The 128,316-nt window shown below is 46.3% G+C and overlaps 5 protein-coding genes across 8 annotated transcripts; 3 read left to right on the top strand and 2 right to left on the bottom strand.

Moving 5' to 3' along the window:
* Positions 1-10,870: 10,870 nt before the first annotated feature.
* Positions 10,871-30,483, bottom strand: slc38a6 (solute carrier family 38 member 6). The gene is made up of 16 exons (XM_061217884.1): positions 30,207-30,483; positions 26,362-26,492; positions 25,534-25,607; positions 24,075-24,127; positions 23,919-23,958; positions 20,942-21,020; positions 17,048-17,133; positions 16,906-16,964; positions 16,711-16,776; positions 15,522-15,578; positions 14,609-14,688; positions 14,306-14,406; positions 13,925-14,049; positions 12,771-12,915; positions 12,513-12,607; positions 10,871-11,849 (listed from the first exon to the last, which is right to left on the bottom strand). The coding sequence occupies exons 1-16, from the start codon at positions 30,300-30,302 to the stop codon at positions 11,766-11,768; spliced, it is 1,371 nt and encodes a 456-aa protein (XP_061073868.1). The 5' UTR covers positions 30,303-30,483; the 3' UTR covers positions 10,871-11,765.
* Positions 30,484-30,620: 137 nt separating this feature from the next.
* trmt5 (tRNA methyltransferase 5) lies at positions 30,621-36,906 on the top strand. Of its 2 annotated transcripts, none has more exons than XM_061233479.1 (5): positions 30,621-30,666; positions 31,362-31,984; positions 32,915-33,039; positions 35,207-35,843; positions 36,715-36,906. In XM_061233479.1, exons 1-5 carry the CDS (start codon positions 30,647-30,649, stop codon positions 36,768-36,770), a joined length of 1,461 nt encoding a protein of 486 aa, XP_061089463.1. In that variant the 5' UTR covers positions 30,621-30,646; the 3' UTR covers positions 36,771-36,906. The 2 variants fall into 2 exon arrangements, with proteins under 2 accessions (XP_061089463.1, XP_061089470.1); XM_061233486.1 differs by lacking the exon at positions 30,621-30,666 and adding an exon at positions 30,683-30,752.
* Positions 36,907-37,104: 198 nt separating this feature from the next.
* On the bottom strand, positions 37,105-96,319 carry mnat1 (MNAT1 component of CDK activating kinase). Of its 3 annotated transcripts, none has more exons than XM_061233516.1 (8): positions 96,240-96,319; positions 86,571-86,723; positions 84,665-84,738; positions 84,397-84,500; positions 83,889-84,029; positions 81,375-81,503; positions 66,991-67,112; positions 37,105-37,551 (listed from the first exon to the last, which is right to left on the bottom strand). In XM_061233516.1, exons 2-8 carry the CDS (start codon positions 86,702-86,704, stop codon positions 37,431-37,433), a joined length of 825 nt encoding a protein of 274 aa, XP_061089500.1. In that variant the 5' UTR covers positions 86,705-86,723; positions 96,240-96,319; the 3' UTR covers positions 37,105-37,430. The 3 variants fall into 3 exon arrangements, with proteins under 3 accessions (XP_061089500.1, XP_061089483.1, XP_061089492.1); XM_061233499.1 differs by lacking the exon at positions 96,240-96,319 and adding an exon at positions 93,927-94,163; XM_061233508.1 differs by lacking the exon at positions 96,240-96,319 and adding an exon at positions 88,291-89,142.
* On the top strand, positions 95,208-103,949 carry six4a (SIX homeobox 4a). The gene is made up of 3 exons (XM_061233469.1): positions 95,208-96,075; positions 98,823-99,493; positions 101,265-103,949. The coding sequence occupies exons 1-3, from the start codon at positions 95,348-95,350 to the stop codon at positions 101,873-101,875; spliced, it is 2,010 nt and encodes a 669-aa protein (XP_061089453.1). The 5' UTR covers positions 95,208-95,347; the 3' UTR covers positions 101,876-103,949.
* An 8,199-nt stretch (positions 103,950-112,148) lies between these two features.
* Positions 112,149-115,081, top strand: LOC133107890 (homeobox protein six1b). Its single transcript, XM_061217174.1, has 2 exons — positions 112,149-112,962; positions 114,260-115,081. Exons 1-2 carry the CDS (start codon positions 112,403-112,405, stop codon positions 114,552-114,554), a joined length of 855 nt encoding a protein of 284 aa, XP_061073158.1. The 5' UTR covers positions 112,149-112,402; the 3' UTR covers positions 114,555-115,081.
* The last annotated feature ends 13,235 nt before the right edge of the window (positions 115,082-128,316 follow it).

Here is a 128,316-nt window from a genome sequence, read left to right as displayed (position 1 = left end):
CCTGTTAGCTTTGACCAGTCTGGCCCTTCTCCTCCGATGTCTCTCATTAACAAGGCGTTTCTGTCTGCAGAACTGCTGCTCACTGGATTTTTTGCATCATTCTTTGCAAACTCTAGAGACTGCTGTATGTGAAAATCCGAGGAGATCAAACTGAGATGCTCAAACCACCCTGTCTGACACCAAAAATCATTCCACGGTCAAAGTCACGTTTCTTCCCCATTTGATCTGAAAGACAGCTGAACCCCTTGACCATATCAGCATGCTTTTATGCATTTAGTTGCTGTCACGTGATTGGCTGATTAAATATTTGCATTAACAAGCTGGTGTACTGGTCTACCTAATAAAGTGCTCACTGAGTCTGTATGAACCTTGGGGGATGGGGAGGGGGCTGCAGCAGACCTAAGTGGGAGTTCTGGGGCTATAGAGGGGGAAAGGACAATTATACGGAGATACAGTATGCAAAGGAATCCAGTGGAAGCTGGCTCTCACACAAGACAAAGAGTGAAATGGTGGGGAACAGGCAGTTATAGTAATACACTGTGATGGACAGGTAGTTGGAACATCCTTTTAACTTCCCTACTAAATCTGCTCTCTGAAATACTACTGCAGTCTCAGTTAGCTGAACGGATGAGGTTTGCCCCTGGCACCGTCTCCATGGTAACACCACGGAGCAGGTATCAGGTATCCGGACCGAGGCCAGTCAGTGAAAGTGCTGCACATAAACACCTGGTTAATGGCTCCGAAACCACACTTCTGCACCACACGGTGGGTCTACGGAGGGAGTTCTGTGCCCCATAATGCACCTTTACAGGAATAACTCTTTCTGCACCATGGCTGCCTTTACAGCTCTCTGGGTGTTGGTGACTTATTGCCTCACAAACGTTTCAGTTTCCTTTTCGTATTACAGGCAGATTGGGCCAGAGCTTTCTCCTGGACGCCATCCAGGGGCTACAGCTAATGAACCCTCTGGATTTGTGCAGAACTGGGAAGCAGGTACACCCAGTGTGGGAGTGTGTGTGTGAGCAGTCATCCCACTGATTGACCCTATGAGCATGAGACACCAACACTGGATTCAGGCCTCTGTGGTTTGTTCTGTTCAAGATATTTGAGCTAAGTATTGGATTACTGGTCACGTCACGCTAATCAATCTCTACTGGGGGTCTGCTTCTGAAGGTTGGTTAGAGTAAGCAGTCATATGGAGAAGATGGCTGGACACGAACATATCCAAAACCATGCACATTACCATGCACACATACACTCAGTGAACACTTTATTAGGTATTTATTAGACTCATTTTTTAGACTTATTAAGTTTTCTGCTGCTGTAGCCTATCTACTTAGAAGTTTGACACATTGTGTATTCAGAGATGCTCTTCTGTATACCACTGTTGTAATGTGTGGTTACTTCCTGTCAGCTTTGACCAGTCTAGCCCTTTTCCTCTGACCTCTCTCATTACGACGTGTTTTTGCCCGCAGAACTGCTGCTCACTGGATGTTTTACAATGTAAACTCTAGAGCTGTGTGTGAAAATCCCAGGAGACCAGCAGTTACAGAAATACTCAATCCAGCCCGTCTGGCAGCAACGATCATGCCACAGTAAAAATCACATAGATCACATTTTGATGGTTGATGTGAACATTAACGGAAGCTCCGCATGATATATCTGCATGCTTTCATGCATTGCACTGCTGCCACAGGATTGGCTGATTAGATAATCACATGAATACGTAGGTGTACAGGTGTTGCTAATAAAGTGCTCAGTGAGTGTATGTACAAGTGCACACACACACACACACACACACACACACAAGATTATAGGTCTCCAGAGTTCTTTCCTCGCTGCAAATTTAAACAAGCAGCACTATAAATAAAAACAGAAAAAAACACTGCATATAAGTCACTGTCATAAAAGTTGATTTGGTGCTAAGTGTGTTTTTTTCACAGGTCTACATTTCATACTGGCACTCTGTCAGAGGGGAAACTCGATACATTAATTGAAGTGCAGGTCGAGGGGGGAGGGGAGTGGGAGGGAGAGAGCACTCTTTGTGTGGGTCAAGCTTAGACCACATAACCCCCCCCCCACCCCACCCCCACCCCCATAACAAGAGTTTAATGAAGTGAGCAAGGAGAGAGCTCTAACATAACAGCACTTGAAGGAGGTATTAAATATTACCCCAACCCACCCGCCCTTCCCCCAGTACTCCTTGCCCCACTCCCTAAGGCCTCCAGGCAGACTCCAGTTTCATATTTTTTGGGGGAAAAAAACTGCAGCACAGATCTTGTATGCATAAAACAAGATGCCCCATTAACTCACGGAGGCTTGTAAAATTACGGCACGGAGTTTGCAATTTGTTTTTAACTTCTCTGCGGAGGAAGAATCAGGCTGGGGTGAATCAGAGGGAGGGAGAAAGAGTGAAGGAGGGAGGGGGGGAGAAAGAAAGAGAGAGGGAAGGAGTGGGTGAAATTAATGCCGAGAGAAGGCATTGAGATGAGAGGGTAACAGGAAAGGAAAAGGAACAGAAACAGAGGGAGAAGGAGAAATGGAGAGAGAAGCCCTGAACTTGCCGGACACTGCGGAGCAGATTGGGGAGGTGGGGGAGGGGGAGTAGGGTGGGGGCAGGCGGGTGGGGGGGGGAGAAGGTATGTCCCGGGCTCTCCTCAGTAATTGGGTCCAGATGTGCTGCGGTCCTTGCGCCAGTGAGGCGTCAGGGTTGCATTAAGGGCTCAGCGGAAGGCATCGGGAAGGGGAGATACCCCCCACCCCCAAAGTACCTCAGCCCAAAATCACAGTCCCTTCTCCGCCTCATACCACACCAACTGCTGTGCCACGCACAGACCCCTCCCTGGCTGGATCAGCGCTGCCATGGTAACGGAGTGGCGAGCACCGTGGGGTGGGGGCAGGACACATACCAGTGCGGATGATTGACAGGCGACCCTTCCCTCAACAACCTCGGTCTGCAGCCCAGATCACCAAATATTTGGATTACACTTTAATTCAATTTGGCAATGATTCATGAAGGTTTACACTGGTGCAATGCGGTAACCATTCCGTCCTGTGATACTCCCACTCTCAACACAATCAAATGTGCTCTTTTGAAATTTACTGCAACGACGGTAAACAAACCCAGCCAATTTGGTCTGCCAGTCATTCGTTTGTATTTTGTTGCCAGTGCTTCCTAATCTTCTCTTGTTTCTTAGTGAAGTTACAATAAAGTTCGAGTTTCATCATGTTTTTTGTTTTATGGTTGCGACGACAGTAAAAATTGGGTGGATTCGGATAAATTCAGATAGCTGTTGCTTCCTTCATTGTGTTCAGGCATTCTTACACTTCCTCTTCAGCCGGTTGGTTTTTTGAGGATCTAGGACTCATTTCAAGATTTGCAAATGGGGTATGAAACTTGTCTTGTCAAGCAAACAGTAACTTAGAAGAAGCTGTGTTTTACAATGTGTTCTACCTGAGAAAAGTCAGTCTCATGACAAAAGCGTGAAACACTCGTTAAGACAGACATTTTTTGCAGTGCAGTCATCTCTTTCTGAGTTCCAGTCAGCCTGTTGGCCCTCCCTTCTCTTCCCTGCCCTGCCTTGCCTGGCTTGGGCCCTGCTAGCTGCCCAAGTCCTTTCAAGGCTAACTGAGCCTTGTGCTCCCATGTAATCTCCCACATAAAGGACAGGGTCGTGGGTGCAGCAGCATTCAGTCAAGGGTACTGATTTGCAGCCACTTGATAAGAAAAGATGGAAGGTAAAGCTTTTGGTGGCCTGTTCACACACAGCCACTGAAGCACAATGCCTGCCGGGGTTACATCTGTGTGGGTCAAAGGTCAAGTACATCTTGGGAGGAATAGTGGTGCTGTCAGATGTGGTGTGTAGAAACGTGTCAAAGGAGGGTATTTGTACTCAAGGGCATTGGAAAAGGTTTAATACATTTTTTTTTTGCCAGCTCAGAGAAAAATATCTCAATACCTGTAAACATTCAGACTAAATGCCAGAGGGTTCACAATTGAAAGCTGCGGGGTGACTGAGCTGGATTCCTAGGAGAAATTGGGTCTTTGTAAATGGCAAGTTATTCGGCTCTGACAATACAGTATAGAAATTGTAGATAACCCTGAGCTTGTCACCTCAATATCAAAGTTAAAGTAAGTTTAAAAAAAGTCTGCAAATGTCAGAGAGCTTCTGAAACCCCTAGCGCAACACAGAAACACATGTGTTACTACATGTATTCAAAAACAAATATTTGCAAATATTATTTATACTTACCCATGACTGTGTGAAAGAGAAAATGGATGGTGGGGGGGGGGGGGGGGGGGGGCTCAGAGCCCTTTCCACAGTCTTAACAGAGTTTTCAAACTGAGCGATGTTCTGCTTCTGACAGCGAGAGCGCAGTTAGTGATAGACCATGAAATCAATTGAGAGGAAAGAGATGAGCTGGGAGACAGGACAGGAGAGGTGGAGGAGGGGCCGGTGGGGTGGGGTCAGGGGGGTGAGGGTTGCTTCAGCCAGACTGAACTGACAAGTCGCAGGAAGACGAAAAAGTGTGAAGGACGGATCAGCACCATTACTGCAGCAGCCAACATACATACAGTACTGTGCAAAAGTCTTAGGCACCTGTATAACATTCTGTACAGATAAGATAAATAATTCAATGAAAGGTCCTAAATAAACGTACTATGCATTTTACATTACCTTTTAGTAATTTGGCAGAATAGTTAAAAACTGAATCAAATCAATATTTTTTGTGACCACCCTTCGGCGTTAAAACTGCATCACTTCTCTGAGATGTTCTCCAACGCTGTCCTGCAGTTCTATAAGACAATCAGCAGGGAGGTTGTTCCAAGCATGTTGGAGAACTTTCTTCTGCAGAATTTGGATGGCACCTTGCTTCTGATCTCAGACAGCCGTGATCAAGTTTTTATGTGAAAAGTAGTCAATTGCTTACAGTAATATGTTACTTTTTAAAATGAAATACAAAAATGTCTCTGTAAAATGAAATCTTTTGGAAAATGAATATTTGGAAATCTCAAATGTGTTCTTTTATACTAACACACACACAAAAATAAGCACATATATATATATATATATATATATATATATATATAATAAAGTCTACGGTGCCTAAGACTTCTGCACAGTACTGTATATGCTGTATATGCTGCTCCAAAATGGTGTTGCAAGGTTACCACCATCAGATATCATGTAACCGCTGGTACAAAACTTACACTGGAAGGGAGAGCAGAAGTAATGTGATTGTTCTTTGTGTTAGTCTGTTCGTCTGTGAACAGGAAAACTGAAAATGGGAGATGTCTGATTTTAATAAACCTTGGTGAAATTGCTGCCTTGAGGACAAGGAAGAAATGTTTGGTGTGACCTCCATCAGCTCAGCATCTCTAGGTGGTGGGGGATGGTTCTGACAGCACCTCGCCTGGGTTCCCAGTAGCAGCAGGAAGTGCACTTGGCAGACCTGCTTCTGTTCTCGTTCATAGTCATGTGAACTGTACACGTCTTGGCAAACAGCTCAGCACCTGAGCCTCTTTCGTACATTGAGCAGATGCCTGTGACCAAGGCACAGTTAAAAGCTGGAACAGTTTGCCCCTGCCCACTGTAATATGTCAGCTGGAAATGGCAGTTCTGTGGGGGAACACACCCCAAAACACACTCAGCCCAGACCTGGATTACAACTCTAGCCAAATGTATGGACCTAGGTGGGTGCCCCTGGTTACCTTCGCCTGAGCAGCAGAGTAGACAGGCCCACCTGGATATGAAGTAATCATACCTTTACTGTAGAGGTATGTGGGCATACCCGATTACAGTGTACATATACTGTATGTGTGTGTGCCCACACATTCCAGAAGTACCTTGTGCGGACTTGTTTCTTATGAACTGTGCCCCATCTGTGTGCCCACTGGAGCTTTGTTGTATCTAAGAGGCAGTTTCACTTCCCATGAGACCATTGCTCAAGCTTAAGAATTGGGCAGGCTATGGCCTTGGTGATCACCGTGGGAACACTCCTTCAACTCCGCCCACTACCAGGGCGACCGAGGAAGGACAACACAAGAATAAAAACCTGACTGAAAAACAGGCAAGTCTGTAATTCTGTCCCAACACAACCCGGCTTCATCCCTCCATCCCGGCGGTAAACCCATTAGTGACGCTCAATTTGACCGCATGTGAGGCCGCGGGTCCTCAGTAATCCTGCAGGTGCAGCAGCAAGAGTGGATTAAAACTGGTTTGAGAGGGGGCAGAGGAGTACCTGATTCAGGTGTTTGAAACAGGTTTGAGAAGGGGGAGAGGAGTACCTGACCAGCCTGACCTGCCCTCGAGGACCGTGATTTGATGATCTCTGCTCTGTGGGTCAGGGGCAGGCTTGCTGCTGGAGCTACTGCACCAGCTGAGTCCACAGTTGGCACAGGCAGGTTGCTGGCGTGCACCAACACAAGGGTTATGCTGCCGAATGTCACCCTCCCTCCCTGGGTGACAGCACAGATAATAATTTGTTGAGCTGCAGCCGCAGCATAACCGGTAAACTGTTCTTATCCTTTCCAAGCTTGGCTTGATTGACATCTGGAACCAGGATAACAGTTTAAGCTTGGAAAAAGCTCTCCGTCTTTTCCCCCCATTAAGGGGGGCCCAAGCTTAACCAAAAAGCACACAATCACAATGAATACCGATATCATTCACATTCATTTGCGGTCTGAATGGCATGCCAGGAATTTGCAGCTGGTCAAATATGTAAACAATACAATGAAGGAATGTACCGTGTGCGAGTCCAACATTCCAAATTATAAAGGCATTTATAGTGTAGAACCTACAGGGACAATTTTAAAACTCTGGTCTGAATCGGAGAGCCTGGGAAGTGAGGGGTGGAAACAGTAAGGCTATGAAGAATGCAGGCCGTTTCAAACTCCTCAACCACTGGACTTTACCTCAAAGATGCAAGCGTCAACACACAAGGGATAAACTTCTGCGAGCAGTTTTTATACTCTTTCTACGTTGTGTGCCTGCCTTTAGCATTGAGCCATTAATGAAAATCCCTGTATTGCATTAATGGCTGAGGAAAACCGAAGACTGTCCAACAAGCTTATTGTTTTTACAATTATCACACTGGCCATTCCAAATCTCTTCAGAGAACTCGGATTCCAGGCAAGCATTCTTGCTTAATGCAGTCAATGTTTTGAACCAGAGGGGTCGGGACCCCAAAACCCCCTGGCTAATGAAACAAGGTGTTTCTGTTTGTCTGGATTGAGGAGACCCCAAGAAGCATCTCTGTGGGAGATCCACACAAGGCACTCTAGGCAAAAACTTGACGGGACACCATCTTCAGGGGCAAACAGGGTCATTTCAGGAATACAACAAAAACAAAGAGAAATAATACAGTGTGTCACAATCTCAAAAACAATAGATAAAACAGCCAAATACACGATCAGCACCTCTTAGAAGAATGTCAGAACAGAAAGAGCAGCCGAAGTCGTCAGCGGGAGTTTGCCTTTATTGCCCCTGGGTCACCGCGCCGGGAGGGTCCTGGAGCGGAGCCCAGGATCCAGTTTGAGTTTTGGGAACACAAAAACACTGCCGCCTCCTCTTCCAAGAAGGACAGGCATGCTCCAGTGATGAAAACATCTGCAGTACCCACAGAATAACAGTCCTCCCACTGCCTGTCAATTGTTTGAGACTGAGCGGCATTCGCTGACGCATGCAGCTGTCTTGCAGAACAGTTTCAGGAAAATGAATATGCTGCTAATTAGAATCTGAGGTTTTGGCATTAAGATTAGATGTACGAAACCAAACTAAAAACTAAAAGGACTCAACCCAACCGCGCATATTTATACTCAGTGGCCACTTTATTAGGTAAATGTGTACACCAGCTTATTACTGCAAATATTTAATCAGCCAATCATTTGGCAGTAACTAAATGCAAAAGGCATGCAGACATGGTCAAGAGGTTGTTTTTCAGATCAAATGTCTGAACACCTTGTTAATGAAAGAGGTCAGAGGAGAAGGGCTAGACTGGTCAAAGCAGACAGGAAGGTGACAGTAACGCAAATAACAACACATTACAACAGTGATATGCAGAAGAGCATCTCTGAACACACAGCAAATCAAACCTCTTAAGTGGATAGGCTACAGCAGCAGAAGACTAATAAGTCTAAAAAACAAACCTAATAAATACCTAATAAAGTGCTCGCTGAGTGTATGTATCCTTGTACAATTATAAATGTATAATTCTTTCTTATATGTTTATCCACAATAAATAGATTTCTGTATTTGTTATTATTATTTCAGTTTAGTCCTGGTCACCAGGGGACTGGAATAGCAGCAGCGATAAAGAGATGCTTTGCTTCTCTGATACCACTAGGTGGTGACCTGCTTCAATGTTTTAAGCTCATGTTAATACTAATACAGTCCTGCTCCAAACAGACAACATCACACACTAATACCATTCCCATGTGACTGCACCTCCTGATCTTTCCTAAATCACTGTCAGCTGACTTTGTGTTAATAACAGAAATCATTATGGAGAAACCGGCTTCTTGTTCCTCATCTGGAGACCACACGACAAAACCTCTTTGCTTACTCCCAAAACCATGGGTATCTGCATACTGCTTCATGGTCAGTTATGCATTTTTGTATTGATTACATCTTTCATGTAATCAATGAAAAAGGTTGCATATTTGAAAGCTTGACTTTTGTTTACATCTACAAAAACATTTCACAATTCTTCCTGGGAAATCGATTGCACAAGAATATCAGGGGTATAAATAAATTCAGTGCATGAAAGCAACAATAACGTTCTCTGCCCTTTCCCAAAAGCTACATAGCACGAGGTGGTGCAGAGGACAGATCAAAACGTCCTGTCCGCCCGGACTTCCCTCCCCATCCCTCACGTCGGCTACCCTTGGAACAGGACCCCTCTCGCCCTTCAGAATGCTGACGATGGCTCAGTGACATCATACGAAAACAAGAGTTTAAATATAAACCAGGTGAGTGGTGCAATGCCTGGCTCCTTCTCTGCTGAGGCACCAACGGACCGGAGAGGAGCCAAGATGGTGGCAGACGCCAGGAGAGAGAGCTGAAGGAAAGGGCAACGTTATGACGCAAGCCAACAGAGAGGTTTGGATGTGCTCACAAATAGGCCGAGCCGAATGAAAATAATACACGCACAGTAAAAATAAGTTACTACAGCATCGGTGCCCCAGTGAGAGGCTGTTCTGGAAAGGCGTTCGCTGGAGTAGCTTGGATCGAGGGGCCCGTGGGTGTGAATTTCTCCCTTCTCTGTACTTGCGCCCCAGATTATCACGGTTTTGGAAAGACCAGCTCGAAGAGCACAGTGGTGACAGACTCCTGTGATCCAGACAATTGGTGATATCTGTTGCTTTTAACACTGCAAAAACCAGTCCATCTGAACTAGTCTTATATTTACACTTAAAATCTTATTTATATTATAATAAGAAATATGAAAAATATTGCCAATGAGGCAAGACAGTTTGACTCATTTCAAAATTGGCCAATGGGACAAGAAAATGTTTTGAGAAAATGGCAACTTAAAATAAGCTAATATTTTCTACTTGAGAAAGAAAAAGATTTTAAGCCTCATTACAAGACTAGAACACTAGTTAAGACCAACTTCTTTTGCAGGAAGGAAGGCATCAACGAGTCCAAATCAGTTCCCCAGTCCAAATCCTGGAGGCTGGAGGTACAGGTGGTTTTCTACTGTATTCCAACCAAAACTGAAAAAACCTGCATCAGACTTGCTTGGTTTTTACACTTGGAGGCGTATGTTGATTGTAATTGTTGTGCAGTGTTAGGTCTGGAGCCACGATGCAGGGGGATCCTAGTATCTGGTTTAGCTCAGGCTCTGTTGAGCATTACAATCCTTCCACAAATCTGTTTAACTTCGCCATTATTTGATATCACACACATCTCCTCTTTTTTTGTCATCGCCTGGTCTGGATCCATTAAAAACAAACTCCTGTTAAATGTCCTTCTGCTACAAGAACTGTGCAGTAACAAGACCAGTCCTTGATGTCCAACATTCTCCACCATCATCTTCTCTTGATTAACAGTCTCTACTGCAGTGAAATGAAGCTACACCCAACACCGCCTGCTAATACAAACAGCACTTGCAGTTTAAATTTGGGTTTTCAGCCTTAAAATACCAACGCGGCAAAGCACGGAGCACTAATGTAGCACATGTAATGCATTAAATACAAACAATTGTTACCGAATTACTATGGTCGGTTAAAATAATATTTCAACAAATAAGTCAGAAACTTTGACAAGGCTAGTTGTCTTCCATAGGGATTCCAGCACCCCGACGGGGCTCCATTGAGACAGTACTGGATCCCTGGTGTGCCCATTGCACACTGGCCTGCAGGAAGAGGGCATGTTTGTTTCCAGGTTTAGGGCCTGTGGGACAGACACAGGCAGGCCATGCCGCTCCCCCTGACTAATTGCCAATATTGGATCCAGCAGTGCAAGCCCCAGAGGCTGCTCTCAGATATAATATCTAAACAGCATCGCGATTGGAAATGTACAGTACATTTGGTTTCAATTTACCTCTTCAGAGAGAGTCCTTTCACAGGGGAATAGCCAAGATCACTGCCAGCCTGTCCACCACACACACACGCACACACACACGCGCGCACACGCACATACACACACACACACATGCGCACTCACATACATGCGCACGTGCGCATACGCGCATGAACACATGCACACGCACGCACACACATGCACGAACACATACAGGCACACATACATGCGCACACATTTAGGCGCCTGTTGTATAGCAGTGAGGGATATCAGTGGTAGACACTGAATTATGTGGTGGCCATCCATGTTCTGTAAATAATAAATTCACTCAGCAGAGCAGCAAATCAAAGTGAACATTTTCCCTTTTATTTGACATGACTGTGATACGACCACTTCCCTTTGGTGACATGCTTTGATCATATATAATATATAAACATTAAACATTTTAAAAAATGGACACATATACAGTCATAGAGTGCTTGTAAACCTTCATCTATATCAACATTCAAGCTCTGCTATGTAATTAATGTGTGACCACATAAGAATGGGCATTTTTTTGTGAGGAGAAATCCTTTGAAAAAGTGCTTGGCTTCACCACAATATGTGGAACAACTGTGGTGCTGTCAAAAGAAATATGATTCTCTAAAAGGCATAAGTGATGGTCATCCTTATAATTGGAATCCAAAGTAATTATTCCCAGCAGCAGAAATCCAATTACATCTGTTGCAGCAGAATAGATAAAAACAATATGACACTAACATTATTCATTAAAAATATACACAACTGCATTGGTCTGCGATTGTCAGGAATTATTTTGATTATAAACTTAATAAATGGTGCAGCACAGAATATTGGTTTTCGAATAACAATCAATATAATACATTCCTCTGACCACATGTCTGATTCTAAAATATTTTGTCCACCGACAAAAATAGCACCAGTAAAGATTTTAACAGTTTTAAAGCCATTATAGTAGTTCCTTAAATCCTGAGATTGTGGGAAGACACACAATTGCAAAAGTTCAGAAACTGTAAACTTGCTTCAGAAAGAAATTCCCAAGGTGATTACCTCGGCCTATGTACAGATAGTGTTTTGCAGCAATGACTCCTGGTCCCGCCTACTTCTCTGAGGTGTCCGGTTTGATGGCGACACCTCCCTCTAGTCGTTGATTCCGTGCTCTCGTGTGCGTTTCCATAGTGACGCTCCTCCTTCGCGCCCCCCCCCACAGTGTCGGTTAGGTCAGGCACCCTGTGCCCAGGTGACGATGATGACACACAGACTGAGAAGCCCCACAAAGACGCCAAACACCACCAGAGCTACAGCCTGTGGAGAGAGAACAGCAGCTGATCAACCCTGCAGCACAGACACACACACACTTAATACTGTAACCGTGAACAAACTGCAGACACACACTTAACTTAATACTGCAACCTGGACCACACTGACTGCATCTCCCGTCCTGTTGGGCCAGTCTAAGTGCTGGTTTTGGTTCCAAACAGCTACCTTCATTTTACTTTTCAGGCAGCTCTATAAACTAATCTGGTTCACTCCTGTACTTGAGCACAGTAAAATCTTTAGGATACACTTGCAGTCTGAGGCTGCAGCTGGTGCTTTTACAAATGTCAGATCAAGGTATGATTGAGTTAATTAAATAATTAGGAGCAGACGTTGGCGCAAAATCCTGAAATAGTACTTCTTATGCACCCCTGGCATAGACACACAGAATTAAATTCAAAACCTCAAACGCATTCCTCTTAAATGAAACTCTCCTGCATAGACACAGCTTTCACATGATAGAATCATCTTTAGGGAAGTTCTCACATCCATTTTTGCAGGCAGTGACAGCTCACATTGAGTAGATTAAGAACACCATCAATGAAATGAAACATTAAGACATCCACGAATGTTGGATTTGACAGATCGCTGTAGGAGCTTGTGGTGGGGTTATTTTGACCAGGACAATATGAATGGGAGCTGTGTACATACACTGATGGCCTGAGGGGATCTGAGGGGGTCTTCACTGATGCGGAGGTAGAAGAGTCCTGGATACACAAATAAGAGACAGGTGGAGGTGGTCGACCCTGGGAGAGACAAAATGTTACTTTATATGAATCTGTGAAATTCAGTATTTAAGTCATATACAAAATCTGCTCAGGTAAAATGGTTGAACAAAATAAATCATTTTCAGACAAAACAACAAAATGGTCCAAGTCAGAGCCACGGCAGTGTTTAGCAATCACTCACCCACCACCCCAAACACATTCCTGATGTCTGGGACGTAGATGGCCAGCAGCAGAACCACAGCCAGCAGGACAATGGTGACCGCAACATGGTTGACCCAGGAGAAAGGCCGGTCCCCCCGAATTAGCATTAATGCTGCCTTCCTGGCCTGGAACAAGGAGGAAGGAGCGTCACCTGCTGCACCTTTGCTTTCATTACCCATCACCCCATACCATACACCCAACACCAACCACCAAACTACAATCACACAACATCCAACCACCAATCACCCATACCAATCACCCAACACCAGCCACCGAACACCAGCCACCAAACTACAATCACACAACATCCAACCACCAATCACCCAACACCCAACACCAGCCACCGAACACCAACCACCAAACTACAATCACACAACATCCAACCACCAATCACCCAACACCAGCCACCGAACACCAGCCACCAAACTACAATCACACAACATCCAACCACCAATCACCCATACCAATCACCCAACACCAATTACCAAACTACAATCACACAACATCCAACCACCAATCACCCGGTGCCAACAGCCAACAGCCACAGTTGACACTGGCACCATTTTGATTCGATCCAAAACCATGGGGCACACCCATGCACCACAGCGAGGCGCCTTAACCAAGTGAGCCACCTAGCCTGACACCCAACAACCCTTCGAAGACTGCAGAATTCCAACTGTGAAAAACGAAATGTAGGCCATCCTTCAGAGTGAAGCACAATGCGAGCCAAGTCCGGAACTTAAGTAGAAAAACAGCTAAAAATATCCCTAATAAGGATGTGCCGAGATGGAGACCGCTGCAGTGCTGAGCGAGCTGAATTTCAGCGCTGTGGTTAACAGGAAGAGGAGAGCGGCTTCAGCATGAGTAAGACCCAGCAGACAACACGCGTGGGGGGAAATGAGAGAATAAGTACTGCCTTGGGCACACGCAGTGTGTGCGGCAGAGAATACAAAGAGAAACAGAAGGCCGACACTGACACGCTCACCGAGTATGGAAACTAGGACGAGCGTAGCTGTGTGCTAACGGAGGGTGAGGGTGCACCAGCTGCCCCTCTAGTGGCAGGACAATACACTGCTGGTTGGCAGAGGGAGATCTGGAGGGGTTTTGAGCTGATGGAGGCCGGGGTTGACTCACGGGAAAGTGGATGAGCGGTACGGTCAGCACCACGGCCAGCAGGATGGCCAGACGGACAGACATCACCAGCTCGTCGCGAGGCAGGTAATGGCCGTATCCGAGCAACAGCTCTGAGTCCACGTGCCCTGTCAATCAAAAACGGGGTGAAGAGGTTTCCTCCAAAAGCCTCCGCTAACCAAACACCAAGGCCTCTGATGGTTCAAGGTTATATGAATGGTGTTATAACACTGTTGCTGGATTCAGACTTTAATCTTGGACCGTTTTATCAAGTGTGCAAGTGTCATTCTTTCATACAAACATGAAGGCTTGTCAGAGCTGGCAGCAATGCATTCATAAGCCAGCATGAAGGCCCGACACAGTGAAATCTCACAGCTTTCTTACCATAGAAGGTGAGGTAGCCGAACAGTGCGGAGACCAGATAGAGGAGGAAACTCAGTGAGATCCCCACATTGGCGACATTCTGCATCTTTTTCTTAGTGGGTCTAAAACACAAAATGGAGTCCAGCACAGTGTCAACTCATGACAACCCACAAGCAGTACATGTAAAGAGTCAGGTGAACTTAGTTTCCTGTGGTAGCTAGTCTCTAGTATCGGAATGTGGTAAAACCATTAGACAATATGCAAATCAACCAATCACAGCAGAATAAGTGACAGAACTATACATGTGGAGAGATGCACACTGACCGATGCAATTCACAGTAGATGGGCAGCACAGCAGTGTGGCACAGGAAGGAGTAGGCCATGGTGGGGATAGCATAGGCACTCTGGAAAACACATTTCCCATCTTTTATTACGAAGTCAAGTGTTACATTTATACTCTTAAGCTGTATATTATTACTTCAAACAAAGTCAGTCTTTTTAAATATGGAGTATGCATGAAGTATGAAGGCGTAATAAGATGGTGTTGATATACCACACTTGGGTCAGGAAAAGAAGTCTGTAAATATTACTGTTCAAATATCCCAAGGAAATCTAAACAAAGATGAATGACATTCAAAGAAACATTTTCAGAAGTGTGACTATTCCTAACCATTCCCTATCTAAACAGTGAATAAAGGGAAATGCATTTGCCAACGGGACAAAAAATATAAAAAGTTTAAATAACTTGGTGACCTTTATTATTTTGCCATTAATCATGGTGGGTTAAAGAGCTTCCAGTTTGTACAATCAATGAGTAATCACGATTGCTGTTCTGAAGCCTATAACACCATGGAAGCCAATGGCACCAAGATACATGGAGACTAAACTGCACTGCAATGGCCTGCCTGCACACAGCGAATACATATATGGCACAGCACTGGGTACATGCAGTTCCTTACTCTGCACAATCCTGGACTACGTGTTTGAGAAATGTCACCGGTAAAGGCTTTCAGGAGTACAGACCGTGCAGGACTAGATCGCACGCTGTTCTTAAGCCGCTGATCCCAGGCTGCCCTGGATACAGACATCTGACAAATGAATAAAAATAACACCAGCGGTGACGAATGGCTCCTCGTAAGAAGTCTTCCGACTTTCCCTTGGGAAGGCAGCGTTTCCAATAACTCACCCGCTATTGGAAAACTGTGTATTGGGGGGGGGGGAAACGACATGAGCTTACCTTACTGGAAATGACAAAGAGTTTGGGAATGCATTCTGGGTCGGTGGAATTGTTGGACTGGAAAAAGCAGAAGTAGGAGAACGGAGCGTTACATGCCGAGTCATCAGAGTGGAGCTCCCGTGGCCTGGTCCTGATCAACACTCTGTGTCCCGAGCTTAAACTCCAATTCTTTACATTTAATTGAGCTAAAATAATGGTCTGAAATATTGACTTCTTATACCAGTCAACAGGTCTATGCTAATGAAAGGGCAAATAATTGACCAATCCGGATGAACCGAGCTTAGCAGCAATTAAAACCATACACATGATATACCCAGGACCAGGGTTCGGAACCACAGCTACATTACATTACATTACATTTGTTTGGCAGACATTTTATCCAAAGCAAGTACAATGAGTGCATACCAAAGTTCATTGAGCAACTATAGAACACAGGACAGATAAGGTACTATTCACATAAATCATCAGTTATCCATAGCAATTGAACATCAAGTCCAGTTCCTCTATTCCCACCACCACCCCCCAATCCCCCCCTCCAAAGAAACCAGAAACATCTCAGGGAAGTGTGGCGTTGACACTGTTCTCTTCATGGCCGAGGATATCTCTGCCTCCTGCCTAACGGACTGCTCTCCAACTGGAGATGGGGGGTCAACAGTTGGCACTTCAGAAGAACTCTGAGATCAAGAGCTCTGCAGTGGGTGCTTCAGACGGGCTTGAAAGCCTGCAAAGTGCGCTCCCAACTGGTCCCGCAAGGTCAAAGGTTACATCCTGTCATTGGCCAGGACAGATGCTTCCTCCCCGAGATGACTGGCACCCATGACTGCGGTCAAAGCTAGAACCGAGTCACTGCGGTCTAAAATACAACCAGATCACTGCGGTTTAAACCAACCACATCATTGCGCCGTAAACCATAAACATGTCCCTATGATCTAAACACACAAAAATGTGTTAATTTAACTCCATTAAATTAGTTTAAATGAGTCCATCAGAGTTAATGGACTCAATGAAGCACTGTGTCACTCATCTAAACCGTAACCACCTCACTAACCCGATTCCATAAAACACCCATCACACTTGCCACTGACAAATTGGGATGGCGTTTGCATGCAGACAGCCAGCCCCATTTCCAACAGCGCAGTAAATGGATAGTTAACCACTCTACACATCACATCAACATTTTTGTGGTCACCTGAGATGCAGTCACAGTGTTGTTCTGTGGGAGGGGGCAGGGGATAGACCATTTCTTGATGACAACCTAGAAGAGAAGGTAGCCATGAAAATAAGGTGGGGGAAGTCACAGTGTGGAGGAAGGAAAAAACAAGCACAAACAACTGTAAGAGTGGACTGGAGTGGACTGGACTGCACTGGACTGCACTGAACTCACCACGGTGGTGAAGAACAGCATGAAGAGGAAGGCAATGCTGCTAGTGTAGCCCAGGAACCCTGGAGTGAGAGAGAGCAGTGGTGACACGGGCAGGCCCGGAGGTCTTCTCTCGCACAGTGCTGGACCAGGCACAGCCACTCACCAATCTTTGGCAGCATTGCCAGGGGCAGCACCACACAGACCATCACCAGCAGCAGCAGGACCCCACCTTGCAGGTACCAGGGGTTTCTACAGAGCGATAGGGAGATAGAGATAGAGAGAGAGATGTGAAGAGCGAGAAGATTACAGATGGAGAAAGAGGAAGAGAGTAGAGTGAGTGAAAGAGAGAGAATGTGGTTTGACACAGACATGTAGATCATCTTAACAGTCATAGCAATTATATTTTCCCATACAAAATGTAACATAGGAAAGCTGCATTAACCATTAGAAGTCCTAAGCAGCCAACGGAAATGCCACCGTATAGTCTGGAGAGCCCCTCAAACTTCTTATGCTAACTCATACTGCGCATAATAACAGTGGAGTGGGAACAGCTTCAGTCATTTCTATATGAGAAACAAAACACAGCCCCGCCTGAATAGAGAAGGAAAACTTCATTCCAATCCCCCTCCACTCTTTCTGTCCTCAGTTCTGCGTTTAACTACCCCCGCCACCGCCACTGCCGCCCCCGCCCAACAAACCACCCCCCACCCCCACCGTCACCCCGCAGCAGTGTGACCAATGAGGAGGAATTCTCCCCTTCGCGCCTGCGGCCGCTCTAACCCAAAGCAGGCCGACTCGGGGGAAATTTGTCTTCATTTCGTGCCTAAATGCAGCGAGACAGTTCATCATGTGTTATAAATTAAGAGCTTTACTCACAAACCATAACAATTATGCAATTCACGTGCAAACAGCTTAATACCGCCAAATGAAGGGGCTCGGTCAGATATGCATCAGATGCCGAATAATATTTTCCTTGCAGTGGAACGAACAGCGGAGCGATTTATTCCAGGGCCCGAGGAATGGCAGGGGTGACACATGTGGAAGGCATGCTGGAGAGGGAAGGGATGAGGGCGGCGAGGGGGGGGCTGTTTATTTGGCTCGGTGCACGGGCAGCACCTGCTCCGACATCATCACTAAACAAAGTGACCCCTGTCTGGCAGCTTCACAGCTTCTGTGTTACTATATTAGCCCGCAGTATCAGCTCTCCGGCTGCCACCGGCATGTCGTTAATCTTATTCTGGACTTTCCTTTTCTTGACACCGAATACCGCGTCCGCTGCGAGCATGGGCAAGACTCAGTTTCAAACTCGAGCAGCGCGGAGGCATCGCGTCGCCTCGAGGTAGCGTTTGAAAATGATTGTTGTGTATAATGCAGCCAGACCTGGACACTGGAGCACATCCGTTCGCTTACCCGCATGCACATACTGGCTTCTCTGCATTATTGTCAAATAGAAGCAAAACGAGTCAAACTAGGTGTCACTATGCCTGCATTATGTGTGTGGCTGAGTAACATAATGGATGAAAAATAAATCAAATGAAAGAAAGAAAAAGAAACAGCCTCGTAACTGCTGGGACCCAAATTTGGGTCCCAGGTATGGTACTGCTGTTGTACCCATGAGCAAGGTGACCTTGCTTCAGTAAACTGCCAGTTGTCAAAACTGCAAAAGTCAAGTTAGAAACTAGGAAACTGGGTTGGCTTGGTTCCAATGTTGAACGTTCACAATTCCTAGGTGAGGAACTGCCATCATATCTTTGATCAAGGAACATGAACTGCTTCAGTAAATTACCAGCTGCATAAAGGGATTATATGAAAAAAAGAATGTAAGCTGTGCAAGGCACTCTGGAAAGCAACATGATGTCAAAAATGTTTTTGAAAATAAATATACAAGTACAAAAAAAAAAAAAAAAAAGATAATTATTAAAAAATCACCACACCAGTTTAATGATTGGCTATCATGAAAGATGACATACAATGAATTGATTTGTAACACACTGGGCAATGGAGAACTAAAGCTTTCAGCTCTGCAAAGAACCCACTGAAGAGGCCTTCACTCCTTTCAATCTCAATCCTCCTCAGCCCCCCTGACCCCTGCACTCTCTGAAGGGTGAGAAATGCACAGCGAGCCTCGCCTAAAATGAAATAACTAACAGAAATCAATAGAGTCTGAAAAGCTCCTGTTGCCAATGCACTTTTATTATAAACTGCAGCTTGACACTGTCTTTTGCCTGCCTTGGAAAAGCACATTCCACATCAAAATAACATTGACAAAGAAGCAATGTAGCTCTCTAGTGTTGCCGAACATTCCAAGAAGGGATAACGCATTCTTTATAAATCAACAAATAAATACACAAATATAAATAAATCTCTCCCGGCTGGCTCACTACATGACGTCCTATACGTTCGCCTCGCTTGACAACACTGCCCAAGCCAAGGAAATAAAAACAATTTCGCACGCTACAAGGTCTGACAAACCGAACCGCTTCCGATTCCACAGTCGGCAATCCTCTAATCACACGGGGATCTGGGAGAAATCTCCCTCAGCAACCCCGTGGATCAGGACCCACCACAGCAGGCTGCGCCGCGTAATGGCCGATTCAGAAATGAAATATGAAACACCGCGCATTTCACAGAGCGACCCGACAAGGCCCAAGCAAAGCTCGCCGACTGCGGCGGCCAAGCCAAGAGTTTTGCGGATCGGCAAGAATGAAGTCGAGACCCACGGTGCACATTCGAGTCGCCCGTTGATTTTTACTCGGTCAGCAAGGCCTAGTTTAACACTTTTCTTGAAAAGCCATTCAAGGTTCAGCTGAACTTCAACCTCTCGATGTGGCTTAAAACGGCACCGATTCCTCAACTTTTGAGACCGACTATAAAACGTTTTCGATGCGTTTGGCAGACTCGAAGCCTCCCCCGGTCAGAAAGCTTGAGAAGAAATGCAATAAAGAGCACAGCCCAAGGTACAATAAAACGGTCCAGGACACAGCTGGGGAAAGCTGCAGCAGGTCAGGTATGACAGTAGTGTGAAATGCCTCTCACCCTAGACCTCATATGACCACTGTCTGCGAGAGACCACATTACAAGTCTTCTCCTGCCCACACAATAACGGAGTGAATAAACAGCTCGGGACCTGCTGTCAAACAGCGTCTCATCTGGGCCTAAACACCCAGAAAAAAATAAACGAATAAAAATCGCTGTCCCGGGATTAATGAGTGCCCAAAGGAGACCCTTGTGGTTTCACAAATCCGAAAACTATTAAGGGCTTGAGTGGCAATCTACGCGCCCAAGATCTCATTAACAAAACGGTTGTCATAAGCGACAATTATAATGGCAAAACTGATATAAAGTTGTATCGTTTTGATTGAGGAACATGTGCAAAAGATTTAGTGCGCTCCTAATGCAGAGCAGCTGTGTGGAGATGCTCTGACAGATCGGGCTGAGCAGGCCCTGCTCTGGCTAAATCAGTATAGCAACAAAGGGATAATGGCAGTTCAATTCTAGGAATGAGACTTTCAGCTAAGAAATCTGCCACAGGGAGGAAAAATAAGAGGGACTCGTGCCGATGAAGGCAGTCGATGTTTTCCCTCAGACGTACATTTCCGCCATCGCCGTTCCACACTGTGTACCACCAGACTTTAAAGCTTTAGACTGATCCTGGTTAAAAAGAGCATGATGATGGGGTTTAGTGGTGAAGAGTGGTTTTCTCTCTGATATTTCCATCACATATTTCGAAACTCGCCATGAATCAAAGATGTCGGATTGGATATGGCTGCTGTGACCTCATAAAAAAATAAAAATAAAAAAAGTTCCATTTCCCCCAACCAGAAATTCTCTGTGGAAGGAAACTTTCAGACAGCACAGGCACAGGAATATCTCAACCACAAGAAATTCCTTTGCAGGGACAGTTTTACAACTATACCATGCTAGTTACTCAAGGCTAACTTTCCCTCATGTAAATGGGGTTTACCAAATAGGAAGGTACGTGTAAATGGTGTTATAGGTGCTGCTTAATGCAGGCTTGACAGGGATGAGAAGGCTGCACAACTTCTACAGGAATTACCCAGAAGGCTCTGGACTCAGGAAGCTGGAAATGGCAGCAGGAAGTTCTGTCTTAATGATGAACATGTAGGATGACATGGCTGGAAAGGGGAAACAAAGAGAAAAATCACATGAAGAGAAAGAACACACACACACACACACACACACACACACACACACACAAGTACGTGCATTGACATCATGCAGTTGCCGGGGCGACCTTGGTCTCCTTGGAAACGACAACAGCATACTGCAAAAAATAAACAAGCTTTTACAAGGCCCTGGTTCTTTTTTTTCTTTTTTCTTTTTTTTAAACAGTGACAGCACTGGTCAGCAAACCAGGGGGAAATGTGCAGTAAAGCCCAGCGTATTAAATTGCAGGCATTAGCCGGATGCCTCAAATCCGGGACTTAAACCCCCCTCCTCGATTCGAGCGGGCGGGAGAGAGAGAGAAATACTAATAAAACACAACGCTCCTTGACATTAATCCAGGTATTTTTCCCCTCATGCTATGGAAATGAGAATACGCATGACTTCTTTTCCATCAACCACCCTCCCCCCACCCCCACCCCCACCCCAGTGAAATTTGATCAGAGGGGCTTTGGAGCACATCCTGTGGGCTAGGCAGGCCCCACAAAGACAGGCAGGAAAGAGGCAGCCCGGGCGCGGAGAGGCAGAGGGGCGCACTGACCAGCCCGGGCTAGAACAGCCCCCTAATGTAAACTGACTGCTACCTACAGCAAGGCTCAATGAGAAGCAGTTGGCGGGTCAGCCTGGAAGGAAATATTCACTTCTTTGTAGTGAGAAGTGCCAGTGTTTTGGGGAGGGGGGGGGGCAGCTGTGTGGAGTCTGCCCTGGGGCCCTGCTTCTCTCCACCCCCCCCTTTAAAAAAAAACAACAACCTGGACTTTAATCCTGGTGTGCCTGTAATTGTTTTCATTTTAAAATTCTTCCAGCCAACCCCTGCCCCCAGGAGGGACGGGGAGAGCGGGAGGGGAAACTGCAGACACGTCTTATTTTCTGGACGTCCGCTCGTCCAGAGTCAGTGTTCTCTCTCTCCCCCTGCTCTCTGAAGGAATTCACTTCCCAGTTTGTACAATTTTGGAAAATATGTTCATATTCCATTCCACCCCACCCCTCCAATGATTACATCTTGGCAGCATCCAAATTTGAGGATCTCTCAGGCCCCCGAGCAAGAGAGATAACCAGGTGTGTCCATGTGACACTTCATTAGCATAATAACATGGGACCTCCCACTGGCTTAACCTACCGAAGATCCTGAGGGGACATGCAAGATGCCCAAACTGTAGGGACCATTATGCATTATAACTATAAATTCCTGCCTCACTGCACTAGAAATGCTCAACTCAAGATCACAATAAACTGCACAGTCTAGTTGAGATCATGTGCATGCGGTGATACAATCAGAATGTCCACTCCAGTTTCATCAACACACACACACACACACCAAAGACAAGTCCAAACAAAACATTTCTAGTTACTAGTGCATTACAACCAACAGGGCACATCGGTTTTCACATCATCAAAACACACATTTATTAGTGTTTGTCATGCAGCGGGTTAACACCCTTAAAACAAACACACACACACATATACTACCACAGTACTTACATATTTTAGACATGGTCATTGAGCGTGAAAGGAAAGATCATTGAAAAAATAAAATGAATAATAATTATTATAATAATAAGAATACAAACAATCACAGTACCCCAAGGACCCAAAACGAAAGTAACAGAACGTGCCTATGCCCTGCAGACAGACAGAAGGGGCATACTTAGCACATGGCAGGGCTAGCCTGACTTCATCAAAAAGAGAAGCTTGCTCCAGGCCACACTGTAATTAAGGTCAATTGGCTCATCAGCTTTTTGGCAGAGCTAATGAGTATTTACTCAACGTGGGCTAATTGCGTGCCAGCTGAAAGCCCAGGGTCTGGGCGGGAAGACTCCGAGGGCGGCCCCCCAATACCCCAACCCCCCCCCCCCCCCCCCCCCCCCCCACACACACACACACCGTGCGCCCCCACCAGCCGGCTTTCCACCGCTAATGACACCACATCACAGGATTAGGAAGTAAAATTCCCCCAGCAGCGATGACGACAACAGGAAGGAAGAGAGGCGGTGTATTAGGAGAGTAATCACTGGGGATACGCCTCGATGATCAATACTGGGGGGTCACATATCAGTGCATGTGAGGGGGGGGGGGGGGGGGGGGGGGCATGCGATCTTTATGGCAAATCTGTCACTCAGGAAGGGTGCGGGGTAAAGCACTGAAGGGTCCCATAAGACTGGGGGGGGGGGGGGGGGGCGATATCCCAATATCCAAGTCTCAGCTGACAAGGACTTCTGTAAGCGCCAAGGTCAAGTGAGCCGCAAAAGAAAACCCCATGAATCCACAAGCAGACATGCCATCCAGAGGGTTTGGCACGTCAGTGTGATTTAGCCCAGGATGACAGGAGCGGGGAGGGGGGGGGGAAGCCCGGGTTTGTGGGACTAAATACAGAAGGAGCTCTTGGCATGGAGGCCAGGCCAGATGTGTGCAGTTTTGGGAGGAGCACGCTAGGCTAAGGGAGCGCGCTCGGACACCAGCGGGGGCGCATGGAGGTGCCGCCACTCCCTCTGCAGTCAGACAGGGGGAGGCATCCGCAAATATACACCAACCCTGGGATCAGGGTCGGTGTCTTTCAGCAGGAAACAGCAGGGTTTTGGAGCGGCTTAAAGTGGGTCACTGTTCGGGGTACAATCAGAGACTCAAACAAAAGGCTTACGAGGAGGAGAAATTTACTGCAAATACATTTCACAGTTCTCGGTTACAATATGGACTCAACCTGAAATGCTACTTTTAGCATTTTCTTGCACACTATGTCCTACATAACTATTAAAGAGGTCCAACTGCGAACGCTCAATTCAAACTTACTGAAGGCAAGCTAACTTTTACACACAATATCATTAAAAAGTTTTTCGGATTTGAGACCTTACCTCCAGTGTTCTGAATGACAATGGTGCTGGCAACCATAATCTGAAAAACAAGAGAAACGTCTCAATATTTATTTTTGTTAAAGAATAGACCTTATAAAGCTGAAATGTGTCCGGTAAAATCATGGTAAACGTGTGACGTTGATGACAAAGACTTACTTTACCAGGCTTCTGAAATGCCTGGAAACCCAGGCCCTCATAAGACGTGATGGCTGTGGAAGAAAGCACCGTGATATCACTGCTGGAATCCCTGATCTCGCTCACATGCAGGGACGAATGTCTTTACAAAACTATACTGCATGTTATCCTGCTGGGACAACACTCCATTTACATCACATCACACTACAATCTCTGAGCAGATGATCTTATCCATAGCAACGTACCGAAGCGGACAAGTGTTAGTCTCAAGAATTGCGTTACAAAGACGTGTTTATATCAGTGAAGTGTTAACCTCAAACTAACATTTGTGTTGCAGCAGCACATTGTAAACCATTGTAACATTGTGTAACACCAGCAGAAGGTACCTTTACACAGCTATATGTGTAACATTATTATGGCAAAAAGACATCTGAATAAACAAAGAAAAAAGATAGCTAAAGAGAGCTATGACGCAATCTGGGATGGGTCTTCGGTGTGTCATATTGGCCGCAAATGTGGTGGGCCAAGCATGCCAGCCAGACGCTACACGCTAATGTGAAAACCAGTGCTCCAGACCTTCCATGAGCCAACAGGAAAATAAATACTTCGCCAATTCATAAGGAGCTGCAGTGCATGCCAGACTGCACCATCTCTAATTGGGCTTCGGCCAGCTGCATTCACTGGCCATTGCTGCTGGACATGAGAGGTCGGGAGATTGCCAGAACAGACACAACCACGCTGTGGAACAGAGGCATTAGAGTATGAATGTGATGAGTGGTGAGAGTGGTATAGTGGAAGAACAGGTCACATGGCCACAACACAACGTTATGAGAGGACCAGCAAACTGTGGGTACTGTGGCAGCTGGATAAATATACTCCTCCCCCACCCTGCCCAATTTGTACCCCCCCCCCCCCCACCCCCAAAACTCTAGTCTACTACTCTAGCCAGACAAAGAGGAAGGGGGGCAGCAACCTGAGCCAATACCCAAAAAAATGAAGAGGGAATAAAGCAACAGGAGTGTTAGCATTTAGCAGACCAACGCTTCCATTCCTTGCATTACATCTTTCAAACACAATCACTTTATTTCCATGACACAAACCTTTCATGTTGCCTTCAGTGTCAAAACTTGGTAGCGTCATGCTTAAGTGAAGACTTCACAACTACAGTAACACCCCAAGGCTAATACGGCCTCATAATAAATTGATGAAAGCATTTAACCAAACAACACTGGGTCAACAAATGAAACCGACATTAAGGCTGCCAGTAGCAATGCTTAAATGAGCATTCTGACAGATTTATACTGAGAGTGACATCAGTGAGTCTCTGAATGCATCCGTGTGATTGATCTTCACATTAGTAGTGAAGCAGGGCGGAGGCCCAGCCCAGGGCTGACAGTTTTATGTACACGAGCCTCCACTAAGGAGAGATGTAGGAGCTTCGTCCAGGGGGGGGGGGGGGGCAGGCTCCTGTGGGGCTTACCCGTCTGATCACACAGCTTCAGGAGGAGGTGAATGGAGTAGGAGGCGAGACCAGAGACCAGCAGGAGGAGCACACTGTAATGAGGAAGACCATGTACACTTAAGGGTTGACTTAAACAATCACATGCCTGCTTGTGTCCGTTTGTTCAGCCGTATGATAAATAGGTTTTGCTTAAGAGTTGATTCCGCAGGAACAGGAAGAATATGTACACGGCTGGAACAATGTAGAATGTGCCAAGTGTACAGTTTTGATGCAAAAGGCAGAGTACATAGATCAGAGAACTGAATTTCTCTTCTGCAGCGGTAAGCAGGATGGTACACAGTGACACTTCACAGAGACAGAACTCGTAGCAGAGGGGTTTCTAATGCTTCTCACATTCATAATGTCAGTTTGTGGTTTGTGTGCAAGGTGAGCTGAACTTAGCATACTCATAACACGCACAACGCTGACGCAAGTGGGTTGTTTGCACCGTGCATTACTCTGCTATGTCCCGGGCCAATCGAGAGGCCCCTGACAGAGCACAGGGGAATGCGGTCACATCACATGCACAGCTCTCTACTATTGAGTAGGCAACATGTATACTCAATAGTAGACAAGTGTGCCAATTCAGACATGTCTCTCATATTCTCACAAGAAGCAAAAGATGGCAGTATTAGCCATGGAAAATTACATCACATTTAGATGCTTTTATCCAAAGTGACGTACAGAAAAATGCATATCGAACTGGTCATTGAGCAACTGCATAACACATGCCAGATCAGGTACAACTCACATAAAGCACCAGTTATCCATAGCCATGAACACTCACATCTTCTCTCACACACTCACCAGAAGCCCAGGATGCCGGTGTTGGCCATGGCGTAGGCCAGGCCCAGAATCCCGCTCCCCATGATGGCGTTCATCAGGTTGAACACGGAGGAGGAGAAGGAGGCCCCGGTGGGCTCCTGTGTCCCTGTAGCCTGCACACACAGGAGAGACAGGGGTCAAGAAGACTTTGGGCTGCACCAGGGAGCACAGGGAGGATCAAACTCTACGTGCTTCTAATGAATTCATTAGGTTAGTCATATCTGGCCTAGCATTGTTGTACTCCTGACAGCAACACTGATGTTCTCCACGGCTGTATGCCCCACTGGATAGCTGCAGACCACTCAGGTATCATAAACATTTTACTGCGGCCTGATCTCAGGAGCGAATCAGCACTGGCATATCAAGACATTTAGAAAACTAATTCAGGACAATGGGTTGGAACAAGAAGCTGCATATGTACACTAGACCTCCATGATTTGTGCTGTATGATTTGGCAACACTCAAACATATCTTCACTAGAAATATGGCCAGAAAAAATATATACATTATTGATCCATTAAAAAAAAAATGTCATTTCTGGCTTGAAGTTCTACAAAAATGACAATACGCACTTTAACAACAAATGATTTATTTTATTACAAATCTCAAATTGTGGAGTACAGATGCAAATAAATAAATGATGGGTCTATGCCCAAACATTATGAATGGCACTATGTCATATGGAAGCACTGTATTTGGGTGCAGAGCTCTTTCTGGAAGAGGACACGCTAACCGTGATGGATGTAAAGCAAAGGACATAAGCTTAGCCTCCAGGACAGCTGCATGAGCTGGGAAGGATTTGGTTCTGCGTCTCCCGCACTAATAGGAGATATCCGGGTCGGTTCCAGCTAAGGCCGCGTCGTTCCTGGCTAGGATGGAGATCACCGGGCTTTGGAGCCTCATTAGGCGGCCATCCGATCCACGCACGCCCACCCGATGGCGCTCCCGGTCCGAAAGCCGATAATAACATCAAAGAAAAGTCAAGTCTCCAGAAGGGCAGAATAGGATGCGCATTAATAAAGAGGGGCTAAATATACAGCGGCGGAATGCGTCAGGGAAGTAGCGCTCCTCTGCTAATAAATCGTTTGTACGTGCAGAGGACGCTTTAATTAAAAGGGAGCCTTTGCATTTCGATAGCCGGGCAACGCATTCGCTTGGGCCAAACGAATTGTCAATGCGCGGCGCAAAATTCTGAAAGTGGGTGAGCAAACTCGCAATTAATGAAAAGGGCAGCGGCCCCATCTGTGATGCATGTCTGGGGCTGCGGCTGCATTGGCTGAAAGGAACACGAGGGGAGGAGCCTGTGTTCCTGAACGTCATGGCTTTATTATTTTTACTGACCTCTGGAGACATTCTGAAATGGATGGCTAGGTTTCTTAATCTTTTTTTAAAGTTATCGTTCTGCTTTATTAGGCTAATCTCAGCGAGACTCCATGGTTTGCAAAGGGTTAAAGATTCAGGGCATCGACTTCTTCAGGAAAAAAAGAGGGTAATTTCCTGGGAATAATGTGGACAGTCGTTCTCCTGGACAGAATGCTGAAACTGGCAAGGGGCGAACCATCTGCTATGTACATTACTCACAAAAACAATGGGCTTTGATCTAATATTCAGCCTTGCTGGGAATTGGCACTGGGCAAATTGACAGTAAAGCACAGGGGTATAGAACACAGAGGTGATGTTTAAACAATTCAGTGCAATTCTACAAGTACATTTTTGCAGGCACACACAGAGTCGCATACTCACACACCCATATATAAAGGGCTGACAAAGTTTAAGCATTAATCTAACGTATTATCTTAAAACGCTTAAGGCATGAACTCCTTTATCATTATTTGACACATCAGATATGGAATATAACCAGTTACCGGGAATACTAATGTGTCCTGTGGAACACTCCACCCCAATAGCTTCTGAATGATGAATGACACAATTGATCAAATGATTCTTCAATTTCTCTCCTGGGGGGCGGGTTAGTATGTATACTTGAACTTTTACTTACAATTCTGTGTTTTCTCTACCTTTAAAATAATTAAAGTTTTTATTAAAAGCTCTTTAATTAGAGCTTCATTTCAGCAAATTAAAAGGTAATTTACATTTATTACATTAGGCTATTGTTTAATAGCTGCGTGTGAGCGTGTACAACATTTTTAAACCACCATGTTAAACACTTTAACAAGCTAAATGTGTAAAACGTTAAATACTTTTAAAAATGTTTTATTTTAAAATTATTTATTTTTCACTTCATGACATGTCACTTGTGCATCCATGCAGGGAAGGTGTACTAGCCGAATAATCCCTGGTTACACACCAAAGAGAGAAGCCACCTCCCTGCTGGGCTCCAGCTGAACACGCGTCTCCAACATTCAGGTTCAGGGAGCGCTGATTAATCACCTCTCATCCTATTGTTTGAAGTTCCAAATCTGCATGAAGCACATCACTTCCCCCCCCTGAAAGCCAGCGGTAATCTGGCGAGGCCACAAAGGCCAGTACTGCGGAGGGATGCTGGGGGTGACACCAGGGGAGAATGCTGACACAGTGCACCGATACCCTTGGGGCAAGGTCGCCAACGCACGGTACAGCACACGTGTAGCCTAGCTGGCACAACGCTGTGCGCTAAAGGGGACCTGGCAAGAGATTTAATAACAGAGGAGAAAATGCACCCCCTCCTCACCTTTCAAATAAATGTCCTTGTCTCTCCTTCAGTATCTCGGCATTACAACTGGTTCCTCAGTTTTAGATTTCAAACATAAATTGGAACTGTCATCTCTGAACAACCATTGGAAAGACTATGCCTCTATTTAGTTAAAACTACTTTTTGGTTGAAAATATGTTTCAATAATTAGACAAGTAAAAAATATTTTGAACAATAATGATTCTGGACAAGTAGGCCTACCCATAATCTACATCATGATTATCTAACATATAGCAGAAAGTAGCCTATAGCCTACATGACTATAAAATGCAATTAGGCATTGAAAGGATAGGTGCGGTCATCTTAGCTGTAGTGACGGGCTAGTTTAGTGTGTGTATTCAAACTATAATGGAGTCATAGTTTTGAGTAGCTATGTTACGCAGATATTTGCCTTTAGTAGTAATAATAAAAAAAACACTTTCACATAGTTACCACAACAGGACAAGATAGCACAAGATTTTATAATATGATTTTGGCTTTCAGTTTCTCTTCACTGGGTCTGCAACAAAGCTCCTGGATAAGACTCTCAGTCCAAAATTCATGAGTTCATATGCAGCTGCCAGAATGGGTTTGAGGAATAAATAATAAGTTGTACAGTAATATTAGAGGACCTTATGTTAAGGTCCACCCGAGAACCAGAATTGGTAGAAATAATTTGCACACTGTTGAGGAAAATACAAAAATCACAGAACCGCAGACTTCCAAGGAAATGCTGACATCAATGCACTAGAAACGTCAATCTACAACTTAACACATGGCACTGATTACAACAGACTCGTATAAAAGCCTGCTGATTAAGCAGTAGCTACATTGTACTGCATTTACAGGACAATCACGTGCCTGACAAAGTGCATCTGAAAAAAAGCTGATATTACGAATTGACAGCTTATCATGTAAAACGAATGTAGCTGTGATTCATGTTCTTTATGTCTTCCCATGCTTACATAATACATATTATATCTATGAAATTAGGAAATACTGAACTGTATGAAGCATATTATACAGAATGAAAACGAATGTCAATTCAAGACGGAAAAGGAATAGCTACATTTTTTAATCAATCAATCACAATTTGGTACTCCTGCGAAATCACAATGCTTCTATGGTGTATAATATACAACAGTGGAATACTTACACTTCCCAGTAAAGGTGTAGACTCGTTATCCCTTTCTTCAGCCTGCACCGTGCCGTTCGTTTGGACTGTGACATTACTACGGTCATTCTGACTCATTATTGTTATGTGGGATAATAGTAGAGTATTGTAGCCGCTTTCAAGCAGCAGCAGTGTGTAGCGTTTTTACACCAGTAAAGGCGTTTTTCAAGAGGACAAGTAAAATAATCAATTCCAAGTTTGTCACTCACCACGGCAGTGCTATATCGCTCAGCTGTTTAAACCAGTTGGTCACATGATACAACAGTGCACAGCGCTTCCGCCTTCGCTCGTCGACTTTAAAAATACGTCAATTTACTCTCGTCCAATACCCAAACTGGATTGTTCTTGTTCCGCCAATAGCAGCCGTGCATGTATATTACGTTTACCACGGTCTGTCCTCTAGATATGATGTGTATATACGCATGGCTCCGGTGATGTTAAGGTAAGGAGATATACACACTTTAGCTCTCTGTACGCGTTATTTAATAGCACGAGACACACACCCTTCCTGGTCGCAAATATTAAACGGTAATACATAAATAAAATGCACGAGTGTGAATCGCAAACAATCCTTATTCATCAAAATAAATGCATCTTAGGAATACCGCATGTTGGCGGGTTAGCTGCTTGTGACCTTAACTTACTAATAGATTAAACGTGATTCTATTCCGTGGTGGAGATGGAATCTTTATGGAAGCAGCTAGATAACATCTGTAATTTGGTGATGGTGTCTCGTGTGTGCCAAGCTGGCACATCAGCTGAACATGGTCTTGCCAGCATGGTTGCAATATCAACCGTCTTTATCTGCAAAGCGGCTTCAAACCAGCCGGACCATCTTAAACCGGGTTGGGACCAAGTTATAATTTGCACAAGATAACAAACCTTAGTTACTCGTTATCAATGCGAATGTGAACTACTTTGTTATTTCGGACTGATGTCTTTATCCAGAGAAACTCAAAAGTTTCTTCAGAAATGAATGTAAAGATGGCTAACTATATTTGTCGTTACATTTGAAGCCGCTAATCTCACTTCAGTGCAGGAACACACAGTCCTGACGCCATTGCGTTAGACCTGTGTGAGTTTGGATATTAGCAGTGCCTTTGTAGCAGTAAGGTAATATTTATGCTTTCATGGCAGGAGTGCTTGCAGAATTCATAACCTGGTGAAGACACAAATTTGTGTGAACCTCTCGTGTTGGTCCCTCTCTTGTGGGGTCCTGAAGCAAGCAGGAGCACAGCCCTGCAGTTCTCTCAGAACCTGGGTCTCAGAACTGATGCCTGAGCAGCAGAGCGGGGCAGGCTCTGCCCTGTACACCCCTCCTTCAGGGGTACGCGGGATGACCAGCCTGGACCGGGAAGCCTTCGCCTGGACGGTGAACGTTCCTGCTCTGCGTTTGCCAAAGCAAGGTCTCAACCAGCTGGTGAAGAGCCTGAAGAGAGTGATCCTGCAGCGGCCGGGGATGAAGCGGGTGGTGGATATCGGCGGCGACGACGACCACAGGCTCCTGCTGCTGGACCCGGGCAGCGTCTCCTCCCCGACCTCTTTCGGGGACGCCGAGACGGAGGTGCTCGGGAAGTTCGGCGTGCCCCTGGAGCTCCAAGACTACGAGCTGCAGCTGACCTACGAGAACCTGAAGAGCGAGGAGGTGCTGAGGGCCGTGTTGCCGGAGGGTCTGGATGTCACCTCCGGGTTCAGCCGCGTGGGACACATCGCACACCTAAACCTGCGCGACCACCAGCTGCCCTACAAGAGCCTCATTGGTGAGGCCACCAAGGAGCACACACCACTGCGTACATAATATTAATAATCACACACCACCACATACACACATTCATAATCACACACCACCTCATTCAAATATTAATCACACACCACCACATACAAACATTCATAATCATACACCACTTGATACACACACATTAATAATCTTATACCACCTCATACACATATTAATAAAAGCATATCACCACATACACTCTGAAGAGCACACCCCTCTCACACCACTACATACACTACATCCTGAAACACACTGGATCAGAAACACACATTTTCACCCCATGCACACACCACCACACACTCGTTTAGGAACTCCGTGTATACACTATCTGACACTACTACCTCCACTCATTCAAAAAACACACACCCCTGGATCCAGACATTATGAAACAAGCCACCACGTAAAAATGTAGCTGGTACCGTTACTGTTTCACACTCAGTAGTCTGTCTTTAAATGATGTTGAAGTATCTCCTGAAATGTTCGATAATGAGGTGGCAGTTTTGGGCCGCAGGCCAGGTTTTTTCCTCAGACGTGTCGGCTGAGGAATCATTTGTGGCTCGCTCACTGCTGATATCAGCTCATTAGCAGGGAAAATTAGGCCTCTGATATTTTACTCTTCAGTACCTGGAAAGAAATGTAAAGAACTGAAGCTTTTGCAAAGCTGGCAGAAAACAACATATCAAGGTCAAAAAAACACAAAACTTTAAACTAGAAATATAAACGCGTTGTTAAGCTTTCATTAACATTGAAAGCGTACAAAGTTAACACCACGTCACATGCAACTGCTGATTTAGCACAATTGAAAATAATAAAACATTTACTTAATGTTTATTATGACACTGGAGGGTAAATATTTAGTATCAGCGATGCTTTTAATTGGTAAAGTAACAGCGGTGTGTTTTGTGCGTCCCAGGTGAAGTTCTAATGGACAAGAACCCAGGAGTGACCTGTGTCGTTAATAAGACCAACACCATCGACTCCACCTATCGCAACTTCCAGATGGAAGTTCTGGCAGGAGATGGTAACATGGTGGCCAAGGTGAGCTCATGGTGACCCCCTAGCGATACACTCCCCTCGATAAATGAATAAATCATGTACATTTCTCTTTTAAAAAATACCATTGTGTGATAATGAAAACTTGCAAGTGAAAAACCTGGGTATTTGTGATTAGCAGGAACAGTAATTGTCCAGCAGACCTTGTTCAGCAGTGATATAACATAAGATAATGACAAGAATGGGACATTCAGTCCAGCGACGCTCACCAATACCTACCAGTAAAGTATACATAATGCTTATAATTACTGTACATGACGAGTCCTGTGGATGTGGACCAACCTTCAGTAGTCACTATCAGAACAAACCAATCAGCTGTCATTATAAGTGTGGTAAGATGCCCGGGGGTGGTGTAAGATTGAGGGAGACAGAGCTCAAAATGTCAAGAGCCACGTCCAGCACAGCTTAATTTTTTTTATTTTTCAAAAGTGCAGATATTCACAGTGATCTTATTTACAAAAGACTAACAAATACACAACCAAAGAAACAAAAATTGACCAACAAACAAATATATCACAATGCTATGTCTGTTGACCCCTCCAGCAGTGTGACACTCCTCTCCTGAGTCCACAACTGAACTCACTCTCCTCTAAATTTCTCAGGCTATCCCAACTGTACACCCTCTTCACTCTTGCGGTACAGCAAATTATTCTTTTTCAAAAGCACAGCCTTACCCCGGTCTGGCTTATCGCATTGCTCATTCTCCGCTTTCTTAAAGTACTCGGTGAGGGTTGGGCCAGTTCTCTGCCAGTCGGCTTGGTCACAGTCAAACTGAATACATTCAAGATCTCTCTCTGACAAGGCTGGCTGTTGCACCGTATCTGCCACTAACCTCTCCACTGTTCCTCGTCGCTGGGCAGACCTCTCGTCTAGAGTATGTACACGCTCTACCTCCAATTCTATGTCACTCTAAGGAAAGGCCTCACAGTGCTCCTCTTCTGCTAAATCTGAGTGTGGGGCCGTTCTGCCTTTCTTGCTGCTGCCCGGGTCACCACCGTACACAGGGTTGACATTCCGGGCAAGATTTGCAATACTGTTTCACTTCTTGGAAAAGCTTGGGCCAATAAAATCTCTTGCTAATCCGCTGGAGGGTTTTCATGTGGCCTAAATGACCTACCCAAGGGACTGTATGACCCAGATATAGCACCTCTCCTCTAAAGAACCTGCATCAGGACCTTAAAAAGGCAAAGCTCCTCCCCCTTGACAATCCCAAGAATTATTCATTAAAATTAACTCCACAAAATGAAATAATTAATACAAAAACATATAAACAGAAATACTAATGGTAATTTTAACATAAGCAATAAGTTACATGAACTATTATACATCACCTTATCACAGACGTATCACCCCTCACCCCCCCGTAACACCAAACAGATGGGGTTTCCCATTTCCCGAGCGTGGGACTCTCCTCTATATCTACTGTATAGGTACAGTTGCCTCTGTTTCAAAGTGCAGTGGACGAAGTTCTGCAAGTAAGTGTACCTGCCATTTACTGTAACAAAAATAAATAAACTGCCTTGGGACTAGTCTTATCCTTTTGGCGAACATGTTGTGCAGTTTGGCGTTTGGCGAACATGTGGGGCGGCCTGTAGCGTAGTGGTTAAGGTAAATGACTGGGACACACAAGGTAAGTGGTACTAATCCCGGTGTAGCCACAATAAGATCTGCACAGCCGTTGGGCCCTTGAGCAAGGCCCTTAACCCTGCATTGCTCCAGGGGAGGATTGTCTCCTGCTTAGTCTAGTCAACTGTACGTCACTCTGGATAAGCGTGTGCCAAATGCCAATAATGTAATGTTTGCCCATTTGCATTCGCTGGTATCTTTAAACGGTCGCATTTTCCCCACCCGGGAGAATGCGTTTACCAGATTTAATTATTGTACAACGCGGCGCACAAACCTAACAGGTTCGGCCACAAGCTCTGCCGATTCCGTCTCATTTAACCAAACACAAAACATTACCGTTCCACAATAAATCGTATACATTGAATTCACCATTGTACACTGTAGTTTGGAGATTAACGGGTTTACAGGCGAGATGTATATTGTGTGCACTTCCTGATTCCCGCGTTTCCCCCCCTCCTACACCGTGACAATGAGCGCAGCCGTTGCCTCGGCGACGGGTGAGTGACCGCCCCCCTCTCCCCGCCAGGTGCGGGAGAACGGTTGCGTGTACGAGTTCGACTTCTCGCGGGTGTACTGGAACCCGCGCCTCAGCACGGAGCACGAGCGCGTGGTGGCCCTCCTGCGGCCCGGCGACACGGTGCTGGACGTCTTCGCCGGCGTGGGGCCCTTCGCCGTCCCCGCGGCGCGGCGCGGCTGCAGCGTGCTGGCCAACGACCTCAACCCCGAGTCGCACCGCTGGCTGCTGCACAACTGCAAGCTGAACAAGGCCGAACGCAGGGTGCGGGCCTTCAACATGGACGGCCGGGCCTTCATCCGGGGGCCCCTGCGGGAGGAGCTGCCCGCTCTCATGCGGGGCCCGGGCCGGGTGCACGTGGTCATGAACCTGCCCGCCCTGGCGCTGGACTTCCTGGACGCGTTCAGAGGGCTCCTGGGCCCGCCCGAGACGGAGGGAAGCCCGCCGCTGGTGCACTGCTACGGCTTCTCCAAGCAGGACGACCCGCAGAGGGACGTGACGGAGAGGGCGTCGGCCAACCTGGGCGGCCCGCTGGAGGGCCGCTGCTCCGTGCACCTGGTGCGCAACGTGGCCCCCAATAAGGAGATGATGTGCATCAGCTTCCCCCTGCCCAAAGAGGTGCTCTTCTCCAGCGAGACTGCAGATGACGGTGAGGAACACTGGACGTACACGTTTACACACATTCAGAACCTCAGTGTGGCTACTTAACTTGTGTTGCATAACATACATTTAGCATAATGCTACTTACCTAGTTTTATGAGCACCATTAATTTAGCAAAATGCTAATTACCTCGTGTTATGACCATCATACATTTAGCATAATGCTAAATAGAAAGTGTTATGACCACCATACATTTAGCAATAAAGCTAGGTACCTAGTGTTTTGACCACCACTCATTTAGCAAAATGCTACTTACCTAGTGCAATGACCACCATATATTTAGCTTAGCACTCTTCCAAAAGGAAACCCCCATACTGAGGGATCAGAACTTTTAAACCAGGAGAATATTGCACTTGAATTACCTAACAGTGCATGAATGTAAGTTTGCTTTCCGAAATTGTGAAAGGTGCTAATGATTTAAACCACAGGAGGCTGATCATAAAATTCTCAAACCACCAGTTTTATTAAACCACAAAAATGAACTCAAGTGGTGCGAAAAGCACACACTGGGGATGGTGACTAACATGCTACAGAATGCTCCTGCGTATTCAAGTTTTTGATGCCAATTGATGAATGGGGTGCACTGTGCTGGGAAAATACACTTATGCTGTTGAAGGTGGAAATAACACTTCTATGATCTCATACCCCAGTGTTTTAAGAAAGGTTATAAAGAGGTTCACTTATGTTATGGAGAAGGAGTACAGCTACTGTGTTGACAACAGTAAGCCAGGTATATTCACTTATCACAGGTAGAACAATCCGGTTTCATCAGTGGCATCCATCCATTTTGCCTTCATGTTCAGGAGTTTCCTCCATGTTGGCTCAGATTTATTTTTCCTCTCTACATTCCTGTATTTAGGCTCTTCAGAGGAACCAGCCCCAAAGAGGCAGAGGTGTGAGGATACGACAGACTGAAAACATCCTAGCACCAAGGACGCTACATTTTATTTTATTTTTTACTTTAAACAGACTATTGATTTTGCCTGCTTTTGCCAGATGCTACTGTTCCAATTATTTTATAATAAAGTGCTCACAAGGCAGAACCTGCAAATACATGTTTTTCATAGGCAAATGTATAAATAAGTACATTTTTGTGTAAAATGAATTATACGGAGCTTATAAATCAAATAGAAATTAACAGGACTTGAGGGGGTATCCCAGGATGGTCTTAAGACCTGTGTTTAGTCTTCCTCACTGTCTCTGAATCCTCCTGGGATTCTTAACACGGTTAAAAACTGAAAACACATAATCTTTTTTTTCCCCTTTATTTTCATATAAAACTTAATAGCAAATGAGTAATATAAAACACAGATCTGTACATACAGGTGGACACAGTCCTGCATACAGCAGCAGTGGAAGGGAAGCAGAGCGTGCGCACACACACAGACACAGGCACACACACACAGACACGCACACACACACGCGCGCACACACACACACACAGACACACACACACAGACACACGCAGACACACACACACACAGACAGACAGACGCACACGCACACACACACACACACACAGACAGACACACACACACACACACACACACACACACAGGGCGTAGGGGACAGGGGTCAGTGCAGCGTGGGGAGCAGCCCGCTGAAGGCGTCCTGCACGGCTCGGTGGCAGGCCAGGGCTGAGGTGTACCCCCCGGCTGTGTCCTGTGGGGAGGCCGCCCGCACGTGGTTCAGGTACCTGCAAACACACAGACCAGCCTCGTCAGGACGCCCGAAACAGCAGCCAAAGCTAGGCTCTCTGTGTCAACCGCAGAAGGCCAAGCTCACCCCTGCAGAAATGCTGTCCTCCATGTCTGTGTTACATGCTCCAAAACTCATGTCAGGGGACAGTGGTATTTCTGTGAGACTAATGCTGTAATACTTGAAGTGTTTACACTGGAAAAACCAAAAGAAATTATTACCATGTTTTAAGTTACTGTTTGCTTACTTGAATGAAATTCTTACCCCGATGGCAAATCTTAATATGAGTCAAAATATCTCCCAAAATATTTTTGAAGTCCAGATGAATATACTTGAGATTTACTTATTTTTTGTTTCTGTACATATAATATATGGCACATTACCACACTGGGAGAAAAATTAGGCCAAATGCCAACAGGGATTTTATCGCAAGGCAGAAAAGAATTGTCAAATACAAGACGCCTATATACCTATGTACTTGGATACGCTTGCTGTCACACTAGCAAACAACAAGAAGGCTACAGTTTGGATTGGTATGTCCCTGGGTGGTTAAGAGTAATCACTCTTGTCAGTTTCTTTAGAAAATTACACATTGGGATTACACATCTCTGTGTAAATATTTGCAGAAGACTCGTGGCTGGGCTTTGGTGAATCCAGCCCCTGGACTTTTTGTAGAGAAATCACTTTCCCATTCTTTCCGTTCGGCTACACTCTACTGTGGCCAAGGTAAGGACTACTGCAATTCTTCAGGAATTTCTTTGGGCTCCAAAGCCCAGACACTTTAAGCTTCTGGAACTGACTGAGGTGAGATGTTTGATCCCCAAAATTGAGAAGGAATATTCTAGAACCGGCCTCGTTGCCACAGAGGTTGCCCGCCGGTGAGCCCCGGTCGAGGCTGGTGGTGAGTCAGAGCCCCCCGTGGACCCAGAGCAGGCTTGCCATGTCAGACGGCAGAAAGCTACAGCGCTTCTAAATTAATAATGATAACATAAAAACAACCCGGCCGGTTGACGGCGTGTTTCTTCTTCAATCGCGCGGAAAAGCCGGCGCCCCTGGAGGAGAGAGGCGCCAGGCCGCTCCCGACGTTAAATGCGTTTGTTAAAAAACCATTAGCCCCCGCGCAACTTGTTTTCTTTTTCCCCCCCGTGTTTGAAGGCAGAGAGGAGGACGGGGGCGCGTTTAAAGGGGAAGGGAGTGTGGTCGGTGGTACTGCAGGGGAAGGCTGAGTCTCAAGTCTGACTGTCCCGTCTAATAGCAGTAAAGCGCGGGGCCCCGTTCAGACATGGGCCCCTGGGAGCCGAGGTGGAGGAGAGAGACAGCTGAGGGAGCAGCAGCCAGCCAGGGGGGGCTCCCCCCCCACCCCCGCTTTATTTATTCAGCAGTGCAAACCGATCTGGATCTGCTCCACATCTGGGAAGGAGTGTGCATCGATGCACCAACAAGTCCGACAGCTGTAGCTTCTGCACACACACACACAAACACAACACGTACACACACATATAACATACACGCACACATAGGGACACAGTAACACACACACACACAAACACGTACACACACATATAACATACACGCAAACATAGGGACACAGTGACACACACACACACAAACAACACATACACATATAACATACATGCACACATAGGGACACAGTAACACACACACAAACAATGCGTACACACACATATAACATACACGCACACATAGGGACACAGTAACACACACACACAACGCGTACACACACATATAACATACACGCACACATAGGGACACAGTAAGAAACACAACACGTACACATACATAACATACATGCACGCATAGGGACACAGTAACACACAAACACAACATACACGCACACACAACACGTACACACACATATAACATACACACACATAGGGACACAGTAACACACACAAACACAACACGTACACACACATATAACATACACACATAGGGACACAGTAACACACAAACACAACACGTACACACACATATAACATACACGCACACATAGGGACACAGTAACACACACACACACAAACACGTACACACACATATAACATACACGCAAACATAGGGACACAGTGACACACACACACAAACAACACATACACATATAACATACATGCACACATAGGGACACAGTAACACACACACAAACAATGCGTACACACACATATAACATACACGCACACATAGGGACACAGTAACACACACACACAACGCGTACACACACATATAACATACACGCACACATAGGGACACAGTAAGAAACACAACACGTACACATACATAACATACATGCACGCATAGGGACACAGTAACACACAAACACAACATACACGCACACACAACACGTACACACACATATAACATACACACACATAGGGACACAGTAACACACACAAACACAACACGTACACACACATATAACATACACACATAGGGACACAGTAACACACAAACACAACACGTACACACACATATAACATACACGCACACATAGGGACACAGTAACACACGCATACATGCACATACGCATACGTATGCACACACAGGAACACAGACACGCATGCGCACAGATATACACACAAACAACAAAAGCACATGCTTGCGTCGTCTTGTTAACTGAACGGCTGATATGAAACACTACGAAACAGCTGAACATTCCGATATGAAACATTATGAAACAGCTGAACATTCTGATATGAAAGGCAGTCGGTGGCTGAGTTGGAGGAGGTGGAGGAGGCGGCCTCCTTGATGCTCTCCAGATAAACCTGGAGCAGACGGGAGAGAAACACCGCTACGTGTGAGAGGGAGAGGAGGAGAGGGAGAGGAGGAGAGAGGGAGAGGGGGAGAGAGGGAGAGGGGGAGAGAGAGGGAGAGGAGGAGAGGGAGAGGGGGAGAGAGAGGGAGAGGAGGAGAGAGGGAGAGGAGGAGCGCCTCCCCCTCATGCCCCCCACGCCTGGGCTTTCTCCAGCCCGTCTCTATTATAGTATTAGGTGCCTTCGTTTTAAGTGCTCGCAGATGTTCCCCTCGCCCAAGCCTCCAAAGCCCTTTCACTTCACATTTCCCCAGATTGCGAAAACCCCCACGTGTTTATTTTCTGCCCCGCGCTGCAGTCGGAAAAACATTAAACTGTCAGTTCGCCTTAGCCCCCCGTCCCCACGGTGACGGCCACTGTTGGGGCTCGGACCGCTCCAGACTGACCTCTGCTCTAATCCTTCCTGTGCGTGGCATCCGGGTCGCCCAGCGCCGGCTCAAGCCCGCCACAAACACCCATCCACACAAGCGGCCTTTTATACCGCCCTCGATTCAGAGACCGGGCCTCTTCGCCGCGTTGTTTTGTTTACTTGGCTATTCTTTATCCAGAGCAACTGGTGGTGTTTACACCCACCAAAATATTCGCTAAAGGAATTCACAATAATAACTTTTTTCCAAGGGAACAACAGCCGTTCCCCGCTTGGCATTAAAGCAGGCTCCCTTCTGGCTAGTTCCATTACCAATACGTTGAAAGCTCCAGGTAACGAAAGGACACCTGACGGCATTCTCTTACTGGGTAATACTGTATCAGTTCTCAGGAGCCGGTTCAGAGCTGTGAAGATGTGTTAATTCTCAGCAGTGTTGCCAGCCTATGGGAGCACTCGCCAAATCCCTATGACGCTGGCTGTTCCTGCTCTGAGGGACATGATTAATCCTCTGACAGACATTTTTGTCCTGCCTAACCAAACAAAAGTCTGTTATGGACACTTGCCTGCCATTTTATTCACCAAGTCAAGCTCCATTAATACCTCCAGTTAGCATGACCAGAACCACAACCAGAGGGATACTAGAGTTCTTGGCGAAATGTTTTTGTGCACAAATTCCCTCTCCTCCCATCTCATCCCGCCTCTCATCCAACCTCCCCTACTTTGCTCCAGAGGAGTGTGTGTGAGCCCTGGGATAAGGTAGAGATGAGGAGATTCTCTCAGTGTGGATTTAGAGCTGACTGGTCTGAAGAGACCGTAATAATGGCTGCCAGACAGGAACAGAATGCACCCTTATGAGACTACATTACCCATCTCAAGTCCAAATCCCCCAAAAAGACCCAGCAGAGGGGCTCTAAAGCCTTCACACGAGCCCAGGGCTTTGGGCCCACAGATTCGGGGAACTTCAAAGTCAACTAGGAAGCACAGAGAGCCCTCAGTGATTTCTCCTCCAGTAAAAAAAGTGTTTTTCTAAGTAACCCGAAACCTGTGGCAGCAATTCATCAGACTTCCGAAGAGAATATGGCTGAAGGGGGAGAACAAGAGGGTGAGCAAGCGAGCGAGCGAGTGTGTGTGTGTGTGTGTGTGTGTTGTGTGAGTGGATGGGGTGGGGTGAGCGTTTCTTCATAAAAATGTTTAAATCCCTTTACAGAGCAGTAAACAAATGAAATACAATCACATTTTGTTCAGGCTAGCTGTGCTACGTCCACGGAGCGAGGCCTTAGCATCAATACTTTAACTGCATTGGTGTTTACACAAATCAACACTCATTTCGATGAGATATTCAGGTGAACTGTTCGTCAAGCTTTGATCATGGTCTGTCAGAGATTGAATGTGTACACATATTCCCACTTTCATAGCTCTCTTTCCAAAACATATCTGTGGTTTGCACTGGAAGAAGGGTAAATACTCACTATCCTTGCTATTTACAAGGATTCTACAGTAATTCAAAGGTTATGTAAAGTTTGCAACAACCGTGTTTGTAAATGAATAATATTTTAATGAGTAATGATCTTCTCGAGCAAACATTAGTAATAACCGCACCCACCCTCACACTGTAACCAGTGTACCGAAGAAACCGGCTGCTTTTTAAACCGAACCCTGACGCCACTGCACTAGTATGGCCTTTACTCAGATACATTTGCATGGATGCGTTGGCCAACAAAAGAATTCCAGTACCTTCCCGTACTTTTAGAGCGTTTAGTTTTCCACATTCAAAACCAATCAGTCTCCCATTTCTGAAGGGCCCCTGGGAACCATCTATAATGGACTTTCGGGAGGAAAAATGAACCAGGCCATTTTTTGGCTAAAGACTTTGTCCTCACACTGGACCCAGTTTATCCAGGAGATCGTATGCTTTGAAAAGGAGATTTATTATTTTATACAGGACACCTTGGATTATTGTATGGGATATACTGTGTGAAGGTACAGAGAAAGGGCGTTTTCATAAAATGCATGAGCCAAAAGACAACCATCCAACACTGCTAAATCTAAGCAGTCTCACGACCTTGAACCTTACATATTCAACATCACACACTTCAAGAAGCTGTGGGAAATTATTGACGTTCGTCTAATTTCCCAGTCAGTATCTGATACAGTTCTAATTTCACAATCAGCATCTGATGCAGTTTCTACTTCTACGATCAGCATCTGATGCCGTTCTTCTAATTTTCCATGTGAATCATATAGTGTCCACTGCTTTATCACTGCTGGCTTGTAGACGGTTGAATGTACAGTGTGTGTCATCCATCATTCTCCTCCCGAACCACAGATGCCATTGCGGATATACGCACCTGCCAACAGAGTGTGCTACCATGCTTTAAACAGCCACGCTGCTGATAATGTGCTCAGCGACTTTAAATGAACAAGGGCAACATAAATATTTAATAGTAATAAAAAATCAGCTTTAAACTATAATGGTCTACTCATCTGCATTACAGGGGAACCGATACTCAGGCATGGCCTGGGATGATGAATCTGTAAATTGAATGATCTCCCGCTCTCTGGGGCTCTGGGTGAGCCATCGCTCGAGTGAGTCTGAGTGCAGATGGTGGTTTTTAGACCGCTCTGTGCTCCCTTTCACATCTCAATGAGCATGAGGACTGCCTATTGATTATATTGCATCTTTTTAAAGTGAAACTGGGCTATTTCAAGCCCTGCTAAGGCCCCTCTTCCTGCTAATCTAATCCCTCAGCAACCCATGTGGTCATGCCTTCCAAGAAAGCTGAGCTCTCTGTGTAACCTTATACCAGCCAGTCCCCAAGGAGCCAGAGATAGGCCGGGCTGTGTGTGTGTGTGTGTGTGTGTGTGTGTGTGTACGTGAGCATATGTAAGAGTGAGTGTGGGCCCCTCTGAGTGTGTGTGCGTGTGTGTGGCATGAGTGTGTGCCCCTGTGTGTGACTGTGTGAGTGTGTGTGTGGTGAGAGCAAGTGTGGGCCCCTCTGTGTGTGTGTGTGTGTGTGTGTGTGTGTGTGAGAGAATGCAAAGTGGTGAAAGTGTATTTTTAAGCAATATCGGAATCATAAACCTGCTCCCAGTTCTCAAAACAGACACACACATTTTCCCAACATACAAATGAAAAGAGTCATAACGTCACTCAGCACATCTGCAAAAGAGATATTATTTGTTGGGAATTGGACTTTATCACGGCCTGTAGACTCCCACAGTGTTGCTGTCTAGCAGAGGGGGATCTCTTTCTCCGAAACAGGAAACAATACTCAGCCCACTCAAGTGCTATGAGACGCATGGAGACACTTAACACTACACAAAGACCAAGACTTGTTACACTACACACTGAACAGCACCCTGACCCTCTCTGCTACTGTTTCAAGATATTCCTCCCCCAGACTTACTCTTACTCTCCCCATCCCTCTCTCTCTCACTTAAACACTCACAAATACACACACAAATACTCACTCACATCTCTCACATATGCACACAATTCCTTTCTCACATACTCCAACTCTCACACACACTTTTTCTCACCACTCTCCCTCTCTGGCTCTCTCTCTCTTTCTCACACACACACACACACACACACACACACACAGACAAAGACACACACACACACACACACACACACACACAAAGATGACTGTTTTGCACTTTGCAGCCCTGAAACCCAAGCCGTCTCAATTGCCAACATCTTTCATTCGCCAGTCCTGCTGAGGCATTAGCTGCAACTGGATCCGGCCCCTCACCCAGCCTCCTGTTACCAGGGAAAAGTGGGGCAGCTTGGGCAGAACAGGCCCTGACCACACCACTCCCTGTAGCCAGGGGGCAGCAACACCACTACAGGTGTCCCTATCTAAGCAGCGACAACACCAGACACAATTTACACAAACCTGACTGGTGAAGACATAGCACACAATCTACACAAACCTGAGCGGTGATGACATCACACACAACCTACTCAAACCTGAGTGGTGATGACATCACGCACAACCTACTCAAACCTGAGTGGTGATGACATCACACACAACCTACTCAAACCTGAGTGGTGATGACATCACACAATCTACTCAAACCTGAGCGGTGATGACATCACACACAATCCACCCAAACCTGGGTCCTGTATCGCAAAGCAGGATTACTCAGCTGGATAACTGCGCTGAGTAAAACCTGGAAGAGCTCTTCTTTCTTCAGTCCGTGTTCCAGACTTTCCAGGGGGGTTAAGGGTTTTACTTCAGCTAACTGAGTAATACAGTACTGCTTTGTGATACAGGCCCCAGATAACCCTCACAACCTGACTGCAAAAGCACAGATACCACGAGAACGTAACGACAAAATTAGCCTATGTTCCTCTAGCGTGGTCAGAGTACAGACTAACTACTGTGAACACTGTTTATTGCTTCAATCCTCAAAATTTCACGTCTCCACCAAGCACAGAATTTCAAATACGACAACAATAAATAGTCCATTCATGTTATTTAGATTACGGAGATTCATACACAGATCATATCTCCAGTGTAACGAAGGCCAGCGACTGCAGGCAGACCACGCAAAGCTCTCGGACCGAAGAGCTGTAAAATTTCCGTAATGCGTAATGACGACTATCCCGGGTAATGGTGATAATAAACTGCAATCAAAATAATTTACTGTGAAATTGCCGGCTCTGGCCGTTTGGCTACCGGCCCCCTCCTTCAAAGGGCCCGGGGCGCTGGGGTTCCCCGATTGGAGGAACTGGGGAGTTTTTTCTCCCCCCAGCTCGAATAATCGTCTTGTGTTTCCCTCCAGAGGCTAAAACAGGCGCCCCTGCCCCTCTGACATGGAGAACACACGGACGCCCGCTCTAATTCAAAGTGAAAAGATAACTGCGGGAACGTTCGGCTTCATTTCCAGCTGGGAATGCCAGGGCTTCTCGTTCCCTTTGGGCTGAGTGGAGCGTTCGGGATCGGTAGGGAAGGAAAAGTCTGCGTTCCAGGCGGCTATCTGGAAATGTGCTGGTGGAGGAGAGCGGGCTGGACCTGACATGCTGTCTGTCTGCGGGGCGGGGGAGTGTGTGTGTGAGGGTGTGTGTGTGTATGTGTGTGTGGGTGTATGAGAATGTGTGTGTGTGTGTGTGTGTGTGTGTGTGTGAGAGAGAGTGTATACATGTGTATGAGCGAGAGAGAGTGTGTGGTGTGGGCGTGAGCAAGAGTATGTGTGTGGGTGAGAGCCAGAGTGTGTGTGTGTGTATGTGAAAGGGTGTGGATATTTGAAAGTGTGTGTGTGGGTGGGTGGGGGTGTATGTGGGCGTGAGAGTGTGTGAACGTGTGTGGATGTGAGAGAGTGTGTGTGTGTGTGTTTGCATTTTCGTGTGGATGTGAGAGGGTGTGGATATTTGAGAGTGTGTGTGTGGGTGGGTGGGGGTGTATGTGGGCGTGAGAGTGTTTGAACGTGTGTGGATGTGAGAGAGTGTGTGTGTGTGTGTTTGCGTTTGCGTGTGGATGTGAGAGGGTGTGGATATTTGAGTGTGTGTGTGGGTAGGGGTGTGTGGGTGTGCATGGGGGGGCTATGTGTGGGTGTGTGTGTGTGTGTGTGTGTGTGTGTGACAGTGTGTGTGTGGATGTGAGAGAGAGCGTGGGTGTGCCTGTGTGTGTGAGTGTGTGTGAGAGAGCGTGTGAACATGTGCGTGAGTGAGTTTGGCAGGTGGAGGGGCTGAGTCGAAGGAACCTCGAGACACTTTTTCTTGAGAAAAGCAGGGTTGCCATGACAGCATGTCCCCCACACAGGACAGAACAATGGGCCTCCCGTCTCCTCACCTGGCCTGGAGGTGTGACTCACAATGGAGCCGTTTGGGAGGGAGGAGTACTGCAGCCCTGCGCAGGTGTCTGCTGATCCTGCTCTGTGTGTGTGTGTGTTAGTGTTTGTACAGCTGGTGCCCGAGAGAGCGTGATGCGCGTGTACGTGTGTGTGTGTGTGTGTGTGTGTGTGTGTGTGCGTGTGCGTGTGCGTGTGTGTATGTGTGTGTGCATGTGTATGTGTGTGTGTGTGTGCGTGTGCGTGTCTGTGCGTGTGCGTGTGTGTACGTGTACGTGTGTGTGTACACATGAATGTAGACGTGTGTACCTAGCTTTCAAGGGATAACACATCACAGATGATATTGTTGCTGTCATTAGGGTTTGTGTATACAGACAAAAACATACACACCATGTGAAATCTCGCTTGCTCGCGCACACAACACAACACCAAGCAACAACACGCACGCACGCACGCACGCACGCACGCACGCACGCACACACACACGCACACACAGCTCAGGGTTACATTGCCTTGTTTCGTACAGCACTGACTGTTGCTCATTTGGTGGGTCTCACACAAGCACACTCCACACTGACTCTCCATATGTGTGCTACACAGACTAAAGGCCCCCGCTCCGCTGTGCTACAGGAGCCCTGCTGTGCTTTAAAGAGCCACACAATGAAAGTGTGTCAGAGATAATGGGGCCGGGGGCTGGACGTTAGCCTGCGTGCGTTAGAGAGGGGGTTAGAGAGGGGGTCAGCCCTCACGCTGGGCGTTGATCACTGTACAAAGGACAGGAGCGACAGCCTGCTGCTCGCCCATTTGTCAGGGGGTCCCGTCTGCAGGTCAGCAGTGGCGGGGTGACCCCGGGGGTCCGCCGTACCCCGGCCTCTGTCCCCTCAACCCAGTCCCGCTTCCCCCCTCTCTGGGCTGACCCAGAGACACAGAGACCCAGCCCACTCCCCCCTCTCTGGGCTGACCCAGAGACCTGGCCCCCCTCCCCTCTCTGGGCTGACACAGAGACCCAGCCCCCTCCCCTCTCTGGGCCTACACAGAGACCCAGCCCCCTCCCCTCTCTGGGCCTACACAGAGACCCGGTCCACTCCCCTCTCTCTGGGCTGACACAGAGACCCAGCCCCCTCCCCTCTCTCTGGGCTGACCCGAACCCCATCCGCTCCCCCCTCTCTGGGCCTACACAGAGACCCAGCCCCCTCCCCTCTTTCTGGGCCTACACAGAGACCCAGCCCACTCCCCCCTCTCTGGGCCTACACAGAGACCCGGTCCACTCCCCCCTCTCTGGGCTGACACAGAGACCCAGCCCACTCCCCTCTCTCTGGGCCTACACAGAGACCCAGCCCCCTCCCCTCTCTCTGGGCCTACACAGAGACCCGGCCCCCTCCCCTCTCTGGGCTGACACAGAGACCCGGCCCCCTCCTCTCTCTGGGCTGACCCAGAGACCCAGCCCACTCCCCCCTCTCTGGGCTGACCCGAACCCCATCCGCTCCCCCCTCTCTGGGCCTACACAGAGACCCAGCCCACTCTCCTCTCTCTCTGGGCTGACACAGAGACCCAGCCCCCTCCCCCCTCTCTGGACTGACCCAAACCCCATCCGCTCCCCCCAGTCTGGCCCGACCATCAGCCCCGTCCGTCCCGCTCCTCCCCGGGCCGGCTGGAGCCCCAGCGCGGCTCGGCACCTGTCCGCCCCCGCGGAGCACCCTGCCGTCCCGGGCGGGATGGTTTTCACAGCGCGGGACTTCAAAGGGCCGCGGCGGCCCCAGGAGTGCGGCCGGAGCCAGACTCATAGCGGGGCAACCTTTACAGACCGTGCCACAGCGGGATTAGTACCCCTGCTTCACTGAGACCGGCCCACGTGGCTCGGTGTCCATGTCCTGCTAATGCGCGAGCGCGGCTTGTTTATAGGGCTTACGCCAGGAGTCCTTACACGACAAAAAAAGTCTGTCTCAACAGTCTGTCTTTTAGTCTTGTAATGATACTTAAAATAAATTATCTCAAGGAGGAAATATTAGCATGTTTTAAGGTACCGTTTGCTTGAGGAGTGAAATTTTCACACCCCATTGGCAAATCTTGAAATGAGTCAAATGAGTGGATCACCTCACTGGCAATATTTAGTCTTATTTAGCAATACCATTATACTAGTAAGACTAAATAGTCTAAGACTAAAAGTGCAGAGAAAAATCCATGAGAAAAGCAGTCCAAAAATCGAATCGTCAAAGGGGTTAAATTGTAAACAGGGATCCCCAACTGCTCCCACAAAGTCTGCTCACCTCTTCTCAAGCAGCCCAAACGTGTCTGACTACAGAGCAGCTTTTAAAATGAATAGCTCTACACGCTGCATGTGTTTGTGTTACAAAACAGAGTCTCCACAGGGGGCCATGAAGCCCTCCGTTTAACTGCAGGCTCTTTAAAGCATTAGTCCCCTGTGGCCCCCAGCAAGGCTCATTAGCCTTTGCCTCTGACGTCCGCAAGGCAACTCCGCTTCCCAGAATTCCACTTCCACGCGCAGGAAGCTGGCAGCAGGGCCCTGTCCGCCCCAATTTGTCCTCTCCCCCACAACTCCAGACTTCACAGGGAATGGGAACGGGGCTTGAAAGTGTTTATACAGAGGGCTGGCCCCAAAAAAAGAAATCCCACATTAAGTTAGACCTGTTCTCATGGCCCCTGACACCCCAGGGGCCCCAAGGCTGAACAAGGGTCTGGTGCTGACTGACTCAAGAAGCTCCCTCAGTCTCAGAAAGGCAGCATCAAACACAACTCAAACATCATAGGTTTGGCTGGATATGAATGTATGTTTAGTCTGATATGATTTGTTATTTTTTCAGGACAATGGAAGAAAATAGACTAGCAGTTGAGGGGTCAAATGTTATCCTTTTAAGCTGTAAGACCACAAACAACTGATGAGAATCTTCTTCACTAAAGAGCAGCAGTAGGGCTGTACTGAGGGCCACTGCATTGTGGCCCCTGTCCCCTATAAAGAGCAGGTCCAGGGCAGTGGGGGCCCTGTCCCTTTTAAAAAGCAGGTCCAGGGCGGTGTGGGGCCCCTGTCCCCCATAAAGAGCAGGTCCAGGGCAGTGGGGCCCCTGTCCCTTTTAAAGCACAGGACCAGGGTGGTGTGGGGGGGGGGGGCCCTGTCCCCTATAAAGAGCAGGTCCAGGGTGGTGTGGGGCCCCTGTCCCCCATAAAGAGCAGGTCCAGGGCAGTGGGGCCCCGGTCCCTTTTCAAGCACAGGACCAGGGTGGTGTGGGGGGGGGGCCTGTCCCCTATAAAGAGCAGGTCCAGGGCGGTGTGGGGCCCCTGTCCCCTATAAAGAGCAGGTCCAGGGCGGTGTGGGGCCCCTGTCCCCTATAAAGAGCAGGTCCAGGGCGGTGTGGGGCCCCTGTCCCCTATAAAGAGCAGGTCCAGGGCGGTGTGGGGCCCCTGTCCCCTACAAAGAGCAGGTCCAGGGCGGTGTGAGGCCCATGTCCCCTTTAAAGCACAGGACCAGGCTGTCCTCAGGGCTGTCCTCAGGCCCCCGCAGGGCCCCGGGGCCCGGAAGCCTTCCTTTAGCACAGCGTCCCGCAGTGCCGCCCAGCCTGGGAATCCGTGGCACAGCCACACACCTGCTGGGTGATTTGTCATTATAGTGGGGTCAGCACTCAGCTGTCACCCCCTAATCACCCACCCGCCCCCGCCCCGCTCCTCCAAAAACACCCCCAGCATTCCTCACACAGCTCCAGTTACCCGCCCTACCCCCCAGTGTGTGTGAGTGTGTGTGTCACAAGAACAGTGTGTGTGTGTGTATGTGTGTGTGTCACAAGAGCAGAGTGTGTGTGTGTGTGTGTCACAAGAACAGAGTGTGTGTGTGTGTGTGTGTGTGTGTGTGTGTGTGTGTCACAAGAACAGAGTGTGTGTATGTGTGTGTGTGCAACAAAAACAGAGTGTGTGTTTGTGTCACAAGATCAGTGTGCGTGTGTCATGAGAACAGTGTGGGTAAAGCAAGTTACATGTAAAGCTTTTTTAAAAGTTATTTTCAATTTTTTTCTTTGTAGCCATCATTTTTGATTCAATGATCAATTATTCTCATCTCCTATTATTATGTTCATCCATGTGGGTAAAACTGGGTATGTGTGTGTGTGTGTGTGTGTGTGTGTGTGTCACCAGAACTGTGTGTCAGAATCAACAGCTTAACTGTAATTACATACGTGTGTGAGTACAGGTGAGTATTAGAGGACAAACAGAGCCCACCTATTGCAACAAATTAAGGACTTCCTATGAAGCCAACCAGCTAAACCTACACCAACAATACACACACGCACATGCGCACACAGACAGACACAGACGCACGCACGCCCACACAAGCGCGCGCGCACGCGCACTAACACGTGCCGATAGTCCCTTCAACATCAGCTCTTAATTAAAGTGTTGACAGAGAAACACAGTCTCGCTTGAGTGACAGACAGTCAGTGCAGCACATACCACCCGATATATAAAGAGAATACAGCAGGTCTGAGCAGCACTCTGACATCACCAAGCCATCTCTGTATACAGAGTAAAGCCCTTCACTTTACACCCATCATCACACGTGAGATATTCAACACTCAGACGGGGCAGGGCCCAATAAGGCCTCCATCTTGTTTTTACACACTCTCTAAATCAGACCCATTAACGTGGGTCCTACAGCACATTCACAAACATGTTAAAGACAAAGCGGGCTTCTGCTGTGCCTGTCCAAGTTTGTCCACCAACGCAGGTCATGAGGGAGTGAGGAGGCTGCAGTAACCGCTTGTGTCCTGTATGGGGAGCTAGAGGCTACCTGACGGAGACCTGCCCTGGGTCTCCAGGCTGGCTGCGGACACTCCGTGACAGGCAGGGAGCTCCGCACAGCAGCCAGCTCTCCCCGCCGCGCGTGGGGCAGGTGCAGCAGCAATGCTATCGGCAGAGACGGGGGGTGTAAACAGGGGAACGGGCACCGCTCTGCTACCGCGAGGCAAACGGCAGTTTAGCGAAAAAAGACCGTGGACTGGGACCGAACCCCGACCCGGTCGCTCTCTGTGTGGGATTCAGTACAGCTGTCCTACAGATGGGAGGTTAATTACAGAGCCCATGCCAGAGTCTCAGAGAGAGACCTGCAGCGATTACCGCTCTCGATCTGTGTCCGCGTGCAGCTCAGTGAAGCCATTTCACAGCTTCGCGATTCAATTACGGGCGTCAAGAGGCTATGGGGACTTTAAGCCATTACTGCAGCAACATGAACACATTTGTAATGGGCAGCTTGCTGACAAAGTGTTTATACGTGTGTGAATGTGCGCATGCGTGTGTGTTTCCGTGCGTGCGTGTGTGTGTGAGTGCGTGTGTATGTATGTGTGTATATAACTGGCAGGCTGAAGGTTTTACCTGTAGCAGCTGGAGCCAGTTAAGGGCTGTCAGCCCTCAGTGTGTTTGTCTCACCCACTAAACAATCCCTACAGTACTGACCTGCCCGTGACGAGGGAGGGGGAACACAGACAGGCAGACAGGACGTGGGCCGTTCCAACAGCCCTGTCTGGATATAACACAGCGACGCGGTCGGCACTGCTGAACACACTGTCTCTGACAGGAGGCTGAACACACTGCGGTCTGAGAGTCTTAACACACTGCGATCTGAGGGTCTGAACACACTGCAGTCTGAGAGTCTGAACACACTGGTCTGAGAGTCTGAACACACTGCAGTGTGAGAGTCTGAACACACTGCGGTGTGAGAGTCTGAACACACTGGTGTGAGAGTCTGAACACACTGCGGTCTGAGAGTCTGAACACACTGCGGTCTGAGAGTCTGAACACACTGCGGTCTGAGAGTCTGAACACACTGGTCTGAGAGTCTGAACACACTGGTCTGAGAGTCTGAACACACTGGTCTGAGAGTCTGAACACACTGGTCTGAGTCTGAACACACTGCAGTCTGAGAGTCTGAACACACTGGTCTGAGAGTCTGAACACACTGGTCTGAGAGTCTGAACACAATGATCTGAGAGTCTGAACACACTGGTCTGAGAGTCTGAACACACTGCAGTCTAAGAGTCTGAACACACTGGTCTGAGAGTCTGAACACACTGGTCTGAGAGTCTGAACACAATGATCTGAGAGTCTGAACACACTGGTCTGAGAGTCTGAACACACTGCAGTCTAAGAGTCTGAACACACTGGTCTAAGAGTCTGAACACACTGCAGTGAGTCTGAACACACTGCAGTCTAAGAGACTGAACACACTGCAGTCTGAACACACTGGTCTGAGAGTCTGAACACACTGCAGTCTGAGAGTCTGAACACACTGCAGTCTAAGAGTCTGAACACACTGTGATCTGGGCGTCTGAACACACTGCAGTAAGAGTCTGAACACACTGGTCTGAGAGTCTGAACACACTGCGGTCTGAGAGTCTGAACACACTGGTCTGAGAGTCTGAACACACTTCAGGGCCCCAGGCTGAGGCCCAGTGTAAGCTCCCCCACCCAGTTACCCTCTCCCCTCCCCCCCTCTCTACCCCCCCCTGTCGTCCCTGGCCTTGGACACAAATAAACCAGGGGGCTAGCAGCCTCCGTGGAGAAAATAGCATGACGCTTCCTAAACTTGTGTTCTGCTGTTCTTCAGCGGGTGTGGGGGGCAGGGGGATTATGGGGCGGTACTGGAGCGGGGCCCGGGGAGAGTCCCCCCGCCACCGGATCCAGGGTCACGGGAGGACCGGTCCAAACCGCAGGAGCGCCGCATGACTCTTCAGAGAGGTCCCAAAACCGGCCGTGACCTCACTCCCGCCGCGCGGCTAACAGAGGCGCGGCCCGAACGTCCACAATGCGGGACACAAAAACAAAATGTCTGTACACACGCCAACGAAAACGGGAGCGCAAGGGCGGACGTTTAAAATGCTTCTCGCAAACCAACCAATGAGAGGGATAAAATCAGGGCTCTGCAGGGCTCAAATTTAAAGCGCCCCCGGCTCCTAAAAATTGATGTGTGCTAACTGGAAAAATAATTTTCCAGTCTATTAAGGTCTATTAATTGGTGAAGCATTAGTGTGCTCCTTGGAAAAAATGTTTGAGTCCTGGATAAATCAGATACCAATCATTGCAGACACACAGCCTGCTGTAAGGAGCAGGAAAGACTATTAAGCAAACGGTAAGTAAACAGCCATAAAACTACCCCATTTACCTCCGGTCTATCTGTGAAACTTTGCGGGATGTTCTTCAGATGACGGCTGCTTTGCAATTCAAATTTCTCTGCTTCAAATCCCCGCCCACCCCAGTTCCTGCGGTCTCATTTGTCTATGCAAATTGGCCCTGGCCTGCAACCAGCACTGTCGCCAGAACAACCGCGGAGCCCGGCCAATGTAAACAAGTGAGCTGGCCAACTGGCCAATCCGTCCCAGGCCCCACCCCTCCGAGCGGGCAGGCCCCGCCCACCCTCCTGACAGACAAGACACACCACTCTCTAGTCCAGGCAGCCCCGCCTCTCCCGCTGACTCCAGAGAGAGACCCCAAGCTGTCAAGCGCATGCTAGCTAGCTAGCGCTAAGCAGGTGAGTGTGTCAGACAGCCCAATCAAGCAGCTGGGAAAATGGCCGCTCTTCTACTGGTGAGCAGAAGACAGAAAATAAACCTGTTAAAGAGAGTCAGAGGTGGGGAAATCCAATTTTCACACATTATTCACGGGAATGTAGCCTTCAAGTGAAGATCCTACTTGGAATTTTTGGAGCTGTAATTCATGGTCGTGTCTGCATTTATTGCCCTTGTAAAGAAAAAAAAGAAGAGTTTCCAGAATTTCAAGAAGGTAACGGCTTTTGTTGCACAACAACAATAAACTCCATCCCAAAAAAGACCCATTATTTACCCTGAAGCTACATCAAAGGTTTTCTCATCTGCATTGAGTTCACCTGGCCCTGCCCTGTTAGCCATTTGAAACTTGTGTCAATAGAATTAGCCCCTGCTTGGCCCATAATTCCTGCACAAAGGACCGGTCCACATGAAAGGCTAGCGCTCCTCTGCTACCTCTAGCGTACAGGCTTGTGGTTTTGGGGTATCACAGACGGACAGGGCCACAGTGCCCCTCCGTCTCCATCGCTGCCCCCCCCTCCCGCCGGGCAGCAGGGCAGAACCGCATCCACCCCCCACCTCCCTCCTGCTCCCAGCCCCCGGCCCGTGAAATGGATTTGCACTCGTCCGGGATCACAGAGAGAGGAGCCGTATGGAAAAGCCATTTGAGCGCAGCGGCGAGAAGACTCCCATCATCCCGCAGGAGCGGTGCGGGCGTCCGGTGCGAGGCTCCTCGGCCTCAGCGGTGTGACACTGAAGGAGACGTACGCGCCCGGCGAGAGTTACGACCCACGGAGGGGAGAGAGAGCGGGATGCAGAGAGGGGAGGCAGAGGGGAGAGAGAGTGGGAGGCAGAGAGGAGAGAGAGCGGGAGGCAGAGAGGGGAGGCAGAGGGGAGAGAGAGTGGGAGGCAGAGAGGGGAGGCAGAGGGGAGAGAGAGTGGGAGGCAGAGAGGGGAGGCAGAGGGGAGAGAGAGTGGGAGGCAGAGAGGGGAGGCAGAGGGGAGAGAGAGTGGGATGTAGAGAGGGGAGAGAGAGCGGGAGGCAGAGAGGGGAGAGAGAGCGGAGAGAGAGAGGGAGGCAGAGGGGAGAGAGAGCGGGATGTAGAGAGGGGAGAGAGAGCGGAGAGAGAGAGGGAGGCAGAGGGGAGAGAGAGTGGAGAGAGAGAGGGAGGCAGAGGGGAGAGGATGACACTGGGGAGGGAGGTGGGGGAAAACACCGCGCACCGAAGGGGAGGTAAACGCTATCCCCGATCGCCGGGCGGGGAGCAGGTGCGGAGGATGCCATTCACTTCTGAGCACATGGTGTGGGCGGGTGGAATGGTGTACCCAAGTGGATTCTGGGAACCTGGAGAATGCCAGTCGGCCTGGAGGACTTCCCTGTCCCGGAAGCCTCGCTCACCAAAAGCCTGGCCAAAGCCCCCAGCTCAAAACAGCCCTGCCAGCCTCCCCGTCCCACAGACAGGACCGCAGGCCCGGATCATCACAGCTACTAAACACGCTCAATATAGACTCCTGACCAGCCACCCAAAGGACACAGCATGACTACAGCCTTTGGCAAAATAATACGCAAACAGTTAGAATAAGTCAATCTCAGCAAGCATTTTAGTCTGATATCTAGTCGATAACTTTTCTGGTAAATAAGACGGAAATGTTGCCGAAACTATATTTGCATAAGGTGGCGCTGATCGAATTCTAGCGTACAAGTACTGGCATTTTTATTTCCGGTGGGAAAGCGGAAGAGCCGGCAGTTAGCTAGGGGACCAGCGAAAGGAGGACGGACGAGGTTATATGATATTATTGACATTTAAAGAGCCTGACGAGCGTGTTTGGATTAACAAGCCTGTGAAGTGCAGTAAGTGCTGAAGATGGGCCTGGAAGCCCTCCCTTTCCCCCTCCAGAACCTCTCAGACACATCTGTTCAGCTGTCTGTTCCAGGCTCCGATCTGAGCCGGGGCTGTGACAGCACCAGTAATTAGCCACCATACACGCTCCCTCTGGCCAATACTGCAGGATTTCATGGATAAAGGGCTCAGATTCCGCACATCTGCTCAGTGCAGCGCTGTGTCTCCTCGCTCCGCTCTGAAAGGCCAGTGGCTGGGATCAGGGGTTTCGGAGAAACTGACCCTCACCGCACAGAAGAGTGTGTGTGTGTGTGTGTGTGTGTGTGTGCGCGTGGCGGTGTGTGTGTATGCATGTGTGCATGTCTGTTAAGTTTGTGTTTTAGTGTGTGTGCGCATGTGTCGGTGTGTGTGCGTGCAGGTGTGTGTTAATGCGTGTGTGCGCAAGCGTGTGTTAGTGTGTAACGTGTTAGTGGGAGTGTGTGTGTGTGTGTGTGCGTGTGTGTGAGAGTTGTTAAAGTATGTATGTCTGTGTGTGTGATTGGGTGTATGTGATTTAGTGAGTGTGTGTGCGTGTGTGTTAATATGTGTTTTAGTATTTGTGTGTTTTAGTGTGTGTGTGTGTGCGCACCTATACATGGTTCTGTGAGAGTGTGGTTGTGTGTGTGTGTGTGTGTGTGTGTGTGTGTGTGTGTGTGTGTGTGAGCATGTGTGTTTGAGTGTGCATTTGTCCACTAATGTGTGCGTGCGCATGCATGTGTTTGTGAGAGTATGTCTGTGTGGTTGCGTGTTAGTATGTGTTTTAGTGAGTGTGTGTGTGTGTGTGTGTGTGTGTGTGTGTGCGTTAGTGTGCAGCGAGTCTCTCCCAGCCCCTCTCCCATCCCTCACACACACCTGACAGAGCGTCCAGGAGAGCGGGTGACCTCAGCCCAGACGGCGGGGAGGAACTCCAGGCAGAGAGGCATTTATCAGGGCCATTACAGGCTGGGCCCGAGCCAACAGGCCCCATTAGGGCCGGAGAGACGCCTCCCCTCCCTCCACAGCCATTCATACCGCCGTGTGCTGCTGCTCCCCCGCGCCTCCGTCCCCCTGGTCTGACCCAGCCTCCACTCAGCCTCCGTCCCCCTGGCCTGACCCAGCCTCCCCTCAGTCTCCGAGTCTCTGTCCCCCCTGGCCCGACCCAGCCTCCACTCAGCCTCCGTCCCCCTGGCCTGACCCAGCCTCCACTCAGCCTCCGAGCCTCCAGCCTGACCCAGCCTCCACTCAGCCTCCGTCCCCCTGGCCCGACCCAGCCTCCACTCAGCCTCCGTCCCCCTGGCCTGACCCAGCCTCCACTCAGCCTCCGAGCCTCCAGCCTGACCCAGCCTCCCCTCAGTCTCCGAGTCTCTGTCCCCCCGGCCCAACCCAGCCTCAAGTCTACATCGCCGCCACAGACAAAGGCTGACCGCGCACCAGATGGTGGACTGAGAGGAACCGGCCAGTCCCCTTTCAGCGAGTTACTCTACGTTCCCGTTCCTCAAATCACAGAGAACTGCAGGTTCTCCACCCTCCCTTTACCGGGGAATCGGGTGTGAAGGCAGCCTGTCCAATCAGCAGCGTTAAGTGTTAACTGGGAGGAAAGAACACCAGGGCCGGATCTGAATTTGAGGACCGGATTTGAGGGTCTCTACACGTCTCTTTTTACAGAGCTCTGATGTCTTCGTGGTCGGTGGGACTCAAGCCATCAGAAGTCGTAGTCTCTGTGGGACAGGCACCAGTCTCCCTGCCTATTTAGTAATTCGGTAAGGAACAGCCATTGAATTCCTTGTCGTCCTACAATCACTAAAACACGCCTGGCTTCACAAAGGGAAAGGAAAAGTCAGTCACATCCTCCATGATGCCCAAGATGGTGCAAAGCTTGCCAGTCCCCTTTCAGCGAGTTACTCTACGTTCCCGTTCCTCAAATCACAGAGAACTGCAGGTTCTCCACCCTCCCTTTACCGGGGAATCGGGTGTGAAGGCAGCCTGTCCAATCAGCAGCGTTAAGTGTTAACTGGGAGGAAAGAACACCAGGGCCGGATCTGAATTTGAGGACCGGATTTGAGGGTCTCTACACGTCTCTTTTTACAGAGCTCTGATGTCTTCGTGGTCGGTGGGACTCAAGCCATCAGAAGTCGTAGTCTCTGTGGGACAGGCACCAGTCTCCCTGCCTATTTAGTAATTCGGTAAGGAACAGCCATTGAATTCCTTGTCGTCCTACAATCACTAAAACACGCCTGGCTTCACAAAGGGAAAGGAAAAGTCAGTCACATCCTCCATGATGCCCAAGATGGTGCAAAGCTTGCCGTCTTGGGCTACAGACAGTGCAGCCCACCTCAACTCCATACTACAGTACAATCACAAACCTTTACAGACTGTGCCCAAGCTAGTTACAGAGCTACAGATAGCACCGCCTACCTCAGCTCAATAAAGTACATCCACACCCACCCCACGCCATTATCACTGTGCCCAAACTAGAGCCACAGCCACAACCCCCTCCCCGCCATTATCAGACTGTGCCCAAGTTAGTTACAGAGCTACAGACAGTGCAGCCCACCTCAACTCCATACTATAGTACAACCACAATCCCCCCTAGTCTCCCACACAGCCTGGAGAAATGGCATAATAGCATTTCCTGCACTGCTTCGCCTCTCTCCCAGGAGAACAGCTCCAGACTAAATACTCTCAGCTCAGCTGCTCCACTTCACCGGCTGATGAAAGACGACTGCTTGACAACTGCTCCCAGCGAAAAGCTCACTTTTTCCACCAATTAAAACAAAGGGGAGGGGGGAGGGGGCAGAGAAACCTTCAAAATATTATCCAGATTGGCATTTAGCGTTGAGCAATTCCTGTCAGTTAGATGAAAAAATCTCGGAGGAACGCGCCAATGAAAACAACTGCTCTTTCTTGCTTTCATTGTCAGCAGTTGAGGTTTTAGTGAAATTTCGAGTTCCGCGCTGCCAATTTCTGCTTCTCTCTGGTACTTTTGCTCTTTTCTCTCTCTCATCCAACATCCCCCTTCTGCAGCTGAATATTCAGCTTTTCACTCCCTTCTTTACTGAGAGCACAGTAATGCGCAAAAACAAGAATACACAGCATATAACAGTCAAATGTACACAACGACGCATACAAACACACACACACAGTCCTCACACACACTCAGTGTCCATATAAAATCAGACTTGTACCTCTGGGGTGTGTGTGTACCCACAGAAACTCATTTCCACCTTTTAACTCCATTAACTGAGCTTAGTGCCAAAACGGGCACACAGCTGCAGGCATACAGACACAGACACACACACACACACCCACTCACCCCAACACAAACACATGCTAACAAACACCCACACCAAGACACACACACATACACACACCCACACGCACCCCCACACCCACACACACCCACACACACACACACACACACACACACACACACACACACACCTAGACACACACACCCCTACACCCAGAGACCCACACACACCCCTACACCCAGAGACACACACACACACCCACACCCACACACATATACACACACACACACACATCTGCGAGGCCTCGGAGCCAGCACACATCGGTGTAAACCGGCCTCTTCCTGCCAGGAAGGTATTGATCCTGCGCCTGATCCAGCGTCTCCTGAAGGATCCCGCGAACCACGGCCAGCCAGCAGCTCTCTACACACATGCACTCACACACACAAACTTACAACAGCTCTCCGCACGCACGCGCACACACACACACACACACACACACATACACACTCTCTCTCTCACACACACATACACACTCAAAACAGCTCTCCAGGCGGGCGCATGCGCACACACACACACACACACACACCCTTACAGCAGCTCTCCGCACACACACACACACACACACACTTATAGCAGCCCTTCCACATGTGCACACACATGCGCACACCCACACACACACACCCTTACAGCTGCCCTTCTGCACGCGCACGTGCACACGCACACGCACGTGCACACGCACACGCACACGCACACGCACACGCACACACACACACACACACCCTTACAGCAGCTCTCCGCAGACACAAACACACACACCACACACATCCTTACAGGAGCCCTCCCGCACGCACACACACACTTACAGCTGCCCTTCTGCACGCGGGCACACACACACACACACACACACACACACACACACACGTGCACACACACCCTTACAGTAGCTCTCCGCACGCACGCACAAACACACACACACACACACACACACACACACACACACACACACACACACACACACACACACACACACACACACCACACACACCCTTAGAGCAGCTCTCCGCAGACACAAACACACACACCACACACATCCTTACAGGAGCCCTCCCGCACGCACACACACACTTACAGCTGCCCTTCTGCACGCGGGCACACACACACACACACACACACACACACCCTTACAGTAGCTCTCCGCACACACACACACACACACACACACACACACACACACACACACACACCCTTAGAGCAGCCGTCCCGCACGCACACACCCTTACAGTAAAGCGTGTGCGCTCACCACCAGACACTTATCTCCTCAGCAGCGCCTTGATCCCCGTCTCGTCATCAGACAGCAGGCTGTCTGCACGTCTCACGGCTCTGACCTGCCCGAGGCCTCCCACAGTCTCGCTTTAAAACAGCAGAGTCAGGCCTGCACAGTGCACTATGGGTAAAAGCACCGACAGAGTCCGAATTAAAGGCTTCTTATAGGTGGACCACACATTCTCTGCAGTGAATATTACAAGCGTAAAGTCATCAACAGCCGTGTGAAACCATTACTTCACACTCAGCTAGAGCATTTTCCCAGAGTGCACTCTGCTTCTCAGACCAGTCTCAGTCCTCCTGGTGTCTGTTCAGAGCAGGACAGCCAGGGCAGCGGAGTGCATTAGGGGTAAAAACACTGACTGGGTCAGAATTAAAGGCTTCATCTTCATACAGGTGGATCAGATTGTTCCCTTCGTTTGCTCCAGCAGTAAATATCACAAGTGCAAAAGCATGGAGAACAGCTGTCTTCCACTACAAGGCCCATTAGCGTCACAGGAGGAATGAAGCAGCGGAGTCTTCTTAGGGGAGAAAAATAACCACGGCTCTGGAGTACTGCGTTCCAGATGAGCCGTTTATTCCTGGAGCATCGACGTGCACCACGGTCCAAATAAAACCCATCCAGAGCCAGGGCTGACTGGCTGAGAGACCCACGGGGTGGCAACTGGTCAAACCCACCAACCAGGGAGAGACCCTTTCAGTATCAACCAGGGAGAGACCCTTTCAGTATCAACCAGGGAGAGACCCTTTCAGTATCAACCAGGGAGAGATCCTTTCAGTATCAACCAGGGAGAGACCCTTTCAGTATCAACCAGGGAGAGACCCTTTCAGTATCAATCAGGGAGAGACCCTTTCAGTATCAACCAGGGAGAGATCCTTTCAGTATCAACCAGGGAGAGACCCTTTCAGTATCAACCAGGGAGAGACCCTTTCAGTATCAATCAGGGAGAGACCCTTTCAGTATCAACCAGGGAGAGACCCTTTCAGTATCAACCAGGGAGAGACCCTTTCAGTATCAACCAGGGAGAGATCCTTTCAGTATCAACCAGGGAGAGACCCTTTCAGTATCAACCAGGGAGAGACCCTTTCAGCATCAACCAGGGAGAGACCCTTTCAGTATCAACCAGGGAGAGATCCTTTCAGTATCAACCAGGGAGAGACCCTTTCAGTATCAACCAGGGAGAGACCCTTTCAGTATCAACCAGGGAGAGACCCTTTCAGCATCAACCAGGGAGAGACCCTTTCAGCATCAACCAGGGAGAGACCCTTTCAGTATCAGCCAGGGAGAGACCCTTTCAGTATCAACCAGGGAGAGACCCTTTCAGCATCAACCAGGGAGAGACCCTTTCAGTATCAATCAGGGAGAGACCCTTTCAGCATCAACCAGGGAGAGACCCTTTCAGCATCAACCAGGGAGAGACCCTTTCAGCATCAACCAGGGAGAGACCCTTTCAGTATCAACCAGGGAGAGACCCTTTCAGTATCAACCAGGGAGAGACTCTTTCAGTATCAACCAGGGAGAGACTCTTTCAGTATCAACCAGGGAGAGATCCTTTCAGTATCAACCAGGGAGAGACCCTTTCAGTATCAACCAGGGTGAGACCCTTTCAGCATCAACCAGGGAGAGACCCTTTCAGTCTGCTGGGAACTCTGCCTCGTCACCCAGCAACAAATCCTCTGGTCAACTGGCACCTGTCGCCTGGCTGGCACATAATAAAAACAATAATAACAATATTATTATTATTATTATTAATTACATCCATATCACACTTTTCTCATACTAAAAATGCTCTGTAGTAATGAACTTGGGGTTGAGGGGAAACTTGCCTCAACCAACCACCACCAATGTGTAACACCCACCTGGTTGATACAACGGCAGCAACAGAATGCAGAGGTAGAGAGGGAGAGTGCAATTTTTAGCCAATTAAATCAGGGGATGATTAGGCGGCAGGTTGAAAGAATTGGGAATTGTTGGGATGGTTGGGAATTTAGCCAGGACACTGGGGGAACCCCCTTCTCTTTGTGATGAGTGTCATGTTACATTCCATTATTACATTACATTACATGGCATTTAGCAGATGCTTTTATCCAGAGCGACGTACAACGAAGTGCAGATCAAACACAAGTACAAGTGCGAAGAGGACCTCAGAGGACAGTACAGTTACAAGTCCTAGTGTAACCATACAGATATAATCGGAACCCTTGAAGAATACATCAACTTCCAAACTAGCATACTACAGTTGGCAGCTAGAATACCCAGAGTACAACAATACAATAGCTAATCCAAAAAACAACAATATCTATACAATGTGTCATGTGTTCTTTAATGACTGCAGTCAGGACCTCGGTTTAAAATCTCATCTGAAAAGATAGAATCTCCTCCGGGAGTCAGGTAAGATCACCCCCTACAGGCCTAGATTTAGCCATTGGCTGCTGGAAGCTAGGGAGGAGGGCACTCAAAATCAGGGGAGGAAAGAAAAGAAAAATTGATTTTAAAAATTGTAATTGGAAAATTGGTTACGAGAGCAAGCGACTGCAGAAGAACCTGCTCAGAGTGTTACTCCAGACACTGACTGCAGAAGAACCTGAGCATGGTGTTACTCCAGACACTATGACGACAGAAGAACCTGAGCATGGCTGTTACTCCAGACACTATGACGACAGAAGAACCTGAGCATGGTGTTACTCCAGACACTATGACGACAGAAGAACCTGAGCATGGCTGTTACTCCAGACACTATGACGACAGAAAAACCTGAGCATGGTGTTACTCCAGACACTATGATGACAGAAGAACCTGAGCATGGTGTTACTCCAGACACTATGACGACAGAAGAACCTGAGCATGGTGTTACTCCAGACACTATGACGACAGAAGAACCTGAGCATGGCTGTTACTCCAGACACTATGAAGACAGAAGAACCTGAGCATGGTGTTACTCCAGACACTATGACGACAGTAGAACCTGAGCATGGCTGTTACTCCAGACACTATGACGACAGAAGAACCTGAGCAAGGTGTTACTCCAGACACTATGACGACAGAAGAACCTGAGCATGTTGTTACTCCAGACACTATGACGACAGAAGAACCTGAGCATGTTGTTACTCCAGACACTATGACGACAGAAGAACCTGAGCATGGTGTTACTCCAGACACTATGACGACAGAAGAACCTGAGCATGTTGTTACTCCAGACACTATGACGACAGAAGAACCTGAGCATGGCTGTTACTCCAGACACTATGATGACAGAAGAACCTGAGCATGGTGTTACTCCAGACACTATGACGACAGAAGAACCTGAGCAAGGTGTTACTCCAGACACTATGACGACAGAAGATCCTGAGCATGTTGTTACTCCAGACACTATGACGACAGAAGAACCTGAGCATGTTGTTACTCCAGACACTATGACGACAGAAGAACCTGAGCATGACTGTTACTCCAGACACTATGACGACAGAAGAACCTGAGCATGACTGTTACTCCAGACACTATGACGACAGAAGAACCTGAGCATGGCTGTTACTCCAGACACTATGACGACAGAAGAACCTGAGCATGACTGTTACTCCAGACACTATGACGACAGAAGAACCTGAGCATGGTATTACTCCAGACACTATGATGACAGAAGAACCTGAGCATGTTGTTACTCCAGACACTATGACGACAGTAGAACCTGAGCATGGTGTTACTCCAGACACTATGACGACAGTAGAACCTGAGCATGTTGTTACTCCAGACACTATGATGACAGAAGAACCTGAGCATGGTGTTACTCCAGACACTATGACGACAGAAGAACCTGAGCATGTTGTTATTCCAGACACTATGATGACAGAAGAACCTGAGCATGTTGTTACTCCAGACACTATGACGACAGAAGAACCTGAGCATGGCTGTTACTCCAGCAGAATTCCAGTCATGCGCACCCCACACTGGACAGGAAGTGTGCGGAGGCAGTGACCAGGGGAAGCATGTTTTTTCAGCGCGGGATCTCCGGGAGAGCTGAGCGGACACTTTCTCTCCACCGCTCCGCAATGCACCCCATTGTTCCCCCAGTATTGAGGCAGCTGTCTCTAATAAGCGCAGCTCAGCAGATATTTATTCAGGTACGGAGGGGAGAGGCGTGACTCCTCTCCTTCCTGGCAGCCCTGTAACGGCCCTGCGCTTGAAATCTTTTTTTTGGGAGGGGGGGGAGGGCGAAGGGACTTGGTGAGAAAGTATCACTCCTTTAATGAAAAACAAGTCCCGGTTCGATGGCTTCCTGTTCCTGGGCCGCTGTTGGCCCGTGCTGGCCGAAGTGTGGGGAGGAGGGGGGACTCCCCACGGACTCCGTCCAAGACAAATCACCGCGGGCGCTGCCGTCGCCGGGGACGACCGCCCCTGACCAAGACAAACAGCTCCGAGTGAAAGAAACACGCCAGCCTGGCGGTTAAACACACCCCGGATTCGGCCGCGCTGACCTGAAGGGGGCAGTGCACCCCCGCCTCGCCCCTAACACCGCTGTTTGTGTGTGTGTGAGAGAGAGAATGTGTGAATGCTTGTGTATGTGTGCGTGGAAGAGAGTCAGAGTGGATATGTATGTGCGTATGTGCGAGAGTGTGCGAGTGCTTGTGTGTGAGTGTGTATGGTATGAGAGAGAGAATGTGGGTGTGTGAGAGAGACAGTGTATGTGTGTGTGCGCACGCAAGGGCAGTGGGACGGGTAGCACGCACTGTATTTTTGGAACTGCAAACAATGCAAGAATGACAGTGACAGTCCTTGTTTTCCTACAGGGAGAATGGTGCTTCATGGGAGTTGCGGTTTATTGATCGCCATCAACGCTCGACTCCCACTATGTCATCTGTGGGGCTGGTGTAAAGTCCTTCCCTGACAAGTGGCAGGACGGTCTCTCGAACCCCTTTCCTCCAGGGGTCTCCCGATACTGCTGAGACAGAACTCTCGACTCGCAACACATTTATTTACTCTAGAGCTGACAGTCCCCCGCTCCAGACGTTTCCATCCCCATATTGATCAGGTTTATAACGGACTCCGAACATCAGCAGTTCGCTGAATACATAATACAACAAACAATCTCCACACTTTGTTTCGCTAAGTGTTCTCCTTCAGGGCTCCCGCATTAAGTCACGTGACCGCTCCAGCCTGAGAGGCACTATCGTCCGCGCGAAGCCCCTCGCGGTGATGTATATCGTATGCCTCGTTGACGATCAAACGGCGAGATTAATTAATACTTGATAGCCGCTCTTTATAAGCCCCGGCTATTGTAACACGACCCTTCCCATCTGATAATGCTCCGCTGGCAGAGCCACAGCAGCCGCAGAAGGCCTCCGCTTGGCGAGGTGTGTGCCTCCCCTCCAGTTCCTCATAGCAGCGCAGTGACATAACGGCCGTCGGGGAGCGAGAGTTCATCCATCACGCTTACTGGCTGGGACAGAGGGGAGGGAGAGGGAGGACGGAGAGATTACGGTAATGGAGTAAGAAAAGGAGAGGGATGTAAGCGGGAAAGAGGGAGAAAAGGTGTTGTGGGCTCTTTAGTTCAGCTCAAGGGCTCCAGGAGATGGCACGTGGGGCTGCGATGCCCCTCTCTGCTCAAGCCTTCCCTCTACCATGTTTGCCCCACAAGAGGGCTGGACGCCACATTCATGAGGGCCCAGCGGACCCACTACCCTACCCCCCTGTCGTGTGTGAGTGTGTGTGTCTGTGAGTGAGTGTGTGTGTGTGTGTATGTGTGTGTATGTGAATGTGAATGTGCGTGAGGGCATGTGTGAGTGTGTGTGTGTGTGAGTGCATGTGTGTGCGCGAGTGTGTGTGTGGGCGTGTGTGTATGGGTGGATGTGTGTGCATGTGTGTTTGAGTGTGTTTGTGTGTGTGTGTGTGTGTGTGTGAGAGAGTGGAACAGCCAGGGTTTGTCAGCGAGTGGCTGTCTGACTGGTGATGGTGTGACTGTTGATGGATGGTGCCAGGCTGGCTGCATTTCCGGTGCCCCTCTCAGGGGCCGTTCCAGGGAGCCTCCTTTGAAACGGACCAGGTTTCCTGGAGCGGGCCCCTGTAGCTGACACCCAGAACCCCCCTCGACAGAGCTGGAGAGAGGGGGTCTGGAGACCCCCACACAGCCAGGCTAGACACACCTACTCATCTTCATTAGCCAATTACAGCCGCTCAGTGGGCCCCAGGGAGAGCCCTCACAAGAGTAAATACTCTACAGAAACCCAAAAGTGTTTTTGTCTTATTTAGACTTAAAATCAAATAAGATCTGCCAATGAGGTGAGACTAATTTTAAGATTTGCCAGTGGACTAAGGAAATTTCACTTGTCAAGCAAACCGTAACTAAAAACAAGCTAATATTTCCTACTTGAGAGAAAAAAAAGACAAAGTTTCATTCCAAGATGAAAACACTTAAGACAGTTATTTTGCGGTGTAAGGCAGTGTGGGTGTACAGAGAGAGAGGGTGGCGGACGCCGGCCCTTACCCCAGCCTCCCCAGCTGCTCCAGTTCTGGCACCGGGGGTCCGTAGGTGTGGATGAACAGCGGCTGGTACTGGTACAGAACCTCCTCCATCCGCACCACCGGCTGCAGCGAGATCGTCTGACCCTGAGGACGGTGAGAGAGACCGCGTCATAGCTCCGTTCGCAAGCTTACCGGGAAATACGGAGCGCTTCGATGACTGCACGCCTGTAAACACACTTTTAAAACACTTTCCTCACATTATTTATATATCATAAAACAATTACTGACCTCACAAGACCATTAGCTCAGCCTACAGTAGCCTACATTTCCCATGTTTGCATTATGCTGGGACTGTACTGACACACCAGCTAAGACAAAATGAGAAATGGCAGTGGACATCAGAAAGAAACACTTTAGTTCAGGACAAAGATCCATCCGAGTATAAAGTTCTGGGCACTTTGGATAAAAACAATTGCCACTTTGACTAAATAAATGGGGAATTAAAAGATCAACAGAGAAGTCTCTGACTGATATTTTTGCTTTTGAAATAACCAAATATGATGCTCATGTGCATAAGAGACTGCATGACGCACATCCCCACGCAGAAATGCTGCAATACAATGTTTAAAACAGAACTTTTAAAAACAAACATACATGACAGGTCATTGGCAATTGTACGTGGAGATTTGGGCTTTGAAAGTAGTACTTAGAGGCCCTGCTGAAATTCTGGCTGTGTTAAAGTTGAACAGTTGAAGGCGATTAAAGTCACATAATGGAGTGGACACAATGGAAAGATGGCGGGTACGTGGGTACGTGTTCAAACGGCCACAGCGAAAGTGGCCAGAAACTCAGAAAATTAGTCAGAAACTCATGTACCATTGTTTCTGCGTGGGCGACCAATCCATTACCTGCATGACATGAGACAGGAGACAACAGGCGTTTGACGTCCACTAACCACAAGACATTTTCTACAAATTTTCTTCCAATCAATTAAAGATTAAAATGGCTTTACAAACCCCCCCCCCCCTCCTTTATAATACAGACTTCGGTTTTGACGAGCCTGCCCCCCGGCCCAAAGACGAAATATGATACTCCTTTAAAAGTGCTGTTTTGTTCAGATTTGCGAAGGCAGATTTGGACGGCTGCCATTTTGTGACTCGGAGGGGAATTTCCATTCGGCGTTGACCCTTTTTCTGGCATTACACTGTTTGTCTAGGAGGGAGAGCGACTGCCTCTGGATGACAATGAAACAAAGTGAAAATTAAAGAAGAAGAGGAACGGGGAGAGAGAACAGCGGTGGGCTCGAGAACAAACGACGTGAACGCGGGGCGAGGAGTTGACGAAAAGCAACAAACCGGCAACATGTGCCCCCCGGCTCCTACTCCACGACCTCCCCCCGTCTGTACCCTCTGCGAGGCCGCCCTCCGCAGACACGCGAAAAACAGGCGATAGCAAGACTACGGCTGTGCTTCGAAACCGAATGCCAGCATGCTACTCGTACAGGCTGATTTTTTCATGCTAAGTATGCGGTATCGAACACAGCCTGTGAGATGCAACCGGGTCTGGAATGTTCCATTGAGATGTGAAGGACAGGGGTGTGACGCCACAACCCTCACCTGTTCTGTACACGCGCGCGGAGAATGCTACCGGACCCTGAGCCCCGAAGTGCCAGCAGACCCATCTCTCCTCCCACACGTCAACGCAACGTTGCGACAGACCACAGCCTAACCAGGAACAGGAAGAGTGCAGCGCCCAGTCCCTATCTCTCCATCCATCTCTCCGGTCTCTCAGCACTAGATTACTCCACACTGCACCAGTCGCACAGACAGACCGGGAGAGAGTGACCACTGACAGACCGCAGGGAGGGGAAAACACACGATAAATCTCACTTTTAAATGACAGACAAACGAGAGCCGAGGCCCACAGAGAACGGAGACACTTCTGGAGCATTCCTGCTCTTTCCAAGGTCACCTTGAAAACTGGCAGCGCTGCCCGTAAACTCAAAGGCACTTCTGTCCTGCGCCCTGCCAGTGGCCGCCCCATCATTGGCTGCCCAGGTGCCCAATTAGAGAGTGTCTTTTCAACTCACCTCGCATAAATTCTTGATTCAGTATTTACAAAAGAAAATCTCATTACTTACAGAATTGGCCCATCTACCTTGTGTACTAGACTTACGTTCATGGCTTTACAACAGATCATATGCAAATTGTATCTAAGCCAACCTGTTCTGTTGCTTGTTCTATGACCTCGATAGGCACTTTTTAGGATGTCGCTTTGGTTAAAAGTGTTTACTAAATAAAACGTAATGTAAAATAATGTCATTTAATGGGCCCCTTTTACAGGTCAAAAGTGGAAAAATAAAATGGCCGCCACCCAAAATCTGAAGGGACAGACACCGCAGAGGCAGGTGCCTCACCACAACCACAGGGGTGGCTCCACCCCTCAGAAGCTCTACTGGTGCGACTGTCAACATACACATCACAAACACGCCAGTTTGCCTCACAATACACACGTGCGCTCTGCAAACACGCTTAGGCAGTCCGCAAGCAAGTACACCTGCACACTGTATGCCTCAAAGGCACAACTGAGCATCTTAAAAAGAAGTACACACCCCAAAAATACACCCGTAAATACCTCGCGAACACACCTGTGCATCTCACAACCGCATACGGGGTGGCTTCCGAGCTTCCCCTCGCCTACACAGTCTGAGTAAACTGCAACAGGTGGATTGATAAAATGGCTGCCCATGCAGTGCTTTAAATAGCAGGCTGCACGGAACGCATTCAGCAGTTCCTGAATCCCCCTCACCCCCCAAAGGTTTGCCTGCACATAAACTATAAATACACAAATAAATAAAACGGAGGTGTTAACTTCGGTGTCCGGGGACTAAAGTCCATTTCCACCGTCGAATAAGTGACCAGACTTCCTGTGGGAAGCCTTCTCCCGCACAGAAGCCTGTCCATCCGCCATTTTGTCACATCTTCAATCACTAAATCATCACGTTCTATTAAAAGCAGGGCTGGACGGCCGCGCGGGCTCTTCCGATCGCTCGGGCGATTACTCTGTCAGCGCCTCCGTGAGCCAGCCTCACGCAGGAGGCCCAGGCGGCTCACCCGCCCGCCCGGGCGGGAGGCGACAGTGGAACAGGCCCAGGCTGGAGAGGAGCAGCGGTTTGGGGCTCTGGGGCTCCAGAAGGAACATCTGCTTTGGACATTAAAGACCCGCTTCCAAGGCGAGAAGAAATGAGCGAGCCAGCTGAGGGTGGGCTGAGCTTTGAGCGAGCTCTAAATGTCCCCGAAGGCCCTCTAAAGACACTCCCAAGGACAAACGGCCTCAATAAAACCACAGGAGAAGACCGCTGGAGCTCTCATGTTTTACTAAATCTACATCTCACAATAAGAGTGAACCATGACAACGGACTCCACCAATCAGGGTGGTGGAGAGAAGTGGAGCATTTTTCAATAATCGCTGAGGCCATTGATACTTACAGGGCAAGTTTCACAAAACACATTTCATTAGGCCTATCCCCAGACTAAATTCAATCTTGAATGGAGATTCTCCACACAAAACTATTTAGTCTATGATTAAGCTTAATCTGTATCTGTAAAAGAGGCCAAAAGTATTATAATATAAACCTATGACAAGGCAAAATGCAAAGAATTTGAAAAAATCCCATCTGAAATTGGTTCATGACTACATTACAAATATGCTTATACTTCAGGAAGCATAGCGTAGAAATTAGGACGGCTGTCTAATGAAGTTCTTTGTTTCACAAACCCAGTTCAGACACGGTTAAAGGTGGAAAACTGACCCAAAGGATGGGCAGGATTCTGGAACAGGATTCTATTCTAAACATGAATGTGGCGCGGGGTGTGAAGCCAATCGCGGGCAGAAACCATACCGCCATGACGGGGCAGATGGACAGCATTGGTGGGTCAGCCACGCGCACACCACCACCACACCGCCATCTCCCCGACCAGGCCCAGAGTCGTCCTCACTTTGAGTAAACCCGCAGGTGCCATTTCACCAACCGCCTTTCTGGAAATACTGTCTGAGAAGACAGGCGCCGAGAAACAAAATGGATGCACGGGGGACCGTCCGCTCTGGCGCTCGCTACACCGGCCTGTCAATCAAACGGCCAGCTCTCGCCAAAGGTTCCAGTTTCATGCCTCAGCTACAGTTCTCCGTACGCAGGGAAGGCTTTCAAGTGTGACCAGAGAACGTGGAAGTTCCGCCCCACAAACCCACAGCCCCAGCCCTGAAAAGCCCAGCACTGCCCAGCTGGCATGGCTAAGATTTTACTCTCAACACAAAAACCCTCGAAGAGGAGCCAAAGCCATTCACGCTGCATTTACGCTGCGAAAACCGAAGAAGTCAATCTTAACAAGCGTTTTAGGCTTATACTGTATGTATACTTAAAATCTTATTTCGATCTTATTTTGGCTAAATAAGACAAAAAGATCAAAAGAAGTCAGTTCTACTCGTTACAAAATTTGCCAAAGGGGTAAGAAAATGTCACTCATCAAGGAAAAAGTAACTTGAAACATGGTAGTATTCTCTACTATTTAAGTCTAAAACACTTAAGACAGACTTTGTTTCGCAGCTGGTCAGGGAGGTCAGGGAGGGCATGAAGGGCATGAAGGGCATGAAGCGTAGTGGTTAAGGTACATGACTGGGACACGCAAGGTCGGTGGTTCGATCCCTGGTGTAGCCACAATAAGATCTGCACAGCTGTTGGGCCCTTGAGCAAGGCCCCTAACCCTGCATTGCTCCATGGGAGGACTGTCTCCTGCTTGGTCTAATCAACTGTACGTCGCTCTGGATAAGAGCGTCTGCCAAATGCCATTGATGTAACGTAATGTAATGCATGAGGCTCAGAGACGCAGGAGTAAAATGTCAAAGGGAGAGTGCAACGCAGTAGCTCCTGTTTGGAGGAGTCTCCTGGAGGAAACTCCTCTCCCTAACCCTACCCTCCTACCCCCCTACCCCCCTGCCAACAAGCACCCCTGCCCCCCTCTCCGCGTTCCAAGGCTGGCCAGCTCCGCGCCACTCCCCTCCTGACTCTGCAGCTCTCCGACTCTGCTGGACGTCCCAAGGTCAGCGGACCCAAACCCTTCCATCAGCACCTGTAGCCCCATTCTGCACCCTCGCTCCAAAGGGCGGGGGTGCGGGGGTAGGGGTCTCTCCCCGCCCTCTCCCAGGGAAACGGCATTCGCACCCTGGGCATGTGGGGACGGTCGCCCCCTTTGATCCCCGCTAATTAGATTCCGCCATTTAACACACTGCTGAGCGATGACACGGACAGGCTTGGAAAGTAGCTGTGTTCATTAACTGCGAGAGGCTGCTGCTTCACGCAGCCAATCAGTTGTGTGCGAAACACAGGCTACAGCTGTGATGTAGGAACGCTAACAAGTATTTAACGAAGTTATTCCGTGAAGAGTGCTGGAGCTCGTCACGGAAAAAGGACAAATTTTAAAAACTGGTGCCTATTCACGGAAAAATAGCACCAAAAACGTTTTTAATATATTTATTGAACCATAGGTACGCAAACACGTTTCGGAGATAGTGAGTCCATACTTATGATTCAATAAATATTTATAAGATATTCTTATGCACTACATTATTATTACATTAGCTACTATTATCATAATGTTACAGATATGATCGCCTCCATTGCACTTTACCCACAATGCCCTGCACCTTGTCAGTAAGCTTCCTCCAATCACGCTCACCGTTCCCCACTGGAGCAGTAGAGGGGGGGGGGGGACTCCGGCTTGCACCGATTTCAGTGTTAATAACAGTAATAAAGGAGGTCCCAGTTAAGAGCGACGCTAACTAATGAGGCTAATTATGAGCCTGAGGTAGCGGGGGACCCCCGGCTCTGGAAGTGCTTCTGTGCGGATAAAGGGCTTTGTGCCTGGGGCGGACGGAGCTGGAGCAGCCCCCGCCCGGCACTCCCGCGCGCGGTTAAATATAGCTCCCCTGCAGCTGCCGCCAGCTCAAAAGCCCGTAAAGCTGACGAACCCTTTTTCCGCCAGCGGAAGGTGCGGCAGCCAGCGAGGCTAATGCGCAGGGCAGCCGCACCAGAGCGCCCGCACATGCTGGTGCCAATCAGGGGCGGGGCAGGGGGGCCCCCAGCTACCCCCTGCGTGACCCCTGCTGCCCCCCGGACCCCTCAGAGCTGCCGTCGCACAGCAGAACAAGAGAAAGGGCAAATGTCACGGGCCTCTCCCACACAAAATGGCCTCTCTCTGGCTAGAGCGCAGTTACATCAAACATACAGCACACATACATACAGTGGTAGGCAAATATGCACACACAGACACACTGACTGACAAACACACACACACACACACACATGCGACCACATACACAGAAACCTGCATACACACACACAAACACACACTGACAGACACACATACAGACATACATGCAACCACACACACAAAAACCTGCATACACACACACACACACACACACACACTGACAGACACACACTAACAGGCAGACACATACAGACACACAAGCAACCACACACATGCAACTATGCACAAACATGTACAGAACCCTAGATACACACACACACACACACACACACACACACACAAACAAACCTGCACAGGTTTGCTCATATGCACGCACAATGGCCCATAGAGCCAGCACAGTTGCTTAGGACTAAAGTGGCTAAAGTTTGGAAAATACAGTACTCTGACAACAATACTCCGACAACTTCCTCCCTCTCAGCATCTCAGCTTCCTCTCCAGGACTCCCCTCTGTAACTCTCTGTCTTTCTTTACTTCCCCCTACAAACTCTCCCTCACCGGGCCAATCTCCACGGTCCCACAACGGCGCCTTCCAACCTTCTCACTCTCAGTCAATTCAATGTTCATCGCAGTCTGCTTTATTGGTAGGGCAAACATCCGTGTTGCCAAAGCACACACGTATAAAACAGACGAACAAGAACGGCACAAAGACGCTTCCAATTATTCCCCCTCCGTCAGCACGCTATCCGAGGCCGAACACCCCAGCTGCCCTGACCTCTACCGTGACCTCCAGAGAGGCAGTCATGCATCGCATTGCAAGCAGAGTCATACCTGCTAAACCTGTTGGGCCGGGGAAACTGCGTGTCATAACTCTTTCCCTCAAACGGTACATTTTCCCTGGCGCTGTCCTCTCATCTCTCACGTCTAAGTGTGTCAACGCTTTCCGGCTCTAACTACACTGTCCAGTGATGTCATTCCACAGTGATTTGTCCAAAGCCTTGGTCATGCTACCTCACGCCACCTCACGCTAGGTCCAAACTCAGGACAGCATTAGAATCTGTGCAGAGAAAAAAAGAAAACTTCCGGAAAGGAAGAACTGGAACAAAGCAGTCAAGGGCACTCTCACAAAATAAATACATGAATACACTGCAAAAAGAAAAAACTCAAAACCAGGACATTATTTCTTAGAATGAAAGCTTGCAGATATGATGAGGGTTACAGAAATATGTGCACTACAACCACAAAATATGCTTTTACACCTCTCAGGAACCACACTTATAATTAGCAATGGCTCTGCTCCAAATTCGTAGTGGATCCTGGATCAGCTAACCCTCTACAATCTTGGGCACAGCTATTTTGGGTAAAAGGTAGATGCTGACCCAGATTCAGTCCTAGGGGGCAGAGTCTGTCTGTCACTGAGAAATGTAGACAGGTAAGCTAGTAATTCCACGAATAGGACAGCTGAATGGTCTACAAAAATATAAATCAACAGGTATGCAAGAATATTTGACCCAGTTGCTTCATAATTCCAGTCTGTCAACAAATTTTATTATTTAGCCCAGGGTTTCCCAAATAGAGTGCCGTCAGGCAAGGTCAGGATTGCCGTGTGAATATTTCTTTCAAAACAATGTTAAAAACTTTAATGGACAAATACCATTCTTAATAGCCAAAATAAACGCCGTTAAAATGCATACATATTCATTTAAACCCCGAAAGAACATTCATGCATACAGCTGACATGTCACATCGTCAGTATGTTGAGATTCTGTACATTCAGAAAGGGTGACACAGAAGCACACAGGTTGGGAAATGCTGAATTTGCCTACTAATAATTGACCTTTGATGACATTTCCAATGGGTTCAATGCAAACTAGCAAGCAGCAACCTGGCTGTTTTTGGAATAAAATGTTTCCACAATGAACAAAAATAGACAAATAAAAACAGCTTGTTTTGTTGTTTATTTCACTATTTTATCATATTATTATCGTATATATTTATACTATTAGGGGTGCAAGCACGAAGTGGTTTTGCTCAGGTTATTAATATTTTTATTAATTCTTGTTCTGCCCTAAAAGCATCTGGATCTCAGAAACTGTAAGTCATAGAGCTACCAAATTCCAAAGATTGATTGCAAATGTCACACACTACACAGACCCTGAATATGACTGGCCAGGTGGTGACGCTATAACAAACACCTTTATGTTTTGGTCTACAACTCCTGAACTATGTGGTCTAGAATAAAAACATTTTTTCATTGGATTCCCTGGCTCATACCAAACATGTATATTCCAAATGTAATATGCGCCCGCAAATGTTTCCTGCCATTTTCAATTTTGCAAAAAACCTAGTGCAAACTAGTCTCAGACTGTTTGACCCATCATTACCAAATTAGACCGGAAAGAATCAGGGGAGTCTGATACTAAATGGTATCAAAAGATCTTGATTTTTCAAAACAATATGGCCGCCACACGTCATTAAATAGCATGAACACAGCACATAGCATGGACACAGCACATAGCATGGACACAGCACATAGCATGGACACAGCACATAGCATGGACACAGCACATAGCATGGACACAGCAAATTGGAATGTGACTTTTCCTTCAACCCAGTAAGAATCACCTGCTGTTACACTTTGGGAATTACAGAACTGTGGAGGTTCACTCTCTCACAGCTGTTGTTGGATATAACATTTCAAACAGAGCCTTGAAAACCCTGAAAACCTAAAACAATAATACTCCTTAGGGCCTGGCGGCCTGGTCACGGAGCAGTCAGAGCTCAAAAATAACCTCACCTACACCCAAACATTGCACGGACTCCATTTGACTTTCAAATCCCAACTAATTTCAATACTAACCCATGCCTCTGCACCCTGACCTCTCCCTCCCCGCGCTCTGCGTCTAAAGGGTCGGCGTGCTAGTGCGTTTGAGATTATCCGATGAAAACCCAGCCCCCGTCCCACCTCACAAATATGAGTACCCAAATGAAGCCACCGGCAGTGGTAAACACGTGCCCAAGCTCAAACACGAGAATACACACACACTCACACTCACTCACTCACTCACACACACACACACACACACACACACACACACACTCACACTCACACTCACACTCACACTCACACTCACACTCACACTCACACTCACACTCACACTCACACACTCACACTCACACTCACACACTCACACTCACACTCACACTCACACTCACACTCACACTCACACTCACACTCACACTCACACTCATACACTCGCACACACACTCGCACACACAAACACACAAACACAAACACCAGGCAAATGCACGCACACATACATACACACACACACACACACACACATGCGTAAACACACACACACACACACACACACACACACACACACACACCAGGCAGATGCACACATGCATACACACACATGTAAACAAACTCACACACACACACACACCAGGCACATGCACACATACGTACACACACATGCGTAAACAAACACAAACACACACACACACACACACTCATGCGTAAACAAACAGACACAAGAGCCCAAGCCCACACAAGCCCAGCCGGCGGTGTGTGTTCATTCTGTGGTCCTGAGATTCCGGCGCACAGAGGACACTGGGTAATTTACGGAGCCGTACATCTGGGCTCAGGGATAAACTTTTGGCCCTCATTAGAGGCCGCACGGAAGGCATGTCAGCTGCTCGGCCGTCCGGACCGGGGGGTGCCGGGGGTGGCGAATCGCACCTCTCCGGGCGCAGGATGTTTTATTTAAGCCGGCGATGAAAGCCAGACAAAAGGTGAGGGGATTCCTGGGAGGTCATGCCCGCCGGAGCACGGACGGCGTGCCGCAAGAGGGCCAGATGCTCGGAATAGCGCGCACGGGGACGAAAACAGAGACGCGCGCGCACACACCAGACGGGCACGTGTTCGCACAGGCACGGGGAGGAGGCAGACCTAAACGGCCCGCAGCCCAGTTCCAGGGGCTTCTGGGAAAAGAGACAAATCATTTCTCACCTGCAAATCACCTGTGAAGCAAGTCTAAACAAACGGATGGACGTGAACGGCGCCACGCTCGCATGCCTCCTCTCCCGTGGCCGCCATTTTATTAAAACGTCAGGAGTGATCATAGTTCGTCTTTTAAGACCTCCTGCTGCATCGCATTTTCACGTTAGCAGCAAGCCAGGCAGAAGTGAAGCAGATGCTCTGTTTAATGTTCTTGTGGTGCAGATTTCCTATGAGGGCACATACCAATAGCACTGCACACAAAATGATCGCATAATCACATAGTTATGAGGAATTCTGCCAGACATGGGCAGGACCTCATAAGAAGCAAAGCCAGCTATTCAAAGGATTGGCACACATAAACACGCACAAACATAAACACACACGTACACGCGCATACGGATGCGCGCATACTCTCTCAAACACACACACGCATACTCTCACTCACCCCCCCCACACACACACACACAGACACACACACACAGACAGACGCATACTCTCGTACTCACACTCAGGCACGCACACACTCATGCATACTCTCTCACACACACATACACACACACACACACACACACACACAGGCGGGTGTATGGAGCTGGACGCTCTCTGCCAGTGCAGTGTGTGTGTACACGGCCTACCCGCCTGCCTTGTCTGCTGGAGCACTACAAAGTGAGGGATTACACCAGGCACTTTCCTCAGGCAAGACCAGGCCCATTCCTGCCCATCCCGCCAAAGCGCGGCGCACCTGGTCTCCGCGCGGATATAAACCGCGTCTCCCAGCATCCCCGGGGATCACAGGGGATCATGGGGGCCACACAGGGAGCGCCGCAGGAACAGCAAGCCAACCAGCCAGAACATACACACACCGTCATTACCACCGAACGCGCCAGTAACACCCGCTTCGGCGTAAGAGCTAGCGAAAGTGTTTTCCCCGGACACGCGAGGACCGGATTCCACAGAGAGCCGAGTGACAGCGCCAAACATGGAAATATCCCGTCGTTCCTCGAGACGACTCACCCTGACCTGTCAGCCGTTAGCATCAGCGGCTCTCTTCCCCCACCCCCCACTCCCCGACGCCACGGACCAGACAATGGCATCATTTGTTTGCCCGCCCCCGAACAGCGAGAACGCAGTTGTGGTATGACTGACGGCAGACTCGAAGGACGAGTCCTCCCGCTCTCCACTTCACCTCACGGCTTTACCGCCAGGTGCCATTCCTAAGCCGCGGCGTGCGCACAACAGCTCTTTCCGTGTGAAGTCTGAAAACATCACCAAAGGGGAGCCATTTTGTGCCCTCAGAGTTTGGTCCTCACTTCGCCAGTCAAGGCTATTCAAAATTCTAGACTTAAAATAAAAACTTTCAAATATGCTTGCTTTTCCTATCAGGGTAAAAGTCAAAGTTCAGCAGTGATGTAGCCTGCAGTCATTCTTGTTTTGATCTCTCCGAGAGACCGCAGAGAAACAAAGGGGGGAAAAATAAGTAAATAAAGAAAACAGATTTTTCTTTTTCGATGAAATCCACCGCGACTTGAACTCCCACCAACTCAAACAGCCGTTAAGTCCTTGAGGCGAGGGGGCGAGGGGGCGAGGGAGGGACCCAAACCGCGCTTCCCGGGGTTTCCCCCCAGCCCGCGCGCCGGCACCCGGAGACGGCCGCCGCCCCGCCCCGTCCCTCCCGCCGGGACGCTGGAAAACGGGCAGATCTGCTGATCCCCGCTTCCTCTGGGCCCCGACGCTCCACATCCAGGAAAACATCGCCATTAATGCCAAGACCAACAAGAGCGCAGCTTCGACTTCATCAGCAACTTTCCTAATACTGCGCTCACCACATATCAGTCAGCCAGAGACGGACGCAAGAAAATGGAGTCTGGGATCTCATGCTCAACTGTATGGAGAAGAAGTATCACGGCTCCATTTTTTAGCTAAAATGGAGCCGTGATACTTCCCCATAATGCCTCACCATGGGAGATATGTATTGGATAACAAAGGCCAATGTAATGAAGGATTATGGGAACTAGAGGAACCGAGTACCCAGATAGCAGTGTTGACCAGCATAGAGTCACGTGCTATCTGCACTACGAAAAAGTCTTAGCAAGCGTTTTAGTCTTGTAATGAGACTTAAGATCTTTTTTTTTTCTATCAAGAAGAAATCATTAGGTTGTTTCAAGTTAATGTTTGCCTGACAACTGAAATTTTCTTACCCATTGGCAAATCCAGAAATGAGTAAAACTGTCTTACTTCATTGACAATATTTGTGTCTTTTGTTACCAAAAACTAATATAAGTAATATTTCAAGTCAAAATAAGACAAAAATACTTGTTGAGACTGACTTGGTTTTAGTTTTTTGCAGTGTGGGTACCTTGTACCATTCTCGACCACTAACCTCTTCTGTGAATATCTATGCTGTCAGCAAGGTACCTTGCACCTTAAAAAACCTGACATGCCTAGCTCCTTGCTGACATACTATGTTGATTTTTCTCTTTTGGGTGAGGGGAGGGTTGGCTGTTAGAGGAAGAATTGAGGTAATTAAACGTTTAAAACTCCGCCCTCGTCACACCTGACCGGTGAAGGTATGTCTCTGAATAAACACTTCGGAGGTGCTGAGAGCGATTTACCTGCGGACCGTGACGCTGTCACTCACCCGTGCCTGACGTTACGGGACGGTGCGAGTTCTAACCTGCGCTCACCTGTGTTTTCACGCCGGAGGCGGGAACAGGCGGGACGGCGAACGGTAATGAAATAACAACCGCGAACGGACAGGGACCCCTACGGCTGCGTTCAAACGCACGACGCTGAGGCTACTGTGACCAGCCAGGCTACAAACAGCGCTTCTTCTGCCAGAGCGTGACCCAAAACAATGGCAAAAGAGGCGGCCATTACTTCTTTGATTGAGATTTCAGGAGCATTTGCTCCCGAAAATGTATGTGTGGTACCTGGAAAAATTATTTCGGAGCACATAATCTAATTGGGATATATTAGCGCGCTCCTAGATTTTTCAACTCATAAGCACATCGAAAAAAAAAGCACATTTGTACAGAGCTACTTGAAGGACGTGGCAATTCAACCAAAAAAAAAGGCCAATATTTCAGTTTGTTGACATGGCTTTTAACAAACCAATGTTGACCCACAGGGGCAGTGCTATGTACCTGCTGCGCTGTGTACCAGATGATGGCAGCCCCTGATACCACCGCACGGCTGGGTGACCTGAGGGCAGGGGTGTAAGGCATTCCAACCAATCACTACACTTGCTAGTTTTTTTTACTAATTCGTTCCCTTCTAGGTGGTGGAAGGAGTGTTAATTAGTGAAATGAGCAGCTGAAGTAATTGGTTGGTTGGTTGGTTGGTTGGTTGGTTGGTTGGTTGGGATAAGCCTGCATACTCCGTGGCACATGATTGGCCACCACTGGTGTAAGGACCGGGACCCAAAAGCACCGCGCACTGCTTGGCCCTGGATGTGAGCGTCTGCCCATAATATCACACACATAAATAATAAATGACTAATGTAGAAATGTGAGAGGAGAACGGCGCTCCAACCTTCGATCTGCCATCTGCCCCCCCCCCCCCCCCAACTTCACCCACTCAGTATGGAGCCGCCTGCATCACCACCAGACAACAGACATCTCACTCTCTCACACACACATGCGCGCGCATGTACACACACACAGCACCGTGACATCTTCATTTTATCTCCCGCTTGTGTAGGTGAGGGGTGAGCCAAGATTTCTCTCACGCACCGCTGTCCTGGGAAACATTAACGCGTCTCTCAGAGAAAGCGATAGCAAGGCGGAGAGAGAGAGAAAGAGAGACAGAGAGAGAGAGAGAGTGAGAGATAGAGATTCATCTGATTGGGATGAACTGAAAGTGAGAACTACTGCCAAATCAGCGGCTCACAGGCACACCTGAATGTAAACAGCAGAGCACGCAGAAACCAGGACAGTCCTCATTCTGACCCTACGGTACGCGCTGGTACAACAGGCTCTGGCTCCGGATGCACGCGGAAGAGGAAGCGCTCATACAGCAGTGCGCTGATACCCAGCCCAGTGTGCCCAGCCGCGGGGGCTGTCGGTGGGAGAGTTGGGCTGGTAGTTCATGGGGCTGCAGGTGTAGCTGGGCCTGCTCTCCGGGGGGAACACTCACCATGGGGATGCCCGTGGAGAAGATGGTGGGCTTCACAATCTGCCGCTGCTTCTCCAGCTGGGTCTCCAGCTGCGCCGCCCGGTCCTTGTGCTGGGCCAGGAGCAGAGTGGCGGGCAACTGGGAGCTCTCCTGCAGGGAGCAGAACAAGACTCGCATTATACAACATGCACACATGCATCATACACAAACATGAAACACAAATACACAGAGTGGCAGGTATTGGGTGTTCTCCTGCAGGTACCAGCACAGTGCCATAAGGTTAAAATATACAGCATACACATACGTCATACACAAGCACACAAAAAAATCATACACACTGACATCACACGCAAACACACACAAACATCCAACACACAAACATCACACAGACAAACACCAGCCACACAAAAAAAAAAACACCACTGACCCACACACACACACACACACACACACAGAAATACCAGGCACGCAAACATGTGCAAAGAAACATCAGCCAAACACACACCATAATCATCCGACAACACACCTTCAGGTATGCACGCATCAGTGGCAGAGCAGATAAAACAAACAATAACACGACGCAACAAGCACAACATGTTCTCAACTTCCGCAAAACAGATTAAAATGTACTGTATGTGAAATCTCTGACGGTTCACAAGGCCTTAGAGAACAGTACACGGTCTAGTGCAAGCTGAGCCCAGGCGTACACTATGATCATAAGAGCTTATGAGTGGATAAATGAAACTCACTGGTCTGAGGCTCTTAGACAGGGCCATACAGTATCTCCACTGCCATTACCCACAGGCAGAACAGCTAATGAATGTCTGAGAACAGCAGGAACTGCACAGGCAAAACAGCTAATGAAGGTCTGAGAACAGCAGTAACAGCAGTGGATGTTTTTGTGTGTGTGTGTGTGTGTGTGTGTGTGTGTGTGTTTGTGTCTGTGTCTGTGTGTGTGGGTGTATGCGTGTCTCTGTATGTGTGTGTGTGTGTGCGCGCGTGTGTGTGTGTGTGTGTGTGTGTGTGTGTGCGTGTGGCCTGTGAACGTCAGACTGAGAGCTGTCCCCCAGGGTGTGCTGCTGCAAGCTCATCCCCCCACTGACACAGGGCACTTGTTAAACAAACAGCGCTCCCCCTGCGCCCAGTAATGGACCTTCCCCAGTCAACAGGGAGGCTCATTTCAAAGGCATTTAGCTAAAGACAACAGAGCCAGGAGACACTCAGAGCCACAGAATGTTAATGGCCGCCGCGGCAGCTCCACGGAAACGTGGCGCAAAGACCGAGCGAGCGCGCGGACAGACCTCCGTAATTAACACCTGCACATTAACCGGCTAGCGTTAGCAACCAGTGCCATTGTCATTGTGTTTTCTCAGCACTCAACACCTTGTCGGTTGTCAGAGAGTTGACTTAGCGCAGCCAACTGTAGTGAAATTAACAGAGTGACTACAGTGAAGGCATCGCTGTGACCTGCTTCCAGTCAGCAGTATACTGGGCCAGGCTGTTAGACGGAGGCCTAAGCAGAGCTCTCTCACCTTCCCAGTCCTGCACACAAAGCAGCGTCCCTCTTCCAGACTCCGTACGCATGAATTATTCATGCCGCCCATGCTCTCATCCAAAGTCACTTACAAAGTGGAGCCCATTTTTAGAGCTGGAGCTTCACCACAAGAGTGCGTGTGTGCATGGGGGTGTGGGTGCCTGTCTGTGTGTGTTGCGAGCGTCTGTGAGAGAGGGTGTGTGTGTGTACATGTGTGTGTGTGTGTGCGTGTGCGTGTGCGTGTGCGTGTGTGTTGCGAGCGTCTGTGAGAGAGGGTGTGTGTGTGCGCGTGTGTGTGTACGTGTGTGTGTGTGTGTGTGTGTTGCGAGCGTCTGTGAGAGAGGGTGAGTGTGTGTACGTGTGTGTGTGCGTACATGCATGTATGTGTGTACATGCCTGTGCATGAGTGTGTGTTTGTGAGTGTGTATGTGTGTGTGTGTGTGTGTGTGGGTACATGTATATTTGAGTGTGTGTGTGTAGGTGCATGTATGTGTGTGTGTGTGTGCGTGTGAGTGAGTGTGAGTGTGAGTGTGTGTGAGTGTGTGTGCGTGTGTTAGTGAGTGTGTGTAGGTGCATGTATGTGTGCGTGTATGTGTGTGTGTGTGCGTGTATGTGTGTGCGTGCTTGCATGTGTGTGCGTGTATGTGTTTGTGTGCGTGTGCGTGTTAGTGAGTGTGTGTGTGTGTGTGTGCATGTATGTGTGTGTGTGCGTGCGAGTGTGTGTGTGTGTTTGTGTTTGTGTGTGTGTGTGTGTGAGTGTGTGCGTGCACGTGCGTGTTAGTGAGTGTGTGTGTGTGTGTGTGTGTGTGTGTGTGTAGGTGCATGTATGTGTGTGTTTGTGTGTGTGTGTGTGTGTGTGTCAGTGAGTGAGTGTGTGTGAGTGTGAGTGTGTGTGTGCGTGCGTGCGTGTGTGCGTTAGTGAGTGTGTGTGTGTGTATGTGTGTGTGTAGGTGCATGTATGTGTGAGTGTGTGTGTGTGTGTCCGTGTTAGTGAGTCTCACCAGCTCGTCCAGCAGGGCCTGTTTGTTCTTCCTCTTGGCCAGCAGCTGCCTCTGCTCCTCCTGCAGGGTCTCCAGCCTCCTCTGCTCACTGCCCTGCTGCTCCAGCAGGAGCAACTCCTCCAACTCCTCCTGCTCCCGCGTCTGAGAGAGAGAGCGTGAAGGGGAGAGAGAGAGAGCATGAAGGAGGGAGAGAGAGAGAGGAGGGAGAGGGAGAGAGAGAGAAAGAGAGAAAGAGGGGGAGAGAGAGAGCATGAATGAGAGAAGGAGGGGGAGAGAGAGAGAGAGAGAGAGAGAGAGAGAAAGAGAGGGGGAGAGAGAGAGCATGAAGGGGAGAGAGAGAGGGGGAGAGCAAGAGAGAGAACGGGAGAGAGAGAACAGGGGTATATATTAGCCTGGGAGCCTAACACAGTGAAAGAAGCACTACCAAGCACAAAACTCAAAAACGATGACAAAACCTAAGATGGGCAGTCTCTCTCAAACAGAATGGAGTGCAGAAGCAGATACTGACCAGTTTGACTTTGTTCTTCTGAATGATTTCCCTGTTCTCTCTCTGATACTGCTCCATAATCTGTTTAGTATTCTCCACGTCCATGTTGTTTGTCAGGTTAAAGACTGCACCGAGAGAAAGAGAGAGGAGGGACAAGCCACTATCAACAGGGAGAGGGCGGTACCAATACCGTCTTTACATCCACTTCAGGAGGTTATGTTAACCGATGACAGTTCACACATGCAGGAAATGACATCACAGAGCAGCCAGTGACAACAGCTGATCTCACCGAGCTCCTCCACCTGCTCCAAGTAATCGTTGTACTCCTTTAGGCTGGGGAAGTCTGTGTCTCTCTTGTTGTATCTGCATAAGAACATACAGGTTTAATGCATTCAGCACAAACATTCTGGCTTTCCTGAAGTACGAATTGGCACATTCAGCCTTTTAAACACTTTGCTTTCCTAGCAGCGCTGGGGTCTCTGGATCTTTCAGCAGGTCTTATACACTGCAAAAACATCAGTCTTAAGAAGTGTTTGAGTCTTGCAACGAAACTTAAAATTGTTTTTTTCTCTTTCAAGCAGAAAATCTTTTTAAGTAAATGTTTGCAACTCAAATTTTTTTGGCCTTTTGGCAAATCTTGAAACGAGCCAAACCGTTTCATCTCATTGGCAATATTCTTTGTCTTTTGTCGGAAAATAATAATGGAAATATAATCTAAATATGAGAGTAAACTACTTGCTGAGACTAACTTATTTTTTGGTTTGTGCAGTGTACAGCTGCTGAGAGCCAGCAGTTTTTTTTCTTAAACTGGATTTAAACATCAATAAAGACCTGAAAAGCCACGGGCTGCCTCGGCGTTTGAGATGCAAGACGGCCTTTAAGTATCTCTGAGAGTCTGCAGTACCTTGTTTAAAGGAACCCAACCGCAGTGGAGAATGGAAACTCCACTTCACTTCAGCTTGTTTGTTTATTTCCCCTGGCATTCCCAGAGATTGACCCAGCTTAGGCAGAGCAGGGAAAATCGGAATTCCAGTCCGTCCGTCTTTGTTTACACAATGACTGAGTAAGTACAGCGAATATGGAAATTTGGAGTGCTTTGTCTGATGAGAGAGATGAATCGCACAGCACTGGCACAACAATAGAGGAAGAGCTAAAGCCCATCATCCCACAACCACAGCGAAGGCACACAAAGAAGAGCTCGCCGAACACACGCACGCCCACCATATCTTGAATACAATCAAGACAGGAAACTAAATCACTTTTTGTTCACTGGCCAGAGTGGCTGGTGCAACCTGAAATCTACCAGTCAATTTCACCTTTTTTTAACAGACAACTAGACTTAGAGCAGAACAGGACCTCCAAGTGGCTGGTAGATTTCAGGATGCACAATACAATCAGGACAGGAAACTAAATCACTTTTTGTTCACTGGCCAGAGTGGCTGGTGCAACCTGAAATCTACCAGTCAATTTCACCTTTTTTTAACAGACAACAACACTTAGAGCAGAACAGGACCTCCAAGTGGCTGGTAGAGTAGGAAAACTTACTACCAGCATTTGGTTGGAGGCTTGTGTTAATTTCGCACCCTGAATATAATGAATAAAACAATATGTATATTCAGAGCAGTCCAGAAGTATTTGGACAGAGGTACAGTTTCTGTACTTTCGCTCTGTATGTTCCAGATACCCGAGTCTACATTTCAGACTCTTGTACATGCCGCGGAATCGTTTGTTGTACTTTGTATGACTTCATATTGTATTTTGCCCTTAGACAGAATGGAACAGAAGTATGTACTTTAGATGGGTGTGTGTGCAGTACACTGAATGGGATGAAGGGGTAAGGGAGAAGTTTGTGGAGTCTGGCAGGCAAAGGGCCCTGCTGTTGTTTACTGTGTGCAATCCCCTGTTACTGTTGGGGATATGGGAGGGGAGGCTTTGTCTACAAAACAAACACTGTTGTTACCAGGACAAAGGAGGCTTAGCAAGAGGGAGGAACTGAATCCCACCCACACCTCACAATAAGGCACAGAGCTACCCCCTTACCTGCACCCCACCTTACCTGTACCACACCTAACACACATGCATACATACAGCAACCTCATTAAGTGCACCCCACCTCACACACATACACAACAATCTCCTTACCTCCAACCCTCACAGGCAAGTGCACACACACATCACCCGCTGTCTGTACTCACATCTTGAGGACCTTCTTGCGGATCTCCACCTCCTTGTCGACGGCGGGGTCTTCGAAGAGCTGCACACGGAAGTTACTTTTCCTGAGCGGCGTGTCGCACTGAACACAGTTGCCTGAGCCGCGCACGAACAGCATCTCCACACAGCTCTCGCATCTGCAGAGCAGAGCACATGTCACACACACACACGCGTACGTGTGTAATACACACATCTCACACACGTGTAACATGTCTCACACACATGCTTGAAACACACACACACGCGCACGTCTCACACACACATCCAGTGTGGATGCGCTAGAGCGGGGCTGTCCGACCCCGTTCCCGGAGCTCTACCATCCACTACCATTTCACTCCAGCCCTAATTTGGGACACTAATTAGCACCTCAACGAGATCTCTAGCTGTTGAATGAGGTGTGCTTTGTTAGGGTTGTAGTGAAAACCTACAGGGCAGTAGATCCCCAGTTGATTTTATTCAGCTGACAGAATCAGGGGGGATCATGAATAGATATAGAAATATAGAGTGATAAATCTGAGTCAGGTTTTATTGCTGGTAACTTTGGAAGTGTAACCATGCACCACAGGTAGTGTGTGGTTAAATAACATTCACACAATGGCTGGCCAGTGATCTGTCATGGATACAACAGGCAACAGCACATGCAGTATCTAACAGAGGAGACACACAGTTCAACAATGGCCTGAAAATGAAATCCAAAGATGTACAATAGAAGCCAAATTATGCTGTAACAGTCATTCCGTCGTCAAGGCTAATCGGTGGGATTTCATCCCTGGGCAAATACAATTGTGAATTGCCATGTCCAGTAGAGAGGACAGGGCACTCAGAGAAGAGCAGTTTAAGCATACTGCAGCATGGGCCTTTGTGATGAGTGGCCAGCACATTTCATCACTCCTTAATGCAATAGTGACATCATCGCTGGCTTCATTGTTATTAATCATAGCAGCATTAAGACTAAAAAGATTGCGTACTCCTGGACTTGTAAATAATTAATGAATGCTCTTCTTCCTTCTTGCGTTGGATGTACATATTACAGTACATTGGCTTGCATTAGAATAGGTTGAATGTTGCACGATGTAAGGCCTGTTTTTCTTTCTTTCTTGTTGCTGCCGACCAATGCCGAAAATATAATGGCGTACGCTTAAATTTATAGCCCATGGCTTATACAATTCCCCAAAACTTAAAAAGGACATTATTACAAGCCTACCCATTATATATTGAGGAGAATGGCACATTACAGTAGACTGAGGAATAGGGGGGGTCACACTATTGCTTAAGGCTGAGTGCTTGAGGTCTTTGTTTGCATCACAATGAAAAATGCTTTTCGCCTATCTAATCAGTGCTCTGGATCTCCATTCTGTTATAATTGAGGGCAGTTAAAAATGGCGGCAGTTCATTCAGTGCTAGCGCTCTTCAACCTTGGCATGACCCCCTCAGAAGTCAACACACATACAATTCTCCTACTGATGATGAGATATACCTGCTGTAATATTTAGCTGTGTCTGGCTAGTAATATTGCTTGTCAACTGAATCTTCAGTCAAGACGTAGATACATTGTACAGATTGGCCAATAGCACATTTTATTTGGGAAGAAATACTTTCCCATTTTTTGTCTTTCACTTTTTCAAAATAATAAAAGAAGAACTTCTGTCAGTCATGTCATTCTTAATGCCAAAACGCCATGGAATGCGAGACAGCAACAAGAACCTGAGTTGTGAGGACTTGGCTTTTTTTTCTTTCCACTGTTCGAGGGCTTTTCTCCCGATTGCGGAGTTCTTTTTCCATCATGTGCCTGGTGTCAGCCCTTCTGCGACTCTGTACAGTGTCTGGGTGACAGTCTTCTGTAAAAAGCACAATACTACTAAAATGGAATTGAACTGAAAATGAATTTTATTCACACAAGGTCCACCAAGCTCCAAAGAGGCGGGCTTGTTGCAGAGCTGAAGGTGACTTCCCTCATCAGAAGCTGTCTGAGCCTGGCTTCCCATCCAGCAGAGCTGCAGCACTTCTTTAACCTTCTCTCCGACACTCAGGGGCGTTCCCTCCATCGCTTTTTAAGCACCTTGTGACCAACCTCGAAATGTCCTTTTACTAATGGCAGTGAGACTTACTGCAGAGCCAAAGTGTAAATCAAACTTAAGCCCGTTTGGACCACTAAGTTTTATGCTAGAAAACTTTTGCAGTTGGCAGTTGCGCAAGATGAATGTTTATCAGGAGCTGTTTTGAATACCATTAGCATTAGCTCGGTGGAAAAAAAATCTATATTTTCTGCCAGATTTAAATTAAAAGAAATTATTGGTATTTGAAAGTTTTAACGTGCATAATCGCAGGTCTTTTGACAGACCCAGAATGATAATTGCACTAAAGAGGAATGAAGGCGTACTTTGGTATTTTAAAATACCAAATTTTGATTTGAATGTCAATCAACTTCATCAGCGCTTTTTTTTTTTTCTTTTTTTCTGTGTTTTGGAAATGTGTGTGAACAAGGCTTTGAATAAGCTCGTTCTCCTAAGTGCAGGGATTTACCAAACGTGCAGGTCAGGGCGTAAAAAATGATAGGAATTCACCGCGTTTGACGCTAGATCGCCGCAGAGCTCGGAGGAGGAGACGGTTGGTCTCTGAGTCTAGCTGTCTGTTATGCCGCTTATTAAGGGAGGGAATTTTGGGGGTGACGGACAGATAAGACTAGTCAGGAACAATGCACAGTGCTCATTACTGTCACCCGCTAATGCCAAACATGAGGAAGACACCAGCTCAGCTACTCACAGGGAAGGGAATTAGAGCCTACTGCAGACACTCTCAAAACCAGCCCCATGGCAACCGGACACACCTTTGTGTGCTTGAATTCAACATCAATCACTCTCACAGAGATGGTGCACCTCAGAGACAATGGGAAACAGAATCAATCTCCCTAATGCGGACAGGGGAAACGATTCAAAAAGGTGGAGGGAGCAACGTTTAAACATTCCAATTTATGTAATGCGAATAACAGCACGCTATCGAACGAGACCTGTTACTAAAAAACTGTGTGTGAGGAAAAAAAAAAACTTTTTCCATTAAACCCAACTCTTATTATTTACTCAAAGTCATTAGCCTGACTGGCATTCGGTGATGGTATTTGAAAACTATCTTAATGCCATTTCAGAAAGTTTTGTGTGAAGTTAAACTTCTGCTAAGTTTAAACAATACAGACCACACTTATCCTGGCTAATACCATGCCCAGCTCCCTATTCAACATATATTTCAACTACAAATTTAAATTTAAAAAGCAACTTAGAATGGAGGTCAAAATGGTCCAGAAATAAATGCAAGGAAGCTAACCTCTCATGCTAACGAAATGCCTCATCAGCACAAACTCTGCCAGACTGGTAAAACCTGCCATGGTAGCTAGAAACTGCTGCGCTGTGGATTTTAGGATACCTGTTCTCAGGTAAAGCACGAACCAGGACAAACAGGACGATCCCTCTCCCATCGCTGGGCCTGAGCCCGGTCAGCCAGCGGCCGAACAGAGCGAAGAGCTCTAATGCGCGGTAGAGCTGGACAGATGTTCCCCCCTAGCCCTGGGCTACAGGAGACACATGGGTCTGAACATATGGAGGGTCACTGCACGTTTCCACAGGCCCACAAAGAGTCCATTCATCACCGCCAGCCGGACATGGGGAATTACCAGGGCCCTCTATTCCACCAGACTCCTCACTCAGGGCCGCAGGGGAAAGACAGGCCGGGGGCCTGAGAGAGCTGGCCCCATAAGAGCAGCAACACAAGACTAACATACAAACCAAACTTCACTAACTAACTACTCTACTATCCTCACCTGCACTGGTACACACATCGGAGCTCAGTGTAAGATGGAGGATATGCTGCAAATATTTTTCTAATTTTCAAATATATATAGATCAATGAATTATAATCACCTGTATAATACCACAGGTCTCATAAAATCAAACCTATGGTTTAAACTATATGAAGATTTGATGTCTGAGCAGAAAACATCACAAACACTGTGCACTTCTTAATTCCTGCCGCACCATGGAGCTCATCCAGGAAACCGCAGGTGTTCGACATATAAACTGTACTAAAAGCTCTACTTTTAAAAGCACGGAGTTAAGCACAAAATGCACAGCAGCCTTCGTTAAGACATTAGCAGCATTCTCCCGAGATTAAAATCTCCCTGACAAGAGACACCTGACAGCTCTAAGTTATGTCTCCCAACACACTCGGCCCCCCCTGTATCCAGACTTCTCGCCCCCATTTTCGGGAGCTCCTCCATGGATCCGGAGGAGCCCACTGGATCAGGGACGGGGAGCCCCAGGCTGTTCCCAGGCCTGTGCCCACAGGTGAGCTCCTTATCTCTCAGCTCTGTCCTGCTGTCCCTCACCTGTGGTGCAGCTGTAATCTCGCCATCTGCAGCTGTCAGCACTGCAGCAGGGGTAGGTCTAAGCCGGGCCCAGGTAGGGCCAGAAAGCACAACCACAGCAATGTGTCATACATGTGTGAGGGCCTAAATATAATGGAGCTGAATGGGGCAAAGATGATCACTTATTCTCTCCACTCTGAACTGCACTATGGGCTCCTCAAGAAACCGGGCTTTCTGTGGGTTGGGTTGATGCATTGATCCTATGCTATCCAACACCTTGAGACACTTTATACCTGCCGAATTTCTTAACACAAAAGGAAGGAATCGTATGGACAAGAGTGAGGGGGACCAAATACATGGAAATGCACCTGCCAGTCTGCACAGCACTTTCTAATGATATCCCCATTGCTAAAAGACTGACATGCTGACGGAACACTCGGCTGGATTTGCAGCACTAGTGGGCAGTCCCTGCATAGTTCAGATTACCTGGCAAACTGGCAGCATAGGAACAGTTTCAGGCAAAGGGAATTTATAGGTCAGAATAGCACCCTTACTGCAGAATGCTCCGCACCAGTCCACAAAATCATAGGATACACAGCATGTCGCTAGGATACAACACTAGATTGTAAAATTCTATCCGACTTGGGCAACTATGGTTCAACACCTTCAAATTAACACTGCTAAAGCCGGAAGAGAAACTTGGAGGAATCTAGGGAACAATGCGTGGAAATATGCCAGCATCTTTATTGTAAGATATAGGCTAGTGATTCTAAAGCTGAAAGGGAATCTGACATCAAAACATGCCCCTGACCAATCTCAAAATTACAACACAAGTTTTTTTACAGGATTAAACATGGGGGGAGAAACCAGAAGCTCAGCATGCTTGGCTCTTCACAGGAACATTATCTTCTTGATTTGTTGTGGAAAACCTGTGTTCATGGGGTATGAAATAACTTCTTATTTAGTTGACACTTTTATCCAAAGCAACTTGTCAGTCTTGTACAGTCAATCACCCCTGGACCAATGCGGGGTTAAGGGCCTTGCTCAGGGGCCAAATCTTATCATGGCTACACTGGGGCTTGATCCACCAACCTTCCAGGACCCAGTCATGTAGTTTAGCCACTAGGCTACAGGCTGCCCTGGGTACAAATAAGAGCCACTGGAGTACTACAAGGCAGTAATGGCTATTTACGGGAAGGTGGGCAGGCACCTGCCCTGACTTCACTCAGGCACCAACAGCCATCCTTTTTCCAACAAACCTCGTGCCAGTACCTGTCATCTCCGCCCGGCACTGCCACCAGCCTCAAATGCCAAAGGACATCTGACTGCGTAATGGTGCGTAGGCAATAAATAAGCACACCGCTGGCAGCGCGAAACTAAATGTGCTACCAGTTTAATTTTAGATGTCAGCTATTCCACATGCCTGTCCAGGTTGGAACAACTTCAGAGGGCTCGTCAGCTGTCTGTGAGGCTGGCCGTCGTCCAGATATGGCACTAGCCATAGACAAAGGTAGGTAGGGAGTGCAGACATACAGATAGATAGAGAGAGGCAGGAAAGATTAGCTCTGAACACACAATGACATAAAGGTGGCAGACAGACAGGTGTAGACAGACAGGGCAGTAAGGCAGACAGGTTGACTGAGTGACAGGTTGGAAGGAACACTGTACTGAGAAAGACAGGTGCACTGGACACAGAGAACAAGAGTCAGCCAATTAGCAGGTAAACTACATAACATTAGACCATACTGCTCCAGTGTGAAACACAAGCCTGCGGTAATCAAGGCTGAGGCTTTCTACGTGTCATTTTACAGCCAAATTATTTTCGCTTACCCTCCCACCAACCCGCCTGACAGTAGCACAGAGTTATGTGCAAAATGACCTGATGACAAAGCAACAGCACTTCCTGGTCAATAGGCTTGTAGAGGACACGTAGAGAGCATTCACTCCGACATCAGCTTCCATATTCTACATGCTGCTCTGTCATTACATTTTTTAACGGCTTTTAATTACGCAGACAGATTGGTCAGGGATGTTCAAGGACTGTAGAGTGACTTTTTACTCAGACATATTTTCATCAGCCATCGCCAGGTGACAAGGTTACATTGCCTACGAGGCATGCTAATGTTGGCTTTTAATCTTTCACGGAGACCATCGCTATTCTCTTAAGTGTACGAAAGTGTGAAATCCCATCCACCACGCACCAAATAATAAGTATACTCCTTGAATAGCCCCCCAAGTTCTGTCTCGTCAACTGTAAATGTTGACATAACAGCTAGATTTGAAGATAGGCCATATGCAGTGTACTGTACACATAGTATCCGACAGCATTTCAATGCCCTAATCATGGGAATATGGCAACACATCACTACTCAAGGGACTGTTATAAAAATAAATGTATAACTGTAAAAGAGTAACTACACGACGTAATATAAACGTGTCCTCTTTTCGGGGGTCGACAACAAACCAACGTTAGATCTAGTTTAGTAGCTAGACAGCAAGTAATTTCACATGTAACTAGACTATTTTTCGTGAAACCCTAGAAAGTTCGAAGGAAACCAGTGCAATATGCAAAAACACATCGTGACGTGAAAAAGTTGTAAACGATTTAAATCTGCTATCTAGCTATTTCATAATTGGTTAGCCACAAAGAGTAGACAATGGGGAAAATACAATTACCCACGCACATCCGTAAACTATTTATTGTGTGCACTTGTTTAGAGTGATCAGTTAGATAATTTGCAGTGAGTGAATCGGAAATATATAACAGAAGTTAGCCTAGTAGCACTAGCCAACTGCTTTTCGTAACCAGTACATTAGCTAGCCATCAAGCTTGCGAATTAGTTGCACTTTTACCGGGAAGTTTGTAACGTCGTTTTAAAAAATCATATCCATAAGTGCTTCTCTTGCAGGTTAGCTAAATTAGCTAGTTAGTTATCTAGCCTAGTAGCAAGCTATCAAAACATAGAAACATATGAGCTACACTTACAGTGTATGACCACACACGTTCACCATCAGTTTCAGCGACGGGTTCCTATATTTGGTCGTTTTGCATCGTGGGCAGCCCTGGTCATCCATATTTACAGTGATATATATTTTCGAAAATTAATAATAAGCTGTCTAACAGTATCTAGATCACTAACTATGATCATGAGAAAATGTTTGCAACCAACGCAATGAAAAGGGTGGTTCACGGGATATATATTCCGGACTAGAAATAGCCGAGAAGAGAAGCTTTGTTCCCACCGTTTAGTTCCAGTGCGCTTGCCATCTGCAACGCATGAAAGGCATGGAAATAGAGATATGCTTATTTGTGTGCTTGTGTACCACATTAAACGTTCCCCAGTTTAAGTCAATAACAAGGACAATTATATACAGTTTTATTTATACGGGTATGTTTATTTTTGTGAACGGATTGTTAAACCAACGGACAACTTTAACAGTTACACGATGCGCTCAGCTAGGTGCTGAAACTTTGCCGAAACTTGGATGTAACCAGGGTTTATTAATTGTGTTATTATCCCAACTTCAATTATCCCGAACGTTCAATCAACCATATATACATTTAACACTGTGAATCCACACTGAATGCGAAATAATACAGCGTCATAAAAATATTCTAGAAGGAACATTTGGAACGACCCATAATTTGGAACGAATAGTTGGCTATTCTATGAAACATACATAGGCTACTTATTTTGCTGCTACTAGTAGCCTACTACCATGCTTGTAGACTAGTATTAGTCGTACAACTAGTAAACTAGGTTATGCGCCTATAAATAATACTACAATTATTAAGAATCATCCGTTTTCTAATCTAATTTCTCATTTGTAATGGGCATTTTCTTAATTTGACGTGTCTAATTATGCTTTAGACTATGTGTATATATTTGTATTAGCCTACTGCCTCTCCTTCCTAATATCTGCTTCTTAAAGTTGTACCCATGAGAGATTTGATTTCCACTAGCTATTTGCGCGCGTGTGTACCTGTGTGTAAAAAAAACATGGTGTTTTCCCTGATAATAGCCGAATGGAAATAGCAATAATGAGAAAAAAATACGGACAATCGGGATATTCTGCTCTGCCTCCCCGGCGAGTTCACCTTATGCAGGTAAGTCATTGTGCAGTATGTTTGACTGACAGCCTCAGCACAAACAGGATCACACTCGCTCCTCCCCCGTTGAGCCTTTTATGGCCAATCAGACTGCTCTACTGCAGACACAGACCCCGTTGCCCCTTTCCTGCTACAGTTTGCGGAGTAAAAGTCACGTTGGTACTAGAGGAGAAGAGAGACCTATCCTCTTACAGCCGCTGCCAGATATCTGATCGCGTTTGCATGGCGAACGGAAACCTGATCGGCTAAAGAGTGCCGAAACCAGGAGGAGTGACTTACCAGGAAGCATTAAAAAAATGTCTTCTTCCTCAAACGAAGTCATAGTTGCAAATGAGATCAAGAAGGAAAATGTTAAGGCAGATAAACGGGAGACCATCAAGCTGCTAGCGCTGGATACTGCGGAGTTGTCTATGGAGCATGCAACTTCAGCTGCAGATACGGTCCACACTGAACTTCTCGTGAGCGCTACCTCCTCACTAGCCTTTTCCCCAGAGCAAGTTGCGTGTGTATGCGAGGCTCTGCAGCAGGGAGGCAATGTGGATCGTCTGGCCAGGTTTTTATGGTCCTTACCACAGAGTGACTTACTACGTGGCAACGAAAGCATCCTCAAAGCCCAGGCTCTTGTGGCTTTCCACCAGGCTCGGTATCAGGAGCTATACAGTATCCTAGAGAACCACAGCTTCAGCCCGTCAAACCATTCTTCTCTACAGGACCTATGGTACAAGGCACGGTACACCGAGGCAGAGAAGGCTCGGGGGAGACCCCTGGGCGCTGTGGATAAATACCGTCTGCGGAGGAAATATCCCCTTCCCCGGACTATCTGGGACGGTGAAGAGACTGTGTACTGCTTCAAAGAGAGGTCTCGAAACGCACTGAAGGATCTTTACAAGCAGAATAGGTACCCCTCTCCCGCCGAGAAGAGAAACCTGGCTAAAATCACCGGACTCTCCTTGACTCAAGTCAGCAACTGGTTTAAAAACAGGCGACAGAGGGATAGGAATCCTTCTGAAGCGCAGTCCAAGAGGTGAGAAATAAAAATAAATCTATTTTTAATGATATTGTGAGCTTACTCTTCTATGTCACTTAGAGAGCTCGAGTTTGATGTATCCACACATAATTTTGAATTACTGTATGTTATTTATCTTAAGCGCCGAGTTATGCCTGGTCGAGCTACACGCACCGTCTCACCTGGTGTCCCCTTTCTCCCCGTTGGAGTCCAGTTATAATTGTAGACACCGTCTTGGGTTTATGGGGTATGAACGTTCTGTGAGTTGACAGAGTAAATCATTTACAGAGATAATACCATAAGAAAATGCGCCAGGTACGCGGTAGCCTCCTCGTGTTTTGAAATATGAAGCGGTTTCAGTTCAGATCGGGTTTCAATTGTAATGTACAGCCGCCATGGACAAATTTTTAGCTTGATAAATTGGACAGAAATTATAATATCGCACTACAATAGCCTAAATGCGAATATAGTCTACGATATTTAAATGTAAATTTAGTGAAAATGTAGGCCTATTTTTGCATTTCATGGGCTATTTAATTAGTTGACAGCAAATATATATTCAGCCGAAATAGTTTTTTAAAATCTATTTAGTATAACCCACAAGTTTAAAGACTCTGTATGTTATTTACACCATGGCTTTTAACACTTTCCTAATTAACAGTCGACATTAGCATTTCGTATGTTTCATTGTTTTCGTTTGTGTGCATGTTTACTTTTTGAGTGTTTTAAAATCTATTGAATCCCGTGCGTCAATATAGCACATACATCATTCAGGGTATTTATTTACTCTTCTTCTTAGCCTAGAGGGATCGGAAAACCTTCCCCTCGGCTCTGCGTTAAATTATTTGCTCACCCCCATGGAGTAGACGGGGCAAACGATCTGCTCTTGAGTTTTTGTTTTTCTTTCTCTGTGAATCGGCCTCTCGCGCACCTGGTGGAGGTGACCTCTCTCTCCTACAGGCGTTTTTTCTCCCCTCCCCGATAGCTGATGTCGTAAATCGCTCAAAGGCACTTCGGCTTGAAGGACGTTTTGTAACCAAACTGAAGTCTCTAGCGAGGGCAAAATAAGGGATTGAGCGGTTGAAAATTGTTCAATATTGGACTCCAAAGTGTCGGTCGTGATCACTGGTGAAAATTAATTTCGTTTCGAGAACGAATACAATCAACGTGTTCGTATTCAACATAAAGTAGGCTGTCCCGTAAAGGGAAAACGTTTGCATGATCAGGCGAGTGCCCCGCAGAGTCAATGGGGCTCTTTGTATAACCCGCTCTCTTTGGTTTTTCTAAAACTGATGGGGGTGCAGCTGTTTCAGTCACTAAAGAAATTTACAGCGTGCCGCCAGGGGTAGAGAACGGGCTATTTGATTTATAACCTATGAGTACAATTTATTTTTAGGCCTTCGCACTTATAATGCAATGTGTTACCTAATACATACCATGGTTTTTATTTATATGAAACCCTTTTCTTTAGTAAGACTAATGCAATAGTCTCAATTGGGTTCCATTAAGATTGAATAATTTGAAAGTGCTGCTTTCTAAGTATTACATTTATTCAGACTCCTCTGATATGTCCCAACAGAAGGCGCTACCAATAAACATCCTTGACCATTTGTTGTTTGGCATGCTAAGACTACTGGCATTTGTCACCAGAGTTTATTGCACCAAATGGTGTTGTGAATGGCCTTGAGTACCCTAGACTGGAGGGGTTTCTGTAAGAGTAAGTCAGAAATTAGAGTTGTAATCCAATTTGCTCTCCGTGGGGTACAAATTTCATCACCTTTTAACAGGACGTCGTATGTGAGACCTTGGCCTCTGGATGCTACCATCCACACAATTTAAAATAGTATTATATCTGCAAACTGTAAATCTCCTTTCTGAAGTTTTGGTAGACATAACACAAAAAACTATTGTTTATTTATATTTTAATTTGTATTAATATATCGAATACCAGTAGCTTGCCATGTAGTATGCCTGAAGAAAAACACTATCATTAAATATTCTGAGACTAACATGAAAATACTTAATATTGTAAATAAACTGTAATATATTATGTACTGTATGTACAATATATTTGTATTTTAAATTTAGAATTGTATCATTTATCAAGTTAATGCAATTAATTACATTAATTCATTATAATATTAGTTGTTGACACCCAAGTCCCTCAACACATTTACTAAACTCTAGTACTCTAGTACGTCAAATGTTAATGCAAGGGAAAGCAAAGTAGTGTTCACCTCCATAGAAGCATGTGGAGATATTATTATGGTATTATTGGCATTTTGGTGCTTAAAAATGGGAAGAATTGCCATTTCGCCAGTTGGGGCTTACTTTTAGTGGATGTGTAGCAGTATAGGGGTATTGAGAGGTAAATTATTGGTGTTCTGAGCCCCAGGATTAAGGCAGGGGTAAAAGTTAGTGGGACACACAGCTTTCTCTGCCGCTCACAATGAGCTCTTGTGAGAGCCACCAGCAGATGCGTGACCCAACAGCTGTGCTGTTAAGGGCCAGGGGAGGATGAAAGGGAGCTGGGTGAAAGAAGCTGGTCCAGTGCGGTTACCCTGTGCCTCTGAGGCATGACTGGGGTACAGAGGAGGAGACCTACCCTGCAGTACACTATGTTTTGTGTATTCTCACATAAGGCTTGAAATAACAGTTATTGTTAGCTAAGAGGGACTCATTATAGTTGAAGCTTTAGTTGGGGTTCCACAGGGGCCGGTGTTTGACCCGCTTCATTTTGCCGTCTCTCCTGTGTGTGTGTGCAGCGAATCCGATGGCAACCACAGCACAGAAGACGAGTCTAGCAAGGGCCATGACGACCTCTCCCCGCGCCCCCTGTCCAACTCCTCGGACGGGATCGCGGCCCACGGGGCCCTCCCCATCACGGGCACCCTGGACAACAGTGTGGTCATCCAGCAGATCGGCGACATCAAGATGTCCTCCGCCTCCGGAGGCGGGGTGGTCTTCAACGGGAACCTGGTGACCACCAACCCTCCCACCATCTTTCACAATGGCAGCTCCTACATCCAGGCACCCAGCAACATCCTCTTCAACGGGCTCAACCTCGGTGCTCAGCCGCTAGCCTTCAACCCCTTACGCGCCTCTTCCGAAGGCCTGCTGGGCGGCTCCAACGAGAACACGTCGCTGCAGGCCGCCCAGGAGAAGGGGCTCAATGGCCTGGCGGCAAACTCCCCCCTGTCCTACCCCTCCTTTGCCAGCAACGTGAATGGCTCCGAGGTTAAGCTCGAGGGGGTTCAGACTCTTGCGTCCCAGAGCGGGGGCTCCTCCGTTCTCACCTTCTCCACCTCCACCGGGTCCCTGCAGCTGGGCAACTACAGCCTGGTGCATGTGCCCAGCTCCGAAAGCAACGGGGTATCGCTGCTCAACAGCAGCGTGGGCCTCCCCCCACTGCAGCTTCCCCCTGCCTCCTCACACGGTAGGTTGGGCTCAATCTCTTGCGCCTGCTAACCAGTGCATTCTGGGAGACTGAGTAGAGCAAGATAAGTGTATGCAGGCAAAATATAAACGGATCCAGTTCAGCTCTGAGGCTTGATGTCTGTTATGGCCATTTAATGTGCAGATACAAAATGGAAATTTACAATTTAACAGCAAAATTGATGAGCTAGCGGTAACGGGGCCAAAGCTGGCAGAATGTCATCCGCGTTCAGTTTTTGAGACGGTTCTTCATTTAGCCTTGTGGTTGTTTTCCAGTCAGCCAGACGGGAGGGCTGCGACTCCTGAAAAGATAGCTGGCAGCAAGCCGAAACTGGCTCGTCAGGCCTTGGCTAATTGTTCCATCACTTGCAGTGTATGAGCACAGAATATTTTATGAAGCCTGGCTCCAGTCCCTTCTCTCCTTACCCACCTACTGGCAGAAAGTATAGCTGCAGGTAAGGGTGTGGAGTTTAGGGTGTCGCACTGCAGCGGCTAAAGGTGCCAAGCTAGGAAGCCAAGCAGGGAAGGTGTTGCGACTAGTGTCTTTCATAAGATGGCATCCATCGCTTTCTGCTCAGCTGTCAAACTAGTGACTGGCTGGATTGATCTCCCTTCTTTTATAGAAATGTTTGTAACAGCACAGCAAGCCTTGAACTTTTTACCCTTCCACATGTTCCTTTTGTTTTTTCATCATTCTTTTAATATATAATTTACAAGCCTCATAAAAATAAAAGCCCCCATTGTTGAACTTTTGATTTAAGAGGAAGTGTGTTGTGCCAAACAGTTCAATGAAAAACAGACATAAAATTTGTTTAGCCAAAGCCCTTTTTACCTCGTTTTTTAATATAAAAAGAAATAAAAAATAGAAAAAACTGAGGTTTGGTCTCCAGGCTTCGAGCGAGACGCTGAAACAATGTTAATTTCCTCTAATCAGCTCTGTGTGTTCTGTCAAGTGACCAGCTTGACCCCAAACCTGCGCAGTAATTGGGTGTATCTGAGCTGGGAGGCCTGTCACTATGCGGCACGGTACGGTGCTGAGACACAGAGCAGAGGGAGCAGACTCACCGCACACAGCCAGCCAGCCCATTAGCACCGCTAGCCTCGCTAAAACACACCAGGAAAAACTCTGGCAGGAGACATCTGCTGGGGTGCCTTTGAAGAGACGGTTGTTTTTGAAATAGCAGCATATCTGGTTCTGAGTATCAAAAGTTTTACACACAATGCTCACATGAATGGCCTTCCTTTGTCATTATATTATAATTGTGCGCACAGAGACTCCTTTATGATGGAAAAATGGCTTCTGAGAAAGGAACGTCTCGACTAAAACAGCGGCGAAAGTGATCGCTCGCAGAGCCCGGTATCGACGTGTCAGAGAGGAGAAACAGGCAATTCAGGATTCAGACACATAAGGGAATGCAGATTCCAAATGGAGAAAGAAATCACTTTAGTGTGCCGGATCTGACTAGAAAATAAGACAGAAAATAAAAGTCAAAGACGAAAAAAATACGATTTGTGCTGTGCCTGTAGTTTTTCTGTCCCTCAGTGTATGACATTCAAGACCTCCAGAGAACAAGCTGTGAGTCTTAGAGGCACATTAGCGGCACTGGGCACAGCTCCTCTGTAATTAGATGACTACTGCAGATGAAGACGGGGGTTTGCAGTAACAAAGACAGAAGGCAGGGATTGCGGGTACGGTCATTGTGTAGTCTGTTTAAGGCCTGTACCGTGGCGCGTCTGACCGTGAGCTGTGCTCCCCCTCCCCCCTCCTCCAGGTGGCGTGCCGTTGAGCAGCGTGGTGGTGAGCTCGCCGGGCGGCGGCGACTCCTACTCCCTCCAGCAGCAGCCTCAGGACAAGCTGGTCCTGGCCCCCCTGCAGCCCAGCACGGTGCTCTACACCATGGCCAACGCCCAGCCCATCGTCAAGCAGGAGCCCATGGAGGCGGACGGCTACGCCTTCCCCCCGGGCCTGCACCTCGACCAGGGCGGCCAGCTCAGCTACGCGGCCTCCCCCTTGAACTCCGGCGGGGCCCTGCCCGTCAGCCAGGCCTCGGCTATCTCCGCGGTGAGTTCGGCCAGCGCCGAGCCGGGACACTACACCACGCTCTCCGTCAGCTCCTCCCTGGGGGCCCAGACTGTGCAGACGCACCACCACCACTTGCTCCCGTCAGACTACAGTGACCATAACGCCCTGGCCCATCACGCTCACGCGCACTCGTCCGCGCCCAGCCTGAACGGCAACTTTCTGTCCATCACGGAGGACAAGGCCGGGGCGGCGGGGATGAGCGAGATGGTGCGGGTGATGTGCGGCGAGATGGAGGCCGAGGAGAAGGAGCTGGCCAAGCTGCAGACCGTGCGAATGGACGAGGACATGAGCGACCTTTAACCTCTGCTCTCTCATCTCTGTCCTTAGCAGCAAAGAGGCTGTTGGGCATTTGTAATTTTTTTTTATTTTGAATCTTTTTATTTGAGTCCTTGAAGTGTTAACTTATTTGCAAGTGTTCCAGTCAGTGAACAAATCACACCTTGGATGGTGCACTCTAACCAGTCAGACTAGCTCAACAAACTCCCACAACTGAAAAAAAAAACCTTTTCTGAGAAAGACAATGGCTAATTATAATATTTTACAATATGGAATATTTAGTAGTCGCATGTATTTCAAGCAGACTCGAGTGTGCGTAAAGTCCCACTGTGTCGACACTTAGTGCATCCTCTTTGGTCAGTCTGATGAACTGGAGCAGGTGTTGAACGGCCTCTGTCGTGTGACCTAGACATCCTCCGACCAATCCCGTCACCAGGATCTGACCACAGAGGCCACCCTGTAAGGAGATGTATGCCATTGAAAAAGTGTACTACATTAAGCCTGCTATGGTGAACAGGAAAGACTGCACTGAAGCAGTTACCATTCTTTGTATGTAGCAATGTGATAAATATGCAAAACCCCAACATCTCAAGGGTTATACAGGCAGAATCAGAATGGCAGCAGTTCATGTCATGTCATGGATTCTTGCTATCGAGACAGAAGCTGTTCAAACGAATTGTATAAAAATGAAATGTGCCTTTCTGCCGACAGAGAAAATGTCAGAATCTGTGGAACCCTGTCCCTGACTTGCACTATATCTGCCTTTGAGCGGAAGAATGTAATAAAACCAGATGTTGTGAACTAAAAAAAAAAAACATCCGCAACAGCAGCGCTCTCAATGCAACCTGTGGTACGTTTCCGCTGTAGAGGGAAAAAAAGTCACTCCAGAATATTATGCAGCTACAGATAAGAGGAAAGAGTAAGTTAGCGTCTCTCCATCCCAGCTGTCTGATGGCAGCTGTGCTGCATCCTTCACTGCAATATGTCCAGTCCGTTGAGTCCCATCTTTCATTACAAAGAGTCTGTGTGAATTATCATTATTATTATTATTATTATTATTATTATTATTATTATTACTATTTTGTACCAAGTCTGAGGCAAGCACATATGTAAATACATGTTTTTCTTTCGTTAGAGAGGTACTGAGACGAGCGCGATGATGCGATTTTCTTCTTCTCTTCTTTTATGGGCCAGAGGAGCAGCACAGCCCCGGTCCTCTGTACGTAGGCACAGTGTCTGTTATCATGTGTTCTGTCCTGGGAAGGGCCTCTCTTCTTCTGTTGTTCTTTTGCATGGTGAGTGTAGTCCGTGACATCAGTATGTCCTGCGTACATGTGCCTTCTGTCGTTTTTTGTTGTGTTCTGAATAACGTACACTTCTGGGTGTGGCTAGTAACCTCTCAGCTGTACTGTTTTGGTGATGGTGCATTATTAGGCATGTGACACGTCCAACATGCTTAATCTTCTCATACCAAAGATGAGCTGGGTGCGTACGGTAATACTAGGACTTTTGAGCTTGAACTGTCTGTTTATATTCTGAAATGATGTGAACTTATTTTTCTAAATCTCCATACCCCCATTAAAACTTTATATTTATACATACAGAAAACAACGGTCCTGTGCTTCATGTGCTTTTGTCACTCACCGTTTGTAGCATTTTCTAGAAACAATTCAGTCCAAGACTCTTAACTTTTTAGTTTTTACTCATTGTGTTTTTCTTTTTTAAAGAAACCATTCATGGCTCAGAGTTTCACTACTGCCGTTAGTGCTTTCATTTACGTCCAGCAGTTGTGCTTGGAATCTTTGATAAGCCACTGATGGATATGAAATATCTGCTCAGGAAACTCACTCCTCCTCTGCACTCAGAAGGCTTTAAGACCAGAGCTCCAGGAAGATAGGTTTAACATGCGCGCACTGATCCACCAAGCCAGCGCTGCAATCTAGAATTTGCTGTGATCATTCGCACATGCCTGGCAACCTGGAGTTCATTAGCCCCCATTCACGTTTCAGCCAGTAATTCAAATAAACAGCAATGAGATTTCCAGAGGTACTGTACTGGGGGTCTGCCCGTGGGCCTCCCTGCGCCACAATAATACTCCCCTGCTTTCAGCCTTGCTGACCCACTCCAGTGGAGCTTCCACTAGTCCCCATTTCAGGACGTTTGGAGCACTGAATCTTGAAAATCACACTTCACCAAACTTACCAAGTAATTTACTGTTGCGTTTAAATGGAACCGTAAATGACTCAGCAGTTAGGACCCAACACCAGTGACTCAGGAGATTTCCCCTGAACTCATACCATATTAGATTCATATTTGGCCCGGCGGTAAAGCCAGGTTGTCGTAGTTTACGGTAACGCTATTGGGACCTGTGTGCTGGACATTGTTTTTCTCCTCCGGTTTTCAGGGCATCGTCGTGGGAAGGGCTGCTGCAGGTGATGGGTATGACCCCGACACACAATGAGCCTGTGAGTCACTGCCTGTTGAATGCTGCTCAGGCAGAAAGGAGGCGGGTAATCGGGGTATTGTTACCTGTGCGTAGGTGACCTCGTCGCCATGGGCTTTAGATTAGCTGATTGCCGGGTATCAGGTAGCACCTCTTTTAATATTGAAGAGTAAGAAACTGGCATTGTGGGGCTCAACACAAAACCTCCTGGGCCATGTGACTCCAGAGCGGCCTGGTCCCCAGGGATAATGGCGGGGGGAATCGGTAAAAAGGTGTTTTCAACTCCAGTGCTTGCAGCGCAGATGCTGTGAAAAGAACCCCACCTTTTCTTGCCATTCATGGATGAAAAGGCACAGCACAGTTAGATTTAGACACAGCACAGTTAGATTTCCTTGAGAAACTGTAAGCGCACTTTTAAGCACATGATTGTGAGCATTCAAAGAATTCTGAATTTGGAAAATCATTAAGTTCAACTGTCTTTTCTTTATTATAGGTCATGTATTTGATTTAAAAATATTATTACAACTGCTCCTCCCCAAGTCAAATAGAAACATATTCAGAACATTAAAATATGAATTCTGTATAACAGAAGTCGTGTAACCGCTATTTTGCTTCTGTTCCCACAAAAACAAAGTATAGCAGAAAGGTATTTCCAATCCAAAAAAGGCCAAAGTGTCGTTTTGTCCACAATTACATAGGTACACAGTAAAACACACACAGGCAACCAGTAAAGAAGGAACCCCCAGAACAGGGCTTATTAAAAAAGCTAACCTCTGGCCTTATGGAAATTTCAAAGCTGACATTTAATGCTCTGCGGCAGACTGCGAGCCATATGTAACATGACCTGAGGAGCACGGTGCTCCAGCGCTCTACGTTCCACTAATGAGGGGTCGGAGGTCACGGGGTTCTGCGCCGTTCAAAGACCCACCACTATTTTGGTGTACATTTGTGGTTCCTCTTCAAACAAAAACAGCGTACGAGTACGGCGTGAGAGAGCCTGTATTTAAATTGATCGTGCCATTGCCCTTCAGAGTGAGCCTGTCTGAAAATGAATGGCAGATTACTGTGTTCAGCAGCAGTTCTGGCGTTGGTAGTGGAAATCGGTGATCAGGCAGACTCCTATGCAGGCTGTCTAGGCCTTAAGACTACAATATGCCGATGTATATTTACCTTTTCCCACACCACATATGTATTTCATATTGTGCGTGGTAGCCCTAGCAGCCCCAAACATAAACATGCTCTACTCATTATGCAAGGCTTAAAGGGCGTATATGACATCCCAGAAAGGGGGAAATTAACACCGAAGAAAAGTCATTTTATGAGATTCACAACAACAATTTTGACCTTCTGTTTCTGAAACCTTTTTCTGAAGTCGGTTCTCCAGGAAATGCATGTTTTCCTTTTCTGGGTGGGATAATTCACCAAATACATCATTTCTGAAAACAGCAGGCGTGTTATTGTGTGGGCTTGTAGAATCTATGAGCAATAGTTTTCAAATATGAGAATAGCTATGATGGTGTTAATGCAAATAAAATAATGAATATGTTCTTCTTCTTCTGATGATGATTATTATTATTATTATTATTATTATTATTATTATTATTATTATCATCATCATTAGTGGTACTCGTGGTAGTTGTAGTTGTAGCAGTGTAATAGTAGGTTATATTATTATTATGATTATTATTATGATTATTGTTATTGTTGTTGTTGTTGTTGTTGTTGTTATAAAAATCGATTGGCTACTGCAGGGTCCTGAAAAAAATAAGCAGAAGCATTTCAAGGATTCCAAAGGAACACAAACATGGTCACAGCATAACCACAAAATGACAAAAGAATGGAACAGTAACACAACAAAGTATTTTACCACCAATAACTTCAACATTTTCTTATTTTCCCATATCCATTGCCTAGTAAAATCACTGTCGCCTGAAAAGAGTATGAATTAACCATAACAGACCGTGGCACAGAAAACCCATTCATGTTTTTATTATTAAAGTGGGAAAGTGATTTAAACGTGGGTTTCAATGGCTACAGCCTACATATAGGTGGTTTTCTGACGTGATGGTCAATTAACTGGCCAGTCAGATGAATTCATCTCGGGCTCTTTTCATTCCGTTGGCTATGAAAGGAGGGAAGAGTGAAATGAAATGGAGGCTCAACCTGCAACCTGAAAATCTGTAACATTTTCGCTTACCGCATGAAAAGACGAGACCAGCAGACGAAAGCACTACAACCAATTCACTCGTGAGAGAGAGAGAGAGAGAGAGAGAGAGAGAGAGAGAGAGAGAGAGAGAGAGAGAGAGAGAGAGAGAGATGTGCCTCTCCATGTTGATCTCCCTTGAAACGGGAGAGGTGGAGGAAGAGGGAGAAGGAACAGCTGGGAAGCCGCTCCATCTCCACACCACACTGGACAAATGGTATTTCTCGAACAGAACCCCACTTTGTAACAGGAGCGACGCAGATAAGATTCTCAGATGACTATTGAGGAGTTTTACTTTGTCTGAAAGCCATTTGAGCTTGACAGTTTCTTTCGCCATGCCAAAAGCCACCTGTCCGACACCACCACCACCCCCGCCCCCGGCCCCTTCTCCCCACCTCTTTTTCTTGTAGTGGTCAGTAGAGTTCAGTATAGGCTATATAAAGTAAATATTTAATCGTGTGTGTGTGTGTGTGGGTGTGTGCTTCTGTGAGTGTACGCGCGCGTGCGTGTATGTTTGCGCATGTGTGAGCGTGTACTAATGTTATATTTTTTAAGTAAACAAACCATTAAAATCGCATACAATATTGGATTTCCCGCGTGTATGCTATAACACTGCCATCTAACTAGGTTTATAATAACAATAATAATAATAATAATAATAATAATAATAATAATAATAATAATAATCATAATCATAATCGTAATCATAATCATAATAATCATTATAATAATTGTTATTATAATTATCGTTGTATTTAAATGAGGCAAATATTGAATTGACATTATTATCCCCAAGAAGAATGGCCTATAAGCCGACTCCTTATGGTGCGTTATGGAAACAATGTAGTTTGTTTTTAACTGGCGCCCTCTCCCTGTCAAACCACAGTGCGCTGTAACAGTATGGGTTAATATGTCCAAGTTAATAAACACTTCAAACCTGTTGGTGTCTATGATATTCATAGCGATTTTAATTATATTTGAATACTTATGTTGATATACAGCGTAGGCTATGCACAAAGTAGAGTTGACGCCATTTGTCAAGATAAACCTTTTCTTTTTATGAATACATTTGAAATTTTTTTTTTTTTTCATATTTACAGGGCGCTTGATTCTAACAAAAGAAACAATAATACGTATAAAGTCACATCAGTATAGGCCTTCACAAAGTTTCAATTAGTGGACCTATTCTTTATCAACAAAACATTTTACAACCTTTAACATTTTACATATTTACTTATGTTACTTAATTAAATTTCCCATAACGGCCACATCAAGCACTTGACTGCTGATGTAGCCTAAAAGACTTGGAATGATCCGCATCAATGGCCTTGCCAGTAAAAAGAGCAATCGTTATAAATATTAACGATTTTTAAATGGGGGAAATAACGCAATGCTCTTAACCAATACCTAATTTTTAAACGTGACAGGAAATTATGTTAAGATGATAATCCCATCTCCGATTGCATATAACTTATTTAAGTCAATTGTTTGTTGTGTTACAGGCTCTCCGAGACCCTTCGCATTCTAAGCACTGCACTTTAGGCGTTTTGGAGCTAATGCTTTCTTATATCAATCTGATATAACTCAAGTAGGCATACAAAGTGTAGGCGAACGTTGATAAGATAAATAACATGCCCTATCCCTGCGGCACAAGTAAGTGCAATATAGGTAGGCCAATATAATATATAGTTACATTTCTCTGAGTTTATATTAAGGAAAAGAAGCATGCAGATGAATTTCAAAATATATCCTACACTCACTTCAGGCAATAAATCTGCCATAATACTAAATGCAGTAGCCATTTTACTCGTAGTAATTAAAGACATATGTAGATACATATGTCTGATTTGCTGCCTATGTGTTTTTATTTTATTCAATATTCTTGCATTTGTTTATTGCTTTGAGTCGTTGCTTAAACGATAACAGAAACAAGGGTTGATATGCTGTCAAACTGTTATTTTGTTCTGTCAAGAAAACACGCTCTTTCGAAGAGTTATGCTGCTGCGTGAAGAGGGAACATTTTATGTTGCCTGTGCAAACTCCAGTAAATAAGCCGTTTTGTGAAAGCATTACTATTTACCAGATGGAAAGTCTTACAAATGACAAGGCCTATACAGTTCACATATTTTCAAATATTTGTGTAATGTCTGCACTGTTAATGTGAACAGCTGACATCGTCGTTCTGGTTTAACATAAATGATTGCTTTGTTTCTTGTGCTACAAAATGACAACTATACATTTCGTAATTAGCCTACAGAGAAAACGATATATACACGTGTTTATTGAGACTTATTAATCGGTAATGTAAGATAATTGGGACAGTTATTTATGAAGTGTTTTCTTGGTATGTATTTGTGGTTCTTTTTTCTATTCTTTTCTATCCCTCTTCCCATTCGCTTTAGCAGTGTGCAGTAGCAAAGACCTCGCCAGTCGTCGCCCAGAGGCAGAAAGCGTCCACATCTTGAAATAATCATGACCTGAGAATGGGCACGTCCCCTTGGCTTCTCGGGTTAAAGGAGGAGGCGCGGCGCAATGTGGTAGAGACATTACAGAAACCCGAGAGCGGCTCATCAGACACCCCAATTGGTATTGCATTAGAATTGATTAGGAGGCCAGAGCGGCCGGTACTATAATGGTCAGGCGACCATGCCTCACTAACCTCCGTTCACTTTTCCATTTTTAATTACAATTACCTTTGTTTGGGGCTTTTGGATCCAAACTGCGGCAAAATGTTAAATACTCTGAAATACACTTGTAGCACCCACCCCCTCCCTCAGCAATCTCCCAAGTCTCAACGCTATATTTTGAAATATCTTCTGAAATCGTTAAATACGAGGCATGGAACTGCATTTCTTACGTTCTCTTGGACTTAGCGTTGCGTTTCATTGCGGGACATCTGTCATTCCGTTTTCCGTGCGGTGTTTTAATATTTTTTTGCTAAAATTCTGACCTCAGTTGTAAATGATCGTTCAATTAATGTGAGTTTCATCGCTTGTAAGTGAGCTGGTTACAACAAACGTCTAAAATGTCCACATTGTGAAACGTCTATAATTCCAATATCATCAGTAAGTGGTCGCATTCGGTAGCCTACTCAAATGAAAATGAATATTATTCAACTACATTTGTAACATTTTCACCCCTGTTTGTCATGAGTAATAATTTGCCTAATGCCTTAATAAGTCCAACTTGTTTCGCATGGCAAATAAAACGAATCAATGTAATAGATACACATACGTTTCCAAATATAAATCAACGTATAAATAATTGAAGTATGCACTAACATACATTAAAACACATTAAAGTCCGGTTACCAAATACTTATCTCTACAATTAGGCCTACCATAAAGATGTAGACCAATAGAATGCATATAGACTACACATACTTCCTATGTAGCGTCTGTATAGTCAATCAAACAAATGTGTATTTGGTTTTTGGCTAGGTAAGTAGGCTTCAGTAGGCTAAGCACAAACATGACTGAAATTCATACATTGTTTCTTCTGACGAGTACAACCTACGTCAGTTGTATCTGTTCAGGACATGGAGGAGGTGAATGCACTGTATTATCCTCAAAGACAGACAAAATGGGATAGATTTCAGTAACCTCCTCGTGTCAAAGTGTCTCGAGGCACTGACAAAGTTTGTTTTTACAGGTGCCTGGTAAGACTGTTAAAACCAGTTGTAACAGCTTTATTTTAATATAAAGACCAAGAGAGCAAAATAGATGTAGGCTAAATCTAAACTGTGTTTTATTTAAAAAAATAAGAAGATGTGTGCATCGAAAATATACGTAATTTTATAAAGAAGTGAACCCATTCTGGGTGAGTGGCTGTGTGCGTCGTGTTGCCCGGGTATCACATTGCAGATCTAGATGAAGATAAAGAAATGTGATCTATTCTTTAAAACAGCGGCTGGGCTGCAAAGAGCTTGCGAAACACTGAACTCATTTACTAATGGACCGGTTTTATGTTTCACTGTATAGAGAAAGAAAAGAGTAAGAGAGAAAAAATCAGTGAAACCGTTTTTGTATGGATAAAATCCTTCAGCCCGATATAAACAGGACCCCTATAAAAAACACTGTGCACTTAAATATATGCTAATACGTTAATTCAGATTTGCAAATTGAATGTCTTACTTGAAATCATTCGCAAACTTCTGCATGCCTTATACTTTTACTTCAGCAATTACATGATACAAATGCTTCAGTTAAAACACTATGTGCTTAGGATGAAACTTTTGGATGAAACAGAATACAGTCATTCCGTTCAAATACTAATACCGTCGGTAGGAGCATCAAGTGTTGCATTGTCAACATGACCTCACCCGAATCTCGTTCTTCTGGGTTGTTACATTTTGGGCATATTTTTGGAATTTTGTACAGTGGTAAATATGACAAGTGTATTGCTGTCCATCCACATAATAGCTTAACATCGGGGAATAAAAATAAAATTTCAACGACAATGTTATGCACTGAAAACTTGACATTAAACTTCCAAGTGATTATTTGTGTTTCAATTAAATATTGCTTGAATTCGGTACATATGTTTTACCAATATAACGCTTTGCTAACAAGTTATATAGCTATATGGATATATGGTTATAAACATAGTCTTTTAATCTTAAGCACCATATACCATGGCCATGCCAACTATTTCTCGCCCTCTTGAATGCATTCCCGAGCGCAGTATTTACTGTCCTTTCCCAAACTCTTGTGTTCATGTTGGGTAAAAAAGATGAGCTGCCACAAACTGAAATATGTCCTTACTCGCATTTAAGAAGAAGCCTTCTATCTTCAATCCATTGTGCTTTCTCCCACGATCCTATTGTTTATGTGCTTTGGAATGTGTGTTCTGGAAATACATGGATTATGCATTCGAATGAACAAATCCACCGCATATTTTAACAAAGACTCAATTAACTCGGAGCTGTCTGTCTGTCTGTGCTATCACCTCAGAATCAAATAGCTGACAATAGGTAATCTCTGATGATAGAGTGTGTATTGTTCTAAGTGAGCCCTTAAACGCACGCCTGTCATAGAAATGTAAAGAATTTTAAATTCTTAGTACATTCATTATCTCAATCTTAGCAACTGGCAACTCCAGGAGCTATTCAACAAAAAGTACCTGCCGTTGCCCTTCGATCAGGTGCACTACACGAATGTAGCCAGCTCCTGCGCTTTTCCCTCGCATCTGAATATCTGAACTCTTCTGTGCAGGAAACAATATAATACACCCTGCATAATCTAGCTATAGTTTCAACGTATTATATTATACAACCAAAAATGAGTAGTAAGTCTAATGTGAGACCAGGAAATGCACGAATGAAAGCATGCGTTGAGTTTTATATGTGGGTGCGTCTGCAAATTGTATCGTAAGCTATTATTAATAATGTATTAAAATGTAATAAATTGCTTGGGTTGTTTATCGATTCATTAATAATTCATGGGCAGAATTGGCGTGATTAAATAAAACCTCACCAAAACGAGTGAGTCTGGACTTAGATCTCAATGAAAATGGCTTTAAAGGTCTGTAATAATTGATTAGTATCGAGGTGCCCCTCTCCCTCAGGTAATACTGGAGAAGGGGGTCCAGTTTCAGCCCTGACGTCCTCCAGGGAGGAAACGGAGCTGCAAACTTTGTTCTGCTCTGCTGCCAGGGTATAGGGCGGACGGAGAACCAATCAGCGGGCCGCGTAGCGCTCTTTAAGCCTGACATAACTTGAACAGGAACAAATTGTCCCAACAATCAACATCCAAAACTCCGGTGCACATCAGCAGTGGATAACACCGACTCGGATTGCTGTGAAACTTTCTTAAACAACAATCAACCTCGCGAAGACGCAAATACATACGAGCTGTAAAAGGATATCGGTTTTGGTGTGGGGAATAACACCTATCCTACAGACATTATGTCAATGTTGCCTTCCTTCGGGTTTACCCAGGAGCAAGTGGCGTGCGTATGCGAGGTGCTGCAACAAGGGGGGAATCTCGAAAGGCTCGGTCGCTTTCTGTGGTCTCTCCCAGCATGCGACCATCTCCACAAGAACGAAAGCGTCCTGAAAGCTAAGGCTGTGGTGGCTTTCCACCGAGGGAACTTCAGAGAGCTCTACAAGATCCTCGAGAGCCACCAGTTCTCCCCACACAATCACCCGAAGCTCCAGCAACTGTGGCTCAAGGCGCACTACGTGGAGGCTGAGAAACTGAGGGGCAGACCACTCGGCGCGGTGGGGAAATACAGAGTCCGAAGGAAATTTCCTCTACCCCGCACGATCTGGGACGGCGAGGAAACTAGTTACTGTTTTAAGGAGAAATCCAGGGGAGTTCTAAGGGAGTGGTACACCCACAACCCTTATCCTTCCCCCAGGGAGAAAAGAGAACTGGCCGAGGCCACGGGACTGACCACTACGCAAGTCAGTAACTGGTTTAAAAACAGAAGACAGAGAGACCGAGCTGCCGAGGCCAAAGAAAGGTAATAATTCTGTTTATACTTGAAAAAAAAAAGCACCCAGTCAGACAAAATGCGGATAAAAATTGCATTTACTTGTCGAAGTGTATAGAATAACATGGCGCTTAGAAGTTTCGCTTGACAATAATTTTTTTCTAATCGCGCATAGATTTGGCATAAATTGAGTCATGTGTTGTAAAATAAGAAATAAGGTTGAATGTAGGCCTAGTATATAAGTCTCTATAGCCTATACATTGGATCCATATTGGAACCACGAACAGGAAAATATTCAGTGTTAATTAAACTCGGAGTATATACGAACCCATGTTGGCTCAAATCTCAAGAGTAAAATGCACTCTGTTAGCCGATAGAGATATTTAACACTAAACACTGAACTTTTGCTGTGTTTAATTTATTGCATTCTTAAAGAGCATTAGAGCATTTTAAAGAGTATAAACAAGAAAATATATTTTTTTAAACCTGGGTTTACTAAAACTTCACACAATTATTTAAAGCAAAACGAAAAAACCCATTATACTATCAAAATCATGAAATATTATCTCATAGATATCTTGATATTGGAGAAAATGAAATGTTTATTTGATGATAGCCATTGCAACTTTAATGATCAGTTTGGTAAATGTTTAAAACTGGAAATAGATTATCTCGAACAGATTTATTCATTTTGTCCACAGTTAATGAGAATGCATATGCCATTCATTAAAGTTACACTGGGCATGTTTGTAGCCCTACCCACCTAAAACATGCATATTCCATAATCATGTCGGGTAGCCTATATGAAGGAATACTTTATTTTATGAAAAGAAATGTGGTTTAAACAGACGTTAAAGATTAAACAGACAACAAAGTAGCAACTGACAGCGAAGCGGCAAATAAGGGAGTGATAAAGATCGATTGAGATTCGGCAACCATTTTTTGCATTTGAATTTCAGGAATTTAAAAATAAAATGAAAACAATGATTTACCAGTAAGGTATATAACTTCATGCAAACGATTATTGTACACAGATATAGAACAATAATATTTGCAAATCCAACAATATAGGCCTACTAGAAGCCGTCAGTGTTAATCGATTCTTGTACAAATTTCACCGGTTTGATCTGTGGAGACTAGGCCTACATTTTATAATGTGTATTGTTTTATAATAGAAGTGAACATATTTGTAGCCTCGTTCAGAACCTGCAATTATGCAAAATAGAGATGCTAAATTATATTAGTTGGCTGTATTACTAATGGAGGCCTTATGTCTAAATTAAATGGTTTTTTAAAAATATTTATTTATGTATTTATTTATTTACAGAGAAAACAGCGAAAACAACAATTCCGGCAACAACAAACAGAATCAACTGTCTCCTCTTGATGGCGGCAAGTCCCTGATGTCCAGTTCGGATGACGAGTTCTCTCCACCGCAAAGCCCAGACCAGAACTCCGTGCTTCTTCTGCAAGGAAACATGACTCACCCCGGCGGCTCCTCTTACCCTCTGGCAGGCCTCAGCGCCGCACAGTCGGTACACAGCATCCAAGGACATCCGCACCAGCTCCAAGATTCGTTATTGGGACCGCTAACTTCTAGCCTTGTGGATCTCGGGTCCTAAACACTTAAGATTTTATTTCATTTTTATTTTTTTAATGTAAGACAGAGACTGAGATCCGACACTTTCAATGTATATAAAATATATATTATAAATATAAAAATTCTAACATCCCTGAGTTTTCTGATGTGAAATAGTAGTAAACCGTGGTACTTAATAAATTGACTGACGTTTGTCAAGTCGTTAAATTGGTAAAATGGTTCCCGCAAAACGCAGTTTTGATAAAGGCTCTTGTTCGGACTCGGGATGTGTTTCCCTTCCTGTCCCATAGTATAAACTGTAGCTCCCATTTAAGGCAACGCTTTCATGGTTCTCATGAACTCTAAACACAACGGAACACTTGGCTGGGCTTGCCTTTTTGCTTAATTTATGAATACTTTTTTTTTTTTGTTCAGAGTTGAATTTTAGGAAACTCTTGCTATGGAAACTGGGATAGAGGTACCGTCCCCACAACCCACAAGTTCACATTTTCTTCACAAGAATAGTGTATCGGCTTCAGCTAGTTTCCAATAAACATGACGAAAGGCGAAGGGTTTGTTTGGTGTGTGTTATTTGTAGCCTATTGTCGACACAAATCTCAGCCTAGGCCATGATCACAAAAACATCACTTGCTTTTCTTTATCATAGACTAAGCGCGATCTATTGATCGATACAAATACAACGTGTTTTATTTATTTGATACCATGTCACTTTAGTGATAATACCCGTTGAATGGGACTCTAGATTTTTAAAAGCCTACACGTTTTAAACGTGATTTAGGAGAACGTGTATTGATGTAAATATGCTATATAGGTAAGCCGTGTCTTAAAAAACCGTAAAACATCACAATACGTGAAAAGATATTTTGAAATATGTATAAAAATGATTGTAATCTAACATGGGTAGATTCTGTGGACTTTACAACAGCACTAATTGTTAAATTAAAAATATCTAACACATATTGCTTATAAGAAAACTGCAAAGCAAATTAGATTTACGTAAACTCCCATAAACAATATATATTAGGACAAAGGTAATTTTTCATATAGCATCAGCTTTGTTTACGTCTCATGGGACATAGGAAAATACCAAACGTCATCAGAACGAATGCAAGCTTTTTTCGTGATTGGTCCTCATGATGGCATTTTCTCAAAAGGCGTTAGAGTAGTCTAATTCCTGGGCTCAGGGCCAAGTTCAACGCTCCGGGTTCAACTCTGTAAAGACCGATATGGCACAAAATATAATTCGTAATAAAAACTGTTATCGTCACGTCCCAACAGGTGACGTTTAACAATGGCAACAACCAAGCAGCCTCTCGTCAACAAATTATAATAATTTCACTATTTATTCACGACACACTTAAAACAAATAGACAAGTGAGCTTAACAAAGTAAAGTGCTATTTAAACTGTCAGGCGCGTTCTGCCCAAAGCCAAGCCCGGTTCCCTCTCGTGAGACAGAGAGCGGGACAACTCTCTGTGCTTTGAGAGCGCTGTGGATCATTAGGCCTGTGTTGCCCTGTTTACTTTGTGCTCTTTCTGTGTTTGCTCTGTCGGTTCTGGGCCATGGAGAAATGACACCATCTGCAGGAGGCGCGCTTACGTTGGCTCATTCATTACTTTGTTTCAAGAGACAGGGCTATTTGAATTACTGCATTTTATTTGTGTAATCCAGAATTATTAACTGTCCTACGCGAGGAGTAGGCATATTTAAAAACCGTGGGCATACAGAAACAATAATTTCGTTTGGAAATAAGTTGGATTGAGCCTGTTTGATTTAAAACGACGATATTCACTGTAATAGGATATTTGAATTAAACAAGCCTATTTGGCTTAATTTATTGTCTTCTAAAATCCTATTTTTAACATGGGGAACATGTAGGCAAATATTAGTATGGAAAACATTAGTACTTAACTTCGAATTAACAACGAGTAGCCTACTTTTACACTGTGCTTACATTTTTAAGATACGGTTTCTTTCGGAACAAAAGTGTCCTCAAGCCAAATCTAGAACATCTCTTCTGTTTTTTACTTGCTGCTGCTACTACTACTACTAGTACTACTAAATGCAATACTGATAATACTATTATTATTATTATTATTATTATTATTATTATTATTATTATTATTATTATTATTAGTGCTGTTGTCGTCTATGTTGGAGCAATATTTGTGTTCTTGTCTAATAAATTGAATTTATAAATATTTATATATTCTACATTGAGGGAGGGTAGCCTAATCTGTGCATATAGACATAAGTTTATAACTGTCAATAAACGAACGATCGCACAAAGCAAATACTGTGCTTTATGTGTTGCTACTTTTTCTGTTGGGGCGAAAGACTCTTAGGAGCTCCTCCTTGTGTCAGGGTAAATTGTTTTGAACAGAGTGCACAGAGGATTTCCTGCGCCTAATCTGAACCAGTTGCCTTGCGTATTAGAGTCTGATTGCGGAGACTGTTGAGCCAGTGCCCGCCAATACAAGTCACCTCCCAGCAGTCTTTGAGCTCGAGACGTTTATCACATGGAAATGTACCAGTCTCAGTACTCCAAACGCGGTGGTCAAAGTGTGTTTCTCAGATAAAAATATATAATCATTCGTTGTTACAATTAGCATATGGTTATACAGTTGCCAGGCCACGCTTACATATCCTGTGGCGTTTGTGATAACATACTTCTCTTTTTATCATGCAAATACATCAATGTATCCAAAGCACGAACCTTTTCAAATAAATAACTGCCACTTCTTGGTTATTTTTTTCCTCCCTTGCATCGTTGTCCAAATTGATTAAATCTCTACATAAAGCTGTAGCTCATTATTTGTGGGGTATTTAAATAATGGCGTTATTGTGATAATGTATGACCTGTCCAGAATGGATATTTTCTTCTCAATAATGGAAACGGGAGATGGCCTAAGGAACAAATGCCTTTTATCGATCAGGCCAAGCTTGTATGCCTGATTTAAGAGCCTATCAATTAGCATGTAGCCGGTTGTTGTTTGATAATTTACATTGTTTAACTCGGAAATGATGACGTCCACAAACCCTTGACCCCTGCCGTCTACTTATTATTTTGAGACATAGGACATAGGCCCACCAGTTTAATGACAAGCGCGATATCAACAAGAAAGCACATTACAACAGGAAAATGGTGTCTTAGCATAGCATTTTTTTTCTTGAGCCTATCTGAAGGTTGTGTTTCAGTGTGCAAATTGTAATTGCTGTATAGACTAAATTACCATATATCACACCAAGCTCTAAAACGAAATAAGGTAAGAGTAGTGTTCATGCCATCATTCTACTGTACTTAGTCAACATGTTGTTTTAAAAAGACATGTGCCTATGTTACTATAGTATATTGTGAATAAGCAGACGTTTAAAATACATCTAAATAACGCAATTGTAAGGCTTTTTAGTGTTTCAGTAACTACTCGATGACTTCTATGGATCTGTTTTGGTACACACTTTTGCCATTCCTGTCAATTTAGCGAAAGCTACTTAAGGCTATATGGAATCCCTGGCTTTGGCGCAGAAATTCGCACCCGAACGCTTGCTGAGAGGTTCATGTTAGTGCTATATGTGGTATCAGTCGATGACAGACCACAGCAGTCCTTCAACACTTACTATGCTGTTATTTTTGCGAATATTAGTTCTCTAATACATGGGTTTAGAGCACCGCAACTGAACCTCCACACACACACACACACACACACACACACACACACACACACACACACACACACACACACACACACAATGCAGGCACAAAGTAATACCATTTTTGTTGTTTTGGCTCTGTGCTCCGACGCATTGGATTAAACATGAAACCGTGAATATGAGGTTATATTGCAGACTGTCATGTTTAATTTGAGAGTAATTACGTCCATATTGTGTCAATTGTGTAGGAATTACAGACATTTCTTATACATGGTTCCCTATTTTAGGGGACCAAAAGTAATTGGACAATTTGGTGCTCAGTTTTTTCTTGGCCAGCTGTGCGTCCTTGCATCGTTAGCTCATGAACAAGAAGACAACACATCTGCTTTTGGAGTCTGTTGCTGTTGTCTTTCAGCAGGAGGACCAAACATGTCAATGCCAGTAAAGCAGGCCATCATGAGGCTGAAAAATCTGAGACAAAGCCAAAACATCCAGTGTGTCAAAATCGATCGTTTGGTACACACAGCAAGAATGCATGTGTGAGCCTGGTTGACCACAGTGGATTACTATTTTCATTTGCAAAGAAAAAACCCGTTTCAACTGTCGAACAGATCCAAAATACTCTCGAGGATGTAGGCATAGACGTATCAAAGATTATATAAAGAGAAGCCTATATCAGCATAACATCAGAGGGTTCACCACAAGATGTAAACCACTGGTAAGCCTCAAGAATAAAATGGCCAGGTTAGAGTTTTCTAAAAGGTCTTATGGACAGATGAGATTAGTATTAACCTATACCAAAGTGATGTAAAGAGGAATGTGTGGAGAAAGAAAGGAATTGCTCATAATCCAAAGCATACTGCCTCATCTGTGAAACATATTAGACGTGGTGTTATGTCTTGGGCATACTAACTGCTCAGATCCAACAAAATGCCTCAAAACTCATTGAACTGCACTTAACCTTGCTGCAGGACAATGACCCCCCAAACACACAACAAAGGCGTTTTTCACGGCCAAATAGTTTAATGTTCTTCACTGGCCAAGTCAATCACCCAACCTGAATCCAACTAAACACATGTTTCACTTGCAGAAGACAAGATTGAAGTCAAAAAGCCCCACAAACAAACTGGAAGCAAAGATGGCTACAGATATCTGGCATAGCATCGCCAGGGAAGATACCCAGCATCTGGTGCATTTGCAGCTAAGTACTAAATGTAAGGACAGATTATGTTAATTTGTCTGATTACTTTTGGTCTCATAAAATTGGACAACTACATATAAAATGAGCTTCTTTTTAAATTTCTTCACATATTTAAATTCTAATGGTAATGTGAAGTTATATTAACATACTCCAATATATGTGACAAATATTGGATGAATCCATTTTACTTTAGTAACCAGCATTATCCTTGAGAATGGGTAAAGAGGTGATCAGTAAGAGGAAACCTCTTTGAATACAGTTACTGCTCATTTCCTATGTTGTCAAAAAAGAGAAGTCCTGCATTTAAAAGGCACTGCCATTAGCTTCAAGGTGAACATGCACAGCACGGCAAATATAAAACCTACAACCAGTGAGCAGCAGAAAATCAAGGTTCAGAAAGTAAAAGGCCAGTATTTTGTTCTGATCTAGATGAGCTAATTAGCACATGTCTCCAGTCAGGAGGTAGAATTAATTAGTGAAAACCACTGGCTGAGTTTCTGGGTGGACAAAACACATAACAGGACTTTTACTTTCTGACCTCTGGACTTTCCACCTTTGGTGCATATTGGCTACAGCAGAAATAAAAGTATTTTAAATGAAGTGATAATGTATGTATGTATAATATGTGAATCAAGCAATATGAGCTTTTTTTAACATGGCTGAGAAGAGTCTGGTTGTAAATTCAGTTATGAATCAATTGCAGGGGGTGAGACATGAAAACCTGCCTGCTTTCCCTGGAGACAATGACCGAGGTTGCAGCGGCCAGAGCAGGATCCCAGAACGGGGCTTTTTTGCCGGTACCTGGGCAGGTTGCCTTTCACGCCAGGCAAGGGGGAGCATCATGTGAAACCAGCCCTGGAATTCGCAAACCTCAGATCCAGCAGGGAGCGGGGACAAAAGGATCTTTTGAGCCCGGGCACAGGGAGCCGGGTCTGCGAGGAGATTCGGTTACCGGTGATGTATGGGGCCTGACAACGCTACAGGCCGCGGTAGACCCCGGAGGCTGGCTGACGCTGCGCGCGTATCACAGCACAGGAGCTTTCAAAGGCCATTGTTGCGCTGTTGCTTATACTCCTGGAACAAGAGTCAACCCCGGCAGGCAGTAGTCTTGATTTTCGAGCAGCGCCTCTGCGCTCCTCCCCCACCCAACACTAGGAGCCTTCCGGCAGGGATGCTTTTTGCGCAAGGTCCCCAGAACGTCTGTATTTTCCATGCACGCTTCTAATGATATTAAATATGGTTAAAAAAGCTTATTGGAAATTAAAGTAGCATTAGCAATAACAGTAAAATTGCTTCCGTGGTCTTATGCAGCACTAGTCCTTGATTGTTTATCCATGTGGGATGGGGCTCATCAGAATGAGAAATCAAGGATAGACAGTGTCCTGGAATACCTCTGATGATCTAACAGAAGTACACCATAGAATGCATCAGATCTTACATATATTATATATTTACCATAAAGATAAGGTGATGTGAGTGATGCTTTTTAATGGAGAATTCTCCACACTACAGGATGACAGTACTCCAGTGTACTACCTGGAGGGGCGGCGTAGCTTTCACTGATTGCAACTGTTCACCTGTGGAGGCTAGGCTCAAACCTAGCATAAGCATTGGGTGTCCCACTGCTATGGACCCCCTAGTGGGTTAATGGATCGGGTCTGTATCCCCTAGCCGTTAATGCCACTGAGGACCTCTCAAGTTATGTGCCACGTATAATGATAGTACATGGCTATTGTCTCCCAAGGGGCTAGGGCTCTTGTCAGGACTAGGTCTGAGGACTGGAGTGTGTGCTGGAGGGACAGAGGGTATGAGGCTCTCATGTGTTCCATTTTATATGATTGTTTTTAATAATGCTGCAGCTGAAAGGCAAAGGAGTAGGGTTTCAGTGCAGCCATTTTCACCAGGCACTGAGAAAGCTGTTCATACAGAGAGAGGGGGAGAGAGGGGGGACAGGGTTTGTAAACAGAAATCCAAATGAGCTGCTGCCACAACAAGACAAACACAGAGGCCACATACAAAAAGTCAGGACCTGCAGCTCGTGAGCAGGGTTTACTCAGGATGAAACAATGTGCTGATTCAATGGCTCTGTTCACCTGTCCCCTCCCCCCCCCTCCCCTTTCTGTTGTATTTCACCTGGGGAAGGGTGTGTCTTCTGTGATGGGTGATGCATGGTGCATGCTTCAGGGAGCACTATAAGGGCTGAATTTTAAACAAAATGGTGTCAAAACGTACACGCCACATACCTGCCCCTAGCAAACTCCTTCACTGAAAGTGTTCACCATCCCTGTATGCACTGTGCAATCACTTTAGTATGTGGTGGGTTTGGGTTATGTTGCACTGTTTGTTTGATATCTTAGAACTGAAAAGGTCATATATTGGGTTTTGAGTGAATGGTTGTTTTTAATTTGCAAGTATCCTGTCAGATATCTTAAATATGATCCCTGAATTCGTTTTAAACTCAGAAACTGAACTAGTACACAGTAAAATGTTCCTCATATACACTCTGTTAGAGTTGAAGTAACAGTGGACATTTTACTGTTTATTGACCTCAGAGGATTGTAAGTCACCAACACCACCACAGCTAGAGAAAAAGTACTGATTCTGTTTTCAGATGGGTTAAAGTATGTCTAATGTTACATTGCATAACCTTTCATTCATTTAACAGTACAGAGACTGAAAATGTAGAACACAAGTGCATTCATCTGATTTATATGAGTAATACTGCCAGACCTGACTCACTACATTCCTAGACCAGTGAGTCTATGTGTAACATCACTAAAGTATTAATGCAAGTCACATATGCTGAGCAAAAACTGAAAAACAGCCCTAAAAATAAACTAAAACATTCAAAAATATCATAAGCTGATATTTAAAAAATCACGCCTCAGATAATTATTTACAATCAAAACCACTTCCATAACAATTTTTGCCATTGTTTTAGTCTTTATAGGTATATATGAGAATCCACTTTAATAACCACATTTTAATAAACACACGTCAAATTCTACATGTGTGTCTCACCATTTACAATATTACAGGCTTGTTTGATAGTATTTCTTTTTACAGAGAGGAACAGAGAGGACTTTTTGTGTACAGTATTTCATATAGTTAGATTTGTAAGGTCTGGCTGTCAGAATAGGGGAGATTAAATGGCCGATTGTTATTGTTCTTGCCTCTGTCTTTCCAGGTAGGTGAGCGATACAGACTTGCCCAGACATCCATCTGCGTCTCAGCTCAGACCCGCCTGCCACCAACTGAAACCTGAACGCAGAGCACGTAGGCAGGCTAAGCCACCAGATGTCTGACATTTTCCAGCAATGTAAAGACAGAAAAAAAGGTCCTAGCTAGTAAAAAAAAAAAAACTACAGTTACTGAAACTCACTGTTCCCAAAATCATGTGTAACTGTAACAAATTTGCCGTAATACCCTTTTCCTTTTGGAAGGTGTCACAGACATCTAAATAATAGGCCAATAAATCCTTCCCTCTGCAACTGAGCAGGTCTGTAGTGAGAATTTTGGCACAAAATGGCTACCATGCCTTATTCTGGTAAGTGCGACACATTGGTGTTGGCTGAGGTGAGCTTCTCCCTTCTCTGAGATTGCGAAAGGTGCTATATATAAACATAGTCCATCTGCGTGTTCTTGTATGCAGGTCTTTCCCAATAGCATAAATGACTGAGTCATGTTATGATTGCAGGCAGCATGGTAAACAGGTAAACGCACACACATAGATAACAATCAAAGCTTTGCACTAAATATTTGCATGTAGAGTTAACTTGTAGACAACATGGCTCCTGAATCCCGGATGCAAGCTCATAATACCTTCAAACTTTGGAGTGTCTGAGCTACATACAGATTAAATGGCGTGTTTGTCACCCTTCGGGGATGAAACTCCCTGAAAGAATGGGAGCCGGTCATTGTCGGTTGCTCAGGCAGATCAGTCAGTGCCGAGGGGGTATTATCATCCCCTTGGAAAGAGAAAAGGCAAAGAAGAAAAAGCAACCTGAGTCCAGTGCCGGTGAAAAAGGTCTGTTAAAAGGATATGGCTGCAAGGTCCCAGATCATGTAACCAAGACTCACAGCAACGGAAGATTTCTCCCGTTTCATTATGTCAGGTGTCTGTGTTTTGGTAGCTCGGCTGGAAAAACGATATCCGAAATATATTAACAAAGATGCGTTGTTTTTAACTATAGGAATACTTCAGGATAGTGCTGGGAAATGTATATTTCCCTGGCTGTTCCTTGTAAATCAGAGCCACTTGAAACACACACTCACTAATGTAATACTGGCTAGGACCCGTTTCCTGCTACTGGAACTTATGACCCTCTCAACATAAATACACAAACACACACACACAGACACTCACATGCCCTCTCTCTCTGACACATACACACACACACACACACGTATACACATGCTCTCTCTCACACACACACGCACATGCCTTCTCTCTCACACATACACACACACATGCTCTCCTTCTCTCTCTCTCACACACACACACATGCACACTCACATGCTCTCTCACACATGCACACACAGATGCACACACACAAATGCTGTCTCTCTCACACAAACACACACACTCACCCACATGCTCTTTCACCAACATGCACGCACACACACACAAACACACACATACTCTTTCTCTCTCTCTCTCTCTCACACACACACACACACACACACACTCCCGGCCCTCAGAAGGGCTCAGTCAGGTGTGGAGTGACAGTACTTCCTGCAGATAAGGGACAGAGCGGACATTGATGAGTGTGGAGATTGCAGCAGTGGTGTGAGAGGAGCCTCATGTCAGCGGTGTAGTGAGTGAATCCCTGACAGCTCAGAGGGCAGGGCCCCGACCACAGGACACACTCTGCACACACCATGCACAAACAACCCAGGGGCCATTAATACACAGCCATCAACAATCAGGCCTGGAAGCAGATGAATGTAACTCGGTTTGTTGTGAAAGATGAACCAAAATGCTGAACGTACTCTCGCGACCACAAGATCAACACGCAAACCAGTTTTTCTTAATTTTTTACAAATGTCAAATCAAAAACTATTATCAAAAACATATCAATAAAAGTTCCCGAACAGAAATGATGACAGCATAATATACTGTCAACATGTGGGCTTTTGGAAAATATAACCAGATATTAGAAACCAATGTATTTGAATATAAATGTCAATCTGTAAGCGGCAGCAATTTGTACATTTGATGAAATACCATATTTTATTTTCGAAAAGCTATTACAATATATTGCACTAAATTGCTTCTTATCGTGCTAGAAATGAAATAACAGATATCAGTAAAGGCTGTATGAATGTGTGAATGTATGATGTAGGCACAGTGTCGCCCTGGCACGGCACCCAGGGGGTTCCTTCCTCAGCAACACTACACTATGGGCCTGCTGGCCTGGGGAAGCAGCCAGCCCCGCATACTAACCGTACCGATTTAACAGACAGAGACAGGCCGGGTAGCGGGATTTAGCATGGCTGAAGAGCGGCTATTAATGGAGAACTATAAATGAACGGTATATGAAACACTCGGTTGTAATAGCGCCATTCCATCAACGTTGACGTAGACGTACGCACATGTGATACACGCGGCACCTCTGTGCAAGCCCGGGCCAGTCTGACAAGAGAACGAGCAGATTGTGTCCACTGATGATGTCCAGAGACTACATTTTGAATCCATTATGATTCATTGCTGAACTTCAATATTCAGATGAATAAAACAGATCTGCAGGCATTTGTGGATTCAGTGGACAGCTGTTTAATTCCACTAAAAGAGTTGTTCTCAAAAGGGCCAAAGCTGAGGTTGAGAATATTGAGTCATGCCTCCAAAAAAAATCCAAAAACTCAATTGGATCAACGTTTTCCTCCAAATTGCTGTGGACTGTATGACCATCAACCACATCAGCATCTTACACAATGTGTGATCACAAACAGGCAAGGAAAATACATTGTATCACTTCAAAAATATTTGCTAAATCGGACTGTTTTATATAATTTGCTGATGAAGAAAAAAATCATTGGTGCTTTTTTAACTCAACTGAACTAATGTAGTGCCCTCCTGTCTGCTCATATGCAATGAAAATACATTTCTATTTACAGAAAAATGTAGCCATACATTAAATATCACATGTAAAAATACAGAGGCACTTCAAATCCTTCAAAAAGGCTGAGAGCCTTTATTCTAGCCATGGTTGCCAAGAGTACTACACTGCAAAAACAAAAAACCAGTTTTAACAAATATTTTTACAAGCCTTATACTTAGACATTTATACATCTACATATACTATCTTATTTAGAGTACTTGTTGTACAATATAAGACAAACATATTGGCAATGAGGTCTGACAGTTCTTCTCATTTCAAGATGTGCCAATGGGGTTAGACAATTGTCATACAAACAGTATCTTAAAACAAGTTAATATTTCCTACTGGAGTTTAACATTTTTAAGCCTTATTACAACACTAAAACACAAGTTGAGACAGCATCTTTTTTTGCAGGGTGAAACCTGCATTTTTATACACAATCAGGAGCATGCTGGTTTAACAGCTTAATTAGCCCAGGGACCATTACTGTGTGGAAGCACCAGCTTTAAAAATACTTTGTATTCATCATATTGAATTTTCCTTTATTTCACCAGTTACCTGTACCACCACTACAAGCAATTTCAAATTACCCTTAAAGATTTGCCTTTTGAATTGACTTTTAACCTATGATGAAAAGATGTAATAGCCTTTATACAGTAATATTGGTATTATTGCAACATTATCATTATGGCTGACTGTATTCTTCATCTTTTGTATTTTTTTATTTGTATTGTTTGTATTTGACATGAATTATGTGAAGCACTTTCAGTCTGGGAAGAGTGCAATACAGGGAGAATACCCTTCCGACTAAAACCCTACCTCCCCAGGAGATGCTGTGAGTGTCAGTCACAGGCCAGGCTTAATCCCGCTTGTAGAGCATATCACCACACTCACCCGCACTTACCTGGAATCAGTTTGAAACTGAGATTGACTGATTGTAAATTATAATTACACTACCATTCAAAAATGTGTGGAATCACAGAGGAATTCTGCTAGAAATGTGGGAGCACAACCCAGCGCAAGGAATGCTGAAGCAGCAAGGTTATCGCTCAATTTCACAATGGCATGCCATCCCATGTGGTCAACCTCTGATCGGTGCCAATTTCACCATGCAGCAGGAAAACGATCCGGAGATGCAGGAGTACTGTCTCTGATGTATTGGCCAGCGTAATGGTCTGATGTAATCCCTATAGTCTTGTGGGAAGAGCCTGATCGTAAGGTCTGTGAGAAGTGCCCTACAAGCAGTTGCACCTATGGCTACAGTGCTACAGGAAGTGTGGGGTGAAACTTCACCTGAGTATCCTGGCAGCTAGGATGCATAAGGTCTGCAGAGCTGCCATTCCTGCATGTGGTGGATTCTTTGATCAACACAAAGTTTGAGGAAGTTATTTGAAAAAGAAATAGTAGTTTGTAACATTATCAGTGCCATGACTTAATTTTCTAATAATTTGAATGCTACCTTAATGAATATTAATGGTATTTTGGCAGACACTATTATCCAGAATAAAATTTAATGTCATCAGACCTGGTCATGTATAATTATATGCTTACATTGAATAGATTGCATTGCTCCTTAATAATACTTTAATACTGAGAGTGTGAGCTTTTTAACTGATTTTAACATCTTCTAGGTTCTAGGAGTGATCAACCAGTAGGTTTATCCTTTGCTACCCAGTTTTCAGTTGAGTAATATGACTTTATTGGCAGTAGTTAAAGAGACATGGATATTGAAAAGACACAATATTTCTATTATTATTACAATGCATATAATTGTCTATTGTGTGCATTTATCGCTTCTGTGTGAATACTTGAATGTGGTAGTATGTTTTCAATAAAACATGTATTTTAGTAATAGTAAAAATACTGTTAATATTTTTCTAATTACTAATAAAAAAGAGCAATAACAGTTTAGCATGTGTTTAAAATCTGAGAATTTGTGAGATATATTAAGTCTCTCTTGACAGTCATGTATTGGTGCATAGTGAGTGTGGTGGAGTGTAGGGTTGAATAGTGTGTAACTGTGTGCAATGGTTTGTGACATTGTCGACACTCTCAGAAATAAAGTGACATTGGAGGTACATGTTTGTCTTTCAAGGATCAAATTTCCTAAATGTACCCTGAAAGTACATTAATATGCTCATTTGGCACAAATGAATACATTTTCAAAGAAAAGGGGTCAAAATTAATTATATATTGCTAGCTAGGGGTACAATTTACGTCCCTATACAGTACCGCCCCCGTGACAAGCAGTAGTAAATCTTTAGGCACTTTTCCCGCACCTTTATCCCTGAGAGAGTACCTGCCTCCCAGGTGAGCAGGAAACGGGAGGGCGGTGAAGGAGTTAAGTCTCTTCTCCCCGGGCCTGGGGGCACAGGCACAGCCACAATGAAAGGAAACGGAGAGGAGCGCGGTAATGAATGCGGCCTCCGTTTCCCATGGGCGCTCACCTGCTGCGGGGGGTCATGAATAGCAGGTAGCTCTCCCAGACTCGGGCCCTGAGAGCGCCGTTTGTTCGGTGACAGCAGAGTGACAGCTCCCGAAACCCGAGCCGCCGGCCTCGCCCTGCCTGTGGATAAAACCCTGGATGTTCCCTCAAACATTTCAGGAAATGAAAGTTGTAACGCGATCCCGGTGCGCCAACATCTCCCCCCCCCCCACCCCCCAGCTCGGACAAAAGGCGCACAGGAATCCGCACAGATCATTTTCATCCTGCAGATGATGGAAGAAGGAGAGAGGGAGAGACAGAGGAGGGTGAGGGAGGGGGGGGCAGAAGAGAGATGAAGAATAGTTGGGAGGGAGGGAGAAATAGAGAGAAATACATCGGGAGAAGA

The sequence above is a fragment of the Conger conger genome, chromosome 1, assembly GCF_963514075.1.
Source record: "Conger conger chromosome 1, fConCon1.1, whole genome shotgun sequence".
In the NCBI taxonomy this organism is placed as follows: domain Eukaryota; kingdom Metazoa; phylum Chordata; class Actinopteri; order Anguilliformes; family Congridae; genus Conger; species Conger conger.
The sequence above is the reverse complement of the archived record's forward strand: the minus strand, read 5'-3'. Positions and strand labels throughout refer to the sequence as shown.

What these genes read in the sequence shown, in the direction of transcription:
- slc38a6 (XM_061217884.1), bottom strand. Translation starts at nt 30,302, where the DNA reads ATGAGTCAGAATGACCGTAGTAATGTCACAGTCCAAACGAACGGCACG. An exon ending in TGTCATTCAGAACACTGGAG is followed by an intron (nt 21,021 to 23,918) that starts GTAAGGTCTCAA and finishes TCCCCTTTCCAG; the next exon opens with CCATGTCATCCTACATGTTC. An exon ending in GGCAATGCTGCCAAAGATTG is followed by an intron (nt 16,965 to 17,047) that starts GTGAGTGGCTGT and finishes CTCTCACTCCAG; the next exon opens with GGTTCCTGGGCTACACTAGC.
- trmt5 (XM_061233479.1), top strand. Translation starts at nt 30,647, where the DNA reads ATGGCTCCGGTGATGTTAAG. An exon ending in GCCCTACAAGAGCCTCATTG is followed by an intron (nt 31,985 to 32,914) that starts GTGAGGCCACCA and finishes TGTGCGTCCCAG; the next exon opens with GTGAAGTTCTAATGGACAAG. An exon ending in ATGGTAACATGGTGGCCAAG is followed by an intron (nt 33,040 to 35,206) that starts GTGAGCTCATGG and finishes TCTCCCCGCCAG; the next exon opens with GTGCGGGAGAACGGTTGCGT.
- mnat1 (XM_061233499.1), bottom strand. Translation starts at nt 94,015, where the DNA reads ATGGATGACCAGGGCTGCCCACGATGCAAAACGACCAAATATAGGAAC. An exon ending in AACGTGTGTGGTCATACACT is followed by an intron (nt 86,724 to 93,926) that starts GTAAGTGTAGCT and finishes TCTGCTCTGCAG; the next exon opens with ATGCGAGAGCTGTGTGGAGA. An exon ending in TCTCCACGGGCATCCCCATG is followed by an intron (nt 67,113 to 81,374) that starts GTGAGTGTTCCC and finishes CACCGTCCTCAG; the next exon opens with GGTCAGACGATCTCGCTGCA.
- six4a (XM_061233469.1), top strand. Translation starts at nt 95,348, where the DNA reads ATGTCTTCTTCCTCAAACGAAGTCATAGTTGCAAATGAGATCAAGAAG. An exon ending in TCTGAAGCGCAGTCCAAGAG is followed by an intron (nt 96,076 to 98,822) that starts GTGAGAAATAAA and finishes GTGTGTGTGCAG; the next exon opens with CGAATCCGATGGCAACCACA. An exon ending in TCCCCCTGCCTCCTCACACG is followed by an intron (nt 99,494 to 101,264) that starts GTAGGTTGGGCT and finishes CCCCTCCTCCAG; the next exon opens with GTGGCGTGCCGTTGAGCAGC.
- LOC133107890 (XM_061217174.1), top strand. Translation starts at nt 112,403, where the DNA reads ATGTCAATGTTGCCTTCCTTCGGGTTTACCCAGGAGCAAGTGGCGTGC. An exon ending in GCTGCCGAGGCCAAAGAAAG is followed by an intron (nt 112,963 to 114,259) that starts GTAATAATTCTG and finishes ATTTATTTACAG; the next exon opens with AGAAAACAGCGAAAACAACA.